The 144,179-nt window shown below is 36.4% G+C and overlaps 1 protein-coding gene across 1 annotated transcript; it reads left to right on the top strand.

Annotated features, from left to right (window-relative positions):
- The first annotated feature begins 32,871 nt into the window (after window positions 1–32,871).
- LOC134534432 (neuropeptide-like 1) lies at window positions 32,872–136,592 on the top strand. Its single transcript, XM_063372898.1, has 3 exons — window positions 32,872–32,940; window positions 100,264–101,683; window positions 134,094–136,592. The coding sequence occupies exons 1-3, from the start codon at window positions 32,890–32,892 to the stop codon at window positions 134,174–134,176; spliced, it is 1,554 nt and encodes a 517-aa protein (XP_063228968.1). The 5' UTR covers window positions 32,872–32,889; the 3' UTR covers window positions 134,177–136,592.
- Window positions 136,593–144,179: the final 7,587 nt, after the last annotated feature.

The raw sequence follows: 144,179 nt of genomic DNA, 5'->3' as shown, positions 1-144,179 counted from the left end.
TTCTTGTCAATATTTTGGTGGTTTTCTCCGTGTGCTCCTGATTATTCTTGTCAATATTTTGTTGGTTTTCTCCGTGTGCTGCTGATTATTCTTGCTACTTTTATGATGGTTTTCTCCGTGTCCTCCTGATTATTCCTGACTAGACATCTGATGGTTTTCTCCGAGTGCTTCTGGTTACTGATGAGGAATTGATCTCTGCATGAAGAATTTTTTACTTAATGAGTCATGTCATTTTTTATTCAAGGTTGCATTTAATTATTGAAATTCTGCCAATAAATCAGCACTTGTAAATTTTTATCAGGTGGAAATTTAAAAAAAATATATCATTATTCAGTCAAATAATCTCTGAGAAATCTAAGAAGCACTAACAGGATGGACGAACTTCCTTCTCCTTGGTGTCTAGCGAAGCCTTCCTTCTTTTGCGATCGTTAGTGAGCATCCCGCATCCCACATAAAATAACTAATTAATATTCACCTGCAAGCAACACGTGGCTACATCTGTTGATGACAGCCAGAACTACTTGCATCAATTTGCTTTGCATTAGATAACCTAACTCTCACCACTGAGTGGTGCTATTGTAATCAGTTAGAGTCATGTAGTCTCGTAGCCATGTAGCCTCGTGTCCTGGAAGCTTCGTAGTCCTGTAGCCTCGCAGTCTCGTAACCCTGTGTTCTGGAAGCTTCGTAAACATGATGCATTGGAACCTCGTAGACCTGTAGCTACGTAACAAAGTATCCATGGAATCATATAACATAATGCTGTTGGAGCAGTGTGAGCAAAAGAGAAAATGCCGACGAAGACAGATGCGATAATTGGAGCCTTTTGAAGCATTTGGAGCCTTTTGGAGCTGTCAAGCATTTGGAGGCCGTTTGGAGCATTTGGAGCCATTTGGAGCTGTGTTAAGCATTTGTAGCCTTTTGGAGCTGTCAAGCATTTGGAGGCCGTTTGGAGCATTTGGAGCCATTTGGAGCTGTGTTAAGCATTTGGAGGCTGTTGGAGCTGTCAAGCATTTGGAGGCCGTTTGGAGCATTTGGAGCCATTTGGAGCTGTGTTAAGCATTTGGAGGCTGTTGGAGCTGTCAAGCATTTGGAGGCCGTTTGGAGCATTTGGAGCCATTTGGAGCTGTGTTAAGCATTTGTAGCCTTTTGGAGCTGTCAAGCATTTGGAGGCCGTTTGGAGCATTTGGAGCCATTTGGAGCTGTGTTAAGCATTTGGAGGCTGTTGGAGCTGTCAAGCATTTGGAGGCCGTTTGGAGCATTTGGAGCCATTTGGAGCTGTGTTAAGCATTTGGAGGCTGTTGGAGCTGTCAAGCATTTGGAGGCCGTTTGGAGCATTTGGAGCCATTTGGAGCTGTGTTAAGCATTTGGAGGCTGTTGGAGCTGTTGGAGCCATTTGGAGGCCGTTTGGAGCATTTGGAGCCATTTGGAGCTGTGTTAAGCATTTGGAGACATTTGGAGCTGTCAAGCATTTGGAGGTCGTTTGGAGCATTTGGAGCCATTTGGAGCTGTGTTAAGCATTTGGAGGCTGTTGGAGCTGTTGGAGCCATTTGGAGGCTGTTGGACCTGTTGGAGCCATTTGGAGCTGATGAAGCTAAGAAGTAGTCAAGTACTCGTGTACACTTGTAGTCCTGTATTCTCGCAGTCTCGTAAACGTATGTTCTAGAAGCTTCGTATCTCTGTAGCCTCGCAGTCTCGTAAGCTTGAATACCCGTAGTCACGTAGTCTCGTTACCTCATGGCTCGTAGTCGCGTAGTCATGATGGCTTGGAGCCTCGTATACTTGTAGCTACGTAGCCAAGTAACCTCGTTGACTTGTAGCTATGTAAACAAGCAGTCATGTAATCTTATAACATAATGCTGCTGAAGTAGTTGGAGCTTTGTACACTTGAAGGTAGTTGGAGGAGTCTTGTACACTCGTAGAATTGTAGTCTCATAGTCTCTTAGAGTCGTAGCATTCTAACCAAATATCATTGGAGCTGATGAACCAAAAGGCCGTTGGAGCCAATGACTGTTGGAGGCAATGACTGTTGGAGCCAATGACTGTTGGAGCCAATGACTGTTGGAGTCGATGGCTAATGGAAATATAAACTGTTGGATTCATAGACTGTTGGAGAGATTATATCCTAACTTATCATTGACGATCGTATCCTACCAAGTTGAATGAACGAGAGAATGTGCCTCCTTTTCGTTAAATGAGCTTTCGTTTTATATAATTTCCGTCCAAACGTGCTTCGTTTTCATTAAATGCTTGTCCTGCGCGAACGAAGCGTAGTCATTGTGTGTACATTTCATATATATTGTGTACATTGCGTACATTGCGTACATTGCGTGTACTTTGCGTAAATTGCGTGTACGTTCCGTTTCCTGTGTGTACTGTGTGTACATTCCGTTTCCTGTGTGTACTGTGTGTACGTTCTGTTTCCTGTGTGTACTGTGTGTACGTTCAGTTTCCTGTGTGTGTACTGTGTGTACGTTTCCGTTTCCTGTGTGTGTGTACTGTGTGTACGTTCCGTTTCCTGTGTGTACTGTGTAATCATTACATTTATTGCGTGTAAATTGTATGTTTTGCGCGTACATTGCGTACATTATGTGTTGGAGCTGATGGAGCTGTTGGAGCACTTGCAGCTAATGGCCAATTGAAGCATAGGAGCAAAATGTAGATGGATCTGATGACGTGAATTGTAGCTCTTGGAGCCTGGCGTATATTGGAGAGATCGAATTTTTTTTTCGGTCAAATGATCCTCTTTTTTAATTTTGTAGATTTGACTCTAGTATTAATGTACATGGTTCTTGATTTGACTAGCGTATTATTCCATACGGTGCATGTATATAAGCGAGTCCTAGACAGTAGATCGCTCAGTTTGTTACTGACGTCGGCGGTGTAAGGATCGTCTAGTTTGTTTCTTCTGGTGCATAAGTCGTGTCAATTATCTGTTCTTGAGACCTCGATGGCATCTTTACCGTCTTTAACGTCGAACTCGATGGAGGTTGTACCGTCGACTACGGGAACCTTGACGACAGCTACGACGGAGAAGGAGCAGATTCCGTTGACAACCACGGCGACAACACTGGAGGAGACTTCATCAGACGCGATACCACCAGCAGAAGAGACTTTAATGCCGGTAGTGCTGGCTGTGCAGGAAAACTCGACGAACTTCGTTTCGCCCTCGATGGAGGCTTCAATGGATGCCGAATCGACAACAACTAACGAACATCGGTGTTGTTACTGTGACAAGATTTTCTCAAACAGCAGCAATGCTCGACGACACGAGAGGAGCGAATGTGCCAAGAACCTATATCGAAAAATGTTTGTTTGTGAGAAATGTCATAAGCAGTTTGCCAGAAAAGATAATATGAAAACGCACATGAAGGCATGCGAAGGTCCTGCTGTGCGGCAGAAAGTAAAGGTTTCGTCGCAACAACGATGCATCGATGTGCATAAGAGAATGCCTGGAAATGGTACTACTGTTGCAACGTCTGTATCTGGATCGGGTCTGAAAGGATCGTCTTCATCACCACGGTATCCTTGCAGCTACTGTGATACGTCGTTCGCATTTTCCCATGATGCACGAAGACATGAGCGGAGCAAATGTATGAAGAATCCTTCTCGCATGAAGTTTCGATGTGATGAGTGCCTTAAATGGTTTACTCGAATTGACAGTTTGCGACATCATGCGAAAAAATGTAAAGGTGGAGTCTGTGCTCCTACTGTTGAACTACCTGCCGACATTTCGACTCCTCGCTTTAGATTGGAGACACGAAAGCGTACAACCAAAAGAACAGATGCCCAGCAACCGATTGTTATGACGTCTGAACATGGAACTAAACCTAAGACTGTGTTCGGAGCATTACAAGTGAACGATAATGGCTTCTACTTGGCGCAGTCTGCATTTCGTGGAACGTTGAAAGACTACTATTATCTAAATACGTTCGGTGAGTCGAAGGACATTTGTAATTTTCTTGACGATATCAGACAGAAGATAATCAATCAGCTTACTGATGATGTAGCAACAAACGGACCTTTGAAATATAACTTGTGGTTGGACTGTATATATGGAAAGCCATATCCGTTCGATGACAAAGTGAAGAAGTGTGCATTCAAGACATCGGCTGCAGTAATTTACAGTTCTAACGATGTGAAGCAAACTGTTAAAAACGGTATCCAGAAACTCTGTCAAGAAGAGGTGGACTATGTCTGTAAAGGTTCTGGCTGGACTCTGTCTAGTATAAACCGATTGGAGCTAAGAATTAGTCATTTCACACCGCTGCGGAACTAAATGATTGTAAATTTGCTGGCTTTCGTAAGTGATCCTGTAGTAGAATAGAAATTATGTAATAAATATTATGTTTGTGAAAGAACTTGTGGTGTTTAATTCCTCGAACCTGTTACTATTATGTTAAATTGATATTTTTTTCATCGTCCAGAATCGTACCAAGGACCTAAGTTGATCTAATTAATCAGTACATTGATTGGAAATTTATTTAATGATATCTGAACTTTTTCCCGAATCTCTAGCATTAAAATTATGAATTACCAATATGTTGGTGTTGGTGGCTTATAGGATGATGATGACAGTAAAGGTTTTAATGTCTCTTTAAGAATGTTGAACATGGAATAATGAAATTATTATTTTTTTACATCAAATTAAACATTATTGCATCGATCGGGTATCGAACCAAGGACTGAAACTGATCGAATCAATCTGTAAATTAATGAGTGATTTATTTAATGAATTTTGGAATTTTTCCCGAATTTCTAGCTAAATAATTATGGATTTTCAAGATGGCGGCCAAATGACAAGATGGCGGGTGACACAGCAATAATAAATGATTACTGCACTCTAGCGGATAAGAATTAAACTAACATGGCGTCAGCGCACTCTCGCCGACGATAACAAGATGATGATGGCTACCAGCAGACGAAGACAAGATGGCGGACATGACGTCATACTAGTTGACCTTGTTATTGGTGGTGGTAGGTTAGTCTGTAGGTGACTTCCGTGGTGGAAGGATCTGTCGTCATTTTTTTTTTTTTTTCGCCCTCACCGGGTTCGAACCGAGGACTCCGAGCTCCGTGTCGTTTACGTATGTTTTTTAAATATTTTTTATTAAAATTTTATTAATTGAATTTTTTATAAATTTAAAAAAAAAATTCATTAAAATCGGATAGTAAATGAAGATTTTAAAGATGGCGGGCGTAACGGAAATTGCAACGGTGGCGACATAATCCAAGATGGCGGTCATGGTATCCTTATTCCTAGAAATGGCTTAACTGAGGCTTGAGTTAAGGATGCTTAAGCCAGTTTTAGGAATTTTCAGCCGCTGGGATTTTTAAGGACTAAAAACGGGAATTTTTCCCTCGAAACGGGAAATTTTTCCCTCGAAAAGAGAAATTTTTAATTTGTGGAATTTTTTGAAATTTTTTGGCGGAACTTTTTTCCACAGAAATGGAAATTTTGGCGATTTTTGAGGAATTTTGGGCAAATTTTGCCCAATTTTGGCGGATTTTGAGGATCAAATTCAAGGTCAAGGTCAAAGGTCAAGGTCACAACCATCCAAGATGGCCGCCGTGACGTCACAATCCAATATGGCGGACACCGGCACCGGCACCACCGCCTGAGGCCTGTTTCAGGACCGTCATTCCTATACTACTACAGCGATAGAGAGATACATAGATGTATAAAGATGTAGATAGAGATAAATATATGTTTAGAAAGATGGATAGATGATTTGTACATGTGTAACTACTTCAAACATATTACAAAACAAAACTGATTGAGGCATTGCAATGCATGCCGAGCATTAGGAATCTCTTATTTGTCAGCTTTTTTATATAGTGCTTTATAGAGTCTAGATTACATACAGACCACCAATTTATATATATATATATACATATACATATACAGGTAAATAATGATACACTGGCAGAACAACGTCTGTCGGGATCTGAAAGTGATATAAATTATTTTGCATACTTGGCACATTCAAATTAAGAAGACAATTACTAACTACATCTGATTTCGAAAAAGGTCCCCTTCACCCTGTGTTCAGCCCGGGCAACGCCGGGTACTGCAGCTAGTATTTTATAAATCAGAAGGAACCACTACTGCGAACTTGTTTAGAGCTTACGTTTAGTACGTATTCAGTTTACTATTCTCTGCTTCGCTATAAACATGAAACACGTCACGGTAGCACGTAGTGGAATGGTCAATTTTTTCAGTCAGGGTGGTATGCGAAGTGAAGATCTCGGAATACGCTCTCTGCGCAAGCGCGCTGGGCCTCCCTCCCCTCCCAGGCTACCGTAACGGTCACTCAAGCATCATCGTATACTGCGGGTGGTTGTAAAATGCACTACATATATACACACACACATATATATACTATTTTAACTGCACATTGTAAAATTACGAGAAATAAAGTTTTACCTTGAGATTCCTTATTGAAATAATTTTTCTTGAAAAGATACGACTGAATAATTGTAAATATCATTTGCTACTATAAACTGAAGGTGGGTCAAAATAAAATGATTACAAAGTCACTTATTTCAGTTTTCGTGTTTAGCGCGAATTGTAATAGAATTGGTTAATTATCTAGGACTTTTGACAATGTTTTTTCTTCTTCTTATTTTTCAAAGTTAAAAAGAAACATTCACCTTACTTGGCATTAAAAACCCTATAAATAATTATTTACAATTTTCTGTTAATACACTTTAAAAAGGGAATATTTGTGTGTGCTCACTCCTCTCTCCACTGCTAAGGTGTCTTTGTTACTGAAAAGGACCATCATTTCTGCAAATCGATCATCATTATGGAATTTCGAGTGTGGCAACATTTCATGAAATTTAAATCTTTAGTGAGCGGTTTTAAAGATTACAAGTCAACTCGGTTGTCATAATACTTATGCCCTTTTCTCCACTTACGAAAGAGTTATTATATAGAGATCAGAATGGATTTTGATTTTTTTTTGTTTGTGTCCATAAATAACTTGGTCGCGGTAAACAATTTCCAAGCTCTGGTTGACGCTAACAGTTTAATCAACAACGATTTATTTCTTTAAAAATTGAAGTAGGTACATAACAAAATATTCTCAGTATAAAATTTGAACATAATAATTTTTTAGTTTCTTCATTTGAAAAATTGTACTGCAATAGCCAACAAATTTCGACTTTACACCCATTCGCGGAAAAGACTTCATACTTTATACCTTATTGTAGAATAAGAAACTTTCTTCGGCATTCTTAATGAAAGTTCGGCAGGGCCTTCTTATCGATTAAAGTTCAACAAAAAATTCAACTGCAGTAATGATTTTTCCAGTTCCTCAAAACAATATAGGCCCTAAATTTCGTTAATCAAAAAATTTTAAATATCGAAAGATAAATGTAAGTTAGGTACTTCTCGTTGTTTATATTCATAGGTATACTGGTATCGCAATTGAAATAGCGTGTGTTGCTTTAAAAAAGTTCTGCAAAAGTAGACATCAAAATAAAATCATTATATTATTGGATTTTATTAGTTAAATACTAGACCGCTTTAAATTTCCTTAACTTGTTACAATTGTGTGAAAATAAGTAGGCCTATGAATAAAATTATATTTTAAAAACAAATTTTCAAAATAAATACATAAATCATCGTTTTGTTTCGTATCATTAATTGTAATGTATTTACGAGTAGAATTCATTGTGCCCAGGCCGTCAAAATTATTAAATTAAAGAATTATTTTATTTTGTAATTTCGTCCGAGAACTAAAATTTCCGCCAGAAACTGTAATTCTAAGCCTTAAAATATTTAATTTTACGCAAAGCTCGACGCATTCAAGGAATTATATGACTTCATAGTCATAAAGCTTGCAATCTCGTATTATATTCTTGAAAATAATGCCTAAATAATATAATATAAAAAGTAGACTTTTCACAGAAAAAATCTTCATGTGTGGAGTTCAAACAACTCGCTCCATCACTACGTCCAGGGAAGAGTCTCTTAGTCGCCAGTCCACAGCTCTGCAGTTTCCGAGGGAACCGAACCCTCTCTTTCGATCGGCCGCCGACGCAGTCCCCACCCCCTACGCACCCCCTCTTCCTTCCTCGACAAAGGAGCTTACATCCGTCGCTGCGGGAACATCAGGGGAGGATTTCCCAGGCAGAAAAGGGTCTCGCTTCTTTCCATCTTTCCCTGGGACCAGCTTGTGCTCCCTACCAAGTGCGCACTTACCCACCCCCGCTGCTAGCCGGAGCAGACCTCTTCACAGCTCTTCTTCTTCTCATCTTCCCCCTGCTGGTCACTTCGTGTCCCTCAGCTGGGTAACTAGAGTTCACTGTCCGCTATTCAGACGCCTGTATTACCCAAGTTCGCACGTATTCTATTTTTCATTTTGTAAAATTGTTCAGTTGTGTTACATAAAATAAAATTCACGGAAAAAAAACTGGTTACTTTTTTTTTTTTCTTTGGGATGTTAAGGTTTTCGCTCGTCAAAGCGATCGTAACTAAAATTAAATGTTTGTTTGGTTATATGAAATTTAAAATCGTTTAAAATCGTAAAGTGTTTTTTTTTATTTTCTTATCCCGTCCGCTTAGTTGCACGAGCGAGAGTTTGACTTCGGATATATGTTGTGTGTTTGTTGTGTATTTCATAAGATTTGTTTGTGTTTAGTAAGTCTCAATTATAATATTCCTTGAATGATTATTACAGTGCGGAAGATTGATTTAAAAGATATTCATGGACGTACGCCATTGATAGTTTTAACTGTATGCCATCAAGAAACCACAAGAATGAACAAGACAGATGAATACACAAATACACGAAAACAAGTCAAAATAACACAATGTCAAACGTTAAATATATAGACATCACTAAGACAATTCCGTGGAGGGAGTAAATGGGGTAAAAATCATAGCATATAAAAACAGTGGACTGACAGTTTTAACGAGAACAAAAAAACAGACAAACAATAACCTTGGCCAACACAGCAACAAACATACGAACCAAACAAGGGTACAAAACTCATAATCTGGACTACACAACGAAAAATACAACAACGAAGGGCACAGATGAACACATTGAACACACAAAAAGTTGCAATGTTTCGGGAACTGACATCTATTCCCGTCATCAGGCACAAAACGACTGGTAGAGGAAACTTTTTTGTTTGCTTGAATCTCTGATTATGTACTTTATTAAGTACCACCCAGAGACTCAGTTTGATATGGAGTTCCTGAGCCAATGAACCTTTACTCCTGCCTGAGATAAAGGACAGTGCCGCCGAATCATCATATGGCCCCGGAGTCTTTGTGTGTCGTGATGCCAGAAGCAGAGCTTCCACAAATCACTGGGTGTTTGTTGCATTTACCCTGACAAGGGTTTGAATCATTGGATTCGACGGTTCAGGGCGGTATAGGTGTGGGGAGTAGTTAGTTCACGGGTTGTGTACGAGCTGTCGGGTTTGTTGCTCTTTTCAGAAGTTACGTGTGTCGGCGGGGAGTGAAGCTCCCGAGAAATCAGGCTGGCTGGTGTGATGTACGTATCGTGTTGTTGGGACACTGAAAAATTCAGGGGCTTTTGTATGTTTGAGTGGGAGTGGACCTGACCCTGCGGGGAAGGTGATTGTCCCTTGAGGTGTCGGAGCTGTTGCCGGCTCTAGTATCCGAGACATGATCCAACAGGTTCATGGAATGGGTGCAAGGATGCGAATATATAGCCTCTCCGCACCAAGTGGCAATCGTCTGCCTCCACGTGGGCACCGCTGCTGGGGGCGAATCGTGGTGACTATGTTGGGATGGGTAGCCTCAACCTCTGGTCATAGCATCGCCTTAACTGAAGAGGTCAATGCCGGGCGTAACCCTGCCGCAGTGCATCCTCAATTGCATGTATGGGACCAGAAATGGTGAATTGGCTGAATCTGCGGGCAACAGCAGATGCGATTGAAACCTTTCTGGGGGGTTCGACTGCCGAGCCCAGGCGTCTCGGCCCCAAAGGACCCCATAGTGAATGGATCAGGCCTATGGTAATGGAATGACATAGAAAACGCCACTGTGTTCGGGTGAACCCGGGGTTAAAAAAGAGCTGTAAACCGCTCGACTAGGTGGGATACGTTCCCCTAGTTCAGTGGTCGGGGGAGGTACCGAGGCAACCCCGAGGCCCTTCTGCGCACGCACCGTGGTTGTCATTTCTAGCCAGGGCTTTCTGCGATCGCCGCCGGATGAGTTCAGGCTCTTCCGGGCTTTAATCGGCTGTAAATCTGCCGGGCCGAGGTACGGCAGGTCTGAGGGTAATCCGAGGAGACGAGGACATCCTGTGGAGTAACTCTGAAGAGTGGCAGTCGGTTAGCAGCTGGCGAACAGTCTGTCGAATCAACGCCAAGTTGGTAGTAGTACGGGAAGAATCCATGAAAGATTGAACGGTGCCCCGCTGAGGTTTCCTACAAGGCCCTGGATTCTGATTGGGTAGGACTCGTACTTGGTAGTGGTGCTCCGATCGCTTGTAGCAGGCTCCAAGGGTTCCTTAGCCTGATGCGGAGTCGACGTGGTGAGCGACGACACAGCTCCGGTACTAGCCTGGACAGCTAGCAGAGGTTGGATAGGCCTCCACCGGACCACGGGTTCACTGGGTGTTTTGAGGGGTCCCAGTGTGATGTGGGAGATCGGGGAAGGCGCCAGAAGGGCTGAGAAAGTCTTAGGGCACAGGACACAGCCAACTGTCAGGTTAGCTGAGTGTGGTAGAGGGGCTGAGGGGGCGACTATGCTGGTTTGGGACCCTAGCCCTGGTCGTCTCCAAAGCTCTAATACCCGCCCAATAAACAAATAGGGAGCGATCCCTTGCAGTTCTGTATATTTAAAAAGCTCTGGAATGTTTTAAAGAAAAGAACTGGAAGATACTCCCATACTACCCTTCAAGGGCTCACATTTTGAGGGGATACGTGAGCAACGCCGGCCGAAAGGTCGGAGTACATCTGTATGTTTGATAACCTCTCCTAGCGCGGCCAATCAGCTGGGCTGGGCTGGGCTGACGAGTGATGTCGCCCGCCCCTGGTAAATACAACCCAGGTGTGCCCAACAAAATTATGCGTGCCGCAAGCGCCCAACCCCTGCATGGTTGAATCTTTCTGTTCCGCCCAACTTTTCTTACCTGAACCTTTTTCCCCCTTGTCCAGTAGTTTTCTTGCTTGATTTAATGCATGATTAATTGATCCCCGCATGACCCGGCCCAGGGTTTTCCCTGTGTCTATGAAGGTTTTACCTGGGTCACTTTAGGCTCAGGCTTCGGCCTAGACAAACTCAGGTCCTCCCCTAACCTGGAAACCCCCCCCCCCCCCACACACACACTTAGATTAACTTAGGCTAGGAAAAAATCGTGTTTGTTTTTCGCAAAACGTTTTATTAAAGTTGTCCATAAATTTTTTATATTCAATACTTTGTTGACTGATTACCTTGTTGTTGCTGACGATAAATGCAGATTCTTTTAGTTTCCTTTTAATTGAATGTTCTTCCTGTATGAGGTGAGTAGCATTGTCTCTGATTATTTTATGACTATTGTCCCAGGGATGTTTGGCAAGTCTAGATTTTTAAGTTTCGCCCTTCTTTATTTTGCGTTTGCGTTCTTTAATGCGCGTGTTGAAAGGGCTCTGGCAGTTTCTCCTATGTACGTGCATCAAAACACAAAGGGAATCTGATAAATACAATTTTGGCATTGGAACTTCTCTGGTTGGTTTTAGATAGGTGATCATGCTTTTGATTGTGGAATTTTATTCAAAAACTGTTTTTAGACCATGTTTTATTTCCTAATCGTCTCATTTTTCTGAGAGGCCACGCACATGTGTGTTTGTGTATTCGTCTTTCTTGTTCCTTCTTGTGGTTCATGTGACGTACAGTTAAAACTAGCAATGGCGTATGTCCATGAAAATCTTTTAAATCACTAGATGATAATACTTGCGTGTTCATGTCCAAAGTAAAATAAAATAAAATTACGAAGAGATCAGGATAAATTGATGTGTTCTTCGTAAATTTAAGGAGAGAATATTTGACAGCTTACTTACAAGACAAAGAAATCGGTGGAATGTGTACTTGTGACTTCCTCGGAGGCTCCGCGCTTGAGAACAACGTAGCCAAGTGTGAAAAGGGGGAAGTCACAAACTTCTTATCGGAGCAGGAAGTGGCGGGAGAGAAATGTGACGTGGTGCAGAAGGCGACAGTGCCGAAGCGAGGATGTAGAAGGGGGGGGGGGGGTGGTTCGTGACTCCCTGATAGCCTAGAAGACGAACACTTGCTGGAATAACTCAGTAAAGGCACAACTCACAACAGACGAATGTGCCTCGATATTGAAAGCATTTAAGAAAACGAAGTAAATCCATTTTGATATCCGTGGTACAGAAAATGTTGATATGGTAACCCCATGTTAAATGCTGTATTAAAATATCCACTTAGACGCCATGTGCTTATTTCTACTTCCTTTTTGCATTTAAGAAGTCACATAACTGTAATGCATTCGAATTTGTCCTATGTGTACGTAATTGCGGTCGTATTCTTAACCAAATCTAGCATACCAAAATGTCATTTTGCGTTGGTAGAAACACTGTATGTGGGGTGTGTTTTTTTTTTTGTGAGTACCGTTTTAAACTTTTGCCGCTGCAGCACTGCCGTCGGCATGTGGATTGTGTACCTGCATATGTTGGCAAGCCACAGACGCCCTTACGGAAACATTCGACCGTGTTTGCATTTGTTTGTGAGTATTTAAAATCCTTCCGCTGATTGAGAATTCCGCTGACTGCGAAATCAGTGATGTAAAAATCCAGTTGCAATTAATCGTCAGATCAGTGCGAATTTATGGAGAAAACATTATCACCAACGCAATGGGTTGGAGATTTTAAAGATGGCCGCACGAATATTTATGATGAGGAACGAAGTGGGCGACCTTCTGTCATTACTGAAGATTTGGTACAGGAACTTGAAAAATTGGAAGGGAAAAAAAATTGGTTGTCTGTAAAGTCGGTTTACGGACGATAGTTTAACGTGACGTCATAACAAAACATTGATGAAATGATTGCATAGTTTTATGAATAAAATTGAATCATGTTTATTGAAGTATCACTATTTTGTATGGATACAAAGAAGGAGTGAAATGAAATCTACAATTTAATTGATCAATTTACTTTTATTTGCACTCATTAATTCAAATATGTTTCTTACTTAAACGAAGAGATTATTTTAACTATAACTTTTATACATGTTTGCTATTTAACTACTTCCAATCTGTGTTATTCTGTTAAGGATAGGACGATGATAGGAAAAGTAGGAAACGAATGGGAGTGTTTCAAGTTTAATGTGCCTCGAAAAAGTCAAATCGATGGTTGTTCCAATCGAGATGAAGAGAGATAGATGCGGCGCAAGCGTACAATAAGCGTAAAGGGACACAGCGTAACGGGACAATTTGCGTAACGGGACAATGTACGTAACGGGACACTTTTTCGTGTGTGCAGCCGGCGTTCATCGATTTATTATACGTTGTCACGTCAAAAACCCGACGTTTTACAATTTCGTCGTTATCTAGCGAGTTTAAATTAGGCGTCAGACATCTATGAGGATAGTATTCAAAAGCTGGTTGTACTATACGATATGTGCGTTAATATTTATGGATATTATGTAGAAAATTACATTAAGGTACATGCTTTCATTGAAAAATAATACATTTAAGAAAAGCCAATTTGATTTTTTAAATTTCAAAAAGCTACTCACTTAAAAAAATACATATTCATACAAATTTAAAAGTATATTCGCTTACAACCCGATGCTTTACTCACGCAAATTTCAGGATAGTGCTCATACAGCATCTAATATTGTATGCGATCAAAACAAAAAGTCCTAACTAAAGTATTAGACAATATAAATTTTACTTGTACATAACATTCTGGGTTTGGAATTCTAAGAATAGTAGTGCGTGAGCAAGTTTATTTTTGGTTAAGATAATGTGTGCTGTTTTCATATCTTACGTATTAGTGGATTGGTATTTATGTTAAATTTTAATGAAACAAAGCCCATAAAATGTAGGGTTAAAGTATAAAGGAAACAGGTTTTTCTTTTTATCATCATAAAATATGAAAGGTCTATATGAGAATTCAAAACTCCTGATTTAGTAAATAACCCAAAACACTTAACTTATCCCTTTTTTCCACCTCAGGTGTGAAATTAAAAAAATAATTAATACCCTTATAATTATTTTGAACTTACATTTACAATTCCAAATGTATTATCTTAGAGTATAGTGGTTTCCAAAAATGTTATGTTTATAGTAGGTATACAGAATTAACCTTTTACATAGTTTACCTCATTAGGAATGAAAATTATTTTTTTAAAACTCTCTGTAAAGTTTTATGCATGCTAATCATACCCATTTTCTTACATTCCGTTTTAGTAGATGTAAAAGTTAAATTTTCATTATTGCCCAAATTCACATCTTTAAATTTCATATAGTGGCGAACTAAATGAAGTGGGTAAAAAATACATCTCTTTAAGGTATAAATTTGTATAAATATTATTAATGCATTGTTAAATTCTTTCCGTTTCAGAGAAATCACAGTGATATTTTCCCTTTTAAAATAACATATATTTTCCACCACCTAAGTAATGCCATTTTACAAAATGAAATTTTTCACTAAATAACATTTGTTCACCTTCTTAAGTAAATATAAAATATTGAAAAATTATAAAAAATAGTTTGTAATTTTTAAATAAAGATTATTAATTTATTTAATTTATAATTGTTTAACGAACATTTTAGTTACCTTAATGCATTTTTTATAAATCAAAACCTCCAATTGTTTACCTCCTTCACATAAAATGTTTGACATACATAAACTGCAATATATGATTTTTTATAACTGTTTTAATGAAAATTTTTATTTCTTTTGATTGAATAGGTTTGGAGACATAAATTATCTCCTAAACATGAAAATTTCCCTTTAACATCTGAAAGGGGAGAAATTTCAGAAAATGGTACAAAATATGTGGTAGTTTTTTTATGTTTATCGTTCTCATCAAATACCTTACCTCCCGCGTTTTACGTCATCTTTAGCTGGCTACAGACAAGAGGCTGAAGCGTATTCAGACAAACGTGAGTTAGAATCTCCGCCCAGCCATGATTTCTGTTCTCTGTTGTTTGACCGATATCACTTCAGGAAACTACATAAGCCATAGCTCAAGGTAAATCATCATATATCCCTCCTTATATTTTTTTCTTTAAGTAAACAACAAAATTATATTATTCATTTGCTATTGATAATATCATTTTAATTGTTTCCCATTGTGACTACACTCAAAACGAAACTGTTAAAGCAAATTCGAAATAATGGAAGTTCACTGGAAAACTGTTAAAACTGCTATGTAGAGATTAAAAATGGAATCATTTCTAAAATTTTACAGTGAAAGTTTTATCTATTCGCGAAAGTTATAATGGTTTCATTTTTTGAGTGTGGGTTTTGGGCTTTTTGGTTAGGCAAGGTCAACAACGTTTAAAATACCGTCAAATCATGATTAAAAATGTACACATGTGACTAGGTGTTATGAATTTGAAGCTTCGCGTCCATACACGAACTTGGTGAACATTTAATCATAATGTAAAAATAACGAAATATAAATTGAATAGTTTTTTTGAAATCAACTGCTGTAATTATTACAATGTTCCACTTGGTAATAGGTGTAATAATTATAGTATATATATCGTTGATTATTTCATGAAAAAATTATGTTGGGACTTTGTTTAACCTTAATACCGTTGTCATACTTATTTAGCCATATCCAATTACCTCACTACTGTTGGGACGTAACATAGAACTACCCGACACTACGTATTTGACAACGAGAGCTGGCAGGAACGGTTATCGTAGTTTCATGTGCAACTATGAAACTATAAGTGTTGACCCTGTATATATTTTTTTGTAACAAAGTTCTAAGTATGTATCGTAACTGAAAGTTTTTAATATATAAATATAATTTGAACATATTGAATATATTTTATGTAAGATGAATCTAAGAGCGAAATGTTAGTAAGCAGACGACTTATTCAGGAGACTGATTTTTTTCTATTTTTACGAAAACATATTTTGTCGATTTTGTTTTTGTGTTTACTTTCAAATTTTCCGCACAGAGAGATTAAACACTGGTCTGTGTTCTCAGTGTTCTATATTGCCTTGTTTCATGTGATAAACATTTTGACATACGGTCGTTATTGAAATTATGTATATTTGTCCTTTGAAAGCCATCCGCACGTAAGCATGACGTAAGCTCGGTGACTTTCACGTGCCAATTTCATCCGGATTATATTAGTTCATGAGCTTGCATTCGATATCCAATGGATATTTGGAGTCAACAATAAATTTGGAAGACCAATTGCCATAAAACTGAAGTGACTTACATATATGTGTGATTTATGCTAGAGATATGTAAATTAGCACTTTTTTGGGTCTCAGGTTGGACTGCATAACAGCCCACAGTTTTTTTTCATCCTTCACACAGAGCTCTACGATCGCAAGCTACCGATGAAGTATGTGAATTACTCTCGGAGGATTTGAAATTTCTAGTTTGATACCAAAATAATGTGGTCGTTACATTTGGTTGGGCTGACATTCCCAGGGCAAGTATGCCTCTTCCGCGATGATTTAGAGTGAACGGTAAATTATCAAACAGGCTCTGCTTCTTCCACGGACTCACTAATAACTTTTCCATGGGCAATGCAAAGAGGCTTAAAACGGTATGGAGTGGCGTATCGTCCGTTCCTCGCTAAGTCGCTGCGTGGTCTGAGAAATCTTTCGCATAGAGTTTGTGGAGGGGGTTGTGTAAAAGGGGGGGGGGATGTAGGGAGGTTCTCGTCTCTTTTTTTTTTCGTTCCCAGCAAAAACGAGACACAATGGCCGCCACCGATCGATCAGCAAACTTCATCATTGTGTTCTTCGTCGAGGCGCCCACTTGTGCAACAAAACTTTTTGCCCCTCTTCTCTTCTACCCCGACAGACCCTCGACCACCCCCTAACGGCTCATTTCCCGTCCGCGGATAATAAGCCCCCCCCCTCCAAGACAGCTTCATCTACCAGCAATGTTTATGTACGGGGGAAGGTTATCACGTTAAGTTCTCCGCCGCGCAAAACGTTCTGAAGGCTTCGTTTGAAAAGAAGGTCTCTTGTCAACCTATGGGAGGAAGGGAAGGGGGTTGTCGCGCTTGATTTATATTCCGGCGATCTTGGGTGGGCCCTCATGGAAATCAGTGGTGGCATGATGATGTTCGTGGTAATGTCCTGAAGTGAGATTAATGTCAACAGAAACCACCCGAAAAAACGGAGACAATTACAAAAAAATTTGTGTTCTTTACGGAAGTTTTATTAACTACCAATTTTCCTTACTTAGAATTAATAATAGAAAAACTCATGTATTGTAACGGCAATACAATAATTCAATAATACCTTGAGCTTTTTGTTTATTTTTATGCACACTTCGGATGTTGCTTACCTTCAGTATATTTCAAGAATATTTCTGCATATAAACTGTTCTTACATTAAATGCAAATTTTTTTATGGTAAACTATTGGTGTTGAGTTGAAAATGTTAAAAAGTAAATATTACTAATAATATATTAATGACAGTCACGATATGAATAATGAAGTATATACGTATAAATATTAATAGGTAATTAACAATTGTTTTAGTTGATTTCAAAATACATTAAAACACTTTTATGTATTTCTTATCTTGAAATGCGAAAAATATGGGCTGTACTCTAAACTTTAATGACGAACATTAATTTCATAGTAAAAGGAATTCACGAACAATTACAAAAAAGAAGAAACTGAGGAAAAACGTTAAATGACAAAGTATGATGTGTATTTGGTATTTTTTTATGAAATCATATAACGCCAGAGAGCTTGATAGTCTCTTTTAAAATAGTTTGGATAACTGTGAATAGATTTATTAATAACATGTTCACTCTGCATTCACTCTTTTATGTTTTTTTTTTTTTAAGATTCACTCAATTAAAATGTTGTGGTTGCTATTCGCTGCCCATAACGTTAGTTGTTTTTTATTTTTCCTGGACTTTTTTTTTTTGTTTGTTCGTGGATAGTCTTACTCCCGTCGAACATCTGAGTGTTGCGGGTGGCCTGTCCTCCAGGCAAGGCTTCTCAAACAAGTTTCGCGCGTCTCTGCTGAGACAGTGGAGTGGTGGGGGTGGTCACGTGACTGGTCGTGTGTTTACCGCCCCTCCTTTCTTCTCCGCGGAAGTAGGAGCAACTCGGACTTTCTGGTTCGTTCGGGAACGAAGGAGAAGCGCACCAGAGGCTTCTGCTTGCTCTGTCCAGGTCGTGAAGGAGGGGGAGTACCACGCCTTCAAGAACGTCCTGCCAGACCGCCTAAAGAAAGTCACTATGCCCGACTACGCACCGATCACCGGAGTTGGACTTGGTCTCTGTGACTGCTTTAACTTTACTCTGGAATCGGACTTAGCCTGGAGTGTTGTGCTGTGGAGACTGGCAGAGTGAATAAGGTAAATAAATAGTCAGCGACTTCAAGTGTTGATAGTTGGGGACTCGTTGGACGAAATATATTTTTTTTTTAAATTCGCTCTGAAGTTTGGGTCACTGTGGTAGGTGTCCAGTAGCCCCAGAAGTCGTAAAATGCTCGCCGTCGATGTGTCCAATGTTACTCGCTGGGCTAGTAGGAAGTAGCGAGTATAAAAGTTTGAAGGGAATTCAGAGGGAATATGAGCGCGAGTGCGGGAAGAGGAACAATCAGTGGTGGTGGGTCTGAGGCAGGCTTGATATAGCAGTGTGTATGTGCAACCGACTGTGACGTTTTTCCCCCAGACTACTGACTTCAGGCCTTCGAGCAGCTCTTGTGTTTCGCTGGTACTTGTGTGCGAATACTACGGGATGCTTGTTCACACCAACTGGACAGAGTGTGACAGGGACGGACATGCTAGCAGATGATGAAGAGGGCTGTGGCCTGTCTCTCGCATCGCGAAGTCGCAGTCGTCGGGGAGACTCGGTGTTCATGTCTCCGAGAGCGCCAAGGAAGTCCGGCTTGAGCGCTACTCGGCGGGCGAGCTGCTGCAAAGAGCCAACTCGCAGGGCGAGCCCGGGACAGGACGGCCTGAAGACACTACAAGGCGAGTGTTCGGCTGGCATTGACCCGCAGACATTAGGCGTTTCTTTTAAATTGGTTGGGCGTTGATGACGTTGGCCGCGTGAAACCATGTTCACCCTTGTGGCGTATTATCCGCAGTATAAATAGTTGAGATAATTTTAATATTTTAAATAATTTGTTGGTTTAAATATTTTGTTTACGAGCAAGTTATGTTAATATTAGTTTTTTGCCGATAAATCATCTTATCGTATTACTCACTCGCCAAACATCTTATTTTTCAAGAGAGTTCAGTATTTATCGAGGGTCATACATTGTGAATTTAAGAGACATTAATTATTTTTAACATTAAATATTCCTTTGGTAATTCACACTAGAAAATATTTGTTTTTAATCGCCTTGCTTGGGTTCTGTTAGGGTTAGTTTACGGCGTGTTGTTAATCTTTTTAATTCGTTTGTTGACAGCTGTAGTAGTGGCTGAATATTTCAAGAAAAAATGACCACGTGTACAAGGCAATTTGAGTGCTCGAATTTTCCATGTTTGCAATTGTTCAATATTTATTTGTTAATAAAATGTGCTTCCCTCACAACACAGTTTTTTGTGTTCGCTCTAACTCGATCCCTTGTTTCCCCTCTTAGGGGGCATCAAAAATATATTACAACACTCAGAAAAACATATCTACAATTACTCTTTCACATCGTTATTTTTTTTATATCCATATGCACTTTTTTTAATGCACAGTGCAATTTTTCGCAACGATCTTATAAATAATGAGAGAACCAAACGTAAAAGATTTTGGATTTTTCTTCATTGTCTTGTATGTTATGAAGAGTAAAAGACAGCACAAATCCTGCACCAAGGCCAAACCAATATTTTCCCATCCCAGCTGGCAATAATCGGTTTGTCTCAAATTAGAAATATTTTTAATGTAGGCACTATCTTAGTTATATGTAATGAATAAAAATAAAAATACATTTATTCATAAATCTTTTTGAAGAGATAATTGATATAAAAATTCGTTATATGTAAATGCATTGCATTATTTTAGGTGTTATATTTTGGGTTAAATATAGAAAAAAAAATTATGAAATAAATAAAAATTGCTTGATCCCGAATACCAAAGATACCAGAACTATTTCTGGTATTAACAAAGATTACAGTGGATTATCAACCCAAACCTTTTCCTCGGGATTAAAATTTAGTCAGTGTTATGTTGGTATAAGTCGAGGTGGTTTAACTAAACCTTTAAATACAAGCTACCGCAAATACAAACATGGAGGTACGAAGTTAGTAAGTGTGTGCGTGAAATCCTTGCAAAGTTAGTAATTCAAGTCAGAATGAGAACACTCCCTCTCATCTGGATAGAAAAGAAACAGATAGATTACAGTGAATTTTAACTATAATTACTTGTTGATATTTTGTAAATATGTATGTTTCACAATACTCGCTTCATGATGGGTTTTCTTTTACAATTCTTCCTAGCGAGTTCTTTTCAAGCTGTTAAACCAAATTTCTAGCATTACTCATTATACAGCTACTGTTTGTTTTGCTAAACAATAATTGTTAACCAGGATGACTTCAACTTGGATACAGACGCCCACTGCATGGACTACTTCATCCAAGAGATTAGCATTGATGTTGCTGCTCTGGTACGTTCATTTACTCTTTGACTGGGAGTCCAGGCAAGCTGGACCGTCAAGCTCCACTTAACTGTTTCGCTTCAAGCGCCGCAGGAACTTCAGAGGCTCGCTCCTTCATCGCTTGTGCCCAAATTCAAAATCACCCCCGGTACAAAATACGAACAACGTAGCCAATTATTGTTTTCTCACATCGATTCGGATTGAAAGTTTTTCCCTAAATCTGGAAGTCCCGATGTCACGAGGAACACGACATGACAGGCACGTATGAAGGTTTATTCCTTGTATCTAAAATAAACTTAATATCACTTTGTGCAATGGATGACTAAATGTTATATTGTAATGCAATTCAGCTATCAACAGGAAATAAAATATTCGCATTTGGTTTGGAATTATTTCAATACAGCCATATTAGAGTTTGTCGTGGTAACGTTGTCGTGTTATTGCGACCCTACCTGTCCGCTCGTAACTCTCGTGCTGGTACGATGTACGACGCCTAAGCGGATTTGTCGTGTAGTGTTGGTCATGTCATTGAGACTCGGTATTATAATTAGGGCGCTGAAGTGCCTGAATCTTCTATCTGCTGTTCGGGCTCACGATTGTTATGTGTTCAAACCACTGGCCTCTCACTAAGGTGGTCATGGTTCGTTTATCGGTGGAATCTATCCCAGATTATTTGCTTATTACGTACTACCCGTTAAGGGTGCACTGCTCGTGGCTCCCATGAGGCATGGGGTCAGGTAAGCCCAACCCAGCAACGAGACCCCATGGTTGGCACCACAATTGCACCTCTTCAAGCCCCAGTAGATCACTCTGCTGTGCCCGGTGCCCCTCAGACAGTGCCTGGTCTGATCGGAGTGCTTGCCACACCCCTGCTTCTACTAACCAGTGGACGCTACGAGGCGAGTGAGCTGCCTTCGCGCCTAGCCGTTCACAGGGATGGCGTAACACAGCATGCCACCACGATTACGAATCAAGTTCCATCCCGACAGCCTCAGCAGGGACCTATCTCTTCACAGAATCTTCCCCAAGCTGCGCCCCAGGTCTTTAATTGTCCAGAGGTTTGACAGTGGGAAACGTGACGTGGGCTGGTGGGTAGGTACTTTTCGAGGTTATTCCCCTCCGCCGCCATGCCAGTGCATTCCATAGTCACTCAATCCCACGGCTTTTCCCGCTCATCGGCTCTGTTGGCCTCGACGACAAGACGTGAAGTACTAGTTCTCATTCTGACACTGTTGATGTGCCAGGGGGCGCTGATCAGTAGGATTCACAATAAGGGCCCGAAGGTTTTTCCACGCGGGTTTTAACCGACACGATTCACCTCTGGATAGGTTGATTGTGTGTTGTATACTGCCAATATTTTGGCCTATTTGCACACAATAAGCAGATAACTTTAAAATGCACAGAGCATTTTCCATAATACATAGTTTGACGTTTACGTTTATCAACCCCGTTTCACAGTCACGATTTTTCCAGGGCAAGTGGACCTTCTCGTTGAGGGGCTTCTTATTTTTCTTATTTCCAGTGAGGCCTTGTCTCCCCACCCCCGCTCCCTTCCCGGAAATCCACGCCTGTAACGCTGTTTAAGTCAATAATCCACCAGCGCCAAATTACAACACCTAAAACATTGTGGAATTGAAGTTTGACCACACCTCATGATTGACAGTGAATTTGAATTTTTTTCGTTAAAACAAAATCACTTCCATAACGTAAGGTATCTTTAAGGATTGTTTCCAGAACCTCAGACAGTGTTCCGGGTATCCCGCCAACACAGCTCACACCATCATATGGACCAAGGGGGCCTCACGCAGCATCCACATGACATCTCGGCACTCGCGCGGAAAATGGCCCTAAACCAGACCCGGGTTGTGTGTGTGTGCTTGTGAGCCGCCTCTTGGATCGATTGTTTGATTGCCCGATGCCTGGCATTCCATTAGAGCAACAATTTGCGTCATTAGCTCCGCCCGTGCGAGCAATAGCAGGCTGTGTGTTGGGCCACCTCCCTCCCCCACCCCTTTACCTCCCTCATGGATTTCATTATTCCTCGTCACGCGCGCTTGTCACGAAGTTAGCCCGTTCATTTCGGGCGGCTGCCTCCGCTCCGTCAAATGAACCCTCTCGATTTTGCCCTGTCGACGAATGCAGCGTCGAAGATCGGAACATTGCACCGTTAATCCTCCACTGTTGCTAACTGCGATGCCCAGATTCTCACGGGTAGATGAATATTTTTATCACAGGGAGTGTTACTTTTGAAGTGAAACTTCTTTGCTGAGCGTTACGAAAATTACGATCGCATGAGGGGAATAGTTAGGTACGTGGTGAAGAAACCGATAGAGGAGGAGTCGGCAGAGGAAGGGTAGAAATTATGAAGCATACTTGCACACTCGCATACTTTACACTTGCACACTTGCGCAATAGCATAATTTAGCTCTCGCATACTTGCATAAATAAATATATTGCTCTGCGACCTCAACCAAAGAGAATTGTTACCTATGCCTAATAATATAATAAGCAAGAATTTTCACTTCTGTCGCGCGTGGACTCAACTCACACTTTTTTTTTAAACCGTATTCTTAGTTATGTTAAGTTTGAAAAAAAAATATTTTGTATCTGACCTTCAAGTTCAATTGAATTGTCATTATATCCGTGTGGACATAATGACAAGAATGTTTACAGAAGGACTGGATTAAAATCCGATTATTATGTTTACTTGCGAGACATAGATATAATATACCTATATGAGGTGTATAAGACGACATTGTGAACGCAAATGTGTACATTATCGTTTGTTTATATTTGTTATGATTGAAATAAGCTTACGATAAGATCGTTTTTTCTTTAGTTTTAGTTGAAAATGTTTTTACATCTTATGGAACTATATATCAAATAAAACGTAGCTTTGTGCATCCGGAATAATGTACATATTTATACCAGTGAAATATTTTTTTTCTTCTTTTAATCGGTCCAGTAGTTTTAGAGCTTACGACATACAAACTCAAATTCTCTTTATAATAGGTACATTTATAGACTTGTACTTGCACTATGTACCTACAGGAAATCCCGCGCGTCCAAGGTTCGAATACTGGTTAGGCCATCTTGATATCGGTTTCCTACGGTTTTCTGAAATACCCCAGGAAAAACCACTGGGATGTTTCCTCACTATAGTCCATAGCTACTGGCACATTGCATTTCCAGGAAATCTTAACTGTTTCGTAGCCTTTAAATACCTGCATGTTTTGCACAGTATTATTGTTGTATTGTTGACTCTGGTTGGGGGGGGGGGAAGTGTTTTCCGACACTTGATGGTCCAATGAGAATGCGGCTACTCTACTACTGAGTGACCGTGATCTGCAATAGCGGTAAAAAAAATAATTTCGACGCTAAAAGTTTACGCGGAATACAGCCATGGCCCTGTTATAAAGTAATAACATTGCACTTAACGGAACACGGGGAGTTGGAAGTCAGCATTAACAGTGTGCCTTTTCAATGCATTTATTACATAATTGTAAATGAACACGAATTGACGTATTAACCATGCTGCAACTTAAGCACAAATTTCTTTCGGGGGTTTCTGAAGCGATGGTGACACTGAAAACAAAGTTGGTCTGCATTCATTACAAGAAATAAAGTTTCTGTTTTTACGGACAGTGATCCTTACTAGAACTTTTTTTGCCAGGATTAGCTCAGTTATACTATTAAAGATAAAAAAGCGAATGTATCTTGGCGTACTGAATGGCCTTGCAATTACATATTACGACTGACATTCTGAAAACTGTTTTAAAGCATATTGTCACTGTCGTGAGTTTTACAATGGAAATCTCGTTTTTAACTGGCGTCTCGGAACTAATGGAAACAAATGAACGGTGAGCCTAGATCCTTGAGCTTGGTCGCTGCTCGCCGCCGAGCAGTGCCGCTGAATGCAGCCTGTACCACCGTGTGTGTCTCGGATAGTGCGCCGTCTGGACTACCCGGGAACTGGCGCCTCTTCAGGCTGGCTCGGAGCCCTGTGAGCGGTGGTTCTCGGGACGGAACTCGCCCGGCGAGTGGTAACGGTCATTCCGACCAGCGACGTGGCACGGGCTCTCTCCGCTCGCCCGGACATCCCTCCCGACGTCTCGCCCACGGCTCGCCACTACTCGCTCAGCGAGTGGGCGGGTCGTGGACGTTGTATTCTAGCCCGCGCGCTCGAGAGTTTACGTCGGTGGCAGCTATCTGGTGTCGACTCCCGGGTGGCTGGCGAGTAACCACTCGTGCGCGGAGGACTCAAACCCCGTCCTTCACGGGCGAGTCTGCCAGTATCCGTCACCGGGGTCGTCCGAGCGCAACGTCCCGACGCCGTCGTACGTCGCTCCACCTCGGGTCGTGGCTACTGGTGTTCTGGACGTTAGGCAGCTCGCACGGCGGTCTTAGGCCCGGTGCACACGTGCGGACATTGTCCGCGCGGTGCCGCTGCGGCGCCGGAGATGCCTTCTCGGAAGGCTTGACTGATAAGAAGTAATGCACACACTGCTGCGGCGCCGCAGCGGCACCGCACGTCCATTGCACGTCCACTGTGCTTACATTTTTGTCCGTAGATCCCACAGGCACGCTGCGGCGCCGCACGTCCAACTACGTTCCTTAGTACATTGGTGTCAATCGAGCAGTGCACACGTGCGGTCTATTGCCGCAAAGTGAGATGGCAGCATCACGTGAATTATTTTGATGACATATTAGATGTTGAACTCTTCATCGCAGAAGTTAAAAGTTATTCAGAGATATGGAACGTAGCCGTTGAAGAATCCATGACCGTAATAAAAAAAGATGGATGTGGATCAACATGTGCCGTAAATTTTGCGAATCGTTTGACGAAAAGGATGACAAGGAAAAAAACTTGTTGCAAATCTGCCTCTCAGGAGCATTGAGTCGGTGAACGGATGCGCCCAATGTTTCCTAGTTGTATCCAATAAACATTTGTATACTAGGTACACAAAGAATACCCGTTTACGTTTGTACACATCCATCTCGTAAGTCGGCATCGTTCAGACTGTGCGGTATTTGTCCGTACTGTGTGAATGTGTTTCTGCGGCAACGTTGCGGCGCCGCAGCGGCGCCGCGCGGACAATGTCCGCACGTTTGCACCGGGAAACGACCGAGAATATTCTAAGACAACCCGGCTGGTTCCAGGTCACACTGAACTCGGGCCTGTTGTGTTGCCTCATACTCGCTCACCACGGCACGTTCATTGTATCAGAATCAGGTGACTCGCTCAGCGAGTCAGAAAAATACGCAACGGCCGTACGCCCTCCCCTCGTTTGCCAACTCGTATTTGTGGTAGGCCGTATTATTCTCAAATAACCTCACTGTTGGCAATACGTAAAACTAAATTAATAAATAAAATCTCCAAAACCTTAAAATTCTTTTGAAAATAACTATTTAAATGATTATCGTTCAAGGAGAGATGACGCAAAGCACTACACTATTTATAACATTTCTATTTTTATTGAAATAAATATTTTAGCTGTAAGACATTTTTAAAATGATTCAAAATGAAATAAAAAAGTCACGTATAATTTTGCAACATTTTTTTTTAACACAGAATGTGCAACAATTAAAACTAAATTTGTGCCAACTCGCACTGTTTTACCTTAGATAATATTTTGCAACATTTTTTTCTTATAATTACTGCTGAAATGCAAAAACAGGTGCAAGTAATGTAATGTTTAATTATATATTATCTTAGGCGGCAATTTAACTTTAATGTGAAACTGTCAAAGTGTTTCAAACGTATTTCCTCTAACGTATAAAAGATATTTCATTTTCAATGAACTTCACTCTATTTCCGTGCGTAAACTTCTGGTCTGCCGCACTTGTTGCTATAAATAACACTGCCTCACAAAGCGACGGGGGAATTAGCTTCGATCCGTGGGTGCTCGCGTCGATAAGACTTTGCAGTGAAAGCCTTTTCCTCGAGGGAGTGGAAGGGGGAATTACGTCACAACGTGAAACACTCACTCGCGCCACACTTAGCATTGCTGCTGAAGGCCCTGTCACACTGTCAAACTTCAGTATCTAACTTTATTTGACGCTAAGTTTTTTGCGTGGTAGTTCGACGAAATGTGGGTTCAAATTTCTCTACGACACAAACTTGACAAACAACCTCAATCACACTATCAGAGAGTTTTGCCATTTCATTGATTGGCCCAGCGACAATTAACTCTGGTATGAGGCGAAAAGCTACACAGTCAGTTAGAAGTATTTAGGTATGGATCGGGGCTTTCAAAACCGTTCATGCAAACACTAACCGAACATGAATTTCGGTTCCTACTTGGTGCTCATTAAGAAATTTGTGTGGTATTCCAGGGGCCTATTCCACGAAGGTACATGTGTGCAAGCTACAATTGTACAATTAGAAGTCCTACTTAACACAAGTTACAAGTTACAGGCGTTCATCAGAGAATTGTTACAATTGTAGGAAAAAAAGTACAAAGTACAAGTGTATAAGTTGGCTGCATTTACTCTGTTGTTGACATAACCAAACTTGTATGTATTTGTATTAAAAAAGGAAATTGTTTAAAACGTGATGTCTGTAAAGACTATAAGTAAACTGTGTATTCTAAATGAGATTAAAGAAAAGGATATACTGTTTTCTGTATTTTCTGACAAATGCACCAAACAAGAAAAAATGAAGGCATGGTTTGCAATTCATGGAAAGGCTTGTGGGTTGGGACTGATCCCTGCAGGTAAGGACTTCACCTACACCAGAGACAACATTTTGGCAGAACTTAAAAAAAAGCAACAGTAATTATTTTTATATTACAATTTTTAATTTATTTTGGTACAGTCTTGTCAATATTTCGTGGTATATGTAGCCTACATTTGTAAATGTACTACCTAACCTCACTTAGGGAACAGCATTGGTTACGAATCTCATGTACAACTATAAAAGAAATTGAAACATTCTTGAAGGCACCAATATATCAAAGTCAAAAATTCTTAAGTATGTTAATATAAGCTAATTAATAATATGCAATTTTTGTTGCAGAAGAAAATTGACAACAAAAAACAGACAGGAAGTGGAGGTGGGGTTGAAAGCAAAATAACTGATGTAGACAATGCAGTATTGGAAATTATTGGCCGAGAAACGCCACCAGTTGTTGGTTTAGAATGCCCTGAAACATGGCAGGACGAACCTGTGTTAGAAAGTATAAACCCTACAAGTAGTCCAAACACTTTGATGACACATGTCAGCAATAGCAAAACACTGCCCTCTACGAGTTGCAAACAAGTTAACCAGCCCAAACCAAAAAGAGGAAATGATATGGGAGAAGAAAATAATTTACGGCTTAAGAAATTGAAATTACAGGTTGAAATAATGGAAAAAGAAAGCTATTTGAAAGTCTAAAAATTTTAAAACTCGAGAAAGAGCTGGGAAATTCTGGTTATAATTTCACAAAGGACTTGCCTATCGATGGTGACACTATTTATGTGACATTAGATGGTTCTATCCAAGAACATTGAGTAGTCACTGATCACAACTCTTGAATGGTTTTTCAAATTATTTATATTTTATGACTTTTTCGAAGTAATTTATTTCAACAATACATGTGAATGGAAGCTGTATTTGTAAAAGTGTTATTGAAATCTCAGCATTCCATTAACATATGCTATTATAAAAAAATTGAACAATAAATGAAATTGAAAATGTAGTCCTACATAAGAGTTTTTCAATTCTTTCATAATAATTTGTATCTAACTAAAATTATGAATCAACTGTGACAGCCGTTGTTGGGCTGCAGGGTGTATATTAACGTCATTGTGATCTATTTCGACATCGTCTTGCTCTTCATCTGCTTCTATCAAGGGCTGCACACCATCCTCACTTCGAGAAATGTTACATAGTGCAGTGCAGCACTTAAATACTTGAGCTGCAAATAATGGCTTTATGTGTAAGTGCTTCAGACATGTAAATTTATATTTGAGAATTCCCAGTGAGTTTTCAACTAACCGACGTGTGGATTTGTGTGCCCTGTTAAATCTTACCACTGCAGGATCTTGAGGAGCATTCATGACCGGTGGAATCAACCATTCATTCAATGGATAACCCGAGTCTGCCAAAATTATGGCGCCAGGTACTGGTCTCCAACCTTCTTCCATGCATTTATTTAGTGTGCTGTTTCTAAGCACTCTGGCATCATGTACACTTACTGGCCACCTAGCACTCACATAATAGAATGAGCAGTCTGGACCACAAACTACCATGCAGTTCAAAGAATGATTTCCATGTCTGTCCATGTATTGCACTTCATTAGCTTTAGGTGAATCTATTTTTTAAACTTAACCATCAACACATCCAACAACATTAGGCATACCAGCAATAGCATAAAATCCTGCAGACACTTGAACCATATCTTCAGGCCAGTCAACCACTTGGGGGAATTTTATTGCATTTACAGCAGTTACCACATTATGAATAGAACGACACAAACTAGCCTTACCTATGCCATGCATATCTGCAACATAATGATATTGTCCACCAGTTCCCAACCAGTGTAGAGCAACACATAACTCCAATTTTGCTGGTAATGCTTTACTCCTATTAGTGCGGCGATGAAGTCTATGTCCTATATCATTAAGTAATAATTGAAGTTTGGCAGCACTCATTATAAATCTCTCATTAAATTCAAACATGCTTTCAAAACTGTGATTCGTGCTTATTCTGAATGTCCTTCGTCTAATAAGTGGATGAGCATTCTCATTTTCTTCATCTGATGAAGTATCCCACATGTTTGTTTCTGATAACACACTTTAACCTACCTCAAGAGTTAGGTAGACTTTAACTATTCTACAAGTCTAAGTTAAATCTTGTACTTTTTCTTTGCGAAGAGCTTGTACAATTGTAGAAAAACACCCGTAACTTGTTACAATTCACTGGGATTTACAAGTCTTTACTTGTACTTTTGTGGAACACAATACCTACTACTTTTCTACAACTTGTATATAATTTTGCCTGTAATTTGTAACTTGTACCTTCGTGCAATAGGCCCCAGGTGGTTGGTTTGTGAATATTCTTTGGCCACTTCATCTTTTTTAACATGTTTTCCTACTTATAGTTGTTGAAATCAGCACAAATAATCAACCAGCAACAAGTAACCATTCACATTGACAAAAATTGCCGCGTGTGTAAGGATTTACTGCTGGAATTTATGTTAGTTACTTAATAACGCGATGACTTTAAAGGGTAAAAAACCGAAACATACTGAAGAATTTTTTCAACATTTATTCAAATCCTTTTAAATATTTTTACAATTTTTTTCTTTATACCTGCCATAAAAACTACTGCTTTTATATTTAACAACCGAAAAACCTGAACGGCATGACTCCCAATTTAAGTGGAGCTAAAAAATAATTTCTAGGCCCTCAATCTTACCAAGCAACGTTTAAAAAATATAACGGGTGATAAAGGCTATTTAAATACATTTTTTAGCAGGCCTAGATAAAAGAAATTATTTTTAATTACTCAATTGATATTTTATGAAAAAGAAAAGAATTATTGTTTTAAGAGTTGGGAATCATTAATGTACCGACTCCAGTTTTTACCAGACACTGGATGATTGTCAAAGATCAAAATTGAAAAAAAAATTATTAAAAGGGGGTCGTCAAAATGTGTAACAAATCCGGGGCGTTCTTCTCTCAAACTAAACTTAAAGGTCATCGAATGGAATTGCGAGGGAGGAAAATTGTAATTCCCAAACGTCTGGCAGGGCTCCGGGGGACCATAAATCAAGCCACGCGCTTCATCGCCACGCGAAGTCGACCTTATGGCTTCTCCTCGCCCACGCGAGCGAGCCCTTGCACCGGGACAGGGAGTGAGGGCGGGTGAGGGGGGGGGGGAACTGCATTGATCAGCGACTGTCCGCGTCCCTCCCTGGACGAGAGCCGCTGGTTCCTGCATCGGGGTGGTGAGGGCGCAGGGCCCCGACACCATAATTCTGGCCGCACGTCAGTCCCAGGCCAACGGCAAATCAGGCGCGAAACATGACACCCGGCTCGTATGCATCAGTCTTCAGCCAACTGCGTTTGCAAGGGGGCAGGGAGGAAGGAATAGAGCAACATATTCTCTCCCTCTCCCCCTCAAAACGGGAAATCCTAAAACACCTATCATTCTCACCAGTAAATAATAAAAAAAAAAGATTTTGAAAGCAAACAGAGGGAAAACGGGTTATGTCACACTCCCCTCTCCCCACTAAATGAAATTCTGCGAACGCTCTTGCGTCTGGAGTAGTATCTTCCTACTCTTGAACGGTGAACGGTTACAACCCTGTGCTTGCGATTGTTTTTGGAAGGGTTGTTTTTATCAAATTTTGATACAACAAAGTTGTGCTTGCCATCAGGCCCGAGAGTCAAGTACCTTTTAGCAAACTTCAAGGATGGATATTTGTTGCAAGTTCACAAACAAATTTTTCCGGTTTTGCCAGCCCTCGGTGCGACGGATTATAGGTTCAAGTCCCATGTAGGACATAAATGAAATTTTATGTCTTGCGATCAAAAATGTTACTACTTCAAAGAAAATTAAAAAAAAAAAAAAAGAAAGAGAATTGCTTGTAAAGTCAATAAAAGAGGTGTGTTTGTGTCTTTGGTAATGAAAATTCCAAAAGAGCCAAACTTTTTATTAAAAAAGAACGGCCTGGCTGCTAGCGCGTTACGATCATACGGCAAAGTTGGCGGTTTCGATCGCAACCCTTCGCATAAGCGGAGCACTTACCCGGTGGGCAAGTAATTTGTAGCACAGTTTAATATTGAAGGCTGCGCGTCACAGCGCATAAACTTAGACTATACAAGCCACTCGGGAATACTTAACTAAATATCGTTAAAAAATAGTTTACCGTATTTTTGTGGGACCGAAATTGTAGACAAAATCTGAAACATATTTTCGGAAAACAAATTATCTGTTTCTCTCGACATGCTTGTTTTAACTTTTTTACGTTCTACTGCTGGGCAACGCGAACGGAAAGTTTAACAGTCCTTGTAGATTTATTAGATAAGAAATTTCTCATCGAAGAGAAAATCTTTTTTTTTTCTCTCTTTGATTTGTTTATTTTCATTGATTAGTTTGTTTTCCAATAATTACTGTATTTTTAATAAATGCTTTTTTTTTAAAAAAAAATTCAAGGACATACGTAATTACTGATTTACCCTTCATTTCATAGAAATACTTAAAAATGGACAAATGATATGAAGGCACGGAGAAAGCGGAGAAAGCGGAGAAAGCGGTATAGGCCGGTGCAAAAAGTATACCGCCACCACTTCCCACACAGGTGCGTCGCCAACTAGGAGACTGCTCGCTAGTTCAGTGCCTCTTGCGTAGAGGCGCGTAGAGGCGCGTAGAGGCGCGTAGAAGCGCAGGGTGCGCGAGCCAATGTCGCCCTTAGCGCTTCTGCATCTCGAGTGAGGAGGCCGGACGGGTGTCGCTCGATACGTGTCCTCCGGCCGGAGAGACTTAAGATTCACTGGCATTTAAGATATATATATATATATATACTTGTTTTTATGTTGTCGACCCAATGGATAAGTTAGGTTACGCCTGCTACATAAATCAGCCGCAAATTTTCGTATTATTATTATTTTTTTTTGTTGTTGGGCGGGAAGGTTTTCGCATTTCTAGGTTGGTTACGTTCGGTCAGTTACATAAGTAAGACGTAAAATAGATGTTGAAATATTGGAATTCTCACGAAAATTCTTTTTTTTTTTTCCGGGAGGGTAGGTTAATGCGCGTGAACGTGAAAGTAACTAAAAATGAAAGGTTGTCAGTGACATTTGAAATACTCTGAAATCGTGGACAATATTGTGTTTAATTTTATCATTATGATCGGGAACACTTGGGATATGATCGGCACGGATCGAGAGTCAACGAGTGCTATGCTTGCCAGCAGAGGAACTCGAGACGGCCGGCCCTTGGGTGAAGGGTGTGTGAGGGGCCGCGGGAGATGGGGAAGGTTATGCGCAGTGTTACTGGCCGCCGCGGCGCATGCGCGCACCCCGGGGGGGGGGGGGTTGGGTAGGGGGGAGCGGGGAGGGGGAGACCCGACGAGGCACCCACACGGCCGGCGAGGAATAAAGGCGCCCCGACGCCCGGCCTCCCTCGGCAGTCAACTCCCGGACGGCGTCATGACGCGGTGGCTCTGCGCGCTGGCGCTACTGGTCGCCTTCTCGCTGCAGGTACGGTCCACACGCACACACACCCGCGAGAACACTTCCCAACTCTCCCGATCGCAACCAGTGGGCCCGAAACAAGTTCACTTTACAGCAAAACAGATGTTGTTTGATTTGGACGTCAATAAAATACTCCGCAAGTCCGTTTTAAAATTCGTGACAACCACTGAAAACCCTTTAAAATCCACTGTCAAAATCAGTAAATTTCAATCACCGAAATGTACTTTATAAATCCATGGACTCATATACGTAAAATTTAACATATTTTCAAATAAAAAACCGTTGATTTAGAATATTTACCACTGTTTCAATTTTACTTCTTAAGTAAAATGGTAGGGTTGAGTCAAGTGGTATTACACAGGGGCTTGAGGCGACGGGACATATCCGAGATCACAGTGGGTTCCGAAATACGTGGCTGCTAAAGTGGTACTCATTAATTCGGATTGTGTCGTTAACTGTCATCCTTAACAATTGAACATCATACTACTTGTTGAGTGTTTTAATCCAGCAAGCGAGACGTTCGATATACACTTTCTAGCTTAAGTACCCGGCGTTGCCTACGCTAAACACATCACGAAGAAGCTGCTTTTTAATCAAATAAAGATTTACGAACACGACAATGCCTTGGAGACGAAGAAAGTATCAGTATTTAATTTCGTAGAACTTATTGTTCTAAAATGTGAAATTTAAATTTTTTAACACCCTCACAACCCCTTTTGGGAGCTGGTTTTCGTAAAATCCGTTTTTAGAGGATGCCTATTAATAAAATGGAATATACGTGTCAAATTTCAAGTTTGTAGGTCTTATATTTCCGGGGAATTCTTGATAAGTGCGTCAGTACACACACACACACACATATATATATATATATATATATATACTGTGTTGTTGTAATACGTGTAAGCCAGATCAATGTTCAAGTTAAATTATAGTCACGATGGCTGTCAGAAGTTTACCATAAGGTTTCTTATCAGTGGGAACCCACTGATTTTTTTTTAAATCATCGACTTTAAAAACATTATTTCGGTGACGGCATGTCATGTTACTTGAACGTGATATGAAATACACCAAGTTGAGACATAATAAGACGATACAAATATTTGTTCCGCGACCCGATTATGGCTCGTCGACTGTGTGAAACAGTCGTTTGCGAGTCAAACGATTGCAAGCGTGATACGACACAAATAACATTTTGGTCGTCGTTCTTGATTTTAAACATAGTAAAAAAATTGTTTAAAAGATATGCAACTAATAAAAAAGTTATCTATATTCTGTTTCAATTGATACATAGTTTGGATATCAATAAGAAGCATCGTCATTGTATTCCCCCACCCCCGCCGACCAACCTATTGAGTTATCGTTTGAATGTTAATACAAACATGGTACGTGCGTTTCTGGCGTATTTTAGACGTGCTTAGAATTGCTGTGCGCTCAATAAGATTTGAATATAAGATGCACTTATATAGCTTAGGTGCCGTTATTATGTCTGGCGTGTCTGTGGTCGTCAAACGACGTTTGAATGACCGTGACAGACCGAGTCTGAGGTCAGAAATCCTAGTGAGAGAGTCGTCTGTGAATCAGGACAACACGCACAGGCTATTGTTAACATATATTTATTTAAACACTACATAAATAAAAATAAAATTAATTTAATACAATTAATTGGTACTCATTAGTTTTTCAAATTAATTTAATAAAATTAAATAAAGTATCACAAATATGTAATTTTCCAATTAATATGTATTAAACTTATTTCCTGTTAGAAAAGCTTAAACCAAAACGTTAAAAAAAATTATTTATATGTACGTATAAAATGATTTGACTAAAAATTGATCTTATTATTTTTTTACTTTAAATTGTATGAAGTTTGGGATAGTAATTCCAGGATAAATGTAGCCTTTATTTTATTGTGACATCTAAAACTGTTTGGAAATATGATATCATCATACAAAATATAAAAGCGATTATTATTTCTTTTAAAATATAAAAAACATATATCCATTGATTTGTGAATTAATAAATAAATCCCATGCTTAAGATGTTGATTTTTAAGTTGATTTTTAAAATTAGTGTCAAATATTTTTCAATTTATACTCAGTGCAGTTTTCAACTAGGAGTAAGTAGGTGAATGAATGATCTGCTGTGGATGTTTTCTGTTGATATTACTAAATTGTTTGTGCTTACTCATGAAACTGAAGCCAAAAATTAATGTCACAGGGAAGTAGATGAATGCTACTTTAACATTAATGTAGGCTTACATATTAATAAATAACAACTGTCCAACTTTTCCATCTAAATAAACTGTTTGAATTATTCTGTCCAAGTGAATGAAGTCGTGGGTACAGCAAGTATTTAGTAGAAGTCCTAAATAACATACAACTTTTTAAATAATAATTGACTTAAAACATGCACAGAAATTAGCGTTGAATTTTTTTTTAATACGAAAACATTTACTCTATTTTCAGGCATATTTTAAAGTTTAAGTGTGCGTTTTCAAAATCGCTAAATATCTAACAACGTTACTAATCCTGGATACTTTTATTCGGGTTGACAGGAAACATTTTCACGAATACCCGAAAAATAAGTTGGATCTGCTGTGTTAAGTTTCTTAGTATCTTTACTGTAATACATACTTGAAATGATAAGAAATTTTGTGGTTGTTTTTGTTAACATAGAGTAGGGCCCAAGTCAATCAAAAATAATGTTTTTTAAGGGAAAAAGTACACGTAATTTTTGCGTGAATAATATTTGAAGCAATCATCAAGGACAAGTAACATGTGTGTCATATTGTAATACCAAAGTATATAAGGGAATAAATGTCCAATGAAATATATAAATCATTTTTTTTATTTTAATTAAATAATATTTAAAAATTAATTAAATTGTGCGATAAAGTTTTTATTAAGTATTACTAGTTCTATAGATGAACATGGCATTATACAATTTTTTTAGGTTATCAAAACATCGTTATTATATACCTGAGAAAAAAAACTACGTCTAGACTAAAATGTACGTTTTATACTACTAAACATAAAAATACAGAAATACACAAACCATTTGAAAAGAATAGAATGCAAACTGGCACTGACATTATACAAATAATGTCATTCCAGTTTTAAAATTATTTTTGTGTTTTCTTGCCATTAAGTTATATTTTATGACCCATCATTGGTAATGGAGATTTAATATTTCAATTCTCGTGATATTTTTACACCATGGCTACAAAAAGTTTAGTATTCACAGAATGTGTAACTGTACGTAATTTTTGATAATACACTTGTTTTAAGATTATTTTCAAATAAACTTATTTTACTTCCACATTTTTTCTTTCACAGTAATGCTGCACTCTAACATTTATTTCGGTTGAGTTTCAGGCAGCCAAGCCGGATAGTGTTTTAGTATAGTCATATCAGCATATATTAATAAAATAAGGACAAAAATTTATTTTGTCCCTTTTTATCAAATGCCACGCAGTTAATCCATATAAATTTGGTAACATTAAAACATATAAAAAATTTATTATTGAGATAAAAATAGTTTGAATTAAAATAGTCTCATATTGAACGATTTTTTATTGAATTTTGATATTATTATTGAATATTTGTATGTTTGCATGCTTGTTTGTTCGAGTATATCGCGAAAAAACTACTAGATAGATTTTGATTAATCATTTTGTCGTGAAAAGTTATGATTAGAATTAAAAACTAGTGTATATTTCATCTTGCTGCGATGAAGGGATAAAACGATGAAACCACTTTTTTTTTTCACAGCCACGTGCAACCAATATAATGTGATATCCCATTTATTCCAGCACCCATTTCTACCAATACTACTATGCACCACATATATAATCTAATTTATTTTTGCTATCAAAATCAATAACTATTTGACGATTGATGGTAACTTTTTAGTATCGTTTGTGATTTTTATAGAAAACAATTACCTTGCAATAATTATTCGCACAGGGACACGCGCCAGTTTTTTTTTGACGTGATAACGTCTTATAAATCGATGAACGCCGACTGCACGCACGAAAAAGCATGACTTATTGTCACGTTCCGCCTGAGCCGAGCGTGCAAGAACCGGCCAATCACCGTGCGAGAAAATCTTCTATAATATCAAACAGGTTAAGGCGGGCTTTTTAAAAGCAGCAATTTAAAAAATTTGATTTATCTGTCCAATTTCGTCATTTCATATTAACAATTTATTGACATTGATTTGATTTCAGTTCATTTCTATAACTAATTGTTCGTGATTATATTTAAACAAATTATTTAAATTAAATTTGTAAAAACTGTAAATAATATTTGAAAATTAAAAAGTATGCAATTATTCATCAATGTTTTCTTATGACGTTATCGCGTAAAATTATCGTCTGTAAACCGACTTTACAGACAACACCAACTTCCTTTTTTTTTTTTGTTTACGGCTGTAAATGTTACCATCGCAACGCTCGGTTGTTCCTTTAAAGAAACGAAGGAAAAAAACTTCGTTTTGTTACAAACAGCCGTCTGTGAACTCTACGTGAGCTCGTAGAGGCAAATGGCTCCACCCACTTTCCTTATTGGACGCTGCGATCCCTTTATGTAAAGTGAGTCATGAATCAGCTTCCTGAATAACTCATTTTGCGAGGCTGTTTCTGTGGCTTGGAAAGTTTGCGCAAGTAAACACTTGGCGTCTTCGAGTGATAAATTCATCTTTGACATTTATGTTATATATTATATTCAAAACTTGTATGTAGTCGATAACGCGTTATCTTGATGAAATGGCAAGGGAATGAAATAATTACAGAGCAGTGTTTTTGATATTTGCAAATATTAAGAAAATAAATAACTATAGAAAATTAAAATTCCAACAAACTACTTGCAATGTAAGTGAAAAAGTAAATTATATGGATCCATTGTTGAGGTAAAGGGATAAATGAATATGAGTTTTACTGAACACATGCAAAACGAGAATGCCTTTGGAATTTCAGGTACTTATCTATAGAACTCATTAAGAACAATATGTCTGTGATTTTTTTTCAAATATATCTTCGTGAGAGATCGTTTAAGTTGACAGTTTTACTTCTTTAATTTTTATTGCTCTGACTTCGAAACAGCGACTGTACAATATATAACATATTATGTTTCTAAATAACAAATCCAACAAACACTTAGAACACTCCATCGAAAATAGTTTTTTTTTATTTAAGAACAAAGTTTTGCGTTTTGTGTGAGTCTAAACGCAATAATTGTACAGTATTTATTAATTATTTCGTTCAACGGATGATCAAGCAAGCTACGGGTATAAAATTAGAAATTATAGAATATTTACGAACTTTACGACGAAGAAAACACCGCAAATAAATGAAAGAATTTTTCTAAAATCCAGATAAATGGATCTTCGTAAAAACCACTCCGTATTTCTAATCCCTAATTTTATTTTTCCATTGCAACCAGGGGAAACAGACGTGATAAAAGAAAATTGTATTTAATGAGGACTTAACACTTTTTCGGAGGTTTTGTTAGTATTCCAAATGTTTCTTATGATTTAACGTTAACATTCATTAAATGCCGTCCCCGTAAATTGACGAAGATCCCTGAAAAGTTTTTTAACCAGTTGCCTTGGTGAACATATTTAAAAGTGTATTTTTTCAAGCTATCCCGTAATTTTTAGTAACACAAATGTTATTTATTTCAAACCTGAATTTAAGACGTCTTTTCGACTTTCCCTTTGTTTGTTTTTTAATCTCAATAACTTTAGAGATGTTGTTTTAACACTGCGAATATAAAGATTTTTATTATCTACAAAGAAAACTAAACATAAAGTCAATGTCAAGACCAAAGTTGAAGCCAAGAATAGCATTTACAAACGAATATGAAAAGTTCAAATTAATCAAATTTTTAAACTCTTAAATATGTTTTTTCTGGTCATAATTAAACCGAAACAAAAAATATATGTACCAATAACATTTTTTTAAATTATTGAATTGATTCTTCTTCAGGCGCTGTAAAGAAATGATTAATGATTTTTTACGAAGCGCGTGCTCAATGCAACGAAATTTTCACAGGATTAAAAATATACCTACTACATACTAATAGAAATTATATATGTAGTTTAGTAATTTATATTGTATATTGGTCCATAAAATTAAAAGTATTTATTTGTTGCGAATATTGATGATATAAATTGTGTTTATATACTTTTTCAAATGTATTTATATAATTGGTTTATGTGTAACAATGTCATGTTGCTTGTAAGCTTCCATTGTTGCTGGCAGGGAGTGTCTGTGGAAGGTTTAGTAATTAGTAGTTTCCTGGCCGTTTTCATGGGAATTGTTTGTGAGGATATGTTTCCGTATTTATAATTTAATTACATTATAAATTATAAATTATAAATTATAAATTATTTCTCAAGGTTTCAATAAATAATTAAAATTAATAAAAAAATAAATATTCAGTATTTTTTATTTTCATTATTAATTAGAATTCATCCCGATTATTTTAATAAATAAATAATTAATTTTATATACGAGTTTATATTAGTTTTAAATAATTGTTATTTATTTAATTTTTAATTTGATTGAATTTATACTTCACTAAACGTATGTATAAAATCACTCTAGTACTTTTATAATTTTATTTCTATTTATTAGTTGCATGCTAATTTAAGTTAGTATTTTATTACGCCAAGTATAACTTCTAATGCGTGTACATAAGTCATGCACCCATTTTTTTAAATACAATATGCCTATGGCTTTATTATTTTCTTAGCTCTAAAAATAACCAAAGCTTTATTGAACCATTATATATATATCTTTCATTTACAAACGTAACACTAATTTTTTCATCAAAAGAGTTACAGCAATAAAGAGAACAACTTTGATGGTTTCATCACAACAGAAGCCAACGTGAGTCGAACAAAACACCGTTTCAAACCTCGCAAAGTTCCCCGTTTTCCAAGAAGCCGAAACAAAGGCCAGATATTTTAATTATATATTCTCTCAGAGTACAAACGTTTTGAAAAAATACGATACAATGGGGTCCTTCTAGATAGGGATAGAATGAAGCATACTGGTAAGGTTAATTGTCCCTTTTTTTATCATATTGACATTCTAAAAATAAATGTTTATTAAAATTCAAGATTGATTTTAATTTGATAATTTTTTTCCTCTGCAATGAATAATATAATATGGAGTAACCTACTACGTGTAATTCCATTATTAATATTATTATTATTATTCATTTATATGATATAATAACATTTAGAAATCTAATACAGTTAATTTTTTTCCTACCATTATATGGTTATTATACGGCAGGTTATCAATTCTAGCTTATAAAAATTATTCTTCTTTGCAGAAATTATAAATCAACCCAAAACCTTTCGAAAGGAATTATTACCACAAATGAAAACTTACACACGAGTTATATCCTCTTATTTTCTGTGACCGCTTTAGTAGCTATTTTTGTGGAAACGTGTATAAAGTTTTCCTATTATATTGTTGGCTTACAGTATATATTTTTGCCACAGAAGTGAGTCATAATGTTTGATGTGTTTCCATACTTAATGCCACTGTATATTTCGACCGGAATAGTCGCGGTACAGCCACATTGAGGTTGAAATGCCGTAATTGGTGAAGAAAAAAAACAGCCGTCCTGTAACAAAAAAATCATCGAATTATGAAATATAACCGAAGCTTCAATGTTATGAAGATTAGTCCTAGCTTCTAAACTTAACGGAAAAATTAACATTGTTCTCTGTGTTACGTCAAATTCACTGTTTTTTGCCGTCGATAGCTGTGACGCTGGTTTTTTTTTACAAGATGATTTCAATTCGTGTTGAATGCATTTTTTTTATGATGTAAATGTTTTACATCTGACATTTCCGCCTTTTCATTTGGGAATTGGGTCACTAACAGCTAATCATAACTAAACATATTCTTACGGCTTCATTTTTTATAAACTCGGTACTGCAGTAAACATTATTGCGATTTCTAAGTTGTAAACTTTGATAGGTGCAAGAAATCATGACAAATAGTCTATGATACGAAATTAATTGGCCAGATTTAAAAAAAAAAGTCATTAAAAGACAAAATTATTTGTGAATATTTTTAAAAAGCTTAGTTTTTATTTACGTAGTGTGTATGTGATTAATATGAATAATATTATTTTTTAAAGGTAGGCCTACTTGATAATGGACGTTACTCAGCATTTTAGCTCTAGAGATTAGAAAAATTAGCACTTATGGAGCCCGCCTAGTCTGGGGTGTACAGTATCTGTGTTAGTGAGGCTTGATAAGTTCAACGCTCACTGTGCTTCTAGCGTGGTATCGCCTCTAGCCCCAAGGCCAGTCTTCTCGTCATCCATATGGCAACTATGAAATCTGAGCGGTAACCGCAATAATACAAGTCACTTGAATGTTTTCAAGAATCTGTACCGGGTGTTTCATGGCTAAATTTTATTCTGAAAAACACGCGTTTTAACCATTTTCACTCTTCAAAAAAATTACCGTTTAAAAACGAAATACTGAAACAGAACTACATACATAGCCACCCTCAGCCGGATATTCTAAAATTATTTTCAAAAACATACCATACTCTGATATCTTGAGAAGTTCTCAAATCGCGTGTTTTTTTTTTTCTGAAGCTCTGAACACCTATAAGTGCGCCCAGGTAGGCGAGGATGTTAAGAAAATAATATTCCAATATTCTTTTCTTTTTGCAACGACATAACTTCTAGCAGTACCCATTAAATTTTTGGTGAAAACTCTTTTAATAACTACCAATTATTATTCTGTATCCGTGATATATCACTTTAGCAAATGGACACAGCTGCCACAAAGTAATTAATGATTTTGGAAGTCGTACTTTTGTAAAGGGAAAAATATAAACCCATTAACGTCATCTTTATTCAATAGTTTTTAGGCCCTAGCAGTTTTTTATCGTTTTATTTACAGAATTTAATTTTGTTAAAGCATGTTATATAATCGAGTGCAATGGCTGCTACAGATTGCTTATCCGATATGAAACCATTGGCATTTAGCGTTGAATTTAATTGTTGAGAATTACTAAAACTATTTATAGTTTCAAAAATATCAAATTTTAGATCTTTAGAAATCTCTTATTTGGAGAATCCATGTTTTAATGAAGACAAAATTTCAATATTAAACTATAAAATATTGTTTTGCATGAAAACTGTTAAAACAAATATGGCATATTTCGATTTATAAGCCTTCCCCTTAATTTCGCAGTATACCGAACTCTTCTGCCCTGATTGCTGTGTTTTAAAAGCAAGTGAAACTGCGATACGCTAGTGTTCTTGTCTTAAAGTCTCATTTCCGTGGCATGTTACTTTGCCCTCCTAGGAAAAGATTATTAATAAGTGTTGTATATTAAATTGCGCCCTTTCACCTTAGTTTAAATATCCACATTGAAGGAGTTTCTTTCATAGTAAAAATGCACACCACTGCCCCTAAACAAACCCTAGTATGCTTATTCAAACAAGGCCCTACGTGAACCTTCAAAATAATATTATATGGATATGATAATAATTCTATAGACAGTTTTTTCTTCTTTCATATTTGCAGTTTTTCTCGACCAAAAAAAAAATTAAACTTTACCAAACCCGTGTCTTTTATTTCGTAGTTCAAATTCATAGATGCCGCACTGAGCTTATTATCTTTCACAAAGGATGTGCTCGGACAATGAGACAGTATGCGTCCTTTGATTAGAATAACTGGCTCGTATGGAATTTAATTAAAATAGTATATCCCCTCATTTCCCTGCGCTGTTACGGCGACATTGTGAAACCGCCTGGTGGCGGTAGATTACCTGCGGAAATGCTCCAGAGTTCATCCGTCCGTGGACAGTGATGCAAGGTAGCGATAATTGACTCTTATCTGGGAAGCTACGTTGTTTCGGTACAGTATATAATGGTCGGCCTAAATGGTTGCAGCCGCTTCTGTCCAGAGCAATGAATGTGTGTGCAGGTTGTAGTAAATTAACTTACTCCTCCGAGCGAAGGGCTTAGGGTAAAAAGCGCTTGCACGGATAATCATTACTTAGCGTAGGCACTGCGCCTCAGATATGGTGCACTGAAGATACATTTTGTTCTGTGTGTTACATAATTTAGTTCACTGCAGTGATATACGATTTTTTTACATAAAATTAACTTTAAAATTTGTTAAAAAATATTAAACATTATTTGTAAAATAAATATACATAATCATGACGTGACATTAATTCAAATTTGTTCACAGGGTTGTAACTAATAACCAAAGAGTCTGAAAAATATATTTTTGAATAGTTATGACAAGTATTAGTTCAGTTGTTAATTATACTATTTACAATTATTATGTTGTACTGCCTAAGTATATTTATTATATTTTAAAATAATTGCTAGTATTTTATGTTTATTAACAGATAATATGTCCAAATATAGTTTAATTGCATGTGATACAAATGCCATTTGCCTAAAATTAAAAGAAAAATGGTTATTCATATGGCACTTATATTTTACACTTGGTTGCCAATTATTAATCAAAATCACAATCACAATTTGTTATTTTTTTAACTTACCAATTACTAATCACAGTCGCAAACAGTATTTGTTATTATTTGTTGCTATGTGTTCCTTGAGTTATAGCAAAATATATATTGTATAAATAATTGGTATATAATACATCCAAAGATAGTTTAATTGCGTGTGATACAAAAATTATTTAATGTTTCTTGACAGATAAGACGTCCAAAGATAGTTCAGTTGCGTGTGATACAAATGTAATTTGTCTATAAATAAAAGAATAATAGTTATTCTTAGCTGCAGTACACTGTTGACTGGGCTGAACACAGGGTGATTGCGCTATATGATAGTGTGGTGGACATAGAGAAATGACGCACAATTACTGTTTGTATGTCTGTGACCTATAATTTTTCATTTTACCCATGACGATCGGTTGAACGGTTAAGAAGTTGATGCGCTGCAGCGCCATCTTCCGGCGAGTTACAAAAAAAAATGGATAGCATAAAAACTTTCTCCATGAAATACTTCGATGTGCCAACTTTCATGGCAATCGGTCAAACGATGTCTGAGTTTATCGACGTCATACATACCAACAACCAATTCCTAGCCTATATAGTTAAGAAGCAGTCGTTTACCTTTATCATGTTACGTTTAATCAAACAATTAACTTATTCATGATTGGCATGACTAGACGAGGAAGCGGAGTCATCACAATTGAATAAACATGGAGAAGGCAATGATCCTGGCCGTGAGGTGGTGGACGCATGTGGCGGAGCTGAAGCGGCCAGGGGTCGAGGCCCGGCGGAGTCAGGCGTCGTCTCGCCCGGCGACGGCCCTCAGACGACGAGGCTCGCGTCGACGGCCGCAGGCGGACCGCCCAGGACGGAGGCACCCGTGGTGACCTGGAGGAGAGTCGCCGGCTGCGCTGCACTTGGACACTGAGACGGACTCCTTGCACCTCGGCTACTGATTGTCACCTGAGCCCCTCGTAACAATTCTTTGTTCAGTACAGATACGACCGGCATTCTCACGGTCCCCTCCCACATGTGCGGCCTAACAGGGTAGAGTGGGAAAAATTCCAGTTCTTTTATACATTTCAGAGCTACTGTATATATCTAAACAGAACTGATAGGGATCACTTCCTCTTTTTTTTTGATCGGGAAGGTATTAGAGCTTCGGCAACTACCAGCGGCTAGGGCCACCAACACAGCATAGTCACCTCCTCAGCCCCTCTACCACACTCAGCTAACCAGACAGTTGGCTGTGTCCTGAGCCCTAAGACTTTATCGGCGCCTACCCCGATCTCCTACAACACACTGGGACCCCTCAAAACACCGAGTTAACCCGTGGTCCGGTGGAGGCCTATCCAACCTCTGCTAGCTGTCCAGGCTAGTACCGGAGCTGTGTCGTCGCTCACCACGTCGACTCCGCATCGGGCTAGGGAACCCTTGGAGCCTGCTACAAGCGATCGGAGCACCACCACCAAGTACGAGTCCTACCCAATCAGAATCCTGGGCCTTGAAGAAAACCTCAGTACAACGGGGGGGAGGGAAATAAAATCAAGATTCATCAAGTAGCCATAGATAAATCATTCAGAGTGAAGAGCAAAGGAATTACCCTGATTGTGACCGCTATCCGCCTTTTTTTTAAATTTCAATAGCTGAATTTATTATATATTTTATATATCCGTCAGTAAAAAAGGAAGTACATTGACTTATTATTTCAATTGAACGTCTCTCAAATCACCAATCTAGTCTAAAGGTTTAGAATTATTGCAGGATCACTTAACATCTTAACTTGGGAGAACTAATGTCTGTCCAAAAGTTTTTAATATAAAAATAAAAATTAAAAATATTTTACAACTTATTTGTTAAGAATCGATACAAATGAGGTCATTCAACACGATATAGCGTAACGAAATATGATGTTTATGTGTGTATCTCAACAGTCTTTAAACAAATTACGTTTCTTGTACTTCTGTGTCTTCTTATTGAAATACAGGCGTAAAAAAATACTTTTGAAGTAGATGATAAATAACTTGAAGATAAATTTCATTCGTTCATAAAACATTATATATATATATATATATATATATATCCTTACAAATATTCCTTCAAGTTAAATAGTTTTAACGTGTAATTTGTTTAAAGGAATTATATTCCTACTCAAATTCCTAACTTAAGAAAGGCTTTGTTTGGCAATAGAACCATCGGACTTATAAAGCAGTCTGTCTTTCTCGTTATTAAATAGTCTAATAGAGGTAAATTTATTTATAATTTACGTGAAAAATTTATGTGCAACCAAGTTTTTGTGTTTGGGACGTAGCAGGCCATAATCTAAAAAAAATAGTGTATTCACACTTGAAAAACAACTTTAGCGCTCCTACATGTCAAAATGAAATATTCTAACAGCCTTGCAACTATGATACTAATGTCTTTATTAAATTACTTACGCGTTGATTTTAATCTCGTTACTCTCAAACACTTCCTTCGAACGTTCTGGTTCTCGTGTTCCTAATTAGTTCTCGAGATATCAGACCTTGTAATTGGATTTAACTTTCAGCAAACTTGAAATAACCGGCGGTAAAGGCTAAAAAAATTATCTTGTAGAATCAAGATATTTGTTCTACTTTGAAGGAAATGCCTGAGATAAATGTTTTATTTTTTATTTTTGAAGTGAATCTTTTTGGGCAAGATGAGAGTAAAATTTCAAGGCCGAATTTTAATATAAAGTTTTCGTGAAACTTTGTTGTGAAACGTTTCTGACGCGAAAAGGACAGATAATAGGCACTTGGCCAAAGATATATAAAGAAAGCACTATTTTTATAGATACAAAAATGTGTTAAAACGCCTTTTTACACAATGTTGTATAAGAAGGCCTTTCAATATTTTAAGTAGTTAACCAATAAGCTACTTAAAAATATTGTAAACAACTTGTGAACGGTTGCTTGTGTACGTTTAATATTTTAGTGGCCATAACATTATAATATCAAGATTAATGTAAATATCAAGTTACAATTTTAAAAACATTTAACTGATATTTTGGCTATAATGTTTTCATTTTGATCCTTTAAATACTTTCCTTAAATAATATTAATACTACAGTTTTTTTTTAATTGTCTTCTATTTCTCTTTCTCTCTGCCGTTTTACCCCTTAAGATATACTTACGAGTAGAGGTTTTAATTTTCAAAGAAGATTCACTTCTATCGCGTGTTTTGAGCTACACTCGTTCTTTTTCATTAAAAAAACATTTAGACTTGTATTGAACATAATTCTGCCGAAAATAAAATGAAAATTCTAAGAGAGCCATTTTTAACAATAATCTTTATAAATAAATATTTTCAAAAGTAATGATTTTGGCCAACACCCAACAAATTTCTCCGTTGGTTTTTAACTGGTCGTAAGCGAACATATTTTTCTCTACTGTGACTAAAATTATTACCATTAAGTTTTAGGCATGCAAGCACGGAACCTCTAATGATGATGATGATGATGATGATGATGAGTTAATGAGAGAAACGGACCCGGATTATGACCGTTATTTAAAAGCTGCGATGCAACTGAGACTGTCATGTCAGGCTGATTCTGCCATGGTTTGACGTAGCCTTTCGTAGTAGGTATGTGAAGCGACAACGCAATTTCCATTCCTAAATCCGGGAAGCGACAGTGCAACACCCTCTCCTAAATCCAGGAAGAATTATCTCCACGAATTCCACCCTACCGGCAATCAAACCTAAGACCCTAGGCTGAACAGCCGGAAGCTAAAACTACTTTTTTTTTATTTTTAGCTTATTGGTGATATATTTTTATCTCCAACGAGCCAACCATAGCATATTATTGACATTTTGACAGTTTCATTGACTCTGACGTTTTTGTGACCAATTTTGACGATTACAACTTCACAACCAGGACTCGATCACAGAACCCCTTGCATCATAAACTACTGAAGTCAATTCTACCACTGAGCAGACTGATATGACGTGGAAACTTATACAAACAAAAAAAAAGTATTTCTGAATTGAAACACTTATTTTCATAGTTTATTTTTCCGTTTTTAATTCCGTTAATATAGGTATACTTGTGATAAAATAAAAGCTTCATATAGTTTATCTAACAAGGTCAATCTTTTAGAGTCAATTTTTTTCCCATCCCACATATGTTTTAACGACTACGACAGTTGTAAGAAAATGTTTGAACCCAAAAGGACTTTAAGAGAAGTTAAAAAAATTAAATCAATCATTTCTCTAAAAAATTTTCTTCTAAAAGTATACTGTACTCAAATTTTCAGTTACAACTAAGCAGAAATAAAAGCCGTGCTATTTGATTTATAACAGCTAATATTTATGAAAACATAACTAATAATTAAAACAATGAAGACATACTGACGTACTTATAAACACGTCTCTTACTAGTTGAAGCGATGGATTCTTGGCCCAAAAAAAAAGGGCGCCTGAGAATAAGGCCACCCGCATGTCACTCCAGCCACCTGGGTTGCAGTCATCCTCGGAGAGTCGAGCCTTCAGACAGCGTGGACACTGGCTCCACATGGCACAGTTGGGCACTGATGTCCAACCATGGAGCGAGAACCCGGGTACGAAACCCGGTTTTCCCAGGCTGGAATGGTTCCTTGCTATAGGCCAGGGATACCCATCTGGTGGCCCACGGGTCGCAACCGGCTTGTGACATCGATTCTCACGGCCCACCGAAAGAATTTTACAACAAATAGATATCATCGGGTTTAGGTACTATCGTGTATTGACCGTCTTTATTTTTCATATATCTCTACCTCGGAGGCATAAGACACTGTGACACAAAAACTAAATTTTTCATGAAAATGTTTTAAAGAATTGTAAAAAGTATCTCATTTGTTTATTATTTTATACCCAAAATATGAGATTTCTTGAGATATCGTAGATCTAAGTGTTGTATACCACTAATAAGAACGCCAAACGATGGTAAATTTTATGGTTGAAAGTGTACTTTGCCCTAAAGTGGATATAGTGACTTATGCCTCCGAAGTACACGTATGTAGAATACAGTTGTTGGTCAACATTGTTCATACGACAGTATTCTCACATAAATACTATAATAATGTATTTCTGTTCACGGTAATTCTGCTTATATTTTTTAACACAATTTTTAAAAGAGTTATTTTTCGCAACTTCATCGCATTTCGAAATTGTTTTTTTTTTATGTCACTTCACAGAACATATAAAAATTAAAATTGTTGTAAAAATGCAATACATTCTTTTAGGTTGGTATGACACTCGGATTAGTTTCAAACATTATATACGGTCTCAAAAAGAGTAAAACAGGCCATAGACAATTTCTTTTCCAATATATCTGATCTGAGTCGTTCTGTGTTACTGGCTCTGATAACCTCGCTGGCAATACTGACACATTAAGTCAAAACCATTATTCTAGTTAGAAGTTCACTTTGCCACTCACTGCGCGCCTAGCTTACTGCATCCCTCACAGACTTTGTGACCGAAAGGTCACGTATCATTTAGGAGCTTCTATTTAACTTAATGTTTTAGTCACTAGGTTCTCCTCAGAGCTGCTTAAGGCACAGAGTTATCTAATATCATAGTGGCATCAGTAACCATTTGGTTTAAAACTCAGTGCACACTGATTTATGTGACTCAGGCCGTGTTTGGGACTGTAAGCGATATATGTCACATCGCGCGATTTTGTAAGCTTTAGTCAAAAACGACGACTGAGGACGACGATTACCCGTGTGAGACACGAGTTCAACCACTTAGAATTTTGAACTGCGCAGTAAAATCAATAAATACTGTTGGGCCAGTTCCCATCAGCGTTCACTGAAGTTGTTTCTTTAGACTAGGAGTGTTCACAGCTACGAGCAGAGTCGTCACGCTGGAGTTGCAGTAGTTTCAGAAATCGTAGCTGGTGCGAACAACGAACTAGAACGAACAAGAAAGGACCACGGAAATAATGGTTTTCCATTGAAACTGCTCGACTTAATTTGGAAAATATAGCTCGTGATGCAAAGCACGATACCACGAAACTCTTGTTTAAAAACAAGCGGAACGACATTCGTCGGACGTTTTCCCATTTAAACTTTCGGAAACACACATAGCTACAGCTGCTCCCTGTTTGTTTTTTTATTCTGGAGGTATACGTCTGTGTTTTGCTTCAAATAAAAGAAACTCAAGAGTGGAGCGAATAAACAGACACCTGGACCACTTCGCATGCCCCCGCAATCCTTGTTCACGTCCTTGCATATTTAACAGCCAGGAGGGGGAGAAGTATTATTATACGCCCGCGTGCCTAGCTTTAGCGTCAGCGCAGCCGTTATGGTATCTAATGCACGTAGTTCTGGCGCTTGCCATTCCAAGAATTCATTTCCTGCGTACTTTGGGAAAGGAGGGGAGGGAGGAAGAAGTGGGTTTGTTTGCTTCCCCCCCCCCCCCATCTTCTTCCCTTCCGCACGCAAACCTTTTAGTTTTTTCTTCTTCTTTTATTTGCGCTCCGGTCCGCGCCGGGCCGCAGGGCGTGTCGCTATCGACTGACGAGCGGCGCTGACGAGCGGAAGAGCGATGGCGAGCGCATATTGGTTTCCGTGCGCGTGGACGCGAGGCGCGCGTGTTTGCCCGGGGCCTTCTCGCGAGCGGAGAGCAATATGCGGCCGACAGCCGAGTCCCTTCCCTTCCCCCTTTCCGTCCTTCCCGCTGGCACTTTCCTCCCGAACCTTGCCGCGGCGCGCGTAAGTAGATGGAAATGGTCGGTCCGGGAACATGCAAGGTAAGAAAATATATTCAATTCAGGTAATATTAATGCAACTGTGCTCTTCCGTGCTATACATACATAGGTACGTCTATGCAAATTTCACACCAATTGAAATTTTGGTTTGACAATTATTCATTTACTAAATATTTCTGAAACTTGTAGTGTTTCTTTCTTTGTTCTTGATTGCACACTATTATGAATGAATAATTACCATGCCTTAACTTAGCTTTTATATTTCCTGGAATAGGCCCTTATTTCTATATATTTTGTACTTGAGGACTACGGTAACTGGGTTATCTAACTTTTGTTAAATAATAACATCCTAACTAATACATCACTAGTGCAGACCTAGACTCATGGCCTCTTGAAGATTTAATGTAAATTTTCTTTTTCTTCTAAAAATAATTGTCAGAAGTAATTGATGTTTGTGTCTCGGTGAGAAATTAAGAAAACGCGTGATTTCAGAGAATTTTGTCTTTCGCAGAATCTTTAAGACCGCCAAAAATACTAAATAAGTACAAAAACATTCAAAACAAGCAAAAATTAACTATTTATAAAAATATGTAGACATATTTAGACATCTGGAATAAAAAAAATAAAGGCAGTGATGTTTAAAGGATGAGAATGTAACTGTACAAAACCCTTGTTTTTGACGTAAGTTTTTGGTGTAGTATCTTAGCTCTGGGTATAAGGCATTTGGTGGGAGACATTTCTTGAATGGAATGGAAGTTGCGTGGAACGGAAATGTTTGACAGCCACGGTCTGCCATCTGTGACGGATAGTGCGAACCAAATTTCAACAACGGCAAAGGACAAATTTAATGTAAATTTATAATGAACTTAAACAAGATGGGCAGTATTTTTATAAAATACTTCGTCAATAAGAAATCAGGCCTGAAGCCGGGGTTTCGTATTTTTGCAAGTCTTTTCTGCTATACTGGAGCCGTTTCATTATATACGTAGTTTAAAATTTCTATCTGCTAATCAAATGATTCAATAGTCTTCGTAGCTGCTCCGGCAACGATTTCTAGCGGCGGGTGAAGAAACTAGTTGTGATTCTCGTAAAGAAATGTAGTTGAAAAATAATTTTTTAGTATATTTATCACGCTCAGCATTAATTTAAAAGATTCTACGTTACATTTCGTGTTCACGTTTCGTACTATAGGTGTACGCTTTTTTCAACATGAGAACACATGAATTTGATCGTTTCCGAGGTTATATGTTACAAATCTTTGGAGAGTACTGAAAGACTTTCTCACATTTTTAAAATACTATTTTTTATATTTTTGTTACAAAGTATGTCCATAAAAGAATGTCCAGTTATAAATTTTAATAGTATCGACTGCAAGCGTTGTAGAGTTTTGGTTCAAGGTTAAATTTAATGAGTAACTCAAACAGTTTTAGATAAGCGAATGCGTGAGTACTGCTTTGTTGTTTTCTCGCTTGCAGCGCCATCTACGCAAAATGGCGACTCCTGGTAGTAAATCGTTTTGAGTTCTGCAATTTGCTAAGAGTGGATCTGTAATTTCAGTTCAACGTACGTTTCGTTTAAAGTTTAACTGTCGAAGTCCCTGACCTCCGGACTGGTCGTAAAGGTCAAGACGACAGAATTCTTTTTCGCTGGCCTCCACGTTCACCTGGCATAACGCCATGCGATTTTTTCCCCTATTGGGGCTCTATGAAACATCGTTTCTTCCTTTCCGTCGCTACCTAATGATTTTCTAGAGTTAACCAAAAGTGTGGGACATGACGAAAAGCTAAAGGTGCACAAATTGAAAATTTGTAAGAAAAAAAAAATAAGTTAGTTTACCTTAAATTTGATGGATGATTTGTTGCGAATAGTCTAAATTAAACTGTTATAATATACCATTGAAATTGGGGCATTCTTTTGTGGACAGCCTGTATTCCGAATCCCGTCCATGGATCGATTCCTGTGTCCTCCCCAGTCTCTAGTGCGCTGGACCCTCGCGGGCCCTGAAGTCCGGTTGCGGTAGGGTGGGGGGGGGGGGGTGCGCCTCCCTTTGACGGCTGCCGGGGCATCTCGGCACCGTGGTGAGGGGGTGGAGGGCGGCGCTCGAGGACCGATTACACTGGACGTGCGTGCGTGCCTGCGTGGCCACCGGCTCAATGGACATGGTTTACATCGGACCCGTCAATCTCGCTCGGTGGAGATTAGTTTTGTTCTTCGAACACATTTCTCCTCTAATTAATATTTTTTGATGTGCAAACGTATTGGCTTTCCACATGCGGCATTTTATATGGATATATATATAAATATATATTGAAAATGGAACAGAAATCTATGGACGGGAATGACCAATTAATATGGTGGACCTAAACATATAATAACGTATATAATCACTTTCGTAAAAATTAATGGACATACAAATACATGTATTGGTGTGCCAAATGAAACTTTGATAGTGAAAGTACCCTGGTAAACCAAAATAGTTATAGTAAAAAGTAATCACAAGTTTTTAAAAATACCTAAGAAAACTGATATTATAATAATTACTACACATATTCTACTTCTACGTTACCAATAGGAGGCTTAGTAACACAGCGCTAGAGCGCGCGCTTGAAAATCTCAAGGGGCGCGATACAAATTTCGACACAATTTTTTTTCTTTACGTATATTTAAAACAATATAGTGTAATACTATAATAATGTTGAATTAGCACAATAAGGTTAAAGTTTCTTTGTAGAAAGTATTTACAGACTGATTTCAGTCGTTTAAGCAAAAACAAATATACAACGACTTTTACAATATGTGTATTAAAATGTTTCAGGTTAATATTTTAAAACTCATGTTGATCGGCTAGCCCTGAGAAATTAATAGTGCAATCTGGTAAATAGAATTATAAATAGGTTTTGAAAAGGGGAAAATATTTTACCGTTTCTTTTCCTCAAAATTAATACTTTTCGTATATTTATCACTATCGGCGTTATTTTTAAGAATTCTACGATAATTTGCTGTCCGAACATAAGAACACATGAATTTGCTCGTTACCGATTTTAGATGTTCACATCACTGGCGAGTACTCAGAGACTCGCACACATTTTTTTAAAGCGAAACTTTATCATCGAAGCTTTTCAGGCTCAACTACAATCAGAGTTTGTAAATAGCAGAATTTAATTATTGTTTATATAAAATAAGTAACTGTTCACATAGATATCATGTATCTTGCGAAAAGTAGTCGACCTCTTTAGGAAATTAGCATAGCACCATATACATCAACTTTACCACAATAGAAACAAACCTACTTTACTGACTTAATAATGGTATGTTCCTTGAATTATCTCAAGTACATTTAAATTCAGCCAAACTCACCGTTGATATAAATCTTGAACATTCACTCGCACACAATTACTCCTTTAGATATCTTAAATTGCGTTAAGGACTTTGATCATCTGGCAGCTTTATATTTAATATTATTTATATTATTTGAAACTTTGGAACACATTTCATCATTTTATTTATGTTTTTTCGTGATTAAAATATACCATATTGTTTGATAGTTAGCTGTCTTACATTATGGATGCGTATCCAAAAGAAAAATAACTAACTTTATAGTCTAAAAGCCAATGTTACTGGTTACTTCAAAATTAATTTAAATTTCTCCAAAAGTAAATTCAGAAACTTTATCTTGGTGTCTCAATTGTTCAGATATTTGAAAACTAGGACACCTCAGAAAAAGTTAGATTAATTTTTCTGACACAAATAATTATGTAGTGAAGTAGTATTTACGCTGACCTTTTTATTTGAAGGTTCAGTTCAGTCTCTTCTTCATGCTGCGTAAAGGTTAATCCTAGAAGTTTGTTTAATATCTTTAAAGGAACTCGCTAGAAATAATCGTAAATATGTCATTATAAAATGAGTATTGTTCAACAGAGATTATAAGAACACGTCAGCGAAGAATTAAAGTTAAACATCATTACGCCTCAAACCAAAAATGTTTTCCTATTCAGATGGTAAATGAGAAATGGGGAGAATTGTTTTCATTTTTATTCAATCAGCATTGGGGAAAAAGACTGCATACGCCCACTCCCTAAAGGTCGGTCCACACGCAACCGTCTGAGCAATGATCTACCTGCGTAGTTCATGTTGTTGCAGGCAAGACGCAGCGTGTGGACAGGAAAACCGCGCCGTGCTCTGAATAGACGGAACACGGAGACGTCATATCGAGCAAAATATCCCAAACCTCATAAAACTACACAGACAAGTCGATACGTCACGCAATTAAGTTGGTTCGTGTGGTGCTGCGTCTTCAGTTTCGATTAGACGACAGTTTTCGTTCTGAGGGTGGACCAGAGAAAAATTCGTACCGTATTGTTTTTAAAGATAGTGAACAAAACTTACCTTTGTCGGTGCTCTGGAGAGTATTTTTTTTATAGTTTGTAGAACTATATAAAAGTTAACCTTGTCTGTGGCGAGTTAAAAGTAAATAATAGAGTGCTAGTCAAGCGTATAGGTATAGTATTGGGAGTAAAAGACAAAGAAGTAAATCGCACAGCAAATATCTTCAAGCAACTATAGCGCAGAACCCTGTAGATAGTTGCAAATTTTTTTAGGTGTTATTAGTAGTATGTTTTGGTATGTCCGGGGACAAGCGCCAGGCACTGGTGCCGGTGCCGGGTCAGTGACCGATTTCTCTGACGTCACGACGGCCATCTTAGACTCAAAAATTCCTCAAAATTACTCAAAAATCACTCAAAATCACTCAAAATGACTCAAAATTTCCCGTTATCGAGGGAAAAATTCCCTTTTCGAGGGTAAATTTACCGTTTTTAGTCCATAAAAATACCAGCGGCTAGATGTGTCCATATTGAGGCTTAAGCATCCATGTCTACAGCCTCCGATAAGCCTCTGACGTCATCATGGAATATGACGTCACCATTGCAATTACCGTTACGATGGCCATCTTGAAAATCTTAATCTATTATCCGATTTTAATGAAAAAAATTTAAAATTTATAAAAAAATTCAATTTATAAAATTTTAATAAAAAACATTAGAAAAAATACAATTATGACCTGGAGCTCGGAGTCCTTGGTTCAAACCCGGTGAGTGCAAAAAAATAAATAGCGTCCAATCCTTCCCTCATGGTGGCTGCTGCAGACTGACCCCCACCACTTTTTTCAAAGCATTTATATCGTCAGCTAGTATGATGTCATGTCCGCCATTTTGGAAATCTGTAATTTTAATGCTAGAAATTCGGGAAAAAAATTAAAAATTTATAAAAAAAATAATAAAATTAATTTTAATAAAAAAAAATTTAAAAACGTCGTTGCTACTTTTGTTACGATCTCCATCTTGTATTCTATAAATGTTGCATGTTTCGTTACGCCCGTCATCTTGGTTGAGTATGATGTCTTCGTTTCACTTTTCGTTATGCCTACCATATTAGATTCTAGAGCGTTAAACTTTTCGTTATGGCCAACATCTTGAAAACCCGCAATTTTTATGCTATAAATTCGGAAAAAATTTCAACATTTATAAAAAAATATTAATTAAAATATAATAAAAAATTTAAAATTCATTAACCCTTGAAGTCCTCGGTTCAATTCCTGGATGTTACAATAATTTTCAATTTTATGTAAAAAAAAATATCAATTTCAATAAATCATTATAAAAAGTCCTTAATGGAGCATATTTTCCAAGTCAACCATCATCCAAAAAGCCATTACGACTATCAGATAAAAATAAATTTAATTAAAAATACCAGAAAATTGTCAGGTTCGACAAATAAATCATCGCAAGTTCTTTTGAAAACATTAAATTTATTACATAATTACTATTTAACTACAGGAACACTTGCAAAAGTTATCAATCTTATAAACATTTAGGCCTGCATAGGCGTGAAATGACTAATTCTTAGCTCCAATCTGTTTATACTAGACAGAGACCAACCAGAGGCTTTACTGACATAATCCTCCTCTTCTTGACAGAGTTTCTGTATACCGTGTTTAACAGTTTGTTCACATCGTCAGAACTGTAAATTAATGCAGCCGATGTCTTGAATGCACACTTCTTCACTTTGTCATCGAACGGATATAGATTTTCATATATACAGTCCAAGCACAAGTTATATATTCAAAGGTCCGTTTGTTACTACGTCATCAGTAAGCTGATTGATTATTATCTGTCTGATATCGTCAAGAAAATTACAAATGTATCTGACTATATAAATACTACGAAAAAAGTGGTGGGGGTCAGTCTGGCAGCTGCCACCATGAGGGAAGGATCAGTCGCTTTTTTTTTTGCCCTCACCGGGTTCCAACCAAGGACTCCAAGCTAAAGGTCGTAAATGTATTTTTTTAATATTTTGTATTAAAAGTTGTATTAAAAATTTGTATTAAGTTTTAAAAAAATTTCATTAAAAACGGATTATAGATTAAGATTTTCAAGATGGCCACCGTAACGGAAATTGCAATGGTGACGTCATATTCCATGATACGTATTCCATGATGACGTGAGAGGCTTATCGGAGGCTGTAGACATGGATGCTTAAGCCTCAATATGGACATTTCTAGCCGCTGGTATTTTTAAGGACTAAAAACGGTAAATTTACCCTCGAAAAGGGAATTTTTCCCTCGATAACGGGAAATTTTGAGTCATTTTGAGTCATTTTGAGTCATTTTTGAGTAATTTTGAGGAATTTTTGAGTCCAAGATGGCCGCCGTGACGTCAGAGCAATCGGTCACTGACCCGGCACCGGTACCAGTGCCTTGCGCCTGTCCCCAGAAATACCAAAACATACTATTGTTATTGTACTTAGCGATTGTTTAGACATACGTAATCACCATAATTTCCAAGTTCTTTTAGCTCTTGCCATTTGCAAGAAACCTTAACGTTGCATTCAGCCAGTCATGGGCAGAGTTTGACATTCTCATGCCTTTTTTTTTTTTTTTTTGCCGTTCTATGTGTGGAGTCACTAATTGTAGTAAGTGAGTGTATGTACCGACGTCCATATGTAAGTAATTGCTATAACCTTCCGGCTCGTCTTGTAATTCGCGAAATAACCTTACGTAGGAAAAGTGGTTTCTCTCGAGCAGCCAGTGCCTGATCCACCACCTTGAACATTGTTTCTTGACATGATTCGACCGCCGAGTTTTAATGAAACAGACTGCAAAAATTGACAAAAGTAACTTTCCCTTGCTGATCTCTGAGTGAAACTTTATTCCAACCAACCTAATGTTTTAAGGTACTGTATACAGCTGTTTAGATTATTCTTACTTGGCTTTGAACTAGAGATTGATCTAACTGATAGTTGTTTATTACCTTCGGCAGGGGTGTTAGAATGTGCGGAATGGTTCCCTGATCCTGATCTGTGCGTGGGCACTCGGAACTGTTACCGTTTTTTCCGCACAGTTTTAACTGCGCAAGTAGATGTTTGCTCAGAACCAATTCGTGTGGGACCGGCTTCTTACCTCCGTTCTTTGTACACTCATAAGTAAATCCCGAGTCAGTCGCACGCCTTAACGCTAGTTTACGAATTAATACTTCAGAAGTAACAGTAAAGAAAAAAAATCCTGTACTTAAAATATTACTCAGTGTGAACGAGTGCAATGGATATGATGTTCGCAAGTAGCTGGATTTAATAACTGTATACGACAACAATTACAAACCACTACACTATTGTATATGGTATCATACTCCAATTACAGGACTAACTATTAGTGTTATTTCTTAATTACTTTATCTTAAATAAGCTTTCATCACGTCACGGCCACTGAGCAGTCCTCTGCAGCGGTCGGCGACTACGTCCAATAGGGAGGACGCTTGCTCCGTTGTTCCGCAGCAGACGACGAGGTGTGGACGGTCCACGGAGGAGAAGGGGTGGGTGGAGTTTAATTGCGGCAACCCTTCACCCCCTCACCCCCGCCCAACCCCGTCGGCAGCTCGTCGCAATCACGCCTGCGAAGCGGCGACGGGAATTGCGAATCGCGGGGCAACTCGCCCGCAGGAATTCCCTCCCTATTAGCGGATCACGTCCGGCTGAGTTTGTCCGGCCCGTCGCTGGAGACAATGCCTTTCGGAACTGAGGGCCCGACGTGTTCATTCCTTTCACCACGTGACTCGGGTTCAGTGAATTGAAACAAATTGCTCCTGAGTGCTGGGGGCAGGGGTGACGTATTCGAAGCCCGCCACTCTTTTCGCTGACAGGGAAATTAAAGAGATGCGAAGAAAACTCTGATAAAAAAAAAGATCCCTCCGTTAAAATAGATTTTCTATATATTATTCAATACTGTCGTTCAGGACTCAAGTTAGTCGCTTTAATGGGTGCCTTAAATTAAACGATAAATTTGATGGTTTCAAATCAACAAGCTGATAATACAAATGTTATCACTTTTATAGACAATAAATTAAATGAAATAAGTACGAAAAACAAACACATTCTGTCTTAAAACTTTCAACATAGTTAAGTTTAAAACCGTACGTAAAAGTCTATAAAAATTATTTTATATTTATCTTGGTCTTTAGCTATGATTTTTAAGTTTACCATAAAAAATATAGCTTTTCTCTACCCACTTGTTTATATAATAGAGGTCATTTAAATGGTAAAAAAAGGCTAATTTATTTATAACTAAGAAGTTTAAAGTAAAATAAATTTCATTTGACATATGAATTATAGTTATGACGTTTAATATACTTACAATATCTCCTAATTAACTGTTTAAAAATATAGTAAAAATATTTTAAGTATGTGGTTCACGAGCAACTAAGTATCATACATTGCAGACAGACCTAAAGTCAATTTTCTTTCAAAATGCAACGGGTATGTTGTTCCAGTTAATGTGGTTTCTAGTAATAAATAACAAAAAAAATCTAGAATTACAGAAATGACCACAAAATACAGACAAATTTACATTTTCTTTCATTATTCTGTATGAATAGATAACTTCGTAATTTATACGTAACACTGCTGTATTTTTTTATAGGTTGTCTGACTGATGAATGCATACATAGTCGTACTTAATCATTTAGGAATATGCCCCGCCCTTTTTATTTTCATGCGATGCATGCAAACCTGTAGTTAGTAGGCTGGATTTATTTTTATTTATTTATTTATTTTCATTTATTCCACATAAAGCGAAACGCTCCGGGATACATAACATGTCAATAATAACACAATATACATACGCATTACAATTTATATTAAATAAAAATAAGTGTAGGAATATTTTAATTTGAAAATACAAAAAAAATCCATTTATTAAAATATAATTGTACGGTGTGTATCCAATAATGGTAAGAATTAAGAGTTGTCACATTTTCATATATAATATTTCAGCTCATTATAATGAAGTCGTAATAATGCCTATGGGTTAAAATCAGGTGCATTTAGCCACATATCTATGATTACTTCAGCGAGTAATAAAAATAATCACTAATAACTATATTTAGTTTTTTTTTACCGAATACAAACTAGAAATTATGGTATAAGTACTATAAAACGGGTGAAAAAAAATTCTCTAATGCAGCCTGAATATCAATTTTTCCATGTAGTTACATACAGGTTCTTTCACTCAAGTGATTTAAAATGGTGTCTTTAAATTTGTTTGAAGAACTATCATAATTACAAATTAGGCCTAGTTCAACATTATCTAAATTGCTCTGGAAAGTTGTTATCATTATTTCTGGTATTATTCTACTTTTTTCATACAAAAATAACCTGTCTTTTTATCATAGATTCTTTCATTTCCGATCATTCTCTTTATAGCAGACTAAAACTCAGACAACGATTAAGTGATAAGGTTGGCTCAGTTTTTATTTCGGCAATATGAAGCGGAAGTGAAAAAGAAACGCATCTAACTTACAACCTGTAAAATATCTGTTGTATAATGCGCGCTTATATAATTGCAATTCTAGTGCATACTTCATTTCACCCTCAACGATCCTACAGCTGTAAAACCTCAGAAATGCAGGCAATGATAGTTCTGGTCTGGGGGTAAATGTCACATGTTCAGCGTTGAGGCATTTACATGTTGTTCGACTAACCCTGACGTTTCAATAGTCCCATCTTGTTAAACAGGATTATAGTTAGGTTTCAAAAAGAGGAAAATATTTTTTTTTACAGTTTTTAAGGAATCTACGTTAAATTTGGTGTCAGAGTTTCGTATTATAAGTTTATTTGCAACATGAGAACACATGAATTTGCTCGTTACCGAGAGGTTAGATGTTTAAACATCTCTGGCGATTACTGAAAGTTTCGCTCACAATTGTTTTTTTCTGTTTCTGTAGTCTTTTTTATATTATGTCTGCATGTGATCCACTCCCTGTAGCAGACCTTAGTATTAGAGTATCGTCTGCTTTCTCCTGGCTAGCAAAATGAAAGAAAAATATGGGGTTTAACAACTAATGAACAGCAAACTGTTTATAATTTCACAAAATTTCACAATTTCAGTGTACTGAAAGCCTTGCACACCTATGCTGGTTCATCATTCCTGATGGCTGTAGTCGGGTAAGTGTTAGGGCTTGGTCTTACACGCCGAACTGATTATCTTATTTTCTTGTCATCCCTTTTAATCTAGGGCTTTTTTTCTGTAAATTTCTTCATATAGTTTCCTTCTATTTTTTGTTGTATCACAAATTTTCTCACAATATATTTACCTATACGTTATTTTCTAGCTGTAGAAATGTCACGCAACTGAATGAACAGTTGCGTGAAATTTTACTGCTATTGGATGACACTTTTTGAAAATCTGTTAAAACAATTTTAAAAAATTGGAACAAACTCACATCAAATACCCTCGGACATTAGTAATGACAGGAAAACAAAATAACCAAAATAGCATGGGAGACCAATTCCTAAGCAGCCACCGAGTGGACAATTGGCGCTGTGCCAAAAAGATTCAAGTTCCGTGGTAGACATTTACGTCACCGCTTCGGTTAACTGTAAAATAGCCGTCTTCACAGTAGCAGGTACCGCGGCGGTGACTTGCAAGCAAAAACAATTCAGACCTTTAACCACGTAATCTTGCCAATTTTACGCACAATGATAAAACGAAAACTATAAAATCCAATCACTTCGAATACCAAAACTGGCTATCGTTTATTCCGGGAAACGTAGTATTGTCTTCTGCTCTGCCAACATACCTCAGAATTCATGTCCAATAATAACATTACATTATTTTTAATTTATGGTATAGTCATTGCGGTCATAAATTCTTACCGGTTCTCTTTACAAAAGCGTTTTTTTTAAATTGTGCACATAAGTACCTTAGCTTAACCCATATTTCAGAGCTAAATTATTAATTATAGTAGAAAATGTATTTCATCAGTTCTAAAACATTGTATAGAGATACCTCCTTCAACTTGTATATACTTTTGCATTCTCACTGAAGTGTGTGTGGTATTAATATATTCTGTCTCATGTAACTTGTCTCAGATTTTAAGTTCTCAACAGTAGTACCAGTGGTACATAGTTTCACAAATATCACTTGCAAAGCAAATAATTGGGTTAATTTGGTACACGAAATCTAACAACCTGATGAAGTGGTTTACTAACATTTTGTACAGAACAAAAGAAGCACGAGGATGCGTAGACCTTTAAGAACTGTGAAAATTTAAGACAAGATGTATAAGACAGGTTTATATATATAAACATATATATAGTGGTTCTGTGTTAATATTTACTGTACAAATTAGTTTCTGTTTTTGAGCGTAGATCGTAATTAGCAAAACCTTTTGCGCTGGTGTTAATTATATTATTTTATATTCTTTTGAAACTGTGTACGGCGTTACTCGTGCAATAAGCCTGCGGACTGAAATAATTTTCAACGAAACCAGCATTTCCCATCGTGTTGCTTTTCGCATCGTTTTGTTTCATATTCATCTGTCCACACCAAACTGCAAAACGACGTTAGCATAATTTCAAACGCTGCGACTTTTTATCCGTAGCGACTGAGCCCTGGCTATATTTCATTCAAATGCAAGCTTCAGAGGCATATCTGGTTTCCACTCGGTCAGCGTTTTGTCACCGTCGAGAAATTTAATTAAAGTGCATTAATTTCGCTCCTCGGCTGTGGAGTGTTATCTTCTCGTGAAATGGAAAAGTCAACAAACATGACTTTTTATTCCTGTTTATTCATCCAGCAGCTCTTGTTTTGAAAAACAATTTGCTATGAATAGCAATTATTACGTTTCATTCATATGCGAAAGTTAAATAAATATTTACAATTTAAAATATTTCTATATGAAAATATCATTTAAATCATTCATTTTCGTTAGCATGCCTCATTGCTGTATTTTTTCAATTGTTTAATATTATTGAATTGAAAGTTTTTAAGCGGTATTAAAATTACAATACATTTTTAAAAAGGCTTAAGGAGGTTTAAATTTAAATATTCCTTTGGTGCATATGTGCGTATGTCAACCATACAGTCTCTGTCTCTAATGGAAAAAGGACATAAGTATTTTGGATTTCATTTGATGAGTATACGTACAAAAAACTCCTAAGTCACGTAATTAAATTCAGAGATTAATGTAAAATTTAATGTGGGCAGTGAAAACATAGATGGCGTGATATTATCTGATGTGCTTTTCGTATCAGTATAATAAACAAACAAAAATATTTTGCAACCATATTTTGGACTGCAAACGTTTAGTTAATTAAAGGTATGGTGTAATAGCATAAATTTTATATTAGAATTATACATAATTTAAAAGTTTGTCTTTTCAGTCTCAAACAATATCCTTGTGGCAGATATTTGCCCTCAAAGCCCAAAGATTTCCCCGTTGCTAACATTAGCGTGGAATTGCCACTCATGGTTTTTTTTACGTAGATACATTCCAGTGATTAATTTTTATTGCCTGGCCGCAAAAAATAAAAGCATTGTAAGGCTAATAAATTTCCTGCCAAATTAGTACGTAACGCGTAACAGCTTAAGTAATGATTACACACTGTTTGTTACATTATCCTTTCCACACCTCCCGTTGGTTTCTTCGCCATTAATAAAGATCAAAAATATCCACTTACACCAATTTTAGAACTAACGAGGAAAAATTACCACAGTTTTCTTCATTAATCAGTTTTAATAAAGGGTTCCCTTTCACAACCAGTCTACAAAAACAAATATGGCAAAATTACTATCATTAATCTTTTTTTGTTATTCACAGTAATTAATTGTTCCTATAGAGTCAATATTCAGAGCATTAAATAAATATATATGCAACTGTATGAAACTAATAGTACGCAACAAAACATACAATTTTGTATTACAATTATTTATCAAATTTTCTTTGCATTTGTTTCCAGACTTTTGTCGATATTCTTTTTCCCAATTTATCTAATTGTGTGTGTATGTGGTTTTTGTTGATGATTAAGAACAAATTCAATTGTTTCCAAACAAATTATATGAATGATGAAAATTCCAATGAAATTTTCGGGACCACAAAGTTACTGAAATGACAGTGGTCCATTATAAATAAGACTTCAAAAAGCTCAATAATTACAAGCGCAGAATTACTGTGAAATAATGAAGTTGATTTATGTGGTACTGAATATTTTTAAAATGCTGTTTCAGAAGAAAGATATGATAAAATAAAAATAGTTATTTGGAGGACGAATATTTAAGAGGTAACAATTTTTCATTAGTGCTAGGTGTTCATTTTATAGGTTGATGAGAACAAAAAAATAGTATAGTGATATTTTAAGTATTTTGAGTTATGAAACACTATGGTTACTTTTTAAAGCTTAAACCAATATACTTTTCAACAATTAATTCCATAGCCTACACAAATCCCATAAATATATACGCGTTTCAGTGGTCCTCAACAGTGGGTAAACTTGGATTTTCACAAGAACACGCCAAATAATGTTCATAATCTGGGAACTGAATTAAGGGATAAACACTTTAAAAATATTCTGTAACTTTAACATGCAGACAGCACAAAGAGTTTATGTATGATATTTTAAATATTGGAAAATAAATTTACCAATAATATTAACACTTAATATTCTCCTTTTATTTCACAAAAAAAAATATTTGGATATTTTGTTTACTAAAGATGTATACAGACTGCTTTAAAAATTGTGGTACACACGTTAGGAGGTGATAGAACTCAACAAGTCTAGTGCAAGTCACAGTCAAATGCATGCTCGAAACTCAACCGTTGAAAGATGGCAGGGGATCCACACATAACTTAGAAACACACACTTAGATCAGTCGTAATATAGAATTTTCAACAAATCCACATAATTTATAACTGTCATAATTTATAACTATTATAACTTACTTAGAAAAAAATAACGCAGAAACTTCGTAACTTAGAAAAACTTTAACTTATAACTATCATCACTCAGAAACACACAACTTAGAATTGGCATTGCTTTTAAACACGTAACTAAGAAACACACACCGACGAACAACATAACTTAGAAACACACAACTTAAAACTATCACAACTTGGAATTGACATAGCTTATAAACAGTTAACTTAGAAACACACACGCTGAACACAACTTAGAATCTTCACAGTTTATAAACACACAACTTAGAACATGCATAACTTAGCAAATTCTATCTTGTATGTTTCTAAGTTATGTGTTTCTAAGTTGTGAGTTTCTAAGTTATGACAGTAACCCAGATAGCATTACGTGCTATGTTTTGAAATTATATGGAAAGAGACACCGATGAATTTAATTGAAAATGTTTATTCAACAACTACCAGTCATAAAAATCCCACATCACAACAGCTGCTCTAAACTGCGGTCGGCAACAGGCTTGTTGGGAGACGTTCTCGTTACAACCTCTGTGCTTCTTCTTGAATCGCCGTCCGTAAGCCCACGCATGTGATGCTTGTCAGGCTTCTCTTGATTCGCTCACGCATCCATCTCCATGACGACGATTGCCGTGAACTGAGCGTTTATATTGTTTGCTGGAAAGCACCCTCCAGTGCTTCACCGGTTGTGTTCCGAGCGTACACGGTAGGGTGACTTCTGCTTGTCTTGTTCCGTTATATCATTCCCTAACTTATGCCCCTCGAATTTTGAATCATTCCGTATGCAATGGTAGTTACTGTCAACAAAATTCACCAAAAACCAAACATTGAGCTACGAAAACACCCATAGAGTATCGAAACTGAGGTACTGTAAATTTTGTGACTATCTCATCATCAGTGATCATATCTTAGCATTTTTTGAGCTTCAGATATTGTCCTGTCCAGCATTTCTTGTAGTTACACAATCACTGGTCCTACAAAAGTACGTATTTGACTTTCTTTGTTATATCGTCAGTATTCTTATAACACAAAATTTTAAAATGTTCTTTATCAGTCTACACCTTTAGTACTACTGAAGAAAACCGACATATTTTGCAATCCCCATTTTTTTCTAAAGTTTTATTTGTGGATACTGGTTTCTTGTTACTTGTGTATTTATAGTGGAATCTAATATCGGAGCAGCATTTGCGGTACGAAACGGCGAACAGAGATTCATGGAAATAATAACGAGTTACTCTTTGTACTGGCTTTATTAAAAACATTTCCTTAGTAAAATGTATTCACTTGTATGATCTTTATTTATACAGATTGGTGATTCATTTTGAATATTACGTATCCGGTTATTATTAACTGAAATAGGTTCCTTAGTAAGGGTAGATGAGTGTCATCAGTCCATTGAACCCAATAAATTATTTTTTACACTGAAAACGTCTATATATTGATATTATGCTTGCAGACGGTATGTTTTATTTCGTTTAATCAAGTCCTGTAGTTTATTTTTCAAGTGGCTATTTTCACATATTTTGGAGAACAATAAACTTAATGAACAAAAATTCACAGAATATTGCAATATTATGTGACAAAAAAAAATTCCATAATGCATAAAGGGTAACTAATTTTGATAACCTACAATTCTTACTGCAAAATATTTTTTTATATAATGTTGAATTTGATATTTTATTTTATAACGTATCGAATTAAAATATTAAGATTGGTTAGTGAAGGATATATTTCAAATATTTAAGTTTCTTTAAACACTGGAAATAGTTCCTTAAATGTACACGAAGAAGCTTGCAATGATAATTTCATGGGAAGTTCAGATCACACATCTTGATCAAGAGTATGAATTATTGCCTATTGCTGAAAAATCACGAACAATATTTTAAGTGACGACTTTGTGTAAAATGTCTGTTTTGTGGTTTGATATACATCCACATACATACATACATACACAAGGATTATAATTAATTTCAATCATATGCATTTAAAAAATATATAGGCCTGAATAAAATTTGGCTTGTTGAAAAATAACACTTATCTTAAACTAGTAATTTCTTAACAATACTACTCTTAACTTTTGCCAGAGAAACATTATGATCTGCTTTACAAATCAATACGAACTAAATAAAAAAATTTGGTCGAAATACTCTGTGTGGGTAGTTCCCACACTTTGTGATTTACTTTGCCGCAATTTCCCGTACGACAGCCGTGCCTGCGAATCCAGCTTTGGGGCTAACCCCACGACGCCTGTAGTGAGATTCTCCGGGAGTCGAGAGAGCCGAGCAAACCCCTGCGCCAGACACTTCGCCCCATACATCTCGGATCTCAGGGAGTGCGTATTGGCACTTTCTCTGTCTTCTTCTACTCCCTGTCCGACCCGTGTTTAGGTGGGGGGTGCGCCTCTGCCGAGCTTAGTGTGATGTACCGTTTCTTGTCACCTCTAGCAGAAACAGGGGTAGCAACGTAGCAATGAAAACTTATAGATTTTTTTTTGGTTTTAAATTGCCAATATATTCTCATGTAACAATTTAACAACTACCGCGAGAACATAATCAGCCTCAGATAAGTGCATGCATATAAACCGTGATACTCTTGTAATTAATCTAATAATATTCAGCCTTTTTGCACTTCATTATAAGGGGAAACATGTCTGCGTATTAACGTCATGCTGCAGTTCAACGCTGGATGAGATATTTTGACCAATATTATGAACTTAAAAACCATTCAAATTCTTTTTTTTTTTTTTAATTTTATAAATCAGTGGTTCGTTGGAATCCAGCGTATCTGATATAACGATGTTTGAAAATTACTGCAAAATATAAAGTAATTAAATTGTAAATGCAATATATAAAGAATATTAAACTTTAAAATATATTTGGTGGACTGAAAACGGAATACTTCAAAATCTGTAAATTAATTTTCATGCATACCAATAGATTAATTACCCTATTAAATCAATTTATGATAATGTGTGCTGAGATATTGACATGGGAAATTTGTAGGTTTAATAAGGTCTTGTCAAGCAGACATCGCGTGCTGCGTTTCATTGGTTTAATGTAATAACGTCTAACAAACGGCAACATTTCGTTCCTCGATTACTCCTTTGATGTCTTGAGATAGTACGGCAACATTTATTCAGCGGTGCATCAGTTAAGAATGTACAAAGATTTCGCGGCTTCACTCGGTATCAAAGAACACGTGAAAAACAAATACATCTTCTTTAATAAATTTCGAAGTAGGACACTAATTTTATGAAGATGTTGACTGCGATGTAGACCGAAACGTCAGTGAACTCATCGCTTTCAACGCGGTTAGAACTAACAAGCCAAACAAGCTACATGCTGTCTGTTTCAAATGTTGAACTGCGGGTACATATTTTTATTCGATCTCGAACCAGCAGTAAACAAGGAGAAATGTGATTCAAATCATATGCAAGGCAGTCCACAGAATGAAAAGCCTCTGGCCGTGGTGTCAAACAATGGGCACACTTAAGTGCCTTGATTGTGTATATAATTGTTTATTCTACCTTGGAGCTAAAGAAATGCTTTAAATAACTGTGGCTTTATTAATATTTTTCTCCTTGTCATATGACACCCAAACGGATAAGTGTGTTCTGTTGCGGGAGTTTTGCAGCGCTCATGCATACGAATTCCACGCCTGTCAGAATCGATCTCACTGGTGTAAGGCAAGAGCATATGAATTTTTTTCGATTTTACATAAGTTTTATTTCACTTCGACTTAAATTCACTTATAAATTATAGTTACTTGATCCGGTAGCTGTGCCCTTGCAATCTTTCGTATGTGAAGGTAGTGGATCTTATTTTACTGGCTTGAGTTTAAATGTAGTTTTGCGAAAAACATTTCAGAGCGGAGAATTTTTTTCCTACCTGGGTATATTTGATTATAGTTCGTCAAGTAGAGCATTACTTAAAATTTAAAAAAAAAATTGATCACGGACAGGTTGTTATTAACACAGCACACTCTATTGTGTCGCTCGAGACTGATGCATACAACATGTACACTTGCATGTTTGCTGAATGTGAAAGAATGTCATACTTTTTTCTGGAACAGAAACCAAGACGCGCCAGCCATCAGAGTTCCTCCAGGTTTATACGCGGGGGTACAAGTTTCCTCGCGCATATTTTCTTTCCCTCGAGAGGCCAAGTTGGATTCGATTCCCGGCGAAATGAAAGCTAGATCTGTTTCGCAAGTCGGTAAGACAGCGGACGTTCTTCGCGATTTGCCGCTAGGAGGTGGGTTTCCTCGGGGTGCTTCAATTTCCCATTCCAAAACACTTCACCTCTGATCCACCTCAGTATTTTAACCCCTGACCGGTATCTCATGACCTCGATCTTGACCGGGCAATCTATAATGCACATTACTATATACATCATTCAATCATTTACACTTGGGCCATCAGAAACAGTGGCAGGGAGAAGTTGTCTTCGTCAATCCGTTTCCACTTTATCCCTTTAATACATCTTAAAGGTTATCATTCTTATAATTATAAAAAAAGTTTTATCATTCTATGTTTGTACCGTAATCTAATTATCTTTCTGAAAACAACTATTTATATTCAAATCTTATAGCCTATTGTAAATATTTAACTATAAATAAAATTGAAGGAATTAAAAATCAATTATGCATGTATTTGCAGAGTTATATAATTGTTATTAAAACCAAAATGAATTAAATATAATCTGAAAGGTATCTATTATTTATACAAAACATACCATTTCTATCTCAGACACCCGTAAAAACAATACTTTTCGCCCCCAAATTCTGTATCAAAAAAATAGTGAGCGAATCTTTCATTACTTGTCAGAGATGTGTAAAATATTACCTAGGTAACTATCAAATTCATGTGTTCTCATGTTGCAAATACATTTTTAATGCGAAACTCTGACACTAAATAACGTTATAATTCTTTAAGATAATGCCGAGCGTGGTGAATATACGCAAATTGTGTTTTCAATTACATTTCTGGACGCAGATTCCACGTAGTTTCCGCACCGGCCGCTAGAATTCTCTGCTAGTTCAGATACGTCAACTATAGAATCATTCGATTAGCAGATCTGAATTTTAAACTATATAATAAAACTGATCCGATAAAGGCGAAAAAGACTTGAAAAAAAAAATAAACCACAGCTTTGTAACTGATTATCGACGAGTAATTTTATTAAACTTCTGCCCATCTTGTTAAAATCCATTAAACAGTTGATATTTTAATGTTTCCCTTCGGCTTTGTGAACTTTGGTTTGCGCCATCCGCCGGATATGGCGTGGCTATACATTTCCGTTCCAAGCGACTGCCGCCCCATTCACTAAATTACTCCCACCAAACGCCGTATACCGAGAACTAAGATGTTGCGCATCAAAAAAACATTTCTTTCACTTGTGTAGCTAAGACGGTGCTCTATCAGCAGCTAGGAGAGAGAGGGTGGGATCAAAAGACATAAGTCGCGGGCGTCCGGAGGGATCACCTGCAGATTACCAGCTGATGCGTGGCCCGGGCGGAGTCCCGGGAGAACGGGCGTGTCTCTGGTCGCCGTACTGTCCCTCGGGACGAACGGAAAAGACTCCAAAAAAAAAAGAGTAAAAGATGAGGAGGAAAGAGGAGGAAATACGTCGTCCTTACCCGGGAAAATGTAACCCTATCTCTTCGTCGCCTTCCCCACAGGGGCACCTCGAAGCTGGTGCAGAAAAAAAAAGATACCGCGTAAGGCGACTTCATTTCCAACGTATCAGACTCGCTGATTCTGCAGACCACTACTGCAGATGATGGATCTGACGCCCCCAAAAGCCTGAATTCAAAGACTCTATTACGCTACTATATTTAAAGAGAAGCACGTCCTCTACACGGACGATTATTAAGATAGAGGTGCGCCCAAGTATCGATACATTATTTTCATCAGTGCTGTCGATCATTATGCCTGAAATCTATTGCTCGAAGAAAAAATAATTTTGCATATTCGAAAATAAAATAATTATTTATTTAATTTATATATATTCTATCATGAAAACTGGCCAAATCGTTTGCATTTAAGTTTAACGTGAATCCCTATAGCGTCATTTGGCTGGTGTGAACGTAAACCGAGCCAAGTATGGATTAGTGGCCCTGCCTTAAAGGTAAATCTGGGAGTCTTCCCACCTTGATACCTCCTCCTGATCCGCAGAGTATTGCAAATGAAAATAAACTTTAAATGTTAGTTTGAAAATAAGTATGCATGTTGGGCCGCATTATTATATTTTCGACAAATATCTCACGAATAGTTATCCAAAAAAAATGTTTTTTTTAAGTGGGTGTGAAAAAAAATTTACCTACCATACAATAAATTGCCTTGGGCTCTAAAGCAAGGAAGTGGAAATAAGAGTACACGGAATATGTGTTAGTTGTCCTATATATTCTTAACGTACAAGGCAACGAATGGCAGACAGTATTTTCGTTGAGCTGTTGCAACTATAATTCTTAAAACTTTGGCCATATAGATTTGATAGTATGAATTATGACCCAAATTAAGCCTAAGATCTAAAACAAGTTAAGTAAATATTCAGTTCATATATTTTCATACTTTTCAAAGTAAAATTTTGTATTTTATTGGTTCTGAGGGTTTTTAGTATCATATCCTCTCTAACCACTAGCACGTTGGCACTAGCAGTTAAGCATCTTTAAGCCACGTGAAGCCACCAGTATAACATGTGTATTATGAGAGTGGCATTGGAGAAGCGACGTCCCATCCCGTTTCCATCGGCAGTACTTCGAATTATGTTCCCTTTAATTGAATACCAAATGAGTATCCTACCTTCCTTTCTCTGCAGCGTAATAAAGTGCAAAGTAGACTGACATATTTGGTGTGCATTCCAACTATGGCAGAAACCCGACAGCCTTCAGAGCATGAATGTGCAAATAGTTGCATACTACGTCAGGAGTTAGGGTGTACCGTGAGCATTGCACTACGATAGAAGCATAGACCAGAAATTGTTAAAGCAATTGAAATGTGGTGTTACTCATAATGCTGGTATTATTTTTCATGTAAAAAAATGATAGAGTACTTTAACCGATAAGTAAGGCAACAATAAGTGGTTACGTTTGAAAAGCAAAAGATATATATTGGTTGATAATATTTTAAAGCATTTTAGTTTATTAACTTACAAATAGCGAAAACCTTGAGTATGAATAGTTTTAAAGAGATAGCATAGTTTTTTAGAGAAATAATTATATATATGGTTTTAGTTAAGGAGGGATTTAAATTTTGTCGTAGGATGTTAAGGTGTGGATAGTTCTATCGAACCGGTATGAATACCAATGAACTGAGTGAAATCCATTCCAGTCTATATATTATAAGACGGTGAACATTTATTTAATAATCTGCTGATAGGTGGCGAATACGTGTAATGCAATGAGACTCAGCGCCTGCGATTGTTAAATTCAAAGAAAATCAGAATAGTCGTCAAGAACGATTGAAGTTTATCCACTACATGAGCAATATTTTAGATACATTTTCTACCAAATTACATTTTTCTTCAATTCACCAAATTTCTCTATGTTAATACGGTTACTTATTGTTTTAGAAATGACTCGTTGAACGAGCTTGAATTTAGGTCACACAATTCGAAGTGTGTGTTTAGTAGAAAAATTATAAATAAATAAATAATAGTTACTATATATTTTATAATAACATTTATATTATCTTGAAGACATATTAATAAATATATTAATAAATAAAATATAATTTTATTAAAATATAATAAAATATTTCATTGTTTTTATACGTATTTACTATTTTTATTTACACCTGACATCGCTTATCAAAAATTTCTTATTTTAAACCATTTCAATTATAGTTTTCAAAATAGAAGACATAAATTAATCAAACTTGAAAGATTTATGGTAAGAATATTTGAATCACGGCAAATATAATAGCTGCTTACTTAAGTCAATGGAGTTTACCACTACAGCGAGAATATTTTGAAACCTTTCTCAGGTGAAAAATTTGTCGTAATCATCGCTGACTACGATATAGCTTCAAAACATTTACATTATATTGATCTAAGTTGGGTGCACGTTTTTTTGGAAGCATTGCGCTCATTTAGCTTCTCTTTTTTTTTTTTTGCATCTTGAGCCGTTGCGCTGAATTGCTGCGGTAATGAAATTTCACGGGGAGGCACTCTAATTAAAAAGTAATTTTCTGAGCTGATGGTTATGCGTCTTCCAGCCGGGGGCCTAACTACAGTGACCCGGAGAGTGTAACAGGGGAAGGGGGTAGGCTTATTTCGCAGGTCAGCTCCAGAAGAACTAAATGACCGCACCCACTAGGCCAGCATCACGATAACGTCACGCTGCAAGAAATAAAGAACAAAATGTTGCGTTAATGTTCACGTAAAAGGTTTCCCATTCGTAACGATGTTTCGTGATGCATCTCGTAAGCATTTAGACTTGGTATACTTGCACGTCGTGATGAGAGTTGTTGCTTTACAGTTGTTTTTTTTTTAATGAGGTATAACAATTCCCTAGAAGATATTGGATATTTCGTCGTTCGTGTTTTATTTTCAAACCATGAAAACATTTATCAAAACTTTTTTTTTTTTTAGAAAATCAACAGGGAAAAAAATAGATGTATTCGCTGCAGATATAAGTTGCTAGAAGAAAAAAATAATTCATTTTTCGCAAAAGTAAGTTCTATTTAACGTTCTATATACGCGATGAATCTTGTTTGAACATGTAATATATTGTTTTTGTTTTCAGATTGCGTGACCTTCGTTCTTGCAAATATTTGTAAATAATAATTAACCTCGCCTAATTTTTTTCTTGTATGAAAATAAAATAACTTACATGATTATTGCAAGCAGAAATATTAAAATGGGATTATTTTTGTCATGCGTATTTTCAGTAATAATGGCGCAAATAAAGTAAAACTAAAACAACCACAGCAATACTTACTATTAAGAAAAATGAGTTTTTTTTCGTTAAAAAATAATTTAATAAGTAAGTATAATGGGTTTCATTATTAACATCCCAAACAGAAGAGCATACTGGTTTGGCTGCCCTAGTAAGCCGTTAGTGTAAATTTATTGTAAAGTGACTTTAAAAAACTAATATTAAATAACTTGTACAGTGTAATATAACGTTATTTTTAATAACTTCTAAATATCGATGTTATTCCAGTCCAAGCAAAAAATTATTTGAACAAAGCTATAATTTAAGGCCTAACAATTGCGTTTTATACTATATAGAAGCTTGCTAGACGATTTCTTATTTTTTTTAAATTAATGAATACTTCTTTAAATGCCTTAGATCACAAGCATCTAAAAGATAATTAATATGCACGTTTACATTCAACGAATAATCAAAATTTTTACAGTTGTTTAAATTTACAATGGTATATTGTTGTTTTATTTATATATTTTTCTTTTGCATTTTGGCTGTTTGGTTTTTATGAAAGGAAAAGCTTGAAAGCATAACATATAATAAACTTAACGTGATAATAGCACTCACTCAGTGCTTCGCTTTGTAGATTTAAACAGGATCCATTACACCAATAAACCGCTTTTCAAAACGACAGCATTGCATAGGCTGGTTTATACTTTTAGTTCTATGGTAAAGCCTAATTTTTTTACAAAGGGAACAGTCAGGATAAAAGCGAAACCATACACCGACTCTCTTATAATCGATATATCGGCAATTAGTGAGGCTGTCAGCGAAAACGCAATTAAGTGCGGACTTGCAGTATCTGGACAGCTTAAATTGCATTAAAGAATTTTTAATAGACAGCTCGTTAAAATTGGCAATATTCGATTATGAATATTCGTGGGGCCAATAAACCGCAACATTTCCGCAGATTCATCGATGTGTCTATCCACTCTTTCTGCTTTAATTGATTCTTGTTGACTGACTTCGCCATATTGATTTTTTTTCGTTTCATCGTCATTACGTACTTGTATTTAAGGTTTATTTATAAAACTGTAGATCGATATTTCCCTTACAATTGTTCTTTCGCCATAAATATTTTAACTATATATTCACTTAGTGTTATATCATCAATGTCAAAATAATCGGGGTGAGTAGTACCTATAGCTACACTATCGTAATTTTTTTTTTTTGCGTGCAGAAGTCTCTTGTGGACCATCAGGCATAATTTAAGAGGACAGAAATGAAACTCGCCTTTTTATGAATGTATATTTTCATATATTTTTTTCCACTTGATCTTAAAATTTAATTTAACATTTTTCAAGTGCAAATAACTGTTTACTTTACTTTACATCTAATACATTTAAAGCATAGTAGTGAAATGACGACGAAGCACTTCTCCCTTTAACTTTGACCTTGACCTTCTACTTCAGTCGCCATCTTGGATTCCGCCATCTTCCCATCGAGCGTCCCAATCCCCGAAAACCAATAACTAATATACGGGTGTCGTTTATTTTGGAATTATAGGTACCTAAACATAAATTCATAAGTGTATTTAAAATTACTTTAAGAATAATGCTAGCAGTGTCTAAACAGTGAATTAATATCTGGCTTATACGTAACTGTTGCCACCACGCCTCCAAGTGGCGAGTTTAAAAGCGAGTTGCCGATCGTGAAGTCAGGTGATGACAGTCCAGTAGCAGCCCGGCTCTGCCGATAGGCGGTCACCGAGAATCGAGACGTCCCACGTGACTTAGAATACCGAACACGTGAAATCTACCTATGATCGTCATTTTACGATCGGATCGGGAACTCCTTTCCGAGTAACTTGGAATAAACCCCCTGTTCTAAACGTCTGACGTTGGACAAGACCTGTTTAAAATGTCCGCCTAATATCGTTGAAAAATACCCCTTGCTTCGGGGAAGCTTGGCCAATACGCCTGACACTACAAAGCCTGGTTGGAAGGTATTCCAAGTATCGAAATGTTAGACTGCAATGGTAGGCACAGCGACAGCGTATTTATTTCGACGGAGAGTTATCTTGTGTACGGTCGTTTTCCGTAGAGAGAATGCTTAATAATCTCTACGAAATATAATAGGAAACAGAATTTAATTTTATTCTAAGCTTTAGTTACTCTTATCACTGGTCGAGAATCGAACCAAGGGCGTATATCAATCGAACCAATCATTATTTTAATACGTTTTTTGATGGATTTTGGAATATTTTCCGAATTTAGAATTTTCGAGATGGTGGCCATAACGGCTTACCAAAGTCTGCTAGATGAGGAACTTAAGCAGCTTTTAGGATTTTGAAAGTGACAAGTTTTATGCACTTTTACAATGAACTAAAATTTCCGGACCAAAAAATAGGACATTGATTAGTTTAAAACTTGTGTAATTTTATAGACACACATTTATATGTATATGTGTCTGTTTGTGTGTGTGTAACTTAACAAGCTAGTTGTTGAAATAAAATATGTACATTCACGTATTTTTATCAAATCTTGTATCGCGATTTGGTTTTTAGAAACATTTGCGTTAAATTACACAAACTGTACAAGTTTCTTTAAAAAAAAGATACATGACAACACATAATTTTTCGAATATTTCTTCCGTGTATGTTATTAGCTTGTTCAAGTAACAGTTATATGTCACCTTCAACCCAGGGTTTATCAATGCGTGCATTACTTCGTGAACACTGAGTGATGCGACTTTATGTCCAGCTAATGGGCTGCACCATGTTTGCGGGACACCCAGCACATTAGGTCAAGTGTACTGGTTGCATCGTGGGAATCAGTTTTAAAGGACTTTTATTTTCAAGGAACTAGCTGGGTTCAAGCGACCTAATTTCTAATTCATAGTTTACTTTTATTAAATCATCAGGCGTGGTCAAGCACGATTTAAACAATGGTTTGGGTGTTGTCATGGGGAAATTGCGGGATGTGACGTGTCTTCAACTAAGTTACAACTTCCCACCTTCTGACAGTTCCTAACTCCACGCTCTAAGCAAACATTGTGTTCAAAGCCATGTATTGCCGATATACTCTAGGCCCTAGGGTAATTAAAAGTTTTGCAGCACTGCGTTTTGTCTGGGAAAGTTTAAAACCGCATCCGCTTGGAAGTTGGACCGCTTCCAGAGAAGACTCGTGTCTCGAACTACGTGGATGACTTGTTGGGTGACGGCGGGTGCAGCGCTCATGCGGGCGTCCGAGGCGCGCCTGGCGGATAACTCAGTTAGTCAGACACGCTCCCTCTCGCGTCGCGTCGACGAGTTAGGAAGATCCACTCCCGGGAGTAATTGAATGAGGCGCTCGCTGCGGTGTCTCCCCTCTGAGCGCGAAAGCTCGGAAACTTTCCCGCTGCACAGCGAGCGACACCTTAGCTTTCCGTTTGCGGGCGAACGAATATGAAGGCGTGAAGCCTTCCCGTAAAGGCGTAAAAGCCCGATCGTCTCAGTCCGTCACACTTCCGTCAATACCGTGACCTGCGGCCAACCAGATTGCCCGAAAAATTCCATACTTCCATCGGAACTTTGGCAGACTCGTACTTTTTTACGGACGAACGGAATACATCTGATTGGTTGTGCTAGTCAGTTGTTATGAAAATATAAGACTTTGGAGTTTTTTCTGAAGTAACGCGTCTTTAGGTGCGTTGAGGGTGAAATTTTAGTATGCCGCTAAATGGAAAGATCTGCGTGCGCCAACGAGCCGAAGTCGTCCAGATAGCCGACCGCGTGTGGCGGCATTTACCTGTATATATTTGCTTACGTGAACATCGGGGACGTATAAAGCGTATTCTTTAGTAATACAAAACTTTTTTTAAGCGCTCATGCCATGATCAATTGAATCTGGGAGTAGCGCCTACTGCCCATATACTATAATTTTAATGTTAAATACGATCCAGACATTGTATTGCAGTTTGTTGTAATTTTCGCCAGCGAAACCCAGAATATATTGATATGTTAGTTCCTTTGACTTAGTAGGTGTATTTTCCACGTGACGTAATATCCTTCGGTTCATGTAATTACAATTTTCCCATATTGCGTGTACTGAATAAATGTAAAGTTTCCTGGCATATAACACATGGAAAAATGAGAAATAAATACGTGTACGATAAAGATGGTTAATTTCAATTAAGTAAATAGGGTTGCTGCTCCTCCTTGTAACATTTGACTTGTAAGTTGAAAACCAGTTTAGATTTTTTTTAAACTAAACACTGTAGGTATTGACTCTTTCCGTGTATTAAGGTGTAAGTAATGAAAACATCTAACCGAAAAAAACAACTCAGTCGAATTATGTCAAGTCGTTCAGATTATATATTTTTTATATTGTCGTCATTCATGCACGATGCTAACTTTCCTATCCTCTTAAACGGAGACCGCTGTTTATCAGTGGCACCGCATGGTAGGAGGTCGCTGGCAGGGAGTGTCTGTGGAATATTTAGTAGTCTCCTGGCCGTGAGGTTATGTTCCTGTATGTATACTTTATTTGCATTTTGAATAAAATTAAAATTATGAAATTATAATAAATATTTAGCATATTAAGTGATTTTCATTATTTATTAAAATTTAACTATATTATTTTACTAAATTAAATAATCACGTGTTTATATTAATATCGAATACAAAGTATTTTTTTTAAATTTCTTAATTATATTGAATCAATACATTGCCAGCTGTCTTTATAATATCACTCCAGTTTATTATTTAAAGTATATTAAATATTTTCAGGCAAAATTAAAGTTAGTTTTTTATTACTCCAAGTAAGTATATTTTTAACGTGCGTAAGAACACGCATCCATAATTACTTTATTTATTTTTTTGCTGTTGCAATGTACTTATTACCTTCTGTCAAAATTGCATAAGGCTAGATAATACAAATTTTTATTTTCTTGTTTTTATTTGTGGTGCTGTAAACTACCCGTGACCCAATCAAAATGCCATTCAAACTAATAATGGTGCACCTGTATGTAGCTTGTTTCAAAATAATCGCTACCTCAAATTTAGCAGGTCTCTACCAATAATACGTTCAGGAAAGAAGAAGAAAAATTCCTAATTAAATACCATGACTTTTAACCAATGAAGTTGATGTCAGTGAATTATTTTCTTAGGACAGTTGATTTCGAGGGAACGGTAATTTTTACCTCTTATTACTTCTCTTCATCCAAGTACATCGTGACGTATAAAAATTTTGCTTTTCTATTTCCTTTGCTCGAGATGAAAAAAATAATCATGAGGGTTTCTGTGTGGCGGTATTTTAATATTCGAATCTTTCTTTTTCGGATTGCTCGGAGTTAATTTACCTGACAGGTATCCTTTGGGAGATCCTCATTCAGGCAAAATCTTGGAATGAGCTCGACTGCGTGATTGGCTCGTGGCCGTAGAATGAGCTTGCCGGTATTTTTTTTCAATCCGCAGGGAGAGAGGATAGCCGTGATAAAGGCATCTGGCTACCTGGGCACACATACGGTTTGCAGAGCTTTAATAAAAAACAATGCCATTTAAAAACTGCTCAAGACATCCGAATGGTGTTTGCTTACGAAAAGTATTTAAGGATACGCTGAGGACAGATGAGAAGGTAGTTCAGTTTCCGTTTGTTTTTTAAGCTGAATTTTTATAATAGTGAATGGCTAAAACGCGTGTTTTCAGAATAATTTTTAGGATTCCCTTGAGTGCTATCAAGAATCAGTACCGAATGTTTTATGCCTAAAAATTATTCTCAATGTTTTTATTTTTAGTTAAAAATAATATCTATCAAAAATATAACTTTAACTTTTTTATATAATTTAACATGAAACTGCGTTTAGTTAATGCAGTATGAGTACAACCAGATTTCTTTCTATAGTACTTAGTTTTCATTTGTTCACAGGAAACGAGCCAAAACAGATGACTCTTATTTCTAGATCGAAAATACTTAAAGAGCTGAAATTTTTTTTAATTGGTTAGCCTTATGCTCTGGACTAGCATAAAGAATGGATTATATATTTTAATTTAACACTTAGATTGTCTGAATTGGGTTAAAACTAAAAACGTAGATATATAATTTTCCAACATTTTTGGGTAAAGTGTATACTGCAATTTGGTATATAAATGCAGTTTGATATCATATTAAATTTTTTTTTCGCAAACTTCATGTTTAATTACCAGTGCGAGAAACGTTCTACCTGTACACATCCGAAATGAGGCACGGGTGTATCATCTAGTATTTTATAATATTAAAAAAAAAAATACTACTTTATGTCTCTGTGCGAATAATCGGACGGTCCATTTTTTTTGTTTTCTTATCACAACATGCAGTAAAAGGTTATCATCAGTCATAAAATATTTGTTGATAATGATAGAATAAATAAATTATATTGTTACGGATTATTAAAACAATAATCGTCGTAGGAAAAACTACTGGGTTCGTAAATGGATAGCCCAATCAAAGATTTTACTACACAGTTTTATTTATTGTCAATATTTAAATTAGAAACAAATAATCTTCTTAAAATGACTAATAATCAATTACACTTAAAAATGTTTATTCCCCAGTCACTCGGTTTTTACACGCCGCACCTCTGGCGCAACTCTCGCCGCAGCAATGGTTGTTCACCTTATATTGGTTTCATTTGGTTGTGAAAAAAATGTGGTTTTATCGTCATATCTCCGGCTCCCGTCACCTGAGAGATATGATATAGATACCAGCTTTTAAGTCTAATAATAAGCTTTTAAAAACAAACAGCAGTTATCAAAATCGGTCAAGTAAATTTTGCGCGATAATCAAACAAACAGATAGAAATTCAATAAACAATCATTCAATATTAAACTATTTAATTAAAAATATTTTTACCTCAATAATAAATATAAACTATTTAATGATACCATATTAATATTATTTACAACGTAGTTTTTTCTAATGGGGTAAATACATTTGAGTTCGTATTTTTTATATTATATAATATCATATTATGATGATTAATAAGTACTTGACTCGCATCTTAACAATTATTCTGCAAACACAATGGGTTTTTGAAGTGGTTACCAGGGGACTTTTTTTACGTCCAGTGGACAGCGAGTCCATTACAGACCGAAGCACAAGCAACACAGTCAAAATACGTTGACGACTGTGTAGTGTAACTTTTGAAATGAGGCTTTTTTGCTGAGGGGGTAACAATTTTCGAGCGTAACGAAAATTCCGATCGCATGGGATAATTGCTAGAAATGTTTTGGGGGACCGGGAGAGGATTATACACGGAACAAAATTACGTACACACTTGCACACACTTTCACACACTTTTGCACACATTTTTGCACACACGTTTTCATAAACTTGCACACACTTTTGCACACCCTTTTGCATACACTTGCACACACCTTTCCACACACTTGAGCACATACTTTTGCATACCTGCCCACTTTTGTACACACTTGAACACACTTTTGCACTCACTTAAGGGAGTATTTGAGCTTATTGTTGTGCACCGTGCCACGGGCCATCTTCGCAAGAAAACATTATTTTATGTATACATTATTGATTTAATTACTTGTGTAGATCAGTATTGTTTAACAGTGATATGTGTTTATTTTTAAATTTTTTTTAGATCATATCCTCATCCTTACTATTCTCAAATATTATCTTTTGTTTAAAAAAAATAGGTACTAATAATTTAAATTTATTTTTATGTATATATACCTAACAAGCAAGAAGTTTCACTTCTGTCGCGCGTGGACTCCAAGCACACATTTTTTTATATCTGAAAGTTCTCAAAAGTAGGACTAATGGCCTAGGTATACTTTGCCGTTGCTGTTCTGGCAACAGTTAACAAACATCTCGGGTCGCTTTACAAGCGAAAGTTGGGAAAAGGTTACCAAAGGTATTACGATTGAGATCTGCCTAAATGTGATACTAAGACTTAATATGTTGTAAGGAGCCTATAGGGACTACAGTAAAAACAACGGAAAACCGGAATCACGAGGGCTTTACGTTGAGGGGAGGGGGAGGATGTTTTAAAACCGCGCTCTGCCAGTTGCAAGCTGATTGATTTATCCAGGTACGAGCTAACATTCTGAGAAGGGGGAGGGGAATAAATTTTGAAATTTAAATATTTCAATAAAGTTTTTAGTGGGGTAATAATTTGTGCATTTCTACAGCAGAAGTTCGCAAATATGTAAAAAAAAAAATCAGTTAATCGCTAAAACATAAAATATTTGTAATAAAAAAAAAGTTTCGTAAAATATTTTTGTGGAAAAAGTATTTATTTAATATAAATATAAATGTATGGATAACAGAAGGAGAAGCGAGACAAAAATTTTCCCCCTTTGGCTTTTTTGAAAAGGGGGGAAAGGAATCCCCTCGCTTCCAGTCCCCTCCCCCCTTGTTATCCCGGCATTGGATTTATCATTACGCTGCACGTCACTTGGTTGAAACCGATATTCTTTTTTTTTTGTTTCAGCCCTAGTTAGCCCGCGCATGCCGCGCCGGTGGGCGAGTGCGCGATGCCATTCGTACGGAAGGGCGGTAATGAAAAAAAAATTGAAGCCGTGTGAAGTGAACAATGGAGCGTCGAAAAAGCAGTCGTCCGGGGTTTTGGGCGCTGAAGAGGGGGGGAGGGAGGGAGGGGGTAGTTGGGAGGGCAAACAAACAAACGAACGAACGCGGGAACCGGCGAGTGAAAAGAGAGAGACACGTGCCACGGCCGCCAGTTCTGCAGGCACTATTTTTTTTTTTACGTAATACCCGCGCGCGCGGAGTGGATCATTTTCACCGAACCGCTCGTCTGCTCCCTTTCCCCTCCCACCGCAAAAAAAAACGGAATTCTTGTTTCCCGCGGAATCCGCTGATACCGGAGTGGGCGCTGCAGTCGGGAACAATATAGGAGGGTGCACTCTTATCTCTTCGTCCTTCGTGGCTGGTCGTTCCGAATTCTTTCATTTTCCCACCCCTCCCCCCACCCAATTGCCTTTTTTTTTTTACTTCTTTAAACGTTCACTCTGTCCTAACCCTCCGACAGGACAACGCTGTTTGTTCTGTGTGCCTTTAGGAGACGTTATTTTATTTTCAGATCGAATACAGGCAGTATACGAGAACGAGACAGAATGATTATGTCTGGATATGAATATGTTTCTCATTAAACATCTAAAAGCATACAACTATATTAACTATTATAAGAATTAATCAATTACTCTTAAAAATAGTTTATTGAGGTGAAAGCGTTTGAAATCCATACATACATAATTTAAAGCTGGAAAAAATAGGTATATATTTGAAGGGCTCGTTTTCTTAAGTTGTTATAACGAATACCAAGGAAAAAAAAGAATAGTATTTGAAATATATATTTAAGTTATTTTGTATCTTTATAAAAATTAAATTTTCATGAGGTTAATGTATATTACAATATCTGGGATAATACATAGGTATCCTTTTAAGCTAATGAACGTTATCATCCAAAAAATACCAAGCAAACGTACTTGATTTAAAATATGAATATAATTACTGTAACTAATGTAGAAGAGAGTACAACATAACGTCAAAAGTAAACCTTTAAACACACTTGGCATCTATGTTACATATTGCAACTGAGATGATATATTAGCTTCATAGGCTGAACAAGCAAATAGGCCTGTATAATCTGCCAAAATAAGCAACTATTTCTTCAATTTCTTAATTTAACAAAATTTATAGAAAACACAGACAGTCTGTGTCAATGCTTTAACAAGCAGAGCTTTTGAAGTTGTGCCAAAAATCATGAATGCTTGTTTATATTCAACTAGCGACCCACCCCGGTCACGCACGGATGAGATCTACTAATGAGGCGACAATAAAATTCCATAAGTAAGTACTTGTAAGTATCAAGTTATCATTAGTGTCCGCATTTTTTCTTAAATTACATACATAATAACACGTGCCTATAACTATTTTTTTGGGATAATTATTTTTTCTATGTCGGACAAAACAGCTTCGCAAATAAATAATTATTTTTAACCAATTTTGAAATATAATAATGGTTATAGTGGTTCATCCTGAAAAGATAGACATGTGCTATCGCGGACTTTCCTGTAGGCATTTTCAAGACCTACAATTATGTAGTGCACTAATTTTATATGTATCAGTCGTGTATAAGTTAACGTAAGCCATTTAAGCGCCCAAAAGAGCGTCATTTTACGACTTTATTACAAAACATCGAGATTTCTCTACAGGATGACAAAATGCAAAAAAACCTCACACCATCGCAGAAGATCTTATTCTACCAGCTGCTCTTGACATGGTTAATATTATGGTGGGAAAATCGGCGGGAAAACTAATTTCAAAGATACATTTATCCAACAACACTGTTAGTTGAAGAATCCATCATATAGCTGAGGATCTCAATGATCAATTAATAGAGAAAATGTTGTCTGCTACTTTATGCAAATCTTATTTGTTACGTACGCTTTCTGGATGATAATATTATTGTTTAAGACCCTATGTTCTGCATTAATGATTCAGATTGGAAAAATTGTATCGGTTTACGTACTGATGGTGCTCGATCAATGTCTGGTCACTATGATGAAACATTGTTTTTATACAATCTAAATAAATTTCATATAAAAACTTTAAGGACAAAGCTTAACAACAAACGGTTGGTTCAGAACTCATATATATGAATATATGTTCTAAGTTAATGCTAGAGTTAAGATATAAATTAAACATAAAAGTTATTAAAATTATTACTTAATACTTAAAAACTTTTAAAATGTTTCATAAACATCCACAAATATTTATATTATGAATTAAATTTTTATATCATATATGTAACATGGAATTACAGCAGTAAAATAATTAAGGAAAATAACCCTCTAAAGAATCTTTCTGCACCATTTCGGTTATGATAGATCGAAGACAGGTTAATGTAAATCATTCGGTGATCGGGATTGTTTATGTGCACATTTTATTTAGTTTGATTTTAAGATTGCATCAAAGTATTTTGATACGCCCTCCACTATCTTGAGATAGTAATAGGGTTTGTCCGTTACTACTAATAAATCAAAATCGACCGAATCATTTCCCAACCAAGTGGTAAATAATCGCGTCCTCTCATCATGGAAGTAGCAAGTGAACACAAGGTCAATTTTTATGCGTTCAAAAGATAGCGCTGGCTTGCCTACGTGATTTTAAAACAATTCGCGATCTATGAGGGAGTCTGTCACCAGTAAAAAGGCAAGCGTGAATTCTGGTAAAAATTAGATTTTGTTTCTGCATACAGACTCTTCTTTTAATCTCTCTTACCCCTCTCTTCATTCACGGTACAGTTTGAAAATGCACTGTGTCAGAATACACGTCTTTGCACTAGTTACATCTGAACTAGGGTAAATAAACGTGTGCGATTGTTGCCACCATTCTGTGAATTACAAAAAAGTTACAAAATTATAAATTTCTACCAGAAACTTTAATTTTTTTAATTTGATAGCGTTTTTAAAGTTTAAGATTTTTAAAGTATCTTCATTGTGTACTCTTAAGAATGTAACGTATTTACTTATCCGCATTCCAGAAAATTGGGGATCAAAACACGACGTAGACAACAACTTATTATAATAACAAAATATTTAAGAACTAAAAATAATATTTTTTTTTGGAAATGAAGCATCAATACAAATAAAATCTTAATGTTTTGAATTAGAAGCCTATAATCTTACATCAGTATCTGAATAGAAAATCTGGGTAATATAAAGTGTCATTAACTATGTCTCTGCAGATAAGGTTCCGTGAATTAATTTCACCAAATAGTTATGAAAGTGGGCATTCAAACGGATATTTTCTACATGTTAGTGAAACGCACTCTACGTAAAATGTTACTTTTCTATAAAGTTTTTACAACTTCATTACATGTTGTTATTTATAATTTAAAAATTTGAAATAATCGTCGAATCATCATACGACTCGATTCAAGGTGATAAACTAACTTACCAAAAAACTTTAGTTTGAAAAAAATATGTATACCTACATCAAAGTGAACAGTTTTAAAGTATTTATCTTACACTGCCAGAGTGTTCATACATTATAGAAACCACAGTAAGCTAAGTTGGAAGTACCATATAGTTGTTACTGCAACACATGGAACTGACTTAAATTGTGGTTTGGGATGTTCTGTACGCAAATCTTTCTGTTGCTGCTATTGAAGTTTGGTTTTGATAGGTTGTCCCTCTGCTGTTATTTTTCTTAGTGGAAAAGTGAAGCAAACGTGAGCAAACGTGACTACAGTATATTACTTTTACGGAGATATTTTACGATTAATGCGCAACTACATGTGCACATGCCTACATGAAAAGTAAAATAATTTTATTAGTTTTCTTTCTAATATATATATATATAGCTAATTTGAAATATGCAAAAAATAGATTGTTCCGAGATGATATCAGTCCGCACGTTCAGTTCACTTCTCTGTTTGAATACTGGAGATCAGAACAAATAACGACTAAATGAAAATAGCTGTTACAGGCACATGAATACAGATTTGATTATAAACTTTCTTGCCGAGAAATTAAGACGTACTTCCAATAGTTAGAATAATGTAGACTTTCTTGTCCATGTAACAAGAAACCAGTTCTCAATCAATGTTTGCTCCTACGAAGAAATGATGTAGTCAAATATGTTCTAATTCTCTTTTAAAGATTTATTTTGCCCGAAAAAAAGGTTAATCTTGCTAAGATATCTAATAGTTTTGCCAAATGTTTTAAACAATAAAACAATTTAGAAAAAATAGCTTTACACTAGTAGTTTATAAATTTTATAGTTTATTGTAGTTTTTGAAGTCAGCCATTGGACATATCAAAAATAAATTTGTTGATAAATAAAACTATGTTTGCAGAGTTTAAAATATATCTTTAAAATGTACCTATAATTAACTAAGTTTTTATCAAACAGTTGGAGTTGGTGTATTCATATTATGATTTAAAAATATTTTGTGAGACCTGATTTTACTTGAGAGACGTTGGTAATGTTTTGTGATTTTCTGAAGGGAAACATGCTTAAAGAAAACTCATAGTTTACTTTGTCACTCCCGCATATTTACAAACTTCGTGTAAGTCCTATATTTTGTGCTGCCAGTGTCTTCAAACGAGGTATTATTTATTTGATTTTTCTTTACCTTCAAGACGCTTAGATTTTCACTCAAAGTTTCCAAACGCCGAAACAACGCATTTAGATTCGTTCCAAGTCGTAAGTCGCCTCGACTTGCTGTCGAGGCAACCCGCTCAATCAATTTCTTCAATAATCGGCTTTTCTTCTGTCACCCCTCCCCTCCCCCCTTCCCCTTCCAAGGTCTCGCCCGAACAGACGCAGCAAATTTCAATCAAGGCGATACGCGTTGGAGGAAATGAAGTCAGGAGCAGAACGACGGTGAGTTGCGAAACAAGAGAAGACGGCAAAATTGGAAGCCCACAAGATAGAGGGACCACAATCATGAGTTTCTCATCCGGGACAGTTTTATGTGGGGCCCCTTAAAAATTCATTCTTCGCTAACGTAAACATATTTAAGATTTTACCAATTAAAAATAGCCAAAAATATATTTAATATTATAAGGCACATGGTAGTGATTTATTTTAAAGACTTCACACGAACAGAATAATTTACACTAATTAGATGGACAGTTATTGTTTATTAAAATTTACATTTAAGTTAAAGTTACAATTAAGCCTACCTGTAAAGTTCAGGATCAAGGACAATCAATTAAGCGAAATAACTTACTCAAAGACATGCTAGGTGTGAATGATAATGCACCTTCTTATTCCCAAATTCACAAAACTGAACTAATCTTAAATATTCCTTAAAAATAATTACAAAAGAACAAAGAACATAAAAATCTACAATGACTCGAGTAATCGGAGGGGACTTATTTAATTAACTCACAAACTATACGCTAATGGTTCGTTTTAATTCATGCGTGGAAAATTTTTATCAATTTATAAACCAATGTGCAATAAAAATATACGTAACAAGTCTTGCTATTGTATTTTGGTATATATATACCAGCAGTAAGTATATGCCGGTTCGAACACTGGAATTGGAGTGAGAAGATAGAGCCGTTGTTCCGCCATCTGGCATTGTGACATCACGGCGGCCATGTTGGATGACTTTGACCTTGACCTTTGATCTTGACCCCGGTCTCCATCTTTTATCCGCCATCTTGGATTACACCATCTTGGATTCCGCCATTTTGTTTTATAGAGCTTTTTGCCATTTTAAATTATGATGTCACCTTTGCAGTTTACGTTACGGTCGCGATATTGAAAATCCGTAATTATTGTCAGAAAAAAATGGGCAAAAATGTATAAAAAAATTAATTCATAAAACATTAATAATTTTTTATTTAAAAAAACCACAAGTCTTAAAATAAATAATAAACCGGTCATTAAGAAGATTATAATACATATTCTCCTTTACAAATTGTCAAAGGCTTAGTAGCACGGCGGTAGAGTGCGCGCTTGGTAATCTCAAGGGAGGTGGTTTTAATGTCATATTTGCGGAATTTTATTTTACTTTTTTAATAATATTATAATACAGTAAAAATATATTATAATGTTTATCAGCTCAATAAGGTTGAGGTTTCTTTACAGAAGTATTTGCAGTCTAGTTTCAGTCGTTTTATAATAAACAAATATACAAACATGTCTTCAGTGTTAAAACATTTATGTTTTAAAATGTTTCAGGTTAATATTATAATACTGCCATAGAAGCGTAACTTGTAACGTGTGCAAAATCTCTGTAGTATTAAATGTGTAGGGAATTTTAACAAAAATGGTAGGTATTTTAATCAAATTCATTGTCGAAAAATCAGACCTAAAGCAGAGATTTTATAATAGCCATTTCTAATATTTAAAAATTTACTGTTGTTACGTACAGCTTATTTCTATCTGCGTTTGATGGTGGCAAGAAACGTTTAAGATTCAAGCATCGAATAATAGCTGCGGGTGCAGAAAGAATTTAGTGATTCGCAACCAGAAAATTTGGTATTTGAAAAGCGACTATTTTATTTATCAGTTTATTCATCACGCTCGGCATTACGTTTTCAGAATTATTCGTTGAAGTTAGTATTATAAGTTTACTTGCACACGAGTTTGCTGGTTACCGAGTTTAGATGTTTACATATCACTGACGAGTACTGAAAAACTCACTCACAATATTTTTTTTGACGTGACAACGTCTAATAAATAGATGAACGCCGGCTGCACGCACGAAAAAGTGTTCCGTTCCGCAGTGTCCCGTTACGCTCATTGTACGCTTGCGCCGCTTCTATCTCTCTTCCACTCGATTGGAACCACCATCGATATGACTTTTTCGAGGCACATTAAACTTGGAACACTCCCATTCGTTTCCTACTTTACCTATCATCGTCCTATCCTTAACAGTGTAACACAGAGTGGAAGAAGTTAAATAGCAAACATGTATAAAAGTTATAGTTAAAATAATCTGTTCGCTAAAGTAATAAATATATTTGAATTAATGAGTGAAAATAAAAGTAAATTTATCAATTAAATTTTAGATTTCATTTCACTCCTTCTTTGTATCCATACAAACTAGTGATAATTCAATGAAAATGATTCAATTTTATTCATAAAAGTCTGCAATCATTTCATCAGTGTTTTGTTATGACGTTTTCGCGTAAAACTATCGTCCGTAAATCGAGTTTACAGACATCCAATTTTTTTAATAAACACGTCGTTTGATTAAATTAAGATTAATGTATTTCGTTTAAATAATATTTGGCTGCCGAGACAGCTTCGTAACACACATAAACACATACCTCAAATTTGTAAAACTCCTCTGCGACACACTAATCCTATTGACCGTCGCTCATTGTTTTCAGCCAGCTGTGGACACTAGAGTCTTCTCCCAGCAACAGTTTTCCAGCACACGACGATAATTGAGCACTTTTATTTTCATAGTTTCATCTTTCAAGTTAATAAGTGATCTGTTAATTTTTTTTTCTATCGCTCAAGCGTGAAGTTTCACTTCTAACTGCGCGTGCGGCGGCCACGCGCCCATTCTTCCATATATCTCTCTCTCTCGCGGGCGTGCTTGCGGCGTCCTATGAGCATCATGCCGGGAAGGGGGGGGGGGGAATCAGAAGCGGAACGAATTGCGCCGTGACCCACGAGTTCCGGGCGCTGACGCTTGGGGCGCCACCGGCGGAGCGCTGATGCAGACACAAAATTATATATATACATGTGTGTGTGTGTAAATAAAAAAAACCCTGGCGAGCAATACCGGCTGAAGAGCTGGTTCCGACCGCGGCGCGGTGTAGGAGCGGGTAGAGCGTGCTCAGCGAAGTAGCGCGCTAGAGAGGGTGCGTTCTGGCGCTTCAACGACCCTCCGCAACGTTTCATTACACGTCCGGCGAGAGACAGAATAGGGAAAGGGTTGGGGAGGGAGGGAGAGAGGGGTCTATCGCCACAGAGGGCTGGGCTTCTGGGAGATTGCCGCACGAGTGCTATTGCTCTGTCCGTTCTGTAGTCCCACGCCCATGATTGCAGTGCAGGGCAAAAGGCCCCTGCTGTCGCCATACATGCTACTCTGCTTGTTAACACTGAAAAATGTTGGTTTGCGCAACATATTAAATTACATAAAATTTAACTTTTTTTAAATTTTTAATATATTTTTATTTTTCTAAGACCATAAAACTGTCTTTTGACAGAATTATTACATTGTAAATTCTTAACACCTATTATCACTTCACTTGAGTCGATGACTATCAATAACTAGGCATTCAATTAATATACGTGATATGGTCAAATGAAGTAAAAAAAAAAGTTAATATTAAATCAGTATAAAAAAAACGTATGAGCGATCTTTTTCAGTACTCGCCAGATATGTGGAACATATAACCTCGGTAACGAGTGAATTCGTGTGTTCTCGTGTTGCGAATACACTTATAGTACGACACTCGCTAAACGAAATTTAACGAAGAATTCTTTTAAGATAATACCGAGCGTGATAAATACGCGCAAATTGTGTTTTCAATTATTGCATTTATTAAAACGCAAATCACGCGTGGTTTCCGCACCGGCCGCTAGAATTCGTTGCCGGAGCAGCTACGTTCGGCTATTGAATCGTTTGATTAGCAGACCGAAATTTTATACTATATAATGAAACGTCCCCTGTAAAAGCGACAATAATTTTTTTATGTGCCAATCTTGGTAATATTCATTAAACAGTTCATACTATAAAGTTTCCCTTTGTCTTCGTAAACTTTGGTTCGCGCCATCCGCCACAGATGGCGGAACCGTGGTTACATATTTCCGTTCCATGCAACATCCGTTCCATACACGAAATTTCTTCTACCAAATGCCATATACCGAAAGCTAAGATGTTACATATTTATGACAAAAATGGTGAAACCAAGCTAGCGTCTTTCAGTTACGTTTTCTTAAAAGTAATAATTTAATATTATCGATGATGATCATGATAAATTTCCATAAAAAAGGCAATTTTAAGAATTCTCATTCTAAATCATCCAATATACTTACACATATTTAAGTGTCTTTTAAAATATACTAGCTGCAATACCCGGTGTTGCCCGGGCTGAACACAGGGCGTTGTTAGTAATTGTCTTCTTAATTTGAATGTCAAGTGTGAAAATTAATTTATATCACTTTCAGATCCCGACAGACGTTGTTCTGCCAATTTATAGTTATTTACCTGGTCTGTATGTAATTTAGACTTTATAAAGCAATATAGAAAAAAGCTGAAAAATAAGAGATTACTAATATTGAAAAGATTCCATTATCTAGCTAATGCTCGGCCTGCATTGCAATACCTCATTCAGTTTTGTTTTGTAATATGTTTGAAGTAGTTCCACATATACAAATCATCTATCCATCTCTCTATATAATTATATTTATCTCTATCTACATCTGTATACATCTACGTATCTCTCTATCTCTATTTATCTCTTTATATCTACATATATACTTCCCACTATCCCTATATATTCTATATATAAATCTCTATATAGCTCTATACATCTATAGGTATATCTCTTTATCTAACCCATTTCATTCTCTATACCTCGCTCCATCTCAACTAACCTGTATCTCTCCGTCTCTGTCTCATTCTATATATATCACTCTATCTCTGTCTCTCTTTTATATTTAAATAAATTGTGTCATGCGTGCGCACTTATACAACAAAAACAGAAGAAGTGCCGCTATATAAAATGAAATAAACACTTTTTTTGACACGATTCGTGCTCCAACTATTGAAAAAATAGTTCAGTAACCTTCATGGGCATGCGCATAAAAAATCACCAAAATTTCATCGCAATCGGATGAATGGTATAGGAACGCATACGGCACAAACAAACGAAAATTAAAGACATGACAAACGCATCAAACAATGGTGCGTTTTAAAATTCAAGGCAACTCTATCTATTGACGAAGTTAAGAACAAAACTGTTATGAGCGCCTTTATTTTGCTAGCCGCTGCGAGTTCCACTAAGCGGACTGGTCTCACCAAGGAGAAAAATATTAATTTTCCAGACCTTACTTTGGCCCGAATGCACAGATTCCACTAGAAATTTAGTAGTAACTTGTACTGCATTTAGTGAAGGATTCGAACGACACTAAATTTCGTATGTTAAGAATAATTTAGTAATAGCCTCGCTAGGCTTAAACAAGTATAGTGTTGAGGCTTACTAACTCACGAAGATAGTCGAGTTTAATCGAATATGGCCTGATTTTAATGACGTCAAGTCTGACGTCACGAACTCGGCCAATAGGGAACGGGTATTTTTGTTTATATTTAATTTACTGTGTTCAAATAATAAGCATTGAGTTTTTGGGTTATCCACGTTGTTGTCATGTAATGCATCGTGCTCCCAGACAGTTTTCAGAGAGATTCTATTAGTAGATCCTAAGCAACCATTCAAATTATTAAGGAAAACGTTTTTTATGGCTGACTTAATTACCTGCAAATAATCCATTTTATTTTGAAGTATGTTGTATTTAGTTCATAACACCATTTTTAATTAGCTAACCTTACTGTACCTTTATAGTCTCGTTTTAAAAGATAAACCTACCTAAATGCTTATTAAAAAAAGGGAAACTACTGGCAAACTATATTTTTCTGTTAAGATTATGTTTGGTTATGTGACTGAAAATATAAACTTTTAAGAGATGGTGTATACTTCCTTAATAATGTTATGAGTAATTTTTCAGATGTTAAGCAAAGAATCAGAAAATGTTAACAAATGGTGATTTTTAGATGATTGACTATGTTTAGGTAAAAATCATTGAATTTTGTGTTGTAACATGTTCTTAACAAATTTTTTACTAGTGATCTGAAAATATTGAAATAAAATTCTTAAAATTGTATTAAGAGTTTCTCTGTATCAATTCAATGAATATATTCTCTAACATTGAGATATTTATAAAACAAATACTGGCTTAACTATTTCGAACAGTTGTTTTAAAATACTTTACTGTATCTGTTTGGACAAAGAATACCAATTTGTTGTTGTTCCCTAAGTTTACTACTTTTAAAAATTACTGAATCTATTAGCTGTATTTTTTTTCACATCTTAAAGTAGTTTGAGAACCCTTTAGACTAGCTGATTCTGAGAAATACAGTTATAACATATGAGAAAAGACTGTTTAGGTTAGGTAGGAAATATAAATTACCATTTTAACAAAATTATACATTAATATAGCTGACTAAGAAGATGCACGAAGATGATAGTCTCCAGAATTACTAGTTCAGTCTTCATGACACAAAGCTTTATTTGGTTTAGTTTAACCAAGGTGAAGAACCAGAAGAATTTTCACAAACTGCTATAAAAGGTTTATTTGTGTCTAAAAATATAATATAGAGGTATAAGTAAGTTACTAAAATATCTCTTAGAAGAAGGGGTTGAGTAGAGAGCACTTTTTAAAACAAAATCATAAATTTTGTACATAGTGGCAGCTGGGGTAAAAAAACATGTACATAACAACATAAGTAGAAGGTCTTAAAGGGGATTAAGAATATACATTTTTACAAATATATAAACAGTCTAGCACAGATTTCACGTATTATTAAAACCAACTTTTCACTTGAGTTATTATAGCCTATACATTCCAAACAGTTTTAAATTATATGATATTTGTTTATTACAGTAAATAACTATTCACAAGGTTGTGTGCAGTTTGAAATGTTAATATAATTAAAACATGCATACAATTTTAAGAATAAAAAATACGCCAAGCTAAAAAAAAAAATATTTCATCTTCCTTTATCCATATGTTTAGGTATTACCAACACTGGTTAGTTTTGCACTGGTCCAATGTGATTTTCTGTTGAAACCCAACCTGGCAATAGGTTTGTTATCTTGCTACGTAATTCAGATTCCCCAGCTAAGAGCTATTATATAGCGTAGTCTCAAAATTGCAATGAATCTGTAATGTAAACGGCCAAATGTACAACTAAACAATCATAACACCTTAAAACTTGGCTAATTTTTAATCGCATAAAGAGCATACTTAAACATTACACGATAATGGAACTGAATTTAACATTATTCACAAAAACACAGCTATTATGCCTTTGTTTTGTCCACCAATCTCTCTGTCTGTCTCCCTCCCTCACATTGCATTTTCTGTTTGCCTTATAAAGCAGTAAATGGTGCTGAAAGCAGGGTTGATAATATTCAGTTTTTTTTTTCAAACCATGATATTCACTACGTTCACTTTTTCTTTCATTATTTTGGAAATAAGGTTTCAAGGACACTAAAAATGTTGAACTTTCTACCAAAGGACTGGAAACCGGGCAGTTATACTGTCATACACTCTTACCATAGTGATCATATAGATATTACCCTTCTCTGTGTTCCTCTTGTCCCTATGGACCTTGTAGCAGTGATCCATCTATAGCTTGTCTTAACATAACACCCTACCCCACACATCACACCTACTTGGCAGAAGGAAAGAGGAGAAGGGGGGGGGGAAAGAAAAGAAACACAGACTTTTGTATTAAAATCTTGAAGCCTTTATTCATTCCAGTTATAATTTTATGTTGTGGTATCTACTGTGCAACTATTTGCCATTAAGCTTATTAATGATTTATAAATGTCAGCAATTCTCTAAAATTAGGTTTGATAGATTTTATATTTAAAACTGGCAATAATTAAGCTTGAGAAATGAAGGTTCTTAAATGTGGGTGTGTTCTGCCAAGGCTTGAACATAATGGACAATAACAAATGAAAAAATTCTATGCATCAACTATTTTTATACCACTATTTCTCTGATTCGCACAAGCCTCAATCCTACTTTATAAAATGCTACAATTCTATAACATCCTTAATTTAACAATAAAAAGTAAATTTAATAAAAAAGACTGCTGACTGCCACCTTAAAAATCTATATTTTTATGTGTGTAAAAGAAACAAACATGATTATATAAACATTGCACAAAACTTACCCATTTACTTATATGTTGACTTATTGCACCAGTTTCCACATCACCTTAGAGGAAGCCCTCTGGAGGTATAGTGCTCAATGCGTTATCTCCTATTTTTTTATACATGGCGAGATTCCCCAAGAGGCCTATTGCATTCCATGTTCTGGACTGCACCTGGAAAAGAAAAAAAGTTGTGAATTCACCAGTCAAACTGTTATTAATTATACAATGATAATTTGAAACTGTTATATACATTCACAGAAAACCACAAAATCTAACCTATTCAGGTGAAATGACGTTCAATGAACATTGCCCTCATTGCAGCTCCTCTGTTGTTGCGTGGATGCAAATTTGCAACGGGAACTACAGGTAAGACACGAAGCTCATCAACTGGAGGTGGCAATGGCTCTTCATGCTGAACCGCAATGTTGTGCAGCACAGCACATGCAAGAATCACCTTGTTTGAAGTTACCAGTTTTGTTCGCAGCTTTTGTCCAAGGCATGCGAACCGTCTCTTCCACACGCCAAATAATCGTTCCACAACGTTTCTCGTCCTTCTGTGAGCAACATTGTAACGAATATCCGCTGCTGTTGTTGGAACCAGTACTGGGGTGTACAGGAATGTCAACTGTGGATACCCATTATCTCCTAGAAGTATTCCTGGTAGTCCTCGATTTTCAAACCTAACCATTACCCTACTGTTACTAAATATCCGGGCATCATGGGTACTACCAGGCCATCGTGTTACAATGTCCATGATCTCAAGGTTCGGACCTGCAACAACCTGATGTGCATACATTTTTTAAATCATCCAAACACTTCCATCTAGTAATTTTTCATCTAGTATGAGTGTCACTTTTAGATAATGTTTTTCCGTCAGAAAAAATAAAATACTAAAGAATCAATGATAACTGTTTAATTTTATTTAAAATTTGTTTTACGTTGTTAATACAGAAGTAGAATATTAAAAATTAATTCTTAATTTAGATAGTATGTGTGTGTGTGTATATATATATATATCAACACACCAATGAATTATTTTCATGACACAAAAATAAGTACCAACACAAACCTGAACATTCAAAGACATGTACTGTTTCCTGTTACGGTACAACTCTGCAAACTGGCCACCAGGATTACTAATGCATATGTGTGTGCAGTCAATGCAACCAGTTACTCCAGGAAATTCACCCAAATCGTAGAACTTCCTCTGGTTACTGCGAATACCTTCTGCTCCTGGGAAGTGTGCATACTGCAGCAAATGTCCTGCCAGCTCATTTGAGGTTACCTGTACAAATGTTTCACATTTAATTCAAATATAAATTACTAACTCACTCCAAACTTCTAAGTGTAGGTAAATGCTTCATAATTTAAATGATTTAAACTGCTCTATTTATAACTTTCTATTTATTGCAGTCATTACAAACATCGTAAGGGCAGCACCATGCATTGTCAGTTGTGTTGACCACTAATTTACCAGTTACCTTTGCATGTAAACAAACATCCACCTACAATTTTTCCAGAAAACTTAATACCAAACTGTTATCAGACAGACAATTTGGCAACTGCAGATATTAAAAACTCTGTAATTATGCTCTTATCATTTATCCAAGTTTATAACTTGGTCCTGATGAATATTGAAAGATTTTGCTCATAACAAAGAATTTTGGAGGTAAATGTAACACAATGCTGCTTTTCCATAAAGTAAAAAGAAAATGTCATAAATACCATCTTCCAAAACAAAAAACATTCCTGTATTTACCCTGAATACAGCATTTCTTAATTCCTACTGTTACTGAGAAATTTCAGTTTATAGCTCACATTTAAATCATGTGCATTAACGCTGTCACAGACATTAATTGTTTACCAGTGTTGGTTTGTGTTTGTTTTGAAGAACTTTATCCCAATATAGTAAATGGTTGATTAGGCAAGATTGGCAAAATACAGTAGGTACTTCCAAAAATTGTGGATGGTCATTTTGATATAGCTTCATTAAAAATACTATAAAATATTTCATACGACTGATAAGGAATAACCAATTTAAGAGGTAGCTACTCTGATCTAATCAACTGTTCACATGATTACACTGTAATTTTAATGTAGCTATATACCAATCCAACAAACTGTCCACAATATTTTTTAAGTATTTTCAACATCACTAACATTACATAACATAATTCCACAGTATTTTAATTTTTAATGTCGCTACTTATTCTCCCCAACTAACTGTCCAGAGTATTTTCAAGCATTTTTTATGTTGATAATGTAACCATAACCCAAATTTTTTAAAGTAACACATAACGTATTAAATAACTCTGATAATAAAACAATTACATCCATTGACTGAAGTTCTCTAAAACAAACAAATTGATGCTAGTAAAATAATTGCGGTGGCAGCAACAATGCACAGGTACTGTAATATACGTTAAAGGCGGCTATGGCAGCAGCAAAATACAAGTATTGTAAACTTAAGTTTTGACGTGTTATTTCTCATAAACTATTACGTATTTATGGACGCTGTTTTCAGGGTAAGTACAGAAATGGTATTTTTGAAATTTTACTTTGTGGAGGTAAAAGTTCTGTATTGCTTATCCAAGTTAACCATGTGATCCTGATGATATGATCCTGATGGCATGATCTTGTACACCTGATGCGCGAAACCTGACGTAAGTTAACTTATACGTAGGTAATTTATTTTTTACATCAGGTTTCACACTGTAGCGCAAAACGCATCGGCGCTACGCGCCTTCCCCCTGCATAACAAAATAAGCATCATGTACACAGGATCAGGTGTACAGGATCATGCCATCAGGGTCAAAAGTATATCTGGATACACCTGGATACACAATAGTAATACGGAACCTGTACCATTTTCCCCCCTCAAATATGACCTGCTTCCGTTTTTTTATTAAAATTAATATGTAAAATAAAGGGCACAAAACTACTGATGATGTACAGAACCTAAACTTAAAGCAACTCTAACCTTGATAATCCTGCTTACTGTTGCTTGATTCAAGTGAATAAGGTCACTACAAACAATCTGAAAAATAACAAACACAGGACACAGGTTAACGGACAATAAATAAATATAATAAAGGGATGTTCATGACAGTGTTACGAAGAAAACCGACAGTAAATAAATTTTATTTCTAACAGTTGTTTACAACTACAACCAACATAGGTATCGTCAAACTTAGTTCACACTTTAAATTTTATTCTCACATACCTGAAAACTGTTACTGCCATAAAAGCGTAATGCAGTGGTAACTTTAACAATTGCTGGCACCGGCAAACCACGTTTATCTCCTTTATCAGCCGCAACAAGCGGAACGATGGTACCAATTACAGTTTCTTTAGTAAAACGAAAACGTTTCACAAACTCCTCATCACTAAAAAATTCCAACGGATTATCCCCATCTCGAAGATATTTTCTAGGCGGCGGATTGTAGGGATCATCCCTAGCATATCGCATAAATTCCACAAACTCGTCACCCACAATGCGTCGTACAGCTTCCATGATGCGAAAAGTAGCACTAAATAGCAATTTAGTGAGGTCAACCGGCGACTAAATATTCGCTGCACGAAAACACTTAAAAAATAAGCACCACTAATACTTCACAACCTGTGCATACCGAAATTGCAATTTAGTACAACTTAATACTCAAATTTAGTAATAGTATGGTCTGTGCATTCGGCCCTATGTGTATGATCGTGCGGTAGACATAGAGAAATGACACTCACTCACTATTTGTATGTCTATGACCTATGATTTTTTCTGTTATGAAATGAAATTATCACTTTTTCACTCCCTTAGGGATGGAATTTCATATTAATATGGGGTACATATGTTAATCCAGGTTATAAGCTAGCTGTAGGCCAAATTTCATTCAAATTCATTCAGTAGTTTTTACGTGAAAGAGTAACAAACATCCATCCATACTTACAAACTTTCGCTTTTATAATATTAGTAGGATAAATTCTTTGCATTATAAGGTTTTATCTTAAAATTTTTGTGCTTTTTGTGTAACTAGCAACCGAGCACACCGAAACGAACACGCTAATGGTAGAAGTTGTGCGTTGGGAATACAGAGTGAATGACCATTTAAATGCACACTGCAAATTAAATATGGACTCACAATTATCTGTCGCGTCTGTCCGTAAGCCAATCGTCCGTCAACAAGCCGAGCGATTTACAATCATTCGCACGTCCTCAAATACTTTTTTTTTTTCATTTTAATGCTGCCAACAGACCAATAATCTTACTGGTGAAAATTTATCTTGTATATATATATATATATATATATATATATATATATATATATATATATTGACGGTTATGAAATTTAAGCACTTATTAGATAATTCAGTTCTTTTTTTTTCACCCTAATATTTAATAAAATATTTTCAGTTGCTAAAAATATGTTCAAACGTATGTTAATAACATTTAAAGGAAGCCGCTAAACAAATAAATATACTTAATAACCTTATATAACAGTAAATGTCGCCGGAAATAGGTATCTTGCTAACATTTTGGAGGTTACTTCATAAGTCCGTCGAAAGTTAAAGCTTGTTAAGGTTCTGACGGACGAATGGAGTTTTCCGGGCCCTCTGATTGGCTGCAGGTCACGTGATTGACGGACGGATGGGTGACGGACGGATAAGACGGACAATTGTCGGTAACGGCCTCATTCGCTGTTCAGCTGACATCCGCCAGCGTATACTGCCAACACCGACTAAAGTCTGGTGGGTGTTGACACTGCTTTCTTTTATGACTTGAAACGTCTTTTATTCCGGTCAGATTTAAAAAATAATAATTTTTTTAACGTAAATATTACCAACCGTAAACATGATACCACAAAAGGAGATTTGTAATAACATTGAACTTATTTTAAAAAAAACAATTTCATCTACAACGCGGTACCGTTCGGTTTTGTTTAACAGTAACGTAAATTCTTACTGGGATGTTTTGGGAGTATGAGTTTCCTTCAGCGGGCGTTAGAATGTCGCCCTCCGTAGCGCAGTCGTGCGCGCGCCGGCTTGCGGTGCGAGGGGTTCTGGGATCGACTCCCGGGTCAGCCTTGGGTGAACATTTACGCCTTATAAATTCGTCACAAAAAAAATAATACCAAGTCTATAAAAGCTGCCAGATTAAGTAAATAAATGTCTATAAAATGTTGGTCGGTGATTATGAATACGAAAGAGCTAAACATTTAAAAAAAAAAAATAGTAAGATCATTAGTTGCCTGGGAGCAGATATTTCGCTGGTGGGAATGTGGTGAACGTTTCGATGGGCCAGTGTTCTCTCTCATAGTACTCGCCCCTCACACACGAAACCCCAAAATTAATTTCGTCAATGTCCCATTCTCGCATCATCAACTTTTATAAGAAACTCAAATTCGACGTGAAGTTAGGACGTCAATGAAATACTGGGCTCTAATTTCAGTAAGCCGGTGTCTAATCCAGGTTCGAGGGAAATGCTGGGGTGGTTCCTTGATGCAAGCCACGGCTAGTATGAGTGGTCTGTGTCGCTGAGCTGGGCGGCTGGGCTGTTGCAGGTCCGCGCCGACGGCCCGGACAAGCGCAACCTGGGCTCCCTGGCGCGCAGCCGCATGCTGCCCGCCGCAGGCAAGCGCTACGTGGCGGCGCTCGCGAGGAACGGCGACCTGCCCTACTTCGCGCAGCGCCAGTGGCACAAGAAGCTGCACCCCATGGTGTCGGGCGGCGGCCTCGGCGCCGACAAGCGCTTCGCGGGCGGCGAGGAGGAGGGCGCGGTGGGCCGCATCGAGGCCATCCTGCGCGACATCATGGACACGGAGGAGCGCTGGCGGCGGCAGCGCGACGACCTCAAGCTGGAGCTGCTCAAGCTGGAGGTGGACGAGCTGCAAGACGAGGACGACGACGTCAAGAGGTCGGTGTCCTCGCTCGTGCGGACCGGCGGCCTGCCCTACAAGAGCCCCGTGGGGAAGAGGAACGTCGAGGCGCTGGCCAGGGCCGGCTACCTGCCGGCGCCCAAGGAGCCGCAGTCCGACGAGGACATGGACTCGGAGAACTCCGACGAGAACAACCGCATGGGCAAGAGGAGCATCGCGTCCCTGGCGGCGGGCGGTGGCTTCCAGTACCCTGGGGGCGACAAGCGCGGCGGGATAGAGGCGCTGGCCAGGAACGGCTACCTGCACAGGGACTCCGCCGCGGACCTGGACGGATTCATCCAGCAGCTGTACGACCAGGAGGCCCTCGAGAAGAGGAACCTCGGCTCGCTGGCCCGCAGCTTCGGCCTGCCGTCGGGCGGGAAGCGCAACCTGGGCTCCTTCGCGCGCAGCGGCGGGTTCTCCGCCATCCGCACGTCGCCCTCGAAGAAGGGCGACGAGGACGAGGGGGAGGGCGACGACGGCCAGGAGGACGAGAAGCGGAACCTGGGCTCGTTCGCCAGGACGAGGCAGAGGCCGCTGGAGGGCAAGCGCTACCTCGCGTCCGCGCTCAGGGGCCGCTCCTACTCCAAGAAGGACGACGACGAGGAGGAGGAGGAGGAGGAGGTCAAGAGGCACGTCGGCTCGATGGCGAGGGGCAGCCTGTTCCCCTACGGGAAGCGGTTCCTGGACGACATGGACGAGTCCCGCGAGCAGTTCGCGCGGGATCTGGCTGGCGCGGACGGCGACCCGGAGCAGAAGAGGCATCTCGGCTCGCTGCTGCACAAGAAGTCCAGCCGGTCGACGGGCAGCGACCTGGCCGCCTACCACTCCAACGACACGGCCGCCGGCGACCCGTCGAGCCGTCTGAAGACCAGCGAGGCGGGCCGCGCGCCAGAAGATACCTCGGGCAAGAGAACCAAGAGACAGGCGTACCTCGTGCCGGCTCCTCCCGCAGAGCTGTCGGACGAGTATCCCATGCCCGTCATCCAGAACTCCGAGCTGTTCGACTACGAGGACATGGATGACCTGCTCGCTGGCGAAGACGCGCCTTCCAAGAGATTCCTTGGTGAGTGAAGCAGGCGCGGTCACCTCGCAGCGATGTGTTCCTCGACCATGCGTGGTTGAAGCGTATCAGCCTGAACCTATGTATGGTAGGTAGCGCCCAGTCGGTACCAAGTGGTTCGAATTCCACTTCAATATTGGAAGTACCACTCAACTTGAACCTTTTCAATACAAGTCGGTGAGGATAGTAATGTTAGTATTTCGAGCAGATGATAAGCTCAAGTTACTAGCAATATTAACACATTTTCGTCTGTACAAAAAGTAAGTGGTTTTTATTGATATATCACTCAAGTCTGTAAAATAAATACCCTCGCTTTTCTAAAGCTAACTTTAAGTATAAAACGTTGCTTTTTAGAAATGTTTAAAGTTTATTTGGTACTGCCAAAAGCATAGAGGTATTTCCAGAATTTTACTTTCATTTTTAACACCACTCTTTTTACGAAATTTTGGTAAAGAATGTTTTTCTTTTTTCTCATCTTAACAATACATAATAACTTTTAGCAAACAGTATATTATATACATATTTTTATACTTATAAAAAATTTTAAATTTTAAAATTTTGCTAACAAATTTATTTATTTATAATACTTTTATTCAATGATATTTTTGTTACAGTAAATAATTAAGTCCTAGGAGTACTTATTTCAAAATATTACTTACGAGACAGCAGTATCGTCTCATCTTTCGTCAAAGATTCCATACATAAATAAATGCTAGGAATTCCAGGAAAGCCTGTTTTAAATTCTTTTTTAATTGATATTATGCCTAGATAAAAATAAAATATGGTGACCATACTTTAAGGCTTGTTTAATGTTTAAGTTCAATGTTCACATTTGTATTATGTGGCTTGGTTTGGTTTGAAAAAGATTCAGTTGAAACATAAGTCGAAAAAATTATGGACACTTCCATTTTCATCATGGAAAATGAGATTGCAAAGTACCTATTTCTAGCATAACATTTTAAAAAAAGCGAAGTGTGGTTAAAAGTTGTTAGTTTTATATAGAAATCATTATTTAGATATATATCTTGAAAATGAATGTACCAAATTAATATTTGCTTTTGTTTTAATATATATTATTAAACTAAAACTAAATATTTTGATTTTTAAGTGGATATAACTAAATTTTGTATTTATAACCAAATTGGAATATTTTTGTACTTCAAAATTATATGTATTATTTATAAGTTAGTATGAAATACGCGTACTTATTGTTTCAAAAATCCCTCTAACTTTTCAGTACGCAAAAACAATAATTAAACCTAAAGGCTGAAGGCATGTCTGACATTTCAAGCAAACCTGAACTTTCGTTGCTAGCACTGTTAAAAATGTAAAATTATTTTGGCACATTCATTTGTTTTAATTTTCACTTTTTTAAATTAAGAAAATTGTGCACGCTTAGTTAATTAAGTAGTCACAAATGTCTTGGAAGTTTCATTTCGTCTATTTTTATTGCATGGTAGAAATGGTTGTGCATATTAATGGTTAGTAAATATATTTAAATCTGATTAATGTTTTAGTTTTAATGTTTTAGTTTATTTTAGTTAATGTATGCAAGTCTTAGAAATGTATTTTGTTATTAGCTTTAAAGAACCTAAATGTTTTTTTTATTTTCTATTAGTTTAAATACATTAAACAAACTACTCGGTTAGGATAATGTATTCGTAATTGTAAATCTGTGAAATTCTCTGTAGGAAAAAAAAGTTACACAGAGAAAATCGACAAGATGGTGCAAAAAAAACTCTTGCGACAATAACTGTCACATAGGTTTCACGGTAAGAATATATTTATAGTGGCTACTGCAACAGGAACATGCGATGGTAATTTCCATGAAGCAAAAATAAGGTTTCTAATGGGACAAAAAAAAATGTTTGTCTAATTTATTATAAAATGGACAATTTCACACGTGTGGTAGTTTTATTTTAATAATTCTCTTTGTTTTAACTATTGAGATACAAATGAAATACAACATATGAGTATTTCAACTATCATAACCATACACATCGCTTAAATAATATAAAATAAAATTTAAGAAGCTGTCCGAATTAGAGATATGCACGACACAGTGTTATCATCAAAGGGCGTCGTGACATTTAATTTAGTTTTAAAAAAAGCACGTGTAGCTCAGTTACCTACACGCGCGAGAAGTGAAGCTTCTTTGGCAATTCAAACCTCTAATCTTAAGTTCTCTCTTTATATCGCATTGGCGTCAGAAAGTTCTCTAAAAAATGTTTCACGGGGTAAATGTTGCATTAAAACTCGGGCCTTGAAATTGTTTACCCTCGTCCCGCCCAAAGAAGCTTCAATGTGAATACTTAGTCACATGCTTTGAGAGCTTGGCGTTCCTCCGATCAGAGGCTTGCGACACGCTTTCCCTGCGCTGCAGTCGACCTGCCGTCGTCGTGAAGCGTTTTCGGGTCTCCTTCCACCCGCGGGGCGTCGCCCGCAATGTCGTGCTGTTTGCATTATTCCTTCATCTGCGACCATTCCTCTCCATGTCCCCGCCATAAGCATTGCATTTGTGTTCTTCGGCCAGATATAAACTGTGCTGATTGTTATCAGCTATTTGTATAAGGTCAGGCAATGTTTCGTGATTAAAATTTTTGTTCGACCACTTGTGTCGTTTTCACTTTCTGTAAGTTCATTTAATATGTTTTCACGGCTATAGGTAACAAGCACAAAGGTTATTTATTTTTACTATTATCCATACTACTTCTTTAAAAAAATATATCCCCTACTATTTCTATAGTTAATATCTGCCACTGTAAATTTACTACGATAGCTCTTTTGCATTTGAAATTTTGCCGTAAATTTTGTCATCATATACTTATTAATAGTTATAAACGAAATGTAAAATGTCACGCAAGTGATAATAACTCGGAACAAAATTGAGTAAAAAAATTTGGAACAAAACATTAACTGCAAGAGTGCTATCAACATAATTTACAGTGCAGTCCTTTGATAATAGTAAAGACCAGAAAACTAAATAAACATGGCATGTGACTCGAACCTTAATATGGAGTGATACAAATCGAAAGAAGCAATATCGGTTTGCATTGCTGTGGTAATATCAATGCAAAATCACCATAATAAGTTTATTGTCATGGCCTATTAGTCAAGAATGATTTTCAAACGACAGGACGACACAAAAGAATAAACGGCCGCAGTACAAACCAAAACAACATAGGCCTAATAACCAATCTGTGGTTTTTCAGTCAATAGTAACCTTTAAAAAAAATCAAGATAAAATGCTACTGCGGGGTGCATCCACAGTAAACACAAATTAGGATGATAAATCACTGTCTGTAAAAAAAAAAAAGCAACGAATAAATACAACAAATAACAACCCCAAAAAATTGACAGTCGTCTCCAAAATCTGTAAAAAATAAAAAAGTGACCGAGTCTTTCAGTACTCGTCTGTAATGTGTTCTTTAATACAAAAAAAACATAACAAAAATTAATCATTCATTAGTCTGGAATAAATATATGGTTCTTCACTTACGTTTCTCAAAACGTTTATCAAGATAAAAATTACTGCTAATCAAACTTTAAAAATTATGTTAACACACTAAGTTGTTGCAACTACAACACTAAACATTTTTTCGTCTGAAATTTTAATTAAATTATACCTATAATTACGTTAAAGTAACTGATGTAAAAGTAAGTTCCGAGGCTTGAAGTTACTTTATCCGTCGCCACCACGATATTGCAAAACTCTAAGTATTGCGAAAATGGTGATTAATTGTCACACCTGGTGATAGTTAATAAGTATGAATAAAATAATAATTTCTGTCATTTAAGTGACTTCCATTAATGCAGTCCCTTAAAACTTTTTTCCACGACGCTCAGCGGGATATGTGGCCAGTAGAGGCGACCCAAACTCAATTTCATTGAAACCTATTAACGCCCAGTAAAGAACCTCAATAGCATAGCATAATGTTCAGGAACAATTTTCTATCGTATTAGAACTGTTCCGAGTGATCTGGAGAGCATATGATTGATCATCCTGACTGAGTGTTCTATGGCACATTTATTACCTCGGCGCTCTTCTGGAAAGCTATATTTCTACAGCAAATATAATGTATTCAGAAGTGAGTTGAAACCAAACCGCCATGAATTGTGATGAAGCGGATTCTAATACACAGAATATTGTTCCCGAACTATCAAGTTTTGCAATGAGGTTTTTTTTAATGGGTTTCGATTAAAAAGATTTGGCCGCCTCAACTGGCTTACTGTGCGACGCAAAAACTACACTCGCCCAATGTTCTGGGTGTCTAGCAACACTGTACATTTTTATGTAAATGGAACATTAATATTCGTGCAAAATGACGCATATTTTTACATTTGTACATTTATAAAAAAACAACTGTATCATTACAAAATGGATTCTCAGTAATACAGGGTTCGGATTCTTACCCGGGCATTTATGCTTTGTGTTGTCCCGGTACCTACAATAGTCAGAAAATTATTTGTAAACCGTTCCAGTATTAAGTGACCACTTTAATAAGCATAATACAACAAAATAAAGTCTAATTGTTCAATTTTGTTTCCATTGATTAAAAAAATGCATGAATGGAACATCGATTAAAATATAAAATTATGCACCAATTTTCTAATAAATACTCAGTGCTATCTTGAAAAACGTATTTAATATATGCAAAACTACCAGAAGCTAAGCACAATATCTGTTTTTTAGTATTACAAACTATTTTTTCTGTGTAGACAAAAAGTGGGTTCACGCAGTGTCCATGTGGTAATTCACGCGTGCCCACGGTAGGACTTGCAAAAGAAATACGCTTGCAGATACTTATTAAAAAACTGTTGCCAAAAAGTACTAAAATTGGTCGTCAGAAGTATAGAAAATGTATCATTAATGAAAAAGAATTGAAACTTAAAAAACACTTAAGACGAGCTAGTAGAGTTTATCAACCAAAACAATCCGTAAAAAAAACACCATGCACTGACACATTTTGAAACAGTCTGAAGATGCTTTAAGAGTTTTCCAACTTAATTACTAAAGACCTGCAAAATTCGCGGTTTCGATGGCCTTCAGGATAGACTGCACATACCCCTGTACACTCGGGCAAATAACGCAAGTTCATTGGCTGCCGAGTTGTGTAAGTCGTCTCAGCTGGTTTGTCTGTGATTCGATCCTTCTTTGGTTGAGGGTTTATAACTGGTTGAGATTCGTCCAGATGAACAGTAAGCCAATAGCAAAATTATGTAAGAGGTATATGTGTTTGAATTCTAGCCTATCACCGAATGAATTCGCGAATTTTGCAGGTCTCTATTAATAACACTGAATTTCTGCAGTTTTAACAGTTTCATAACTATACTGAGGACTAGCACGTAGAAGCAGCGGCTCCCTCGGTCATCGATCGAGTGATCGCGTCTTCAAGCGGTTCTGGGTTTCAAGATACTGGGGCGGTCACCATAGAGTCAGTGTTTGAGAGCAGACGGGGCTGCTCAGTAGCGAGTTTTTTGTGACCAGCATGCGCTGTGCCTACAAACATGTGACGCGTTCGCTTGAAAAAATCAGCATCTCGGATGTGTACCGAAAAATAAAATGGTGAAAAACGTACTTTTATTTTATGTCAACAAAACTGGAGACTCAACTCAACCAGTACTATAAAATTGCTTCTTTATTTCGTCTTGTAGTCGCATTTAATCACCAGGAAAAATGTTTGTAAAAACCCAAATTTAAAAAACAAATGTGATCCTAAGATACCTGAATTTATTATACTTGGGGTCGGAATTTACCGTCACCAGTAAAGAAAATAAATATGTTTTTTCCTTACACAATGACGTATATTATCAATATAGGTACCTATATAGGTATATAGTGTCACCCGAACTTCTGTACTTTTAAGCTATCAATGCCCATATTTCCCTCCTCCTATAAAAGTAAGGTGAAGTGAATTTTAGCCAAACTGAAAATTTTGGATTTTAATTCTGTCAGTCATACTTGTCAATAACTGTGCAAAAAATTCAACTGAGATTTGACTGTGTCGTACTTAAAATGATACCGAGTAAAAAAAATTCCTTTTTATCACATTTTTGACGACAGAAATACTCAGAGTGCATTTTAAATCGTTCAGTTTCATTGTAATTCTTTGTAAACGAAGTGAGAATAATAATGTAAATATTGTATAAATTTCCCAGACGTATAATGTATATTATCAAATAGAAAGAAAAACAGAGACAATATTTAATATAAGTCAATTTTTCACCTGGAACATTCGAAGAGTATTAAGTAGTTATAGCTTAAAACTAGAAGTTTTCATCTTCAATGTGAATATCAGTATTATTAGCGAGACATAGAGTAGTGCAAAAAATATTCCCCTGGAGTTTAAACTGATACCGAAAAAAGGTTTGATGAATTTTATTGGTTTTTCTTAAACGTTTATGTATGAGTATATAAAACTATATATTAAATTTATGCATTTGTATATATAAGTTTATAATATATACAACCCATTTGCTTGGGTGGTTGTTCAACAGTATTAATAAATATTAGATTTACACATCTTCTTAAAGAAGAAACGGATTTCCTTGTATAGTTTGACAGTTGGTACATTGATAACTTTCCCATTCTTTGAGTTATCTAACTAAATTTTTGTGTTTATTTGTTAACTTAATAATATTTGGGATCATTTTGATTGTCACATTTAAAAAACAATATTGTGGCTTAAGTCCATCTTTCCACTAGAAAATTGAGGAAAAACTACAATTTTACAACAAAAAGGTTCTTTAGAGTGTATTATGAGATTTCTACGTTAAGACAATTATTTTATGTGGATAAACTAAAAATATGTGGAAGATGAGTTGTATATAAAAATTACCATCATTATTTCTTTAACTACGTGGGACTATGAAAGGTTCACATTTATTCTCATGAAGTATACATTAACCAATTTAATCTTATCTACATTCATAGAACACAACTTGAGAAGGTGGGCTAGTGAATTCATAATTCTGATGAACGCTAACTTCGATTAAGACCTAACTACGCCAACTGAACTGAAAGCAGAAAGATACATGCAAATAAAAGCATTGTGAGTTTGTTTGGATATGTTTAAATATTACGTCGGGTGTTCACAATAAGTTCTGTTACTTTAACGCCTTAGATTTTATTTTTAAATGTTTTTTTTAAACGAAATTTTTTTCAAGTATTTTCTGTAGTTAATTTTTCTTAGTGAAGTTCATAGAATTTTTTTTTCTTTCCTGTATTGTTGGTTTCCTGCACTTTAAGCATTGACTACTTATCCATGCATGCACTGTACGTGTTAGATAGTTTGGCTAGTCAATTGTCTTCGTAACATGTTACCAATTTGCACTTTCTTGGTGAATAAATTTTATCTGTATATGCATCAAATGTTGGAGCCCTCTGTGGTAGATGTTGCCTTTAATATTAGATTTTTTGTTTCCAGAATTTTGTTGATGTTGAACCTTCCAATAGCTTATATTTGTCCAAAATATCTGTAGTTTTGCTGTTTCCATTTATTGGGAAACATAAAGTAGGCGTGCTTACAAGAAGAAGAAATTGTATTGTTCACAAACCTTAATATGCCAAACCTGTTTTATAGATATATTTTTACTATGTAAATAAATAACATCAAAAACAAAACCAAATGTAAATGTAAATGCTTATTAGATTTTTGATTCGTCTCTGCATGTTAAAGTATTTATTTCCAAATGCAATCTTTCATTCACTTAGTTAGCACAACCTTCGCACTTTCCTATTAGCTCGATCAGAAGTTGGAAGGATAAAATAAAAATTTTATTAAGATAGTTTATATATTTTTACATATTCTTGATCTCAATATAATTAATAATCAAATATATGCCATTTCATACTTTGCTTATGAATATTAAGTGCTCTAAATATTGTTTCAATTGAATTTTAAAATATTATTTAATCACTCAAAATTTCAAGTTAGCATTTACTTTTAACGACAGCAAAAATGCAGTTTAACTTAATATATAGGCTAGTTTATGGCAACCTGAATTCAGATTAAGATCAGATTTATTATTATAAAAACCAGTATGGTTGTATGTCCTCTCTTCAGTTTATTTTATTCCTTCGGTTAAGGGAGAAATATTGTTTACACATTGATTAAAGTTTTTTTTTGTGCTAGTTGAAGAAACCTTCAGGAAATATAAGAAAGCCTATTGAACATTTGTCATATTTCTTTCCTACTTTCTTCTCATTCTTCTCTTGGATCCTTTCTTTTTTGGCTTCGAAATCTCAATCTCTGAAATATGACCTAGGTAACCTGCTGGTGACATAAAAATAGAAAAGTACCATTATTTATAGCCTCCAAGGATAGTAAAAAGAGCAGTTCGACCATTTTATGCCTCTCGTGTCTCCCAGTTTCTATACTTTTTCTCAATGCCATCATTCCTGAAACGTATTCGAGTCCTCCTTATGAATTAAGCAACACATCTGAGTTGGATTTTTTTCTCAGTACATGTGAAGTATATGACATTAAAATGTACGGAATAATTTTAGTTAATATATAACGTCGTTTAATCAGAAACTTTATTTGTGAGTTTGTCGTACAGACCTAATTATGGTTTGAAAAATTGATACTAATTGCCTAAATGTAGTTTACTACTAGTAAACTGGTAGTATACAATTAATACAAAACTTTTATTTTTTATTTTAAGTTAATAGTTATATCTGAAAATTTGCGCTCAAAATAGCATTCTTTAAGGCAAAGGATAAAAATCCAAACTACGTTTTTGTTTATTTTAAATAAACAAAACAACGATAGTATGACTATTACTAATAAAATTGTATTTCATATGTTTCGTATATATCAACATTAATATTTCTTAATGTAACAATAGTTCGGATTACAAAACAAACTTTTCTTGATACTCCGTCATTAAGGAAGTAATTGCACAGTTAGAGAATGTAAGACTACTTTTACTACTAAATTTACAAGTAAGACAAAACTATTGCTGGCAGCAAAATAATTTTGCAGTGGCTCATATTTGTTGTAGAAAAGAAAGCGATTTTATAATGTAGGTTTTTAAAATATTTATGGTAAACTATTGGTTTGAATCAGTGGAAATTAAACTCGTGAAATTCATTTAATCCAAAACAAGGATGAAACAAGAAAATTACTAAAAAAAATTAACATAACCTTTATTAATTATTTTAAAATTTCCTATTAACCATTTTTTTTTTGTAATTGAATACACCGCATAGTGACTTTTTACATTGTTTCATGGCCTTTATATTTCATACGAAATTTCAACATGCTAATAGTTCAGATTGCAACTATGGCTTTTACGGAGTATACAATAGGTTTATTTTATCCTTTTGTCAATAACGTATTTATTTCTTATAAGTATAGGTTATCAGCGTTGTTAGATTAATAGGCGTTAATTATGATTGTGGGGCACATAGTCTGCTAAATGATAAAATTTTATTAGAACTACGTACTACATACATTTTTCAAGAACCTCTTAGGTAATAAACAGACAACCTAGGGTTATCATACTTAACACACTAGGTACTCTTGTATTTAAATAATGTAACGTATAACATATGATGATAAAACCATCAATTAAATGCACTCATTTTATTTTGTTAGCCCTTTGGAAGTTGGCGGTAGAAATTGTATTGAGTAATTAGATGCTCGTTTAGTTTTTCTTTGTATTATCATATTTACAGAGGCAAACAAGATGGAAAACATTTAAACTAATAAAATTAATCTAGGATTATACAATAATATCGTGTGAAAAGTTTTGAGGACACAACTAAACACCGGGTACCTAATAGTTAGACCCAACAATTTTAACCGACGGGGTATCGAGATGGTAAAATATTGGACTCGCATTCAGGAGGTCACGGGTTCTAATCATGGACCGATCATCCTGATTTAGATTTATATGGATTCCTCTATACTATCATATAGCGGAATGATTCTCACAGAGAAACATCCCGTCCCCTACCTCAGTTTCCCTGACTTAATGCTTATTCTGCGTCTCTGTCGGTAACTACTTCGTTGTTATCGAGACGTGACATCAAAATAAACAAAGATAAATACTGCTTACATTTGAAAAGGTTTATAGTTGTATCGTGAGGCATGGAGTAAACAATCTACTAACGCAAGAGCTACGCTTCAAAATTAACTACATATTTAATTAAAAATTCCAGCTTGTATAGATAACATAAATGTACATATGTTACACGCAAAAAGTAATAAACACATTACGTGTATTAAAAATTACAGCCTTTCCATAAATAAAAACCTGCCTAAACCAACATTATTTAGTTCTAAAATGTCTCGCATTAGTGATCCACGTAGCACGGGAGTGAACCAATCACCTCACATTTATAATTTATGAGATGAGTTTGGGTGTAATAAACCGGAAAAAATACTATTATCTAGGAGCTATGACTTTTAAGAACTTTTTCTCCATTTTAACTATTCAAGAATTTTGTATCATTTGGTCACTCTGTACATAGCAAGATTAAAATAACGTAAAATAACAACCAAATGAAGATGATGGAGTTCAGGTGACTAGATACATCATGCATGGAGACGCCGTGTGAAAGGCATTAACTCTTATGAATTATAAACTGACATTAATAACGCTTTATGTCAAGTGCCTCAATAATGATTTCTTTACATTCATGCATTAATTATATGATTGGAGAGAGGGAGAAGTATCATAGCTCATTGCATCAAAGGCTTCCTAATGTCATAAAGCAATTTTGAATTGCTATATTTCTTGAAATTAGGGCTATAACTAAAACGATAATTTTTAAATATATAACTTTTGTTTTCAATTTTTTATTACCTAATATCCTGAACAGTCATAATAATTTTAAATAAATGTGTTTAACTAACGTTGGTGTCAGACGATCGATTATGCTGTAGCTACTCGAAAAAAACCTTCAGAAGTACAATTATTTTGCAATTATCTTCCAGTAATAAACAATATTTTATAAATAAATGCATATCAATTATACTAATAGAATACCCAACTTATGAAAAGAAAAGAGAACCACGTTTTAATGAAATACTAACGCTTCGAAATTTTTCTTAAGTGATGTGCTTCTCTGTAAATATTCCGCTATAATTCACTTGTTTAGTTTGTTTATTTGTCCATAAATATCAGTTAAATGTTAGATATGTGTGTACAGTATTCAAGCACAGTCATGAAAATAATAATTTTAAAAGTACATTTATAAATATAGTCTAAAATATAAAGTAGATAAAGTATACACAGATCGTCGTAAAACAGTAATATAGTAGTACAGATACAGATATAGCTTATAAAGACATAAAATAGAGATAAGTTAATAAAGATACAGATATATGCTTTACAATAAAAAAAATAGATCCAAAAATACACATACTGAGGTATGAAATGTAATACAGATGAGCTAAATTTTTTTAAATAATCTGCTAATAACTTAATCTTGCATACATTGAAATAGTCATGATAAATGAAATGAAAGAAAAAATGGGTTTTATTAATAAAGGTTTAAGGTAAGACGTTAAGTTTTCCTAATCAGATATTCTGCTGTGGAAATGAGGATACTGATGGAGATGAACTCTAGGAGCTAACAACCACCTATGCAACGGTATTTTTAAGTGCCTCTAGTGAGCACCTGTCATCCTCGGCATGTGACGAAACCCCACGGTGGAAAATTCACGATCACTTAGATTGAAACTGAGTGGTTCACAACTCACACTACATTATTAAAGGTTTTGTTGCTATTCTCTATAAATTTAAGATAGTTTATTGAAGAAAAAGTACGGTCACCGGAATCAAATTTTGATACTCACTATACCCACACTCCATACATATACTCTATTGCTTGCACTGAAGTTTGGTGAGTACTTTACCTTGTAAAGCGTTTATAGAACTGTGCTGATTTTTTTTTAAATGTGGAAACTGCTGATAGTGAATTATCACTTAAAATCTTATATAAATGCTCCACTTTAATTTGTGAACTCATGAGAATTATTTTAGTGTCAAAAATGTTGCTGATCGATCGGTGATATTCAATGATATTGAATTCTCTAACCTTAAATACATGTTCTCTGTGAATTTTTTTGAATAACCAGTTAGTGACGGCTTGTTAACAAAACTTTCATTTACTTCCATTGACAGTTTCGTATGAATTATTCAGGTTTATAATTTAAAACTCTGAGCTTAACTGTGCGTTGGAAAAAAATTGCGGTCTAAAAATAATTTTGTAAAGATTTTAAACATGTAATAGAAGTTATTAACCTATGTTACGTAAAATTAAAAATACAAATATGTAATCTTTCCTACAATTGTTAAGGAAAGAGCCAAATGCATGCAAAATGTACCATAATTATTCATATGGTAAATTTTACAAACTAAAGGTTAATTTGGCTTGGCTTGTGGATTATGGACACGTTGAAAGCGATGACTTCACCGACGTTTCGGTTGGCATTTCATTCGCCATCATCAGGATAACAGTTAACTACTAATGATGGGTCGTTCGTGAACGATTCGTTCAAAAAGAACGAATCTTTGAGAGAACGAAATCTTGCGATTCGTTCGCGATGTAAAGAACCGGCTCTTTGAGAGCCGGTACCTTGAAAGATTCGGAAGAACGAAAACGCGGAGAGAACGAGAGAACGAGATGAGAGAACCAGCCACTAGCCCGGTCTGATTCGTTCGTGAAATGATTCATGACGTCAGGAGTCTGAAGAATTAGTAATCACAGCGTGCGCATGTTCACAAGAGCAAACGATAACTGATCAAATAAAATAGGGTAACATGAAAAGTATCTATACCTGAAAATTTCAACTGTTAAGTAGTGGTTTAAAATTGCTTTTTCACATTCACATACACAAATTTGGAAATAAAAAACTAATAAAAACCGTATGATTTAAATAACAGGGAAAGTAACTACAAACGTTCACACTTACCATTTTTGGGTTAATTAATGTACTTCATTTGTCTCTCTTCATACGGTACTGAATCGCACTAGTAGTATTAAATTTTTCGTCTTTTTTTCTCTAAATGTGTTGGTCTACATGTAAACACTTTACTGTCACTAGAGTGTAAATAGCCTCTATATTAATATTTGTAACTTTAAAAGTAATAAAATATAAATAATCTTGTTTCATATACGCAACTGTGATTCACTGGTTACGAAAAGCAATGTTCAAATACAATAATACGTAGCTAATACTCTAAAGGATGAACGAGTTACGACACCTGATAAAAGAGCCAGATCCCATACACAGAAAAGAACGAAATGAACGAGATGAACGAATCGTTCTGAACGAATCATTTCACGGAACTGATCCAAAAGAACCGATTCGGTCAAAAGACCCGTTCTGCCCATCACTATTACCTACTGAGGTTCTTGGAAATTCTCCTGCCTTTAAATACTTTTTGAATGATATGGGTGTGTTTTCTGATTGGCTGCAGCAGTAGGCCAATTAGAACTTTCCTTTCTTCTGGTTGGCTGGTTGGTTTGGCCAATCGGAGCTGGGCCTCTGCGAGAAGCCACAAGCCAAACAACTTCAGACGATGGCCGCGAAAGCCTACGATACTTAGGCCCGTTCTACAATGACACGGAAACGGAGACGGATCACATAAACGGAGACGGATCTCATGAAACAGAGTGTCTACAATAGCACGCAGGCGGAGACCAACCCACACGGTTTAACTCGACAATGATGAGCTATTCCGTTTTTCATTGCTCCGTGCGACCAACAGAAGCCGAGTACTTGGCTGCGGTGGTGTCCATGTTTGTTTATGTTCTAAATAAGTTTAAATTTGTTTCTAGTGCAAGAATATCTAGTATTCTATTATTAATTAGTCGTTTATTTTCATTACAGCTGTATGTAAATTCTGCCTCTGCTATGATCTTGAAGCATAATATATACTTTATATGAAACTAGCAAATTCCCGGCATGCATTACAATGCCTCTTTGTAATTTTTTTACAGTTTTACACACATACAAAGCATATCTCTGTATATCTCTCTTTACCTCTCTGTATCTCTATAGATCTCTTTATCTCTTTATATTTACCTCTCCATCACTCCATATCTCTGTCTCCATATCTCTATCTATACATCTCAATATCTCATTATATATCCATATCTGTATTTATCACTAAATATATCTTCATATATCTATATATATCTGTTTATCTCTATATACATAAAACTGTAGAATTATCTATATCTCTAACCATTCATTTTTATCTCTTTATGTATCTATCTCTTATATGTATATATATTTATACTTCTCTTAATCTATATATCTATATATCACTCTCTATCCATCTTACTAGCGCTATACCTGTTTAACTCTATATATATATATAACTCTGTATTTCTTTATCACTATCTCTATCCCTATCCCTCTCTATCTCACTCCATCGCTCTCTGCCTCTCTTTCTCTCGCTTTCTATATATCTATCTCTCTTTATCACTCTATTTCTCTGTAGACTCGCACGCCACCATTATTATTCGGACCATAAAAAAGAGGAACTGGCATAATGAACTTACCGGTAGCTATCCGATACTACTTACGCGTCATATTAAATTGCCATGGATACGCAGAAGGCACCAACAATGAAAAAGCCCGTTGCCATGCAGAGGAATAAAGCGTCACCAATAAAATGACAAACATTTCATAAAAAAATGATTAAATTCTGCTTGGAGGGTTAGTTTTATCGACATCTCTCCAGACAGTGACATTCCCCTTGTTTCGAAGGTCAAGTGTGCAAGTTTCAACTCAATCGGATGAACGATGCGTGAGCACATAGAATATGAACAAAAAAAATTTTTTATATTAACCTTGAAATGCAATCTCATTGGTTGCTGTTTGTTATGTGGAAGCCGCAGACGCGATGATGAAATGTTTCAGAAGATCCATCTCCGTTTACGTGTCATTGTAGAACGGGCCCTATTACGTATAGAGGTTAGAAACTTCAACTCGTGTTTCGTAACATTACCAAAAATGTCTTACGACGTACCCGCAGGGTGACCTATGGTTAAAGAGTGAGGGATTGCAAGGAGGTGGGAGAAACGGTAGCGCCACGCCGTCTCGAACTTAGCAACACCGACTCACGGAAACGTCCGCCCCGTTACCCCGACACGAAGAATCGTATCCGCCAGGATCACAACCCAACTCGCCTCGGTAGGACTCGAGGACTACCGTGTTTATAAACACTGTTCAAGACTCGGTCTCACACGCCAGGTTGATTTTGTTCTTTTTTTTTGTCATTACTTTTTTTAGGGGATACTTCTTAAATTTTAGCAGGATACCTCCCTTGCATTCGTTGTTCTGCCAAAAATATTTGCAACAATCAAATGCAAGGAAGGTATCGCTTTAAAATTGTAACTAACCCTTAAAAAATTTTGACGAAAAAAAAATATAAATATCTACATGGCGTGTAAGACCAGACCTTAAGATCCAGTGTGGTTGACTACAGTTTAATAATAACTCTTTAAGCTGGATTTGTAAATGTAAACTGAGTTTTATTGAGACAATGACTTGATAACTTGCTAAAATATTCAACCCTCCTTTCCAAACCACAAGCAAAGGGAAATATATCCTTCATTTTATGCTCCAGGTGCTTTCCTTGTGTGTTCTGGTTCATTGTAATTTTGAATCAATCGATTTTTTTCACATTGTTATTTTGCAATATCCACCCAAAGGTGCCAAGTTTAAACTTATGGCTCAAACATAAATTAACTTTCATATTTTCGTAAAGAGTTTTTTTTTTCTTTTGTGAACAAGCACATTATTTTAATATCCTAAAACATGATTATTTGTGAGTTACTGACTCCTTCCTAATCAGCATTCTCGTGACTTTTATCTCAATATTTATAAACCATAAAATTTACACAACTTGAAAAGATCTTATTACTTCAGGTTTGGCATTAAGGTTTGTGAACTGGTATGGTTATGGGCTCCCGCTATTTTTTTCTTCTAATAAACACGATTTCTGCGATGGATTAGAAATTATTTTCTCTTCAGGGGATTAGCTTTCGCAGGGCTCCACAAATTTTCCTTTTTTTTCCCCCCCTTTCGTTTAGACGTATGTCCTTCGAAATATTTTCAGGTATTAATATATTCGTTCTATTACTCGACCTCTGTACACGCAGATTCCTTTTTTTTTTTATCTCGCTCTTGTGTCAGTCATGCACAGTAAGAAAAAATATAAATAATATATATATTTCAATTTATACTTTTGGAGAAATTTACCATAGCGAGTACAGTCCTCTCGTGGCCTAGCAACGTAGCATCAAGCTAAGAAATGTAAAATACTGATAATAGTATATAATATTAAATTTCATATATTTATATCACAGCCCAGCGCCAAAAATTACAAAATTATTAATTACTTTGCATTTTGTGTGTGCCAATTACGATTTTGCAAATAAAAAAACAAATACGTTATTAATTTCCTACTTTAAGCGGTGCGAACGGGAAACGACCAAGTGCAAAGTACACTGACCTGTTAAAAATTTCGAAGAAAAAAAAATATGATAAAATAAATATATATTCCGTACCGTTGGCAGAGAAGAGCCTGTCGCCAGCCAGGCATCGAGCACACGACCTGCCTTCCTTGCAGCTGGAGAAAGCGCAGCGCCACTGTGGCTGGTGTCAGGAGGAGGGGAGAGGGGGACCGAACATGTCTTCAGACATCTTGCATGTCCTAGCCACGCGCGGGCCCCTCGGTGGAGCAGGATCCTTGGCCCTTGAGGTGTTCTTTCCTTCACGCGCCATGCTATCCGCACTTACCTGCACACCACACTAGTCTCCGCCAATCACAGAGTCCCCACAAGCTCGTCCTCACTGAGGTGGAATATGACCTCCGGGAGTGGGGGTATGAAGTATCTGCCTCGCAGCCTTATCTGTTTGGTTAGAGGGGGGAGGGGAAGTATACTATTTTGGCGCAAATGTCTCTTAGGTGTCTTTTATGCATAGGGTGAGGTCCTACCATCCAGCTTACACTACTTAAGGGGGGCGGGGGGACTTTTGCTATGTTTCGTCGAATGATATCCTGTAGCTGGTTTCCATTAAGTTTTCTGCTATCGCTGATTTATTTTTTGTAATGAACAAGGTGTTCAGCGCCAAATTCAAATGCGTATACCATCCTCAAGAAGCAATTCTGACAGTTAATAAGTTTTCAACCCACTTCATTGTAATGAATCTTAAGCATAGGTTTGTCGGTTGAATTCAACATAGAACGTTATAAAATATATTCCCATGAAGTTACAGCCTTCTGCTCAAAGAGAATGTCTTGCTTGCTAGGATTTCCGTTATTTTTTTTAAATAACGGGAACTGTGTGCACACTTACCAGCTTACCAGTGTGTGCACTGAGTCGTCACTGCCGGAGGAATCAGCTGTGGGTGTACATGGTATTTCCGGCGCGTTTCAAGGGCCCTGCCTATCCGGATACACATACAGCGTTCAGACTTACAGAAGAAACTACGCGATTTAAAATTTTTCAAGGTATCTGTTTACGAAAAGCGTTTAAGAATATTTTGAAGGCAGATGAGTTCCTTTTTCCGTATTTCGTTTTAAAACTTTATTTTGAAAAAAGTGAAAATGGCTAAAACGCTTTTTTTTTTCCAGAATAATAATGAAGCATGGAAAACCGTGTACAGATTCTTGAAAGCGCTCAAGGGACTTGCATTATCACTTTAATCTCCATTTCTTCGCCGTCTGATGTTTCTGTTATCGTTCAAATCGCATAGGTGTTCTGTGCACGACGAGAAGACTGCGCGACTGTTCAGAACCTTGCGCTTAGAGGCGATACTGCGCTAGAAGAACCAGCGAGGCGCCGCACTTATCATCCCGCGTCACTAAATCGTGGCTTGGCGGGTCAGCTTCGGAGCGGATGCGTTGACATTTGTGGAGTCCTGCTCTGCGCGCGGTTAGTAGATGGAAGCGGTATGTCCGGGACCACGACGATGAAGAGGAGCAGGAAAAAGGGGGGGGGGGGCAGGGTAAGGGGTAAGGGCGAATAGGGGTAAGGGGTGGGGGGAAGTCCTGCTGAGCCGGCGACGTTGCAGGGTCCGTGGCGAAGAGCGGCTGGCCGCTCAGGGGCGGCGGCGGCGTTGCCAAGCGTCACATCGGCGCGCTGGCGCGGCTGGGCTGGCTGCCGGCCTTCCGCAGCACGCGCAACGGTCGCCCGGGCAAGAGGAGCGTCCCCGCAGACAGGTCAGAGGTCACGCCGTGCCCTCCCGCCGGCCGTCCGGGCCCTCTCCTCGTCGCCGACGGGGGGAAAAAAAATAACAACGATCGAATCCTCGACTTCTTCGCGTGAATCACGTTCGCGGCCGTTGTTTGGCTTCTGGGCTATCGCCGCGCCAAGCTGTAAGAAATATAGTATCCGACGTTTCGCTAATAGAGTGTTATTATGTTACGTGTGGTTTCCTAAGCAGTCTGTCACTCAGTGATATGTTCATCTGTGGTGTGGACGCTGTGTTGCACAATACAGTCGTGGTAGTGTTGTGTATACTGCTGTTTGTTTTGTGGTATTGGCAGTGTACTGCATTCTGATCCAGCAGTCAACCCACTTCAGCCATTTTCAGCACAAGTACTTACTGCAATAGCAATAATAATCAACAAAAAAAATAACACACTTGCCTATATCTTGTGACGAAACCTTAAAAGTAGAGACAGGGATGCTCTTCTACAATGAACAAAACGCTGGTATATTTTAAATAGATTTTTATATGGCCGTTGACTCGTTCCCCTTCCAATTTCCGCCACTGCAGATGAGGACTCGGTACCCCGATCCAGTAGCTTGCCAACGCTGCACGCCAATACCAGCTGAAATCGTTCTCACTGTACTCGCAACCCCTCAGCAGTTAACAGTGGTACACAGTGGAGGGGACGTCAGCAATTCGTACCGCTTCAAAAACTTCCGCCGTGGGTTTTAACCGCTACCAGGTGAAGTGACAAGTATGTCCGGTAGCTCGTCGTTAACACTTCGCAATTAGATGTCTGATTCCTAGATAAAATTCACTGTGAAAAGTTTGGTAATGATTAAGTAAAACCAAGTACACAATCATGTGTCAATAGTCACGTCCACCTTCTGAACCACACCTTCACCGAACACCAACATCTAATTTCACTGGTATCTAAAATTCCAAAAGGCGAGGCCACACAGAAAGCTACGCTATGTTCGCGATATTCACTATAATTGTGATGTTCGGTATGTTCGCTGCCCAAGTTGGCCAGACAGGATAGTCTAGTTCGCGATGTCGGAAAGACGCATGCTGTGGGATTCGAGTGATGATTCCGACGATGATATTCTGCTGGCTCTCACAGTATGTGAACGTCAAAAGAAATGGGTTCATGGATTTAATTTTAAAACAAAATAATTCGAAGGATTTCCTTATTTTATGAAGCGGTTGCTAGTGAGGATGATTCATTGAATATTTCATAATATTCCAGAATAAATTCAACTCAGTTTGATAGCATGCCCTTGGACTCAAATCCCACGCATTGTCCTGCATATCCTACTTTCTATATTCTTCCATAATTTAATCCATAAAAATATGGATATTTTCGTAATCTTTCAATTAACTTTTCCATTGACTTGACCATTTAAAGCACACATAAAAAGCAAACGCAGAAGTGCAGCACAATTCCGCGCGGGAACAGATGTTTTTGTTTATCTGCGCATGCGCGAAGTCAGCGACTTTTTAGAAAAATGGCCGAGAATCAAACAAGTGCCGACATCGCCGACATAGCGAACATAGCGAGCATAGCGAACACAGCTTTGTGTGGCCAATGTGACACCTGAGATGCAGCTGGCTATATTTTACTCGCGTGCTCGAACATCTCGAACATAGCGAGCATGGCGCCCTGCGTGGTCGCAGCTTGAGTCTTGTGCTCGTAGGGGCGAGTCCTTTAACCACTCGCCTAGCGACTCGCACTCTACTTCAGTCGTCTTCCGATATGGTGAGATGTTGAGTGTTTACTTCAGACATCAGATAGATGCAGGGCTCGCCACAGTTGAAGTCCACGGCGCGGCGAGGCAGTGACGGAGATCCGCAGTACCCCGGACGTCTGACGCGGGTCTCTCTCCTGCGGGCTGATTGACTCCATACCAGGGACGGAAATTCGTGGGGATGGGTTATAAATCCAGTGAACAATCCTGACGGATTGTTATATTTCGTTAGTGGTAACGACAGGATTGTGAATCCCGACGCGATGGAACGGCGTGATTACTTGGCAGGAATGATGGCAGGAATGATGGCAGGAAAGTCATGCCGTTAGCGGGGAGGAGAGGAATGTGAATCCTGTCGGTCTTTCCTCCAGCGTTGCACTAAGCGGAAAGAACGTTGGGAAAGAATGCTCTTCCATGGCTGGCTATTAACGCAGAAAAAAGGCTGCGTGATAACGAACGCAATATTTTTTTTTTTTTTTTTTTTTTTTTTGCTAAACTAGGTCCAGTAATGTCGTTCTGACTTTTGAGTTCGAACACACATTTCGGACAGTAGCTATACATCGCACTGGTGCTACGTTATATACCACGTGTGAGCGGTTAGCGATGTAATCCAACTATGAAAAGTAATAGGTAAATAATGTGAAATTTTATTGACAAGATTTTATTTTTTATTATAGCCGTGTGTGTGTGAAAGGAGCCAAATCTATTTACAATGAGGTTTAACGTAAACAATATTTGAGGTTAGGAATTGTTACTGTAGTATTTTTTATCTATGGTTTCATGATTGCTATGGCAATCCTCAGGTATTGTAACATTTACGACACAAATTTATTTTACTCCATGTTTAAATTAAATAATTATCAAACTAATCACCGATATTTTCAAATGCCTGAAATATAAATATAATCTAAAAAAACGTTTTTACTTTATCAGCGAAATAAAATGTCTCTATGTCACTGACAAAATGGTTTATTCAACCCACTCATTGATATATTCAGTGGTATGCTTGCCTTTGACGTCACTGATTTATACCGAGGCACACCAAAAGCCTACACGAGTGTTAGTAATCAGTATAACTCCTCATAGGAATAGTACATTTATACCAGCAAACCTTTAATGTCATTCTCAGTCGTTGCTGGTAGTGCTGATGAATTTAATCATATACATTGACAGACCAAGGGAGAAATGTTTTTGAAATCTGTATCTGAAATGTTACCATACTCCCACTTAATTTAGCCGCTTTTATGTCAAGTGACCATTAATCCTGACGTCATTTGCAAAGCGTACAATTGGTATGGCTGTAAATGTTCCACGTGTTTCTGTAACCGTGAGGTTCAATTGCTACAATAACTGTGCTATGTACGAATAGAGTTATGACACGCCAGCTTCCTAAACGTCATCCATTTGAAAATCAACTCGTTAGGTCTGCAACGGACGATTCATTAATGGCGTGTCATCAAAATGTGTGTGTTTTATGGAGGCAATTAATCTTCCGCTCCGTTTGGTTCACATTTGTTACAACGTTACCGTGTCCAATTACGGGGATGTGACGGATTTAGTGTTTGCAGATGCTGTATATCCTCTAAAGTTCCACAAGTCGTAAAAATGCCTGTGTGGTGGCAAAGGTGAAAGTTTATCAAACAGAGAAGTGGTTGCAAAAGTTTTTATTGATCAATATTCATTCGTTTCCAGGTACCACTTGTTGTAAAAAAGATTATATTAATGTATAAACTTCTGCTTTGAATCAGCGCTTAAGAACATTTAAGTAACTAATTGCATTTCATCAACCAGTTATTCGAGTTGAAGTTAGATACCTAGAGTTTTATCTTTACTTGAACAATTTAACTTACGTTTATCTTCTTACCTGAAGTTTATCTGACAGTAAAATGACTACACATTTTTTTTTATCTGATAGTTAACGACGACAAGATAGGCCCTATACATAAAAAACTTCAAATTTTTAAGTAAGAAAAAAATTAGATAAAGTAAATTGGGATTACAATAGTTTCTATATTCTTAATTAAATAAAGAATTTACTATAAAGAAAACTTCAGCTTGTAATGCCATCAATCAAATGTAGCATATTATATTATTTTCACACGCATTAATATGCTTTTGTAATCAAATATATAAATATATATCCTAATTAATATTTATATACATTAGCTTTCTGTTGTAATAAAAATCAAATACAACCATTTACATAAACCTTGTTGATTTGGCCATCTTGTTGTCTCTTTTTACATGCTTTATATTAGCTTCACCTGTATGTTTGTTTGTCTGTCCGTCTGTAACTCTTTCGACTAAGAGTGAGTGACTCTACACTGTAAAATGTCCCACCAATTTCATTACGTTCGTTAGCCGAGCGGTCACAGGCGCGCGACTTCTGTGACGTCAGCTTTCGGATTCAACGATCGTGGGTTCTACTCCTGACCACGCCGAAAAAAATATGTTCTTTTTTCGGTAAATTCTAAGATTATATCCATACATCTAACTGTAAATGATTCGGAGAGACTTTACCATTTCTTTGTGACGTTGCAACTCCAAATAGTTATCTCAGATGGTAATAGGTAGTGTCGGTAACTCATTTCCCTATGATAATTATACATAAATATAGTTTAAAAACTAAAAAAAACATGCTTTTAAAGAATATCAAACTAAAAAGTTAAAAATAAATATAGTTTAAAAAACTAAAAAAAACATGCTTTTAAAGAATATCAAACTAAAAAGTTAAAAATAAATATAGTTTAAAAAACTAAAGAAACATGCTTTATAAGATTATCAAACTAAAAAGTAAAAAAAATTTTTAAATTTAATTTATGACAATAGTATATAAGCAATACTAGTATAAATGAGAAAAAAGCATGGGGCGCTTAATATACAAAAAAATATGGCACAAAGCGCCTCAAGCTTTTTTCTCATTTATACTAGTATTGCTTATATACTATTGTCATAAATTAAATTTTAAAATTATTTTTTACTTTTTAGTTTGATAATCTTTAAAAGCATGTTTCTTTAGTTTTTTAAACTATATTTATTATTTGTTCGAACAAACCAGAACTATTCTTACCTACTATTTACTTGCTGCAAATACATTTAACTCTCGCTACACGATTATAAATTTTATATTCAAACCAAGCATTGATCTATTTTTTTAATAATTACGTTAGCACAATATTGAAATACTTTTGTTTCTAAATATTCCACAAAGATGCATTACCGGGGCATGTTTACACGGATTTATGTTAGTGAATTTTCAATTTTTTTCCTAAATATTTTTTTACTTACCTACTAACTATTCTCAGATACTGAACAATCCTTTATGGAGCTATTGACAAATTTTGAATTACCTCTAATGCATTTAAAATGAGGAGGAGGATGATGGGTCAGTCGTTTTAACCATTACTGGATGTCGAGAGCACAGACAACGCCAGAGTGGTAGCAGCCGTGAAGTCCGTATGCTTACCAAGGCAGGGTGATTGCGCAGTGGTTTACCATCGTCCTCCGTGGGACGTCGCCAACACCCAGTCCTCGACCCAGGGAGAAGGGTTGAAACATCCCCTCCTCCCTGGTCGGTATTCGAACCCGGGCCCTTTGGCCCACCAGCCAGACACGCTAGCCACCATACCAATCTTCAATAAAGGGATAAAATAATACATCCCAAAATATCACCCCGCTTGCGCGGTGAGTTAACAAACATCGCGGGAGTTCACACATAGGTACTTTTAAACTTCATTCGAAGCTGTGAAAAAACTACACAATTTATATGATAGTATTTATACGCACAAACTTTACGACATAAGCCATATTCGACTTAATGTCATTTAATAAATTTAATTAGCTAACAAACGAGAAAAAAATATTTTACTAGCTAATTTTTACCTGTACATGATAGTGTCAAACAATAGTTTAGCAAACAGTATATTTTAGTAAACAGTGCACAGGAAAATTCCCGGGTTTGCCCCAACGAATACGTGTTAAAGCCACGTCACTTCTTTGAAGTATAACTCAAATTACAAAAACTATCAGAAACTTTATAATTCTAACGAGTATTGCGAATTGTAGTGAAATAACTACTCTTTCGAAATGTAAAAGTCCTGTAATTTATTTCTAAAATATTGAATTTTTATTATCTCTAAAATTTTCAACAAAACATTTTCTTACGTTTGAAAAGTATACAATTATCCTCCTGGAACAAAGTTCATAGCTGCAACAGCACTGCAAATGTTATTATAATGTCCGCTAGGAAGCAGCACTGGACTGATCTAACTAGCGATATGCCCCTAAAGTATATATATTTTTGAACTAATACGGTGTAAACACGCCCCGTGTGTAAATGTGTCCCGGACTTCCCTACTAAAGATAATCATAATTGCATGTTATAAACTCAAAGCATAGAATGAGCACGTCCCACACACGAAAATCGCAAAACACTAACTCCTCCTTAAGCACGCGACGGATTGTTAGTATAAATTCTTAAGCAAACCGACCTTTGCGATGCTTCAGTGTCGCGTTTATCTACGTTCAAGCGTCTTGAGCGTAAGCCTCGGTGCCGTCCTGATTAGCAACGTCCGCAAACGAACGAAGAATTTTTTTTTCCTGTGACCTAGAACGGTTTTCCCTGTTTACTGTTCTTTTTTTTTAGCAGATACCAGCCAAACAAAAACTAGAGCTAACATCAAAGATGCGCTAACTGCTGCAGAATGATTTCTCCAAACAGAAACATGAACTCACCATCTGGCAACCTTGCAAGCATGTGTTAGAACTCGTAAACGTGATGTTTACAATAGAATGCAAAAAAAATATATATATATATTTTTTTTTTTATATTTTCTTTGATAGGCGGCTTAATGATTTCTGCCACGTCATCACTAATGATGACATCACAATAGCGTGACAGATGCGGCGATGATGATACGATGCGACAGTAAAATATCGCATCATTAAAAATTAGTTTAATCCAAATCAAAATATTTATTCGGAAACATCGTTCATTTGAACTTGAAAGTATTTAAACTCTTTTACCAACTAATTTATTATTTATAAACTCAAAAATACTTTAAATGTGATCTTATTACCAATGCATCAATTTAATGGTGGTCCTCTTAATCAGATATGTTATTTTAAGATTCCGGAGCCTCTAAGTGAAGTGCTATGCGTCAGGAGAAAATTTTTCTTAAAAAAAAAATGAATACTTTGGAAAGTTTCGTGAATGCAAATATCGTATAACCTTTACACTCCCCGCTTTAAGTTTTTGTTTTGTAAATTTTTGTGTATTTTTCAAACAGGAATAATAACTAACTCAAGTGTTTTATTAATACTTTAATTAACGTATGAAAATTAAGTTTGCAATATTGAAAATGGTACACTGAGAAAAATATATGGTAGTAGTAACCAAAGATTTTTCTGACGTTTAATTTGGGAACAGAAGTAAGCTGAATTGGAGGCAGCATATAGTGGTTCTTTCAACACATGAAGCTGTTTCGAACCATAGTATATGATTTTCTACAGAGAAATCTGTTGGTAGCAATGAAGTTTGGTCGCTGCCTATTTGTACAAAAAAATAACAAAACTGTTTTGTAGTACTAATCTGCTCATTTCTCTTGGCGTATGACCTAAAGTTTTTCGAATAGTTTATATTGAAAAATAAGGTCAAAGAAAAGGAATTGTTTTCCCAAATTAGTCTCCATCACTTAATTATACAGGTGAATTTCATATACAAAACGTATTATACATATACAATTACATATGTTTGCCTATTTTCGTCATGGATTTCTTTCAGTAAATTTTGTTTTCATTGTTAGTAACTACCCTCAAGGGATTCACCTCTATCATCCACGTGTTCCTCATCTCAAGTAAGCAACCAGCTAATTTTCAATTCTTCACTCATTTAACCAAGCAGATTACTTTTTCATTGTTTTATCTCTTAAAACTTTGTTACTTGAAAAGTTCTTAATGAAACCTCTTGGTAAATTAATTACCAAGTTTTTATATTCCTCTTCGTAACAATTCTTTCTGAGATTAAAAAATTTAATGAAAATGAACTGTTATGGAAACTTGCTTCTAAAGAACTTTTATAATGTCCAATTTTTACGATCTGCTGTATTCATGCAGAATATGGGCGAAAGAGTTGTAATTAAATTCTAATTCTTAAACATTAACTTTACCAAGTAATATACTATAATGCAATTATTTTTTCTTTCCTAATTTGAAAGAGGATCATAGTCAGTGACGTTTCTATTTTAATCAACTGAATAATAAATGGAACCAATTTAAAAATACGATATCTATATGGTTATTCAGAAATGAATACTTCTTCTCACTAGCTAGAAGCTTTCTATTTCCGTCATTTTACAGAACTTTATAAAAGATTTACATATATTATCACAGGCGAAAAAAATCCTCCCTCACTTTTAAGTACTATTCATTTAAGTAGGAAACTTCAAAATGGAACTAATAATTTTTATTACATACATTTATTTAAATTTTACCTTTGAATAGGCAGAGATCAAACATTAAGTAATTTACCAAGTCTTTAAAATAGTAGTTATTAATGTTATAATCATTTCCAAAAATTAAGCCAATTATTATTGGTAGTAGTCAGTGACTATTATCTTTAGACATCTCATTCAATTACACACTTATACATTAATGAAGAAAATTTGCATAATTAAAATGAAGGTAAATTTTATGGGCTAAAATCTGTTGACAACAAAATGGCGTCTTTCGGTTCCTGTCCTTTCCCGTTAAGGCTGGGTTTCACACGCCACGTTGATTTTTCCAATATCTCGTTTTTCCACTTTCTCGTTACGTTAAGGACGTATGTCCCGTTCCAGGTAAATTATTTTGTATTTACTTTTCACACTGGTAAACTTGCCTACTTTTTGAGTGGCTTAACATTCACAAAATGAAAAAAATATATATCGCTTACTTTTTACATAACTAGCCGGCACAGTTGAACTTTTAAGATTTTTGTGCAGTATGGATAATGAGAATGAAATGGAACATAAAGCTAGAACTTTTAAGTTTTAAAGTAAATTTTTCTGGCTCCAAGATCACTATTCAACTTTTTGATGATATGTGCAATTCATGTTTTGTCGGAGCCAATGAGCAGTTGTAAGTCATCTGCTTTAAGGTGGTATTCGGCTTTCTACGTAATTGAAGATCGAAAAAAGGTAAAGGACCTAGGATGGATCCTCGAGCGACATCCACCTTAATAGATTTCCACGTCTCATAAATCGTGACGCATGGAGGACGGTCAGCTAAGCATGATTCAAACCACAGACACGCACTCAATGAAACATTTTAGGCGGTATGATATATTGATCATCTGTGTCGAACGCTTTACTTAAGTCAGTTAGTGTCAGTAGACTCACATGTTTTATTTCCAAAACTGTGCATATTTCTCCAGTTACGTTTAGAAGGGCTGTGCATGTGCTATGCCTAGGTGGGAATCCAGATTGATGATTATCAAGAAGTTTGTTATTGTGTATAAACTTAACGAGTTGTTGTGTAATACGTTCGAATGCTTTGGAAATGGCAAGCAGAATGCTTAGTGGGTGGTAGTCCGATTCCATAACAGCATTGGAAATCTTTACACTGGGTCGAACCAGTGAACAATTCCAACAATACGGGAGTATTGAGAGTGTAAGCATAGAAACTTTGAAAATGTGTGATTGGTGGTAGCAGTATTGGAAGAATTTTTTTCGATAGGCTAATAGAGATGTCATAATCCGCTTAATATAGTTGCTCACATCTGTCAGTGATTCTGTTCCGAGGAAAAAAAATTTTTTTTTTCGATTTTGGTACACTCTGGTGATTTCAATTATTCTATCGTTTTATCCTTGGTTGAAGAATATAAACAATATGGCGCCGTTGCAAAGTACTTGTTAAGGTCATCGGGAGATAAATGTGGTTTTCTTAGCATTGTTCCTCGGCTTTATCAATCATGCAGAACGCAAAGCGACCACTTGGATGATGGCGATTTAATTTGTGTAACCATATCTCCATAATATTTCCATTTTGCGTTGCATATATGTTGGGTGCATTTATTTCTGAGGGATTTTTTACTTTTAAAATAGGTCGTCGTCATGCTGATAAAATTTATTTGCGTTTATGAACGTCCTGTAAACTGAGTCAAGTTGGGCCGTGCGCGACTTAATGTGTGCATTTATCAAAGGAGCAGGCACACATTTCCGTTTAAGAGAAGCGCGAATTACGTACAGATGCATTAATAAATTATTTTGTATATATTATTGACAATCTACAGTACATGCTTCATAAACTAAATTCCACGGCAAGTTGGCCGCAGTTGTAAGTAACTCACCAATGATTATCTGCTTCGTGCTTTTGTTGGAAACAAATTTCGGTGTGAATTTCGGTATCTGCAGGGGTACAGGATAAATTAATGACGTCATGATGGGATAATCCAGGAACTTCCGTCTGTCCGTGGTTCACAACCTGGTTTTTTTCTTTGGCGTGTTCATAAAATCGAGCCATGTACTAGTGTTTATGCTACGGTAGGTTGCACTTATAAGTAAGATGTAAAGATTATAAAGTGATAAAAAAACTGTCAGACAATTCATTTTTCTACTCGGTGTGAGTAATTTGGCGTTGAAATCCCTCATCATACTCGTAATTATATCATATTCTTTAAAACAAAATAGGGGATAATAGCTCTTCGATATCGTTTATGTAACCAATATTATATGGCTTATATAAGTAGAAGTTTCTTATTATCAATATTGAAAAACAAAAATTCGGAATGAGCAGTGTACCCGCTAGATGAGGCTGCAATAGATGCTTTTTAAGTCGTTTGTAATACAGATGGAAATACTATCCCCTCTTTTGTTGGTACCGTCAAATTCTAATTAGTATAATGTAGCCGGGCAGCGAAACTAACGGGTCTGAAAGTGAAGGAACTAGCCATGATTCAGAAATAAGGACACCTGTAGGTTCATATTTTCGAAGATAGACCGAAACTCATCTATATGTCTTAATAGAGAATTTGCATTCGCATGCGCAATATGTATCTCCCTGGGAATGAAAGTCACTTGCTGAAGTAGGTAATGACGCGGGGAATACTGTGGAGTGGTAGTTATGCTTTGTGTTTCCGTAGACGAGGGTGGTTCCAAGCTAAAGGTGGTTTTACGATTGAAAAACTTAAGAATCATAAACTTCACCTCTACGTCGATGAGCACTACGGTTAAGTAATACTGCGAATTTCCCGTTTATGATTGACTTAGTGGTCTAGCCAATGAAAAGGGGGGACAATGCAGCCTTTTTATATAAACTGAATATTTAATTTTGAAGGAATCCACTGCAATTTTAGTGCATTTTTGTTAGGAATCGTTGTAAATTGATAATTTGTTCACTGTATAATTTTTAGTGGTAAAATTTTACATGTACCTACTTGAAATATCAGACATTTGGCTACGATTGTACCTGAAACATGCATAGTAGTTCGTAACCTATAATTCGTACACAAAACAGAATAAAAAGTAATCAACTATAATATAACTACTATTTCATGTAATGCTATTATATATTCCGAGCCAACATAAAATGGCTGTACATTGAAAAAAAAAGTTCATCTATTTTTAATACATTTATTTGACTCGTACAATAGAAAATAAACACAAACACATCAGAAACATAAATAAAATAAAGATTATGATCAGAGCCATTTTTAAATATATCGTGCAATAATTCTCTTCTAATAATATTTTCATTTCTTTTTTTCTACTTCCAGCACACGATCCGTCAAAATTCCTATACCACAATCATAAACCATCCAACTAGTATACATTGAGCCACGTAGTAAGTACACGACTAATTCTTAATTCTTACTTTTCAATCGTAAGCCAACCTTATGGTTTTCAACAGAACAAAAGGCTTCCGAGCAGCTGGAGGTATTCAGAGAGGACAGGCTAACATGACTAGACATCGTAAATGTGGGTTAAGCAGAAAAAAAAATGGATGCGTGTACTTAGGTACGCACGTGAGAAGTTATACTTCTTTGGTATCATTAAAAAATAGTTTTTAATTGCATGCAAATAATTCTCCATGGTAGCGTTAAACGTTTAACACAACCTTGTTGGAAGTCGCATTAGAAGTATAACTTGAAATTAACTTACAACACTCACCAACTCTGCCGTTGAAGAGGACACCTGCATTCGACCAGGCTAGAGGGAAGAAAATCGACGCACGAATACTTCGGACGTAAACAAGGGACACGTCCTTTTACGCCCATGACAATGATTTATTACACCCACACGCATATTGATTGTAAAAATAAATAAACTAGAGCAACTTATGGGAAATAGTACACGGATATAATTAAATTTTAAGGCAGATAGATGACGTACGTAAATAAGTGCATCGTAGTAAACCGTTACACACGTCAAGCTTCTTGCAAATTCTACATACTACACGTGGAAAAAAAATTGTGAAAGATGCAGTTCGTATTAATATGCAAATGAGGAAATTTTTAGTTAATTTTTCCATTTCAAAACATTGGTAAAATACCAACATATTATATACTTGCTTTTAAAGTGCACTGAAAATAACGTTTTTTTTTTTTTTTTTACCATTATCAAACGGCTACTTGGACAAGCACTTTACACAGATCATACTTTTATATTAACAGGAACATAGTGCAGTTCCTTATAAGAAACTTCGTTGCTCTGTCTCCCGTTGTCACTAAGGGAATTTTTGAGTAATCTTCCTATTGCGCAGGCACTTCGTGCATTTACAGCCTTCTGTTTTATTGAGTGGGACTGTCGTGTCTGTGTTCGGATGAGACAAAGAGAAACTTGTGGCTTGGGAGACAAAGAAGCAATGTATCTTCATACTTATATTTAAAAAATATGTGAACTCAGAATCTTGCGAATTTGTTTATAGTTTAGTTGAATATATTTAGTTTTGTTATTAAACTTAACATGCGAAACATATTTATTAAAATTAAGATGATAATAATAGTTACGTATTTAACCATTCTCATGTAAATATTTCAAAAGTCAATAATAATGCTTATTTTTTCAGTTATTCTTTTAATAATTTTTAATACATCAAATTACATTTAGTATATTATATGTTAAAATGTGTTTTATTTTTATTGCTATTAATTTGTTTATTTAGTATCAAGCTGTCACTAAAGGGATATATGTACTAAATGTAATTTAGTATATCCGTTCATATACTTGGTGACAATTCAAGTGATATAAATGTTGTTTTGTTATGCATTTATACTCAGTAATCATTTGAATTTTTAATCCATAAATTTTTTTTATATTTTTAACATTTATTCCATTATTGTTATATTTTGGGCCTCTTTTACTGTGAAATATTAGTCCATGTTTATGTAATGTGACAATCTCGGTCGGTGCTGTTTATACTCTCTGATAATAGACCACGAAATTGTACTACTAAGTAAGGTAAAATTAGTACACAAATAATACATATGCATATATGTATAGTCCTGTAAACATTATATGTATTTACAAACAAAATTGTTAGTGAACACATTTACAGCTAAAATTATTAGATGTATAATAGGAGTGACAACCATGCACCATCTTGTCCTGTAATGAACATTTAATAGTGAATAAACTTTCAACTGTCATTAATGTACAATGCCAGAGTTTTATTTATGTCAATTTTAATAATTGCTTTACGAAAATTCATGAAAAGATCAATCATTAAAAAGGAAGTTACTTTCATCTCCAGTAAATGGAACGTTATGTTTTTAAATAATTTAGTTCCACTTCAACCAAAAAAAATATTTTTGGCGTTCCAATTAGTTTAAAACATATTTATTGACATACCTACTCATTAATATTTATGCGTAATAATTTTTCATAAATGTGGTACTCAAAAATAGGTTTTTACCACCCACTAATATTTTATATTTCAATACTTCTGACTTTATTTTGGTGGGACTTGTCCAGTAAAGTGTGTGTTTTGGTTTTGACGTGATAACGTCTTATAAATCGATGAACGCCGGCTGCACGCAAGAAAAATTGTCACGTTCCGCCTGAGCCGAGCGTGCAAGAACCGGCCAACCCCCGCGCGAGAAAAATCTTCTTTATTATAAAACAGGTTAACACGAGCTTTTTAACTAATTGTTCGTGATTATATTAAAACAAATTATTTAAATTAAATTTGCAAAAAAAACTGTAAATAATATTTAAAAAATAAAAAAGTATGCAATTTTTTATCAATGTTTTCTTATGACGTTATCACGTAAAATTATCGTCCGTAAACCGACTTTACAGACGTCCCCTTTTATCATTAAGTGTGTACTTTAACTCTCTGTTCGCTCTGAACTGTTGGTCATATGCTTGTACATAATTTAAGATATGCCAAAAAAAATTTTTGAGTTGTGTTTTTGTGTATTAGAGAAGATGTTTAAATATTGGGTAGTTTTGTCGTAGTGTTCTGGGATGTTGTTGACCCCGTGTGTGCGTCCCGCAGGTCGGATACCGCAGATGGGCCCGAGGCGGCGGCCCAAGAACTGGTCTGGTCACCACCGCCGCGCACACTCCCGCTCGGACTGAACCTCTCGTGAAGACAGGGCGCCTGAGGGGAAGAGAGGGACGCCGCGTCACGGCGGAGGTTTGCAACCCCGCGGTGTTTCCCCGCGTCTCTCACGTGCTCACCTCTCCTCCACCTGCCGCTCCCCACCTCAACACCTCGCTAACCACCTCGCACCACTCCCCACGCGCGCAGATGACCCCCTACTTCCACTCCAGTGAGCGCCGTTTATCCCTTCCCCAATGCTACACTCACCTAACCACTCCCCATATCCCCTCACACACTACTTCCACCACATTGAGCACCGTTAACCCCTTCCCCAATGCTACACCCTTCACCATCTTGCCCACACACCCCTCTCCGCTCTACTCGCATGTTTTTCCTGCACGCACACAGCTCACGCCACCTCTTTCCGCCCTTTACTCACACCGACACAGCTCAACCTTCACTCACTCTGTCTCCCAAGCACACCACTAACCCCTACCTCTCCCCTTTCCCCTCATTTCCTACTCTTGCCCACCCCATATCACGCACCACTTCTCCTCACACACACTCGCTGCTAGCCCCACTAACCACTCGCCCCTCGCTCCTGCGTCATCCCACTTCCAATTACACTCACCCATCTCTCAAGCACCCGACACAGCTCACTCCCACTTCTATCGGAGTGACAGGGGCGGTCGTATGGCTCTGCGAAAGCTGTGCGAGATCTCCTGCCATTGGCTCGGCTACCGTTTGGTCAGAGGTCAGAACCAGGGACTGGTAGGCGAATGTGGCTGTCGACCTTCCACAAGCTCTTTCGCTGTCTTCTGCACTCCTTACCGTCCTGTGCCCGAAGATCATTTGCATAGTTTAACCTCCCGCATTTTCCCTGGCCTAGAGATTGTCAATCAATAATTTATAATAATAAAAACCTCGATGACGCTGGTATTTACTGCTAAAAGTTGCAAACCTCCCCTAGTCGACGGGCGTATTTCATGTCAATATAATATGGATTTGTGTAACAAAACATTTACAAGCATGTTCGTATGTTCTATGTTCTAAATGTTAAAGTGACCATGAAATGAGGATGTCCAGTACTTATGAAGTTATACTTTATTCTGTGTCAACCTCCTCTCTGAAGTTTAACAAAACATCCTTGCATGTGAATACATATCCTGTGCCACTTAGCTGTATCGAACAGTAGGCGAATTTACTTTCTCGCTCATGCGAGTAAAGTGTTCACATTTTTATATCTACTGTGTCCTTGTGTATATAAAGTACTTATTTCTAATTTATAACTGATGATGTGCTGTGCAGACATTAAGACGACAAATTTTAGTCCTCCAGTATTCAGCGAAAATAAATAAATATCTGTCACTAAAGTATATGCTATATATTTTTCATATATGAAGAGCAAGCATCTATATATCTTTAATCAAATTGGTAACACTTTACTTGCAGCTTATATTGGCTAAATATAGCTCGAACTTTTACATTTGTTCATGTGGGGGCACGAACTGTGTGCAATCCGTCGTTTATGGCCCAAAAATTTACCCGGACTAGAATTTTTCATTCTTTTCAAATAACTTGTAAGTTTTCCAATTTTTTTTCTACAAATACGAAGTAAAGATCTCAAAAGATTTGTTTGAAATGATTTTTAGTAAATTGAATTTAAATTATATAAATTTGTTTTATTCGTAGTGCGTAGATCTCATGCCTGATGAAGGATGTCTAGGACGAATATTCCCAACGACAATATGTTAATGGATAGGTGACATTGACATTGCACAGCAAGGAAGTATGACTGCCCCACGTGAAGGCTCACGTATGGTTGGCGAATTATCGTTCGGACGCTAAGCTGTGTCTCAACACGCGCACTTAGCTTTCTTCTTCTTCTTTTTTTGCTGCCAAATATATCTCAATTTGCACTGCTCTATGTTTCTTTAGCAAAAAAAATTCATGTTTTAATTTTAGTACTGAAATTACCTCGTGTCTTTCCTACAAATATGACAATAAATTCATATATATTAGTGTATAAGAATGATATTTACTTTACTTAATGGTTGCCGTTGTCAGAGTTTATAAAAATGCACAATAACTAGTCTGCCATACCAAGACTATAGTGACAATAAATTCACTTGAGCACTTAAGTACTTAAGTTTTCGATTCCGCTTTTATAATAATGGCATTTACATGTTTTACGCGTGGCACTAAAATGACAGGTAGCCATGTGGCAAACAAGTCCCAGTACATGATTTAAAGCATTTATTTATGTTTCGAATGAGAATTTTAAAATGATTTACGTTGTATGATAAAGGTTTGAATAGTCCCTTTTACAAAATACTTGTGTAAAAAAATTACTCATATTTTTAGAATATCATTGTACTTAAAATAAGTGTTCAAAATGGTTTGTTGCAACATGTATGTACTGATCAAATGGACAATAAACATTTGGAAAATTATTTGTGAAGATGTGTCAATTTTACTAATTTATTTAAGGATTTGCAGAAAAAAAAATTTAAAAAAATTATATTGCTATGTTTTAAACATATTTTCAATAATATACTTATTTTATATTATTTTTATGGTTTAATATATTGTGTGTAGCTAGTATCTTTACGGGATTAATCATTCCGTTATTATATAAAATCACACAAACAATATTGACAATGATTTTAAAAAATTGCAATAGTAACAACAAAATGCTAGACTATGTTCAGTATGTGAGCGGATGCTTTAACATAATTGTAAGATGGCAACGGTGAGGCAATGCGAATTCACATAGGACTGCGTTGGTGGAGTAACATCAAGAATACAGTTAAACGGACACTGCACAAAGCCTAAACATTTACAACATCATAGACAAGGTTGTTCGTTGTCTGCGATCCTGTTCACTTTAGTACTTGAGATATTTTGTAGATTACTCTACAATAACATGGGAGTCATGTGTGCAAATCGTTCGATGCTTTTGAGCGCGTATGCAGAAGACGTGACATGCGTGATAAGATCAGACCAAGAAATGCAGACCATACACACTTTCCTTGCGAATATCAAGAGGTTTTTGACATAAAAGTAAATTACCATAAGGTCCATAAGACTGCCCTTTTCAACCCAATCCCAACTATAGAACAAAAAAATGATACTATACGTTATCATCATAACTCCTGAAATCCTCACAACAATTCCAATAAATATACACGATGTTGCAACATCGCATAGTATAGATTTCGGGATAAAAAAATTAATTAACTGCAACGAGAGCACATTATAAATGTTTTAATTCTGCCAAAAATGTGGTACATAGCGCACACGAGGAATTTACATGCGCAAGTTACAATGTAGGTTGGATGGTTTATTTGGAAATCGTTTTTATTTCCGAGTAGAAAGGACACAAACTATTTCTTCCATGAAGCGCGGGAGGATTATGTTTAGTAAACATCAAAACTAAAGTGAAAGCAGTGTTTTCAACCAGCATTATTAAAACTAATTATTCATGTGGAATGAGGAAGAAAAATACATAATCGACAAAGTTGCATGATAATCTTGAACGAATACCGGTAATTTACAGAAAGTAACTTGCCGAAACACGTGTTATTGTTCACGATCTCGCCGTAGAAAAAACTTAACTACCTCTAAGAGCCTATAAACAATCACCCGCAAGCAAAAAAGCCAAGCCACCTCTTTGGGACCATCCCGAACACATGTACACTTTCTTCAGTATTGCAAGGAATCATCTAACACACGAGCGTCTTTCTGTAGATTTTACAATGACATTACTCCGACATCATGTTGCAGACGATGTCTGCCAGTGGTGTGAAAACACAGACACTGCTTATGGTAGAATCGTTGATGGCACAGTGTCTCTGAAAGTGTGGAAACGGACAGAACTAGAATAGCTGCAATAATGAATGCATAGAGACCGGAAAAATTCGCAGGTTCATTTCGCGACAGTCCGAAATTCATACACATATACCTTTAAGCTGCTTTTGCTATTGGCTCACCTTTCGTCTGGGCGACTCTGGGCCAATGAGAAACCCTCAACAAATGAAGTGACGAATCTCGGGCAAAACCAGTTGAGACGACTCACAAGTCAGCAGCCAACGAACTGGCGTTATTTGCCCGAGTATACAGAGAGCTGTGTAGACTATCCTATAGGTAATCGAAACCGCGAATTTTTCAGGTCCCTATGAATGCATCAGTTACAGACTTATCAAATCTGGTTCAAACTCTCCCCGAGAGTGCGACAAGGTGCGGAGATGTGGCTGCTAAGCTAAACCTTGCTCGCATCAGGACGAATTGATCAGGGAGAATTTACACAACACTTCCGCCTGGCTCGCTGAACCAAACATAACATGTTTACCAAACATTCCTTTACCCCTTTTGGTGTGTGTTTCAATAAGATAACAGCGCCACAAAAACATAAAATTACAACTAAGGTGGTAATCTTTGAAATTACGTTTACAAAAGCTTTCTAATTGAAGAACATATTTCTTCCTGTACAAAATATGACATTGCGTATAATGATCATGTTACAAGGGGTTGAAAAAACAAGGGTTGGAGGACAAAAAATCATAATTCCCTTTGTAGGCACACCATCCAATTAGTTCAGATTGTTTATACATTTTATCATTATTAGGTATATAAAACTTTTGTCGGAAACATACGTAACGGCAAGGGGTTTAAAAATTAGGGGTAGAATTAAATAAAAAATCATTAACTCCTTTAGTATGTACACTATTGCATCCGTTTAAATTGTTCGTACATCTTATAATTTTTATCTAAAGATATTGTCTGAAACATTTTTTGATTAGACGAACCATTGGTGCAAGAGCTTGAAAAATTGAGGGGTTTTCCTTAGGGTACTCCCACTTATACTCCACCCACCTTTTTACATGCATTCCGCGAATGCTTCGTTCTCGTTTACTACCCCGATGTGTACGACACTTTTGAGTCCTGATTCATTCAGTCACACTTGCCACCACAGCAGCGTGACCTGGGGTCACGACCATCAGTGACCAACAAGAGTCATCATCGTCTGTGCGTATAGAGACGAATATCGGATAACTCCAAGATTTTTTTTTGGTGAAAACATGGAGTTAACCCGTCAGTCCGATAGATGGCAGATCGTATGCCAAGTATGAACAATGAATCCAAGATCTTCACAAATGGTACCAACATTTTGACAGCAAAAATAATTTTCCTTTATCTCTTAAAAAACTTTTTTTCACAATAGTACAGATTTACGAAGAAAAATAAATTAACAAAGATTAAAATTTCTTAAAAAGACGTGAATAAATCTTGATACCAGATAAAATAACATATAATTATACAATCATCTGTATAATATTTATGTAGTCATGCATATTTCCGCTAGAATATTTTTCACAATATCGCTTGTGTTGTTAGTAGAGCTGTCCGATTTCAGTCTCTATTGTATTTTTATAGCAACCTTAATTCTGAACTACTCTCCATGTTTTTTTTTTTGGGACTAATGATAAGTTTGCAGTCAGATGTCAGCGTCTGTACCTCCTTTTCTTAGTTCTCTGCTACCGTAGAGAGTTAACAACCTGTGCTGAAAGGGGTGGAAGTGTTTACGTAACTCATCATCACTCAGGACTTGGCGTCTACGTCAATGACACGACACCAAGAATTCAACATGTCAACTGAGAGTGTTGACAATAGAGGTCCACTTTCGTGGACATTTTGCGTCTTTATTTCATGTGGATTTTATAGCTCTAACAACCTTGTTTACGGCCTATTTATACTCACTAGATTCACTTTATTAAATCCAGCTCACCAATCACAGGTCTGCTAGTTTCTGTGCGCCACAGGATTGGAATAATGCAAGTAATATAGGAAAGTATGTCCGGGGACAGGGTTCAGGGTGTGGTGAGTGATGCCGACCGAGATCTGACGTCACGGCGGCCATATTTGATGACCTTGAACTTGAAATTTGTTTTTGACCTTGAGCTTGGCGGCCATCTTGGATCCGCCATCTTTAAATCGAGCGCCCCACTCACTCTTGATGAAATTTTCGCTACGGTCGTCATATTGATTTTTTTTCTGTTCCGCTGGAGGCCGCCATCTTGGATACTGTTGATTTTGTTTCTGTTGCTTTTCCTAGAGAGCGCCAGCGTCACTTGATTTTTTTTCTGTTCTGCTGGAGGCCGCCATCTTGGATACCGGCGACTTTGTTTCTGCTGTTTGTTCCTAGAGAGCGCCAGCGTCGCTCTGTCTCATCACATAAGGTCGATGTTCCATTACCTACCATATATATTATGGTCCTTATCGGCATATTAAATTTAATTTTTTATGCAAAATACATTGGAAGCGCTGTGATTCGAACCATCGCAGCTCTGATCTCTAGGTTGGAAAACATACGCCTTTAACCGCACAGACATCGAGACATTTACCAGACTGTGAATTAAATAAGGTATATATAAAAATAACATGCATGATCGGACTTGTAATTTTTTTTTAATTTTAAGTAATAATTGCACCAACTGTTTGAGACAGATCCGCCATCTTGTATTAATTCACAACTGTTGCAATTATCGTTATGGGCGCCATCTTGAATTTTTTTATTTATTATCCGATTTTAATGAAAAAATTTCAAAATTCATTAAAAAATAACTTAATAATATATACTGATTTATTAGATCGATTCTTGTACTTGGTTCGAACCCTGGACGATGTAAAAAATTTAATTTTATGTAAAAATAATAATTTCAATAAATCATGTTCGAAATTCGTAAAGAGGCTTAAAAACCTATACTTCCAGCCACCAGTAAGCCGTTATGTCCGCCATCTTGGAAATTTGTATTTATTGACCCATAAATTTATAAAAAATTATTAAATTCATAAAAAAATCAATTATTAATCTACCTATAGAATCGATACATTGACAATAATCAAAATGAAGTAATTTCACGTAATGGTTACAGGTTTGAGAAAATAAAAACACAAGTTCTTTATAAAACAAAAATTTTATTACATAAATTCTACACTACTACAAGTTCAAAAAAACAATCCCCGGACATACTAATGCATGGCCAAATAAAGTGAGAACAGCTGATATTTGTATATAAGCGTAAACATTATGTTAAACTAATTTTTATTTTTTTTATCGATCATTACTTCTAACAAGATTCAAGTAAATACAAGTAACTATGCGAATATGTATGCTTTTACAGTAATATGAAATAAAGCATAAAAAACATTTTAATCAAAATTTAAGTATATTATTTTAACATTAAATTTTATTACATCATAATCTTAATTTTGGTTCAGGTTATTTCATCGTCTTCGCTTCAAATTTCTGGACTAATCATTGATTACCTACCAACAGATGATTTTTGTTGACTTCTGAATGTAAACTAGGATATACGGTGGTTTATGGCAACACATTTTAGAAATTTTTTAGTCATGAGGCAAGATTTGACTCCCGTAAATCTATAACTTATAGGCCAGTCAACAAGAGGCAAAGTAAACACTTTTTACTAGCAGACCTGAAAACATTATATAAAGGTAATTCGAGGACGCTGAATCGAATGGTGCTAAATTTTTTTAAATCGGACGTTAAGTTTTTGGAGAAAAGGGCAAAAAGTTGGTTTGACTCGGTTTTTCTCAGAATCTAGGCGTTTAAGCAAAAAAAACGTTTCAAACAAAAGTTGTGGAGAATTAAAAAATACATAAAAAATGTTCTCAGGTCTATCTTTGTATTTGCAAACATGAGCGAGAAATATTGGAGAGAAAATAGTAAAGCGTAATTGTAAAAGTGGGGCTAGTGTGCGTGCAAGCGTACGTGTGAACTAAACACAAACGAAGGGACTTCGGCTATTTCGTCATGACTAGACATTGGAAGTTAGACGGAACCATTTGACCTCTCTTTTTATTATCTCACGCGTTAGCTAGTAATTTTCGTCTTTGGCCGTCGAGTGTTGAGCGTTATATATATATATATATATATATATATATATATATATATATATATATATATATATATATATATATATCGGTGTATAAGCGCACCGTTTTTAAATCGAATCGTGATGCTTATGGCACGTCGTTTTTTTATTTATTGTCAAAAATAGTGAAACATAATAGTATTTCATTTTAACAGAAACTAATATTTTTCGAAGCCATTTTTCTTCAGTCAATAGTAAAAATAATGAATTCATTTTGTGTCTGGACATAAAATTAATTGATATAATTAATTAAATAAATTTTTTGTCACACAAATTTATTTGTACATCAAATTGAATGTTTCTTTTTAAGATGAAATTTAAAATTTATATATTATTCCTATTAAATTATGCATTTTATAAAATTTTAAATTACAGATTATTTGCCTCATAAAATATTTATTTATATATGAAATTGAATAAATATTTGCAAAAGGAAGAATTTATGCCTATACATAAAATTAATTCAAAATATACAGGAAAGGATACCAAAAACCTGGAATAGATTTTTTGTATAGACATAACATTAGTTCATTTTTATTATGGTATAAGAAAACATCAATGCATTTTTTTCAGCTTTTTTAGTCGTTAAAATTGTAGGAAAAATATTTAATAGGCCACAAAATTATTGGAATGTAAATGTGATGAATTGAAATTATACTACGACTGCGTGCTGTTCCAAATTTAAAATTAAATAATACAATTATAATAATTCAATTAATTGAAATACATTTTATATCGTACGGAATTTATATTGTGCCCACACAAAATATTAATTGCCAATTTTCACTATGTGCATAATTAAAATATTAAAAATTTTAATTAAGTGCATTATTTTTATTCCACGAAATATTGTTCAGAAATTAAAATTAAGAATAGAATTATAATTATAATAAAATTATATACATAATTTTAATTATAACATTAAAATTCGGGGCATTCAAATATGTACATAATTTTAATTTGAGAATTAAAATCATTTAAAATATTATAAATAAAAAACACGTGATAGTCATATGAACAAGGTGACCGATCAAAAACGGGGCGCTCCGGATTCGTGTTACGTATTCTGTTCGTTTCGTGTATAAATTAATATTACTGTCATAATTTTTTTCTTTTGTAGAATTGTGTATTGAGTGGTTGGACCCTTCGGAGCAGAAAATACGTTTCAACGTAATATATCTCGGTTTGCATTTTTAGGTTAGTTGACGATCACTTAAGTACTTTTTGTAATTCCTGCCATTGTAATTTTTGTAAAATAAAATTCTTTGTCTAATTTAAATCTGACAACCCTACTTTCCCTCTTTCTTTTCTACGCTTTTGACACTTATTGTTACAGAAACAGGTTCCTCTTTCGAATAAGCTTCTCTGCACTAATACCTGTGCCTTGTTAACAGAAGTGTAAACAAATATACACATAAAACCAACAAAACACACATCTGTAAAGTCAGTATCTATGTGAATATCAACAAATTCAGTATAGTTCATTAAATAAAATTTCCACTAACAAGCAACGCTTTAAATAATTAAATTAATTCAAGATGTCGTTTCGGACAAACGCCATTATTAATTAAACTATATGACATGAGAAACATCTGCTATTTGTGCCTTAAGTTCTCTTTCCCGAAACGTCGCTGTGTTAGTTGTGTTAGTCTGCGCTATCATCGTTGTGGTTTTCAAAATATCTGTTTTTTCGCTCAACTGTTGCTTACGTTGTTTGTCTGTGCTGTCATCACTATTTCTTCACATCGCTGTGTTCACCTGTGCATCTCTGTATAGCCGTTGTTTTTTTTTTTTTTTTCAATTTTTATCTGTTAAGTTTCATCGTTGATTTATTCTTTTTGCCGTTGTGCACCGTAAATTTTCTTTGTAAATGGAACAGAAATATTCATGTAAACTTAACTATGTGTTCATTTACATAAAAATATCTGTATCACTACAAAATAGTGTTACCATTTATGCTTCATGTTGCCCCAGTACCTCCAATATTTAGTTATTTGTAAACAGTTGTTTGAATATTTTTCCAGGGATTAGCTGTGCATGTTAAGCACGGTAAAACAAAAGAAAGCCAAAAGTAATATAA

The sequence above is a fragment of the Bacillus rossius genome, chromosome 7 (assembly GCF_032445375.1).
Source record: "Bacillus rossius redtenbacheri isolate Brsri chromosome 7, Brsri_v3, whole genome shotgun sequence".
Classification (NCBI taxonomy): domain Eukaryota; kingdom Metazoa; phylum Arthropoda; class Insecta; order Phasmatodea; family Bacillidae; genus Bacillus; species Bacillus rossius.
The sequence above is the reverse complement of the archived record's forward strand: the minus strand, read 5'-3'. Positions and strand labels throughout refer to the sequence as shown.

Coding starts and splice junctions, on each gene's coding strand:
- LOC134534432 (XM_063372898.1), top strand. CDS start 32,890: ATGACGCGGTGGCTCTGCGCGCTGGCGCTACTGGTCGCCTTCTCGCTG. Junction 32,941..100,263: donor TGGTCGCCTTCTCGCTGCAG/GTACGGTCCACA, acceptor GGGCTGTTGCAG/GTCCGCGCCGACGGCCCGGA. Junction 101,684..134,093: donor GCCTTCCAAGAGATTCCTTG/GTGAGTGAAGCA, acceptor TGCGTCCCGCAG/GTCGGATACCGCAGATGGGC.